The sequence below is a fragment of the Schistocerca americana genome, chromosome 2 (assembly GCF_021461395.2).
Source record: "Schistocerca americana isolate TAMUIC-IGC-003095 chromosome 2, iqSchAmer2.1, whole genome shotgun sequence".
Classification (NCBI taxonomy): domain Eukaryota; kingdom Metazoa; phylum Arthropoda; class Insecta; order Orthoptera; family Acrididae; genus Schistocerca; species Schistocerca americana.
This window is the reverse complement of record NC_060120.1, coordinates 447,484,338-447,610,853: the sequence shown is the minus strand read 5'-3', so window position 1 is coordinate 447,610,853 and position 126,516 is coordinate 447,484,338. Positions and strand designations below refer to the sequence as shown.

The window sequence follows — 126,516 nt, the reverse complement described above, 5'->3', positions numbered from 1 at the left end:
GTACTCACAGCCTTACTTCTACCAGTATCTCGTCTCCTACCTTCCAAACTTTACAGAAGCTCTCTTGCGAACACAGTTTTAATCTGCCAGGAAGTTTCATAATAGCGCACACTCCACTGCAGAGTGAAAATCTCATTCAAGTTTTTAAATGGTTGTGTATGTATGTATGCATGTTTGGAAAGGAACAATACCTTTTTTCTTAGGTATTTATCTGTTCCATAGTGGCCCCACAAATAATGAGTGTGCCATGTTAAAGAGTGTTTACAAGAATCAGGAATACATGCACACCAGATGTTTTGGTTGCGTTTTCTTGAACGCAGTAATATATCACCATGTGTTTTATATTATGCCTTTAACTTTTCAGAGATTTTCTGCATAAGCTGTGTTTTTACAGTGTGCTATCTGTCATATAGATCTTGTAGCACTACCATGTCTTTGCACATGTCTAAAAAATACCGACAGTAGTGTGTGTCTTTCATTAACAATATTTTATGGTCTGTAGTTTGTCCTGAAATGTTATTTAAATTTATGAGACCTTTGGGTTATCTAGAGAGTGCATCTGGTATGATAGTCTCCTTTCCTGGTACAAGTACAATTTCAGAGTACTCTTGAAGGGTAGCAGTCCACCTAGCAATTCTCACATGTAGTAATTTGCATGTCAATAGAAAACTGAGAGCTCGGTGGTCACAGTACACATGTATATGCTTACACTAGATGTAATAGCTGAAATTTTTGAAGGTCTGCAGGACAGCAAGGCTTCTAATTCAGTGGTTGAATATGAATGTTCACATTCTGAAAGTGCAAAACTAAATTATATTGACCTCTTGTTTTGAGTTTGTTGTATTTATTTTGAACAGACAAGTTCCAGGACCATGTAATGCAGCATCAGTTGCTATACAATAATCTAAATTCATATTTGGATGGCATAAAGTATTTGGATTTACTACGGTATGCTTTATAACCTCAAAATCTTTTTTACATGCATCCACTCAACACCAGATGGTATCCTTTACAAGTGTTTCCAAAGTGACATACTGTTTATTAATTGCTAAAAAATGAAATGATTAGAAAATTAAGTTCATCCCAAAAATGCTTTTTATTGCCATTTCTTTGTAGGATGGGAACGTTTCTTGTAGCCTCTAACTTATTACGATCACGTTTGATGCCTACTGGCATAATAATATAACTTAAAAAAATTATATCTTCTCTATCAAATTAATGTTTTTGTACGTTAGCTGTAACACCAGTTTTGAAAAATCTATGTAAAATACTGTCAAGTACAAGGTGTTCTGACCATGTTCCGGTAGCTCTGAGAATGTCATCAACATATACAGTCCTGAGTTAATAACGAGCATCAAAACCAGTTCAGGGATTTGTGAACACAGGGCTGTCGTAGCAAGATTGAATATTGTAATCGCCAAATCCTCGAAAAATAAGCGCAAAATATACCTATTCAAAAAAGCAGATAAAAAATTCTCTTGACGCCTTCCTGAGAGACAATCCCCACTCATTCCAAATTTATAATATAAGGGTAGACCAGATGTGGCTTAAATTCAAAGAAATAGTACCGGTAGCACTTGAGAGATTTATACCAAATAAATTAACAAACGACGGAGCTGATCCTCCTTGGTACAGAAAACGGCTTAGAACACTGCTCCAGAAACAACGAAACAAACAAACAAATTTAAACAGACGCAACATCCCCAAGATTGGCAATCTTTCGCAGAAGCTCAAATTTTAGCGCGAACTTCAATGCGAGATGCATGTAACAGTTTCCACAACGAAAATTTGTCTAGAAACCTGGCAGAAAATCCAAAGAGATTCTGGTCGTATGTGTAGTATGTTAGCAGCAAGAAACAATCAGTGCCTTCTCTGCACGATAGCAATGGAGATACTATCGAAGACAGTGCTGCCAAAGCACAGCCTTCCGAAATGCCTTCACAAAAGAAGACGAAGTAAATATTCCAGAATTTGAATCGAGAACAGCTGCCAACATGAGTAACGTAGAAGTAAGTATCCTCGGAGTAGTGAAGCAACTTAAATCAATAAAAGCAAGTCTTCTGCTCCAGACTGTATACCAATTAGGTTCTTTTTGAAGTATGCTGATGCATTAGCTCCATACTTAACAGTCATACACTCCTGGAAATTGAAATAAGAACACCGTGAATTCATTGTCCCAGGAAGGGGAAACTTTATTGACACATTCCTGGGGTCAGATACATCACATGATCACACTGACAGAACCACAGGCACATAGACACAGGCAACTGAGCATGCACAATGTCGGCACTAGTACAGTGTATATCCACCTTTCGCAGCAATGCAGGCTGCTATTCTCCCATGGAGACGATCGTAGAGATGCTGGATGTAGTCCTGTGGAACGGCTTGCCATGCCATTTCCACCTGGCGCCTCAGTTGGACCAGCGTTCGTGCTGGACGTGCAGACCGCGTGAGACGACGCTTCATCCAGTCCCAAACATGCTCAATGGGGGACAGATCCGGAGATCTTGCTGGACAGGGTAGTTGACTTACACCTTCTAGAGCACGTTGGGTGGCACGGGATACATGCGGACGTGCATTGTCCTGTTGGAACAGCAAGTTCCCTTGCCGGTCTAGGAATGGTAGAACGATGGGTTCGATGACGGTTTGGATGTACCGTGCACTATTCAGTGTCCATAGACGATCACCAGTGGTGTACGGCCAGTGTAGGAGATCGCTCCCCACACCATGATGCCGGGTGTTGGCCCTGTGTTCCTCGGTCGTATGCAGCTCTGATTGTGGCGCTCACCTGCACGGCGCCAAACACGCATACGACCATCATTGGCACCAAGGCAGAAGCGACTCTCATCGCTGAAGACGACACGTCTCCATTCGTCCCTCCATTCACGCCTGTCGCGACACCACTGGAGGCGGGCTGCACGATGTTGGGGCGTGAGCGGAACACGGCCTAACGGTGTGCGGGACCGTAGCCCAGCTTCATGGAGACGGTTGCGAATGGTCCTCGCCGATACCCCAGGAGCAACAGTGTCCCTAATTTGCTGGGAAGTGGCGGTGCGGTCCCCTACGGCACTGCGTAGGATCCTACGGTCTTGGCGTGCATCCGTGCGTCGCTGCGGTCCGGTCCCAGGTCGACGGGCACGTGCACCTTCCGCCGACCACTGGCGACAACATCGATGTACTGTGGAGACCTCACGCCCCACGTGTTGAGCAATTCGGCGGTACGTCCACCCGGCCTCCCGCATGCCCACTATACGCCCTCGCTCAAAGTCCGTCAACTGCACATACGGTTCACGTCCACGCTGTCGCGGCATGCTACCAGTGTTAAAGACTGCGATGGAGCTCCGTATGCCACGGCAAACTGGCTGACACTGACGGTGGCGGTGCACAAATGCTGCGCAGCTAGCGCCATTCGACGGCCAACACCGCGGTTCCTGGTGTGTCCGCTGTGCCGTGCGTGTGATCATTGCTTGTACAGCCCTCTCGCAGTGTCCGGAGCAAGTATGGTGGGTCTGACACACCGGTGTCAATGTGTTCTTTTTTCCATTTCCAGGAGTGTATACAACTGTTTGATCGACGAAAGAGCTGTACCCAAAGACTGGAAAGTTGCACAGGTCGCACCAATATTCAAGAAAGGTAGTAGGCGTAATCCACTAAATTACAGGCCCATATCGTTAACGTCGATATGCAGCAGGATTTTAGAACATATATTGTGTTCGAACATAATGAATTGCCTCGAAGAAAACGGTCTATTGATACACAATTAACATGGGTTGAGAAATGAAACACAACTAGCTCTTTATTCACACGAAGTGCTGAATGCTACTGACAAGGAATTGCAGATCGATTCCGTATTTCTCGATTTCCGGAATGCTTTTGACACTGTACCACACAAGCGGCTCGCAGTGAAATTACGTGCTTATGGAATATCGTCTTAGTTATGTGACTGAATTTGTGATTTCCTGTCAGAGAGCTCACAGTTGGTAGTAACTGACCGAAAGTCATCGAGTAAAACAGAAATGATTTCTTGCGTTCCCCAAGGTAGTGTTATAAGCCCTTTGCTGTACCTTATCTATATAAATGATTTGGGAGACAATCTGAGCAGCTGTCTTCGGTTGTTTGCTGATGACACTGTCGTTTATCGACTAATAAAGTCATCAGAAAACCAAACAAACCGCAAAACGATTTAGAAGAAATATCGGAATGGTGCGAAAAGTGGCAGTTGACTTTAAATAACGAAAAGTGTGAGGTCATCCACATGAGTGCTAAAAGGAACTCGTTAAACTACGGTTACACGATAAATCAGTCTAATCTAAAAGCTGTAAACTCAACTAAATACCTAGGTATTACAATTATGAACAACTTTAATTGGAAGGAACACATAGAAAATGTTGTGGGGAAGGCTAACCAAAGACTGCGTTTTATTGGCAGGACACTTAGAAAATGTAACAAGCCTACTAAGGAGACTGCCTACACTACGCTTGTCTGTCCTCTTTTAGAATACTGCTGCATGGTGTGGGATCCTTACCAGATAGGACTGACGAAGTACATCGAAAAAGTTCAAAGAAAGGCACCACATTTGTTATTATGGCGAAATATGGGAGAGAGTGTCACAGAAATGATACAGGATTGCGATGGACGTCATTAAAAGAAAGGTGTTTTTCGTTGCGACAGAATCGTCTCATGAAATTCCAATCACCAACTTTCTCCTCCGAATGCGAAAATATTTTGTTGACACCGACTTACATAGGTCGGAACGATCACCAAGATAAAATAAGGGAAATCAGAGCTTGTACGGAAAGATATAGTTGTTCATTCTTTCCACGCGCTATGCGAGATTGGAATAATAGAGAATTGTGAAGGTGGTTCAATGAACTCTCTGCCAGGCACTTAAATGTGATTTGCAGAGTATCCATGTAAATGTAGATGTACAGCTACTTTATCTAAAAAATCAGGACCAAGCACTGTGTCAGGTGCTGCAATGAAAATTCTTGCACTTACATCTAATCCCAAGGGTAGAACATGAAACTGGTAACTCCTTCCGACGTGAACAAATGCAGTGTATTTTCTTGACTCTTCATGACGTTTTACTTAGCAATAAGAACTCCTGAGGTCTCGGCTAGTGAGTTACTTTGCACAATAGAATTTTTGTAATTGTTTATTTAAGTTCATCAGTTGAGTATGAACTGGTACATTAATTTTATTAATGGCTCTAACATCTAAAACGAGTCTTACCTGTACATTTGCTTTATTTACTGAAAGCAGCGGGCTACATTATGGAGTTAAAAATGGTTCTACATCCCTTCATTTCCTTACTTTCGTAATCAATAGCCTCTTGTTTGGTTCTCAGAATCGAATATGAGTTCCTACAGTATGTTTCATGTAGCTTGACGTTCATTTCACCGACATATGTATGAATCATATCTGGTATTTCGTCAAACGTGTGTAAATGTTTATTCAGCACAGCCTTCAATGATTATTGTCGTGTTTCACTTAAATATCTTAAATATGTGGCTTCTGTGATCTCAGTATTAAATGTGCTCTCTATTGACATGTTGAGTAATTAGTATCTCTGCCAGATGTCGGAGTCGTTTTTCACGTTATTTCGATAGCATAACTCACTGTCTTCTTCAGGTGCCACCTGAGAATGCCCCTTGGGTGGATTAAATCCAGCATTTATGCCTGGATGGTCCTGGGCCCTTCGTAATCGGTGTACATCGTGTCAGGTGTTCCATCCACGGTCTGCACCCGCCATGTGAGACTCCAATGGTCCTCTCTGGTCACCAGTGTTCCGACTGCCGCCCCCATCTGGCTCAGCCATCCTCTGGGGTCGTGGTCATTATCAGAGGGGTTTCAAAACCAATGTGTAATGTCTGGTGGTGTGTCACATGGATGTTTCATCGGTCTCCCCTTCTGTTTCTTGCTGGATCTTCTGTAACTGGTCCTCGACACAGCAGGTGTTCTGTCCTTCAACCACATCCGCCAGGAGCTGCTCCAGTGGTTCTTTCTGGCGGCTGGTATTCTGACCACCATCCATGTCTGGGTCGTCTGTCCTCTGGGGTTATGGTCGTCATCCCACTGGCATGGGATGTTATGAATACTTGGCTCATATATCCCCAGGTCATACTTTTCACTCCCCAGCATTGTCCCAATTTTAGTGGATGGGCAAAATACGCTCCTGATGTCATATTTCATGAGAATTCTGGTGATCATTGTGCGAATAAGTCCAGGATATCGCATGTATGCCAACTTCTTCACCTCTTCTTGTTCTTCTCCTGGATCCTGTGGCTGACTGGCATTTCGAAGTGCCTTCTGGGTGTCTCTAGAGGAAAATTCATTTTTACTGAACATCGATTGTAAATTGTCTATTTCCGTCGCCAAACTGTCTGGATCTGACAGAATATGTACCCTGTGGACTAGAGTTTTCAGCACTCCATTCCTCTGTGCCAGATGGTGGCAGCTATCGGCTTGCAGGTTTGCAGGTGTAAGTTAGTGTCAGTAGGTTTGCGGTACGCACTGTGTCTAAATGTGCCATCTTCCTTCCTCTTGACTAGTACATCCAAGAATGGAAGTTGTCTATCCTTCTACAGTTCCATCGTGAATTTTATATTTGGATGGTGTCAATTCAGATGCTCCCGCAAATCACCTAGCTTCTGCATACCATGTGGCCAGACAAAGGTAACATCCACATACCTTAAAAAGCACGTGGATTGATATGTGGCCGATGTAAGTGCCTGCTCTTCAAACATTTTCATAAATGGGCTGGCCACCACTGGTGATAGGGGGTTGCCCCTCGCCATCCCTTCCGTTTGCTCGTAAAATTGAACACCATATAGGAAGTATGTCGAGCTTAGTACATGCCTGAATAAATCAAGGAGAGTCCCATCAAACTTCCCTCTGATAAAATCGAGTGAGTCATTCAGTGGCAATTGTGTGAAGATAGACACCACATCGAAACTGACCATGATGTCAGAGTCCACAAAGTGTAGTAGACTCGGCCATTGTAGTAAGTCCCCTGAGTTTTGAATGTGGTGTGCACATGTACCCATATGTGGTGTGAGCAACTTCTTCAGGTATTTTGCAATAGGGTAGGTGGCTGCGCCGATATTGCTAACAACAGGTCGAAGAGGAACCCTATTCATGTGGACTTTGGGGAGTCCATACAGTCTGGGTGGTACTGGAGCTGTGGGATGCAGGTTCTTGATGACTTGTTAAGGCGGGCCCATCTCCTTCAGCAGAGCCGTGGTCATTTTGGCCACTTTGTCTGTGAGGTCGCCTCTTATTGATTCGTATGTAGGAGCCTCCACCTTTCTGTCATACTTCATCCTCTGTTGCATGCCACACGACTAATAGATCGGAAACCACACCACTCTAACGTTATTGTGCGTTTAGAGTACAGAACCGTGTAGCCTTAGGAGCACATGTATTTATGTTCCCTCCCACTAATACCTTCTTGGTACTGACCTCAGACTCTAAAACAATACTTTATAATTGACAGTGCAGTTGATTAACGTAAAATGCTACAAACTCAATCCATCTGGAGCTCCATAGTCCATAAAACCACACGTTTTCTTCTTCTTAATCATATTTCATATCATTACAACACTTTCATATTTACAGCACACCGATAAGGGGTGCTAACTTCCTCGACGTTCTCACATCTAAAGAAATCTTGTGCATCTGGATGGGCTCCGTGAGTAAGATTGGTGTGGAACAGCAGTTACAGAATTGGCTTCCTCTGCTCCTTCATGATATGTGGAATGTAGGGGTCTACTTCTGGTCAGCTGAAGATTAAATCAGTGACAGTGGTGCAGGGATTTGTGTGTGCACGAAATTACTGTTCCAAATGTCTGTTTCTTCCTCTCATAGCATGATGATGGTTCACGTTCTGAAGGGAGAATTTCTTCAACACTATGTTCAACCAAATTATCTGACTCAGTTTTATCACCTACAAGCAAATTGGCATTGTCTTCCATAGCTATTGTATTAAATTTGCCTATCTGCGTCATATGAAAGAATCGAAATAAAATTCTATGGAGAAAATTTTGAAACTATGGATCTAGAAAAATTTCTACGAGTGATTTGAAATCTCTTTCACACTAAGCACCTTCATTAATAATTGCATTCACACCAAACAACAACTGAATCTGGCTTCTTCACCATTAATGTTACTACTGCCACGACACAGCAATTTTCTAGATCACAATATAACAGTTAAACTGGATATAATTGAAGTTTTGTTTTATAACACTGAATAGTTAACTTCTGGACATAAATTTGGAATAAATTATGAATGATGTACATCTGTGAAAGAAATTTTTTATATAAAAGTTTGCTGTGTCATCTTGGTTGTTGGCCGGCTGGTGTGGCCGAGCGGTTCTAGGTGCTACAGTCTGGAACCGCGCGACCGCTACAGTCGCAGGATCGTATCCTGTCTCGGGCATGGATGTGTGTGATGTCCTTAGGTTAGTTAGGTTTAAGTAGTTCTAAGCTCTAGGGGACTGATGACCTCAGAAGTTAAGTCCAATAGTGCTCAGAGTCATCTTGATTGTGGAGAACTACAAAAGTGAAGTTGGAAAATTTCATGGGACGGGGTGAAGTTAATACTTTACCAACTTCCTTTTGGACTCTGAATCATCAGAAGGGGGTAAAAAATTTTGATGATGTATTTTTAATGAAACAGAAAAAGGATTTATACAGCAAGCATTCAGAACAGGTCCTGTTATGGTCACCAACTGATACCTGTTTCTTCCTGCTCGTGTACTCCATCAGTTTAAATCTGTTTTATTACTAAGAAGGGATGACATGAAAAGAGGGCAATGGTTTTTCCCACATGATCCTGTAAATGGCTTAGTAATTGGATAATGGATTTTGGAATTAATGATTGTAATAAAATTTAGCTCAAATGGGTGGATCAGATACAAAGAAGCATCTTATTTACGCAGCTGCATAAGTGCATAGGGCTAGATGGAAGACCAGTAATATTATTGTGAAAGTATTAGCAATTGTGCCATTGCCTGTTTATCAAAGGGAGGCTGGGACTGTGTTATTTGAAAATAAAATAATGAGAGAATAATTTGTAGACATCAGACTTTGAAATCCCCGAACTAAACATTCGAGAAGATGAGGTTCTTAGATATTTTGATCATGCAATTTGCAGTAACAGATTTGACAACTTCTGCTGGCCAAATGTGCCATTTATCGCCACAGTCACACAGACAATCTAAAGTTGTAATAAGAAACTGGATAGTTATTTTATATAGTGATGATCAATGTTAATTAAGTTATTTGAACAACTGTTTGAATTAACTTAACACATTTCATAATATTTAAGAAAAATGTTACACATTACAAAAGGTAAAACAGCAATGTGTATCCTTTGTCACAGTGAGGGAGATGTAAAACAGTTTCATTTATTTAAACAAAATATACCACAAAGATTAGTTAAAGAGTCATAAACACAGCTCATCACTGTGTTACATAACCTAATTTCGACATGCTCACTCATTTTATAGTAGAAGTTTTCATTGTATTGTGTCTTCTTAAACAACATTTTTATTGATTTGATTTCATGGGAAACTGCAAATGTTCCATGACAACTTGCATATTTTTTTCGATTAAATGTTTTCCCATAAGCTAGGTTAGACACCTGAAAGCAAAACATTATTTGGCTCTTAGAGTAACAGAAAAGAGCTGAACCTGCATTGTGTGTATAGAATATAAGTCGTTGTAGGACACTTCACACTAGCCATCGCGTCACAGTACTGGCACAGCAAGGTGTATTCACATTGTCCATCACGTCACTTTAAGTAACTTCATTTAGCCCGTCATCAGATGGTAAAAGTGAGGTTGTGAGCGACCATGTGTGACACAAAAAGACAGAGTATAGTATCTGAACTGGCGAACTAACTGACACATGCCAATCAATTTTTCCCAATGATTGATTCAGACTGTCGGACTGTAGGGCAGCGGCGCTGTCTGTTTTCCAAGAGCCTGGAAACTATTGTTGTGGTCAGCCAGAAAGCACTGGAGGACATACTGACCATAGTTTCCAGTCTGCAAGTCCACATTCTTCTTTTGTTCACTGAAAGAAATATTTCTACTCTCTGTTTACTCAGCAGGATCAGGAACTGTGATTATAAATAAAATTTTTGGGTTCTAACTGATTCAATTATATTTAAGAAAATTTGACACATGCAACAAGTAATATTCCTGATGATAATAATAGTAATAGTAATAATAATGTTTCTGTCATAAACAGCACTATTAACAGTTCAGAGGCTACCTCTGTCGTAAGTTCACATTAAATGGTCTTTGGCCTTGACTTCTGATAATCAAAGTTGATTCCTCGCGAAGAAAGTGGAAAAATGATATCACCACCACACGGTTTTGTTAACATTACACACAAACAGTTACTTTCGTGACATCTAAGCAATCCAGTACATTGTGCAGTCCTCGTGAGTTCACTTCCTATTTGTGCCAAAAAAACAGTCATTTAGCAGCAGCACAGCTGTGATGTCATCTGAAGCAGTGCGTAAGCTGTCATTTGACTGACGCTGGCCGATTGATAGCTGGCTGAGAAGTGAAGTCAAGTTGTGTCACTGCCTCTCAGGCCATATTTATGTATGTGCACAGTGGACGGCTGAAGGGAACACCTGCCATCATCTGCTCTATGCCCTGATAGTAATTTTTTATATCGAACTGAAGCTTGATACGAATTTTCATAAATCTTAAGTCTAATATTTAGTGCCTTCAATTTTTCGTAAAAACTGCGATTTTGACCAAAATATTGTTCTGATCAAGTTGAAACTTGTAACAGTTGAGTCTCAAATACATTTGCACATTCTAATTAATTTTGGTTTTTTAGTTTTATTATTTAGTGCCACTTATTTTGTTCTTAAAACCATGTATTTAGGGAAAGATATTCATCTGATCACTCTGAGAGTTAACTATTTAAACATTAATATACTGAAGCATATGTTGACAGAGTTTGGAAAAGCAACTTTAATTTTTAACTTCACCCTTAGATTATAGTGCAATACTTGCATGCTACGCACAGGCGTGTTATGATGACATGGCGCAAGTAACAGTTAACTGGGGTATGTCCGGCACACCCACTCGCCTCTGTATCTCTCAAATGATACAGCGCTTGTTTCGTCACAGGACATGATGTGTGGCTTCAGTCTAGAGGGGGTATTCTGCGGCGGTTGATGTGATTTTTTACTTGAAATCACGCAGAGTTATGAAAGTGGCTTAGGAAGTTATGCTTTAAATTTTCGTGTGGATGAGAAGTTTTGTAACCATATAATTTCTGCTATTGTTTGTCATGTTCAGGGTAAAGGGTTCAAATTCTATATTGGGCACTTAGCAGAAACCGAGAGGTATATATTATTTGAAGTGCTGCAATCTTTCCCAGATGTTTGAACTGATAGCACAGGCACGACTAATAAAACTGAACAAGCTGATTGATCATAAACTGGTGAGGCAGGAGCCCTACTGACTGCCACCTCTGAAGATGCATGTGCTGTACGAGATCACGAATCAGTTATTAAAGGATGGTGTGATCAGGCGGTCAATCTCCCCATATATGTCACTGATCTTCATATTTCTGAAGCCCAGTGGGGCCAGTTACTGTCTGCTGGTGCATTACCTACTCTTAGCCATAAGGTGGTATTAGAACTAGTTCAGCTAACAGACTTACATAATTCCTTCACTTGGTTTGCTGGTGCAGGAATCGAGTTGGACGTGAACCAAGCCTATTACCAAGTATGTTGACCAAGGAGCCCAAGCCACTAACAGCTTTTTACACAGATTAGAACTTACAGGAATTCAACACAGTGCCATTTAGGTCAGCAAGAGGGGCAGCAGAACTATCACAGTTTTTAGGCACTGTGCTTGGGAATTTACCTGTCTGACGAAATAAGATAGACATTGTCTGTTTTATCAAGACGATGGATTTTTTTTCGCAAATTTATGCCTATCTTTGCAGGGCTAGTGCACCGCTAAATCAGTTGAGAATCAGAAGTACAAGAAGTTCGTATGGGTTGAGAGACAAAAAACCTATTTTGAATCCATGAAGAGCTTACATAGTGATGTGATGGCACTAGGGGTACCTGGCTTCATCCTCTCCTTTATCATGCAGACTGACATGCTGTGTTCTGGTATCGTGGCAGTGCTATTGCAGGAACAAAGGGGTGAACACAAGCCTTTAGGCCATGCATTGAGGGCACTCCTTAGTCTCGAGTTGCACTGCTCGATATATGAAATAGAGGCCCTGGCTGTTTTACCTGGAACTCAGGAGATTCTGAGTTGGGTGTTGGCCCACCAGCGTAAAACTGGCTGAGTAGCACGGTGGGCTAGGGAATTTCGTCATTTCAGTTAGATGTGATGCGGTCGAGACTGTTTGTGTTCATTTTAAAGCACTATAAAAACCGCCGTTCACCATGAGAAATGTTCTCAAAATTTACTATTTCCCTGTATGTTATAGTGTTTGAGTGATTTGGATGTCTCCAGAAATTAGCTTGTCCAGTGTGCTTAGGCACTGGCAGTTGCAATAGGTTAAACTAAAAGGCGCCACTGACTGTAGTTCGGGATGTCATGTATGAGTACCGTCGGGTAACTGTATGAAAAGCTGGTGGCAGCATAACATCACTGACTCAGTAAAAGCAAGATCACTGCCCTTTGAGTCAGTGGAAGTGAGCATGCTCTGTATGGTCACAATGATTACACGAGTTATGTACATTGTGCATACAAGTAAATAGTGTGGAAATAGTCTCTCTATACTGTGCCAATAATCTGTTATCACACTGCTGGTACCCAATTTCCCACAAGTTCATATACATTTAACTGAGATTGTTCTATATTATTAAGTCTGTTGTTTCTTGCTTAAAGAGAATTCAGAGCCTTATGTTTAAGTGTTGTTATTTATTTTTTCTTAGTTATTCACAGCTGTGTTCTCGGAGAAACGTGACTTTAAAGACCTTTGGACTCCATGGATTTATTATGGCTATTCTTGTTGAAGGGCGTGTAAAGCTTTATATTTAACTTTATGGTAACTGTTCTTCCATGGTTTATCATGGCCATTTGTTCAGAAAGTAAATTGTACCTACTTTGTCTGGCAGTTTGTTCCAGCCATTGTTACTTAAATGATAGTACAGTCTTAAGTCCATTATGTTGTTGTGTGTTCAATTTTGGCCAGTCAGAACCATTTTTCTTAAGACGTTTGATTTACTTAGCTGGTGGTTGATAACTAGAAGGTACTGAATGCTATGTTACATTCCCTTTAAATATTTAACCTGTTTTTACTGGTCAATCACATTAATCCATGTTTATTGAAAATTTGCATATTCGTATACTAATTTTGCCAGTCATGGCCATACTCTCAGTAAAATTGCATCTTACATTATGTAAGTTACTTAGCTGTTGGTTAATAGCAGCTGTGTGCTTAGGGCCGGTTTTACAATCTTTGGATAAATCCAGCGATAGCTAACCGAGGAGTAGGTTATTCCCGAAATTGTGGTTATCTCCAGTTAAATTGGCATCAACTGAAGAGCACTCTGGGTTCTCGTGCATGTCTTTTCATATTTACTTAGTTGTCATCTGCAGAAGTAGCGTGTCAAATATGACTGACAAGCGTTACAGATCGCAAAACTATTCGCTTGTGGGTACCTGAGTCTGCGACATACTGCAAATGAGTTCAAGTGTGTAACGGAAAACACGAAAACTGCTGCACTCTCATTCAATAAAAATATTAGTGCAAAACATTTAACTAAATTGAAAGGGTACTCACATGAACAACAATATAACAATCTATATTGAGACTAGTTAAAAGGGTCGGGTGTTTGTTGTTTGACCAGTAAGCAATCTTTCTAGGTTTTCGAATAAATTATGGAAAAGAATATGCAACAGTTTCCATTCACAAACAACTTCACATAGATCGACAGAGCACCTAGTTCAGATGTAAGGATTTTTGTGCATGTGTTAAAGAAACACGTAAATATTATACCCAGAAAAGGTAGCAGAGGCTACAGATTGGTGGCGTCGCATACATGGAATGTAAGTTCCAAATTGTGTACAGTGAAATACATGATTTCATAAAGTTGTCAACTGAAAGATGCTACAATCAATTTGATTCAGATGCAACATCTCTATGAACAATAGTACACAATCAAATGTAGCTGTATGGCAGATGGTAAATTTTAAGTAGGTGCATAATATAGAAGCAGCTGTGAAATATGGTCTGCTTTGTGGAATAGTTGGTCGAATCAGTCTCTATACGAAAGTGGGACAACACAGCCATAATGGTGATTGATTTTTACTGAAAATTCTGAGAGGTATTACTGTTTAGCTTGCTGTTGTATTTGCATCTTAGAATGATTAATCCATTATAGGAGCAATGGGCGTTCTACTGGAAATACACTTGCAGAATTATTGAACACTATTTGTGCATCCACTTTTGTGGTTCTTGAACATATATAAATCCTGTTTCTATGATGAGGTGATCATTAATTACATTGAGTGTTTATGTGAAGAATAAGATGCCAACATAAACAATAAGCAACCATCATCCTTTTAACAATCATGGGATAGAAATGTACGTATGCCTCATATCAAACTGGAGGCTGTTGTTTTTGTTTCTCCCCCTAAATGTTTGAGGAACAGCAACCACTTCATAGATAATTTTGGCTTGTGCAATTATCTCTAACAGGTGTATGTAATCTGGGAGAGAAGGAGCAGTAACTGGTGGCATGACACATTCACTGTGTTCTTCCTGCTTTCCTGCAGTCATCTCAGTTTATAACTGTCAGTTTTGTTTTCAAAATAAAAATACCTGTTCTCAAATGTGAAAGAATTAGCAGAGTTGCAGATGGTGCTGCTTCAAAAGTAGTTTGACAGGAACCAGGGGAGGAAGAACTGTACAGGTTAAGAAAGAATATACTCAAAATGGGGATCAGAAAATAAAAATTAAAACAAATGATTTCAGAGTAAAAGTGTATTAATCTATGTACATTTGTTTACTTTGTTTTCATTTAATTACAACAGAGCACTGAAAAATTTAAAAAAAACATCTCTTCTGCAAGTTGTCCAAGGCATACACATCCTTTTAATAATCCTGCTGGCTGTCCCCTTGCCAGAAGCAATTAAGTCTCCAGTGGACAAAAGGAAATCACCAGAGGTAACATATCTGAGTGTCTGTAGAAGCTGGTTCATTCGTGGTACAGAGTCATTTCTGAAAGAAAGAAAAGAATGACACAAGACATTTCAAGAGAAATTTAAAATTGTGGCTTGCCAGTCACTCCTTCAACTGTTATGTTTATGTAGATTCAATAACTAAAGATTCGTATTAGTTGAATGATGTGCACCTATTTCTTATGACACAAAGATAACAGTTATGTAGTGGATGGGTGCCGGGAGTTGCCGTATTAAAACCTGGCGAGAACTTTCTAAATAATTTATTCGTTTGCACTACAGAGCTTTGTTCACCTCGGTCTGCGTCACAGGCCCTGCATTGCTGAAGATGTACTACCAGTGGCCTGTGCAATGCCACACTGTGTCGTGCTGGCCTTGTTTGTGCCAGCTGTAGGGTTCCGATTATGTCAGGATGGCTGCGCCAGCAGCCGACTCAGCGGCCACTGTCCATGTTCACTCCGCACTGCTCCGCCAGGAGATGTAGTCCAACCCCGCTGCTTCGGCTGGCGTAGCTGGGAACACGGCAGCAACGACCGCCCACGATCCGCAGTCTGAATCTGCGGTCCTCGGCATGGAATTCTCTAGCGTGTGTCAGAAGCCGAACTGACTGCCCGCGGCAGTGACCCAAAGAGTGGCCCATCCTGGCTGGCTGCAGACCCTGTGTCGGCCTCAGAGGGTCGAACCAACGACCTGCCGTGGACTGAGATGCTGTTGCCCCATCTGTTGCTGTGTGTAGCCGGGCAGTGTGACACGCGCTGCCACCCAGGAGAGCTGCCACACTTGAATTAATCTCGTTAGAAAATGGCACCTATTTATACTTGTCTGCATGCCTCTGTTTCTCTAACACATCGCTCTGAGTCACATACGCCCCACACCCTGGTTGCGCCAGTGGGCCCCTTCTGCCTATAGTTTGCAACATGTGAACGGCTGCGTTTACTCTTTTCAGCAATTTGATGCCCCTGTGGCCTCCATTCCACTTCGCAACTGCTGGTCAGCGTAACTTACTGCAATCCAGCCTGCATCTGGCTGTGACTTGTGTGCTCCGAAATATTGCACCAAATATAACTTCCCTATCTTAAACTGTGGTGCCGCTACAGTTAATTTACAATAAATTTGGATGTAGTTTGACGATAACTGACCTCCATGTTATTTTTATTGTATTAAACTAAGCTTGAGAAAGCACAAATGATTTACATGTTTATGAGAATAATGCTATGTGGTGGACAATTTTGTTGCCCTGAAGCATTGACTAAATGATGGAAAGTTGTTGTCCAGTGAGGGATAGGAGTGTACAATATTTTCTGCTATAGATGTGGTTGAGTGAACCAGTAACATTAGTGTAGTATACACTTCATGTTACGTTAAACTATCATAGCCATCAGTATCAAAGAAATGGTACTTCACACAAGTACAATTTAACGTACTTCAATTTAAGTATCCTTCAACTAGCTATAATTTGATACAGAAGAGGCCTGTGAAAATAATTTGATATGCAAAGAGAGTTAAAAACATAGCATTTCGCACATTCCTTCCACACGCTACAACAATGCAGATTCAATAACTAGATTCCTGTTCTGCTCTTATGAGCTACATAGATATCTATTATTTTATGATAAATATGGGTGGGCTAATGTGGATAACACTAATAATTGAGAAACACAACAGCTATGTTCTATAACTGGGGTACATCGCCTTTTTTTAAAAAAAGAAAATTGCTAAATTCCATCTTAATCTTAATGTCTTAAGCTTAGCTTGAGTAAGCACAAGTAGTTCACAGGCTTCAGTGAATAATTGTAAATGAGTGACAATGTTGCTGGTCTAAAGCAGTAATGGGCGTGTGATCCTAATATTTACACTAAAAGGCGGGAATTGGTTCTCACACTACTGTGGTGTTTACAGAAAGGGGCCTACCATTGGCGACTAAGGCAGTCGCTCGACTGGCAGCCGCGATCAGCTGACGGGATGCAAGTGTCAACAAGTTCTGTAACTTTCCATTCGTTAGTATTGTGTAATCACTGCCTATGTTATGTGTTCTTTCCTGAATGATCTTTAATAAAAACATGATAAACATAGAAGACGTACTTCTTCTACAATAAGAACGCGATAATTAGTCGCGAGCATAACACTCAGTGGGAACGCGACATACACATTGGATAACAGTGGAACAATATTTTCTGCTATTGACATAGTGTGGCTGAGTGATATTAGGACACTACTGTCTTATCAAAGTGTTTTGCAAGACGAAAACTCGATAGTTTGTCTAAAACAGAAAAAGCTTTTGGATAAATTCTAGTGTCCGAGTCCACTCATCAGCTTTGACCAATGACGTCATACTTAAGGCAAAGATGCTGCTTATCTGCAATCGATGAAGGGAATGGATCATACTCGTAAACAAACGAATATAGCGTGCAATAAAATAATATTCACATTTAACGCGATTATTATTCAATCGAATTACGTGTAAACGAGTTCAAGATAACGGAAATACATAAGAACAGGAATGTAAAAAAATATTGTCTTATTAGAACTAGTACCATAATTTATGCGAGTGGAGGGACACAGGCAACCATAAACTGTATTACAGTGTAGTGCATGGTGAAATCGTCCTATTGCAAAATTATGTTAATTCTATTATTGATTATTCATTCAAACAGGAGAAGCGCAGGAAAGTTGGGTTTTTGGGAGTGAGAAATTAAATTAGAAGAGAAGAGCGGAAAAATAAAGCGAATTATAACAAATACGTGTTAGTAACACAAAATATGGAGAAACGAACGCTGTGAATTCTAAACAAGGCAGGAACTCAAGTAATGGAAATCCATTAAAAATCATCAAATATTGGAACTGAACTGTAGGTCAATTCTAGTTACCGATTCCAATATTACCAACGTTACTGTAGAAGTTCAGAGAGCAACTACTAGTGCAGAAATGGTATATTTGTTGAATCTTGGAAATTAACTAACCTGGACAAAAGGATAATACAGTCGACTGAAATTCATTTTTATGAAAAGTTAAAGATCAATCACCAAACAATGTTATACGAGAAGAAAAATATAATAAACTGTATAAATGAATAAACAGTGCAAAGGTGTATGTAATGGGAACAACATATCAATTCTAGTTATCAATCCCAATATTTACAGCCGTTTTGCCATGAATCAGAAAACAACGAGTGGAAAAATCTTATTAGATTGGAGACACCTGCTAGAAAAAAAAACGACCCAGTTAGTGAACTATCGAAGAGAAAAAAAGATCTAATGAATGACCTATCGAACAGTTGGTAACTGGAATTGACCTACATAGTTAGTCTAGTTACCGACTCCAATGCTTGTAGCTGTTTCGTGGTAAGTCAGAGCGCAATTATGAGTGGAAAAATGTTATTACAAGTAAGATAACTGCTGGAAAAATAAAGATCCAGTTAATGAACTTTCGAATGATTGGAATCGGTAACTAGAATTGACCTCATATATAGGTCATTTCTAGTTTCCCCTTTCAAGTATTACTTTTTTGCAAAACTTCAGAGAGCAATTATGAGTGCAGATATTGTATTATATTTTCCACATGTACTGCAAAAACGATGTAAGTATTGAACCATCGAATAGTTGTAACCGGTAACTAGAAGTAAAATCCACATGTATTCCTCGGAAGTTCGTGATGATGGAACCTTTGTGAAAACCATATAATTTCCACAAACACTGCATTTGCAAAATTCTGCAATAACGCCCAATGATTGCAAAAATCTTATAGTTGATTTACAGTCAGTCATTCTCTCAAGGAGAATTTTCGCTGTACAACAGACTCATCCATAATGAAAAGCAGTTGCGCGAGAAATCAAGATCTTATAAATCAATGCTACTTTCATTAACAAAAGATGTGGAAAATAAATTACGATATGAAAACAAGACAATGTATATCGAATTTTAAATATAAGTGCGTAACATGGAAATGCAGAGAAATCATTTAACGTTCATAACTACAATCTGCGGTACAAACAAGAAAACATCACACATAGCGTCATTGGTCAAAGCTGACGGGTGGAATCGGACATTAGAATTAACCCAAGCTTTTAATACCAATAGTATACAGAAGTGGTGCAGCTTTGCGATTTGGTTATGCCTATTATGGCACTGTCTGCTAAAGAAAACGAGACAGTCCTTTCCACTAAACAGCGATTCTAATACAGTCAGATAAACAAGGCTATTTTTGCACGAATCGTCATTTTAGTGTGCCTGATTTATGCACACAACATGATGGAATTCACAAAGTGCAGAAATCAAATGCATGTTAATACGAATAAGCAGTATTAATTAAGGAAGCAGAGAAATAGTCTCACTTGTTCGTGATAAGCTCCAGTTCTTATATACAAGATTTAAAAGACAAAGTACGGCTTCCTCTGATAATCGAAATCTATATAAAATTCGGAATCGGCGTTGTCTCACTTTCTTCCCATTCTCATGAAGAATTCAGCCAAAACCTCGTCATTGCTGTTTGCATCTGCTACTTTCTTGCCATCTTGAAAACTTACTGCCCATTTAAGTTCACTAACCACCCAGAAATTTACCATGAGCTTATTCTCCAGTTAGGCCTTATTCCATGTTTGTACAACACTTTTCTCGCGCTATTCGGAATAGAGCTTATAGTTTTAGGTGGTGATTTTAACTTAACCACTTACAGACTGGGAGACTCAAGAAATTAGGATGGGTGACAGGGACAGAGTATAACGAGAAACTGTTTTAAGTACTTTTGCTGGCTCTACTATTTTTTGCTTTGTTTTATTATTACACACATAGCAACTGATATATAAGATAAAATATGTTGCTACGAAAAGAGCCCTGAAATACCTTTTAGTGACGCTGTGCTGTGAGTTTCTTTGGATCATTAATTTTCAACAAAACAAAATATATTATGTTCTTAATATTCTGGATCTGGCTTTCTATTACAGGAACATTTTTTCGTTACTGTAACTCGCCATAAAGTTCAGCATACCTTCCTTACTTTACAGTTATTGAAAAGGTTAATGAAAATTATTTCGTTATCAATACTGATGATACAGTACGCAATGATTGTTCAACATTCAAATTTTGCAGTGGATTTTTGTTAACAGTAAGACACCAATAAGTACCACGACTAACACGAGAACATGAGACTATTATCACAGAAAAAGATGTTTTTACTTTAAGGTTTGTCAGACCAGAACTGCACACAGCAAGATTTCTCTTATGTTATGAAGGTAAATTATCTTAATATATCATCAGCAGCCCCCGTCAACCTGTAAAACACATCATAAAATCTGCTGCTCTGCTTTGCAATTCCGAAAGCTAAAAGAAATAATTTTAGTTCACCATTACCTGTCCGCATCTTTGCGTTTGATTGGTTTCATTTAATGCAGTTTGAATGCGGCACGGCAGCGGCTCGTTCGTTCGTAGCGCAGCTCTGCCCCACGAATAATATTTAAATAACTGGAAGTGTCTTAAAAGGATGGGATAAAATGCCAGGGAAGCTTATTACAAATCATAATGCAAGTTTTCACTAAGTAACTATTCAAAACATTTATACAGATTAAGTTATTACACACCTTTCCAAATCAATGTCTAATGGCGTCCCTCTCTCAATCTTGACAAAAGAATGCTATGCAAGCATACAATATAACGTCACAGGCTCTTCCTACTCACGTAGCTACAAGAAGACGACAGAGAAATTAATGTTCGGTTATTACTATTTATAGTAGTCACATATTCTCATCTTTGTTTGATCTTTAATAAGTATTGTCTGTGGCGGTTTCAGTACTCGCCGACACAGATATTATTTTAAAAAATCAATACATAATTCTATACAAGATCAAAACATGACACATAATTCTTTCTCTTTATTACATAAAGTTCACACAATCGTTGTCCACACAATTACAATCATCCAGTTCAATTATTCTTTTCTCCTTTTCTTTTTTACCACATATAATATGTCTTTTGCTAAGAGGTGTTACAGTACCATATCTGCAAATTACCTGAAGTAGTTAATCACAGAACCAACCAATGAAGGTAACATCTTGGAACTGCTGGTAACAAACTTATACGAACTCTTCGACCTAGTTAGTATAAATCAGGGAATCAGTGTTCACAAGGCCATTACAACATCACTGAATACATCTGTAAATAGAAATAGAAAGAAAGTTAGGAAGACCTTTCTGTTTAACGAGAGAACAAGAGATAGATTATAGATTGGCTTACAAGTAGGAAGTCATCACGAAACTTTCATCTCCAGCGCAGACAATGTTGGGCATCAATGGACAAAGTTCAAGAGCATCATATAACATGCTTTAGAAAAGTGTGTTCTGAATAAAATTGTGGGGGATGTAAAAGAGCTACCGTTGTTCAACAACTTTGTTAGGAAGGTGCTATGAAAGCAAAGATAGCTTTACTGTACATTTAAATGTAGCTAAAGCCTCAAACTGAACAAAGCCAAAATTAGTGTAAGGAGTACTATGCGTGAAGCGTTCAACAAATACAAAATTAAAACTCTGTCTATCAACTGGACAGAAAATCCAAAGAAGTTCTGGTCTTTTGTTAAATCAGCTGCCGATCGAAGTCATCTGTTCATACATCCTGTGACTATAATTGCATTTGAACAGAGAATGACACATAAAAGGCTGAAACACTAAACATCTTTTTCCAAAACTGTTTGCTAAGAGGAAGATCGCAGACTAGTTCCTCCTTTAACTGTCGCACAAACAACAAAATGATAGATATCGAAATAAGTGACCAAGGGATAGAAAAGCAACTGAAATCGCTCAGTAGAGAAACTGCCACTGGACTTGACAGAGTATGCTGTAGCGGGACTTTGAATTTCGCCGCACTTCACTCGTTCCCTCAGATATAAATTATACCGTCGCAGCGGTATGAGCGCTCGACGGCAGAGAAAATATATAAGTAAATGAAGGTACTAAAATTGTAACTCTATTTGTTTTCTATCCGTCTTTTGTCTCTGGAGAGCGGAAGCTTAACTTACTTATTAGCTAGTCTTGGTTGGTTAAGACGAAAAAACTTATTAATGTGCAGACATATTGTGGAAGTTTGTGTGGTTGGAGGATGGAAGCAGCAACATAAAATACATTGCATTTAATATCAAGACGATTTTGATTTGTATACATTAGTAATTCCTGGACAATGAAATTTATTGGAAAAATTCGGAGCAGCTACTACTTTTCATGCAGAAATGAAGTAGGAGATTTTTGAAGAACTGGACGCCGCACGAAAGAAGACATGTTAACATGGTAAAGGATGAACTCTTATCTACGCCATTTCCCCCTGTTAATCATATTTTGTTATTCTCTGTTCTCTTTCAAATAATTTTTGTAGTGGAAATTGGTTTGACTTTGGCTCAGAAACGCCACAAGGACCACCCCAACAATAGCTTTTCCGAATCACGAAGTCCGATAACTTTTCTGTAATACGAAGTCCGATTTGCATTTCATTCTTTCCCTTTTTCACGGTCATTAACGATTTTAAAACCCCCTTTTTATGCACCATTTCTTCCCACATTTTCAACCTTTTCTTTTCTTCTCTTTTTCTTTTTTATTAACCTCTACAATGCAAAAGAACTTGTTCTCATCTAGCAGCAGTGCACTGTAGGTCTATAGAGGAGAGAAGTGTTTCTAATGATTGGAAAAAAAGCACAGGTCATTCCTGTTTTCAAAAAGGGTCGAAAGAACAGATACCCTGAATCTCTGACGTCGGTCCATCGTAGAATTTTGGAATATCTTTGATGCTGGCTTTTTATCTTATTTCTGGAGACCGAAAATCTCATGTCTAGGAACCTACACCGGTTCTGAAAACAACGAACCTGTCAAACTCAGCTCGCTCTGTTCCTCTATGAGACCTACAAAGCAGTAGATACGGGTGCTCGGCTAAAAGTCATTTTCCTTGTCTTCTGGAGGCACTGGGATACAGTTCCACATTGCCGCCTAATGAACAAAATACGAGACCAACTGTGTGATTGGATGTAGCAGAGAGAAAACAGCATATCATTTAGTGCATTAGAATCTTCATACGTAAACATAACTTCAGATATGCTCTTGGGGGTTGTTTCAGGACCACTGCTTTTCATAATATTTGTAAATGCACTAGTAGATAATGTCGAAAGTTCCATGAGGCTCTTCACAGATGATGCTTTTGTATACAGAGAAATCTCGACGCAATAAAATTGTAGCGAAATGCAAGAATATCTACAGAGGAGTGGCAACTGACCCTCAGCATAAATAAATATAACCTATTGCGAATAAATAGAAATATATTGCTTCTTCCTATGAATTTCTTGTCAAAAGACCATCAAGACAAAATTAGAGAGCTTTGAGCCCACACGATGAATTACCAGCAATCGCTCTTCCTGCAAACTGTGAGTGGCTGGAACAGGAAAAGGGGAAGTGACATCGGTGCACCAAGTACCCTCTGCCACATGCCGCACGGTGGCTTGGAGAGCATAGATGTAGATTTAAATGGAGATGCAACTTATGATGTTAGCAGATGATGTGACTGTCAATTTTTCCTTCCTGGGGAACCTTGGTGTCGTGTGACGGTCTGTTGAAGGGCTATGTGAATACTGCTACTTGAAATGCATTGCGGGAAGGTGATGTGATAGCCAGTGAGAAACTGTGTTTTGACATTATTAGTTACGTAAGATAAAAATAAAATAGATAAGGTAAAAAAACTGTATTTATTCCCTTATAGTTAGTTAGTTACTTTCATGTTCCACAGATCATTTTGCACAATAAATCGTCATGATGTCGAATGAGTCATTTTAAATTCATATTCCAAATTAATTCGTAAATCTATTGGTGTTCTAAACATCACCATATAATAATTATTTATCCCCCAAAATGAAAAAAAGTTATAAAAATTGAGTTATCAATTCCTACCCACCTCTTTTTACACATTACATACATAGCAATTCTTCTACAGAATGGAAGGAGTTGTCAAGCAGAAACTTTTTCAATTTATTTTCAAATTTTATCTTGCTGTCTCTTAGACATTTTATATCACTGGCTAAGTGCCCAAAAATTTTTGTTGTAGCGTTGTGCATCCCCTTCTGTGCTAAAGAAAAGCTTAATTTTGAGTAATGAATGTCATTTTTTCTTCTAGTATGGTAATTATGTACCTCATTGTTCCTTTTGAACTGTAGTGGATTATTTACAACAATCTTCATGAGGGAATAAGTATACTGTGAAGCAGTAGTCAGAATGCCCAATTCCTCAAAAAGATGTCTACAAGATAATCGCGAGTAAGCACCACATATTATTCTTACAGCACGTTTCTGGGCATTGGAGACATTCTTTCTTAAAGATGAGTTATCCCGAACATTATTCCATATGACATTACTGAATGAAAATAAGCAAAATATGTCAACTTACAGATTTCTCTCTCCCCAAAATTTGCTATGATTCTAAGTGCAACGTGGCTGAACTAAGTTGTTTTAGGAGTTACAAAATTGTTTTATTTTTCAATTTAAATTCTCATCAATATGGAGACCTAAAGATTTTGAATTTTCCACCCTATGTATTATTTCATCTCCATGTTGTAGCGTTGCTCTTGGGGGACAAAAATAAAAAGAATTGTTACTTTTTTTTTTTTTTAATGTCGAAAAAGTGAATATTTTGGTGGGCCACTTGGCAACAGAATCAGGGATTTATTACACTATTATAATAACATACGTTGACCATTAAATACCTGAATAAGAGCAGCATATTGATATATATATTTGAGATCGCTCGGAAGAAACATTATCATTTCTGTGCATTTTTATAGTCGCGATGTAGTCATACCCGGATCAACACTAAGGGACCAGAAGATTTATAGACTTTAAAAGAAATGCAACACTACACAATTAAAAAAAAGTTGGTTCAGAAATAATAGGAAAACGATAATGTTCCTTCTGCCTCATGCTGCGTTCGGCCCATCAGCGTGATCGTAATTTCTGATGATGAAGTAACACAAAATAATGAAGTTAAGTAAATAAGGAGATGGACTCATCAAGGTTAATTTACGAAAATAAGCACACTTATCTTTAACACACGTTTTTTTAATGCTACGTACCTTTTCATATTAAATTACAATAGATGACCATTGTGGTTAAATACTTTATACATAACAGTCAAAATGTCCTCTTGATTCTGTCTGTTCGATATCAGTTACAAGAAACTACATCTTTTGTGATTGGAAAAAATAACAATTAGCATATTCACTCAATATTTTCACATCAAATATAAAATACAGTTGTGGAACACAGCAAGTCCGCGTCCGCCTCTCATGGAATACAATCAGTAAAAGGTGAGGCGCCAAAAGCCTCATTTGTCTTGAAACAACAGAATTCTTTTTTACACCATTAATCGATACATGTACATAGAGATTTACTGGCACCGCGCAAGAACGGTAAAGATAAAGAATAATAGTTTCTGTCGATGCTATGCGATGGTTCATTTCTTTTACTTTACAATTGTTCGATAACTTTAGGCCATCAGGCGTTTACTATTGAGCGTATATTAATGTTTGTGAGGCGAAAATTACTAATATTACACTGCCTCCCATGAGGAGGGAAGCAATACCGAAGGTATTACTTTCATCCTCATGCCCATTGGAATATTTGTAATTTTCGGATGTAACATACAGGTTATTAAAAGTCTCATTTCATATTCATTCCATAATAAAAGAATTAACGTTTCAATTTGTAATTACTGACGGTGGATCATTGTGAATTTGTTCTGTGTTTCTATCAGTGTTTGTATGGATTCATTCTATCTTGATGATTCTTAAAATTAAGGCTATAAGTACACATATTTACAAGATTTATAAGGAAATAGAGTCACACTTCATTTTTCATCGTTGCAAAAGTAATTTGACTATCACAACTGGTACACAACTTTCAGTTTTGACAGTATTCATTATATTGTCATCGTCTTGTCGATTGATTGCCTTGTCCGTCGTCGCACTTAATTATACATTTATTTTCGTCGCACATACACTATTTATGATAGACTTGGATTGTAGAGCGGCTACTGGTGATGGCTTCGAAAAGGAAGTCCATATCTTTCACTTTCAGGGCTCGAGTGTGGCTCTCCGAATTATTTCACATATGAAACAGATAAAATGTCTTATATTAGAATAGCTTACAAAACTAATTTTATATACATGTGGGATGGGATATAGGAAGGATCGGATCCTTTGACGTATTTTCGTGTGCTTATTTTCATTCGTATCGTGACCTCTCGTCAAAGTTTACATTTCAACAGTGTTCAGAGGTGACCTTGTGACTTGTCTCTGTGTACAATCAGTCATTATAATAATTACGTTAACTTCTCTATTTTAGAGTCTCTCGGAAGGTTTATGATACATACAAAATGTTTTCAGTACTGGGTGTGAATGTTTTTGCTACAGAATGTAGCGCACAGCAACTGTGTTGTCGGTTGAACGTTTACATTATTTCGTCACGTGGTGGCTGTCCGCCTCCACTGTTGCGAGCAATCTTGAAATTCAGTCTGTGCGCGCGCACGTGACCGGAGCTTTCTTGCAGAGCGTTGATTTCGCGCTTGAGGTGCCGTGCGTCGCTTTTGTTCGGCGGATCGTGGCTTTGTGCTTTTTTAGTTTGCTGGAGGGAGCTTCTGCCACCGAAACTGCCTCACATCACTTCCTGTCCACTATCCAGTTACGGATTCACAGGTAAGTGGTAGTTACCGCTGCAACTGCATGTGTGGAATGACACTGATTATTACACACTGCACACATCAACGAAATTTTCACACATATGGTGCAGTAGAATACTGCCACTGACAATCGTCGAACTTTAAAACTTCACTTGCACTGTGGTGAGCGTCTGCGTGAACGGTGTATTAACAGAAATTCTCGCGTCATAACATCACACGGTGTTTACAAGTTGATTTACATACTAATATTTACAAGAGTTCATTTAAATCGAGAAATAATCTAATTGACCACTTTGAATCAAAACAATTGTTTCTTAATTAGTCTTTTTTTTTATTTAAGCCTACGGTCACAGGTAGGCTATTATGAGTCCTTTTTCTTTGACCGAATCTATTCCAATCTCCTTTACAAATTAATTTCATTCATAGTAATCTTTATCACGCTTGCTTATTCATTTCGTAGGACCAATACATTTTTTTTTTTTAGTGCTCGTCTTATTTAGTGACTTGTGAGGGGAGCTTCATTTATGTCAAAAGTTTTTCTCGTATGTGCTTGTTTTTAAAGAAAGTTCGAGCACAGATTTGAAAATAGCAATTCCGCCTCTGAGTTTCGTGTAGAAATACAAACAGTCGAAAAAAGAAAGGTGGGAAAAGCGGGTCTACTCGCTGATCGTCGACAGAATTTAAATTACTCCTCAACCAGGTCGAAAATTTAATTTACCTTGCGCATTACAAAAGCAATATGCGCGTCGCGAACCTACTCATTTTTATATGTAGTGCCTCACTTCCTAAGCACACGTGCATCTTTACAAGTTGATCCTGAGGAGTGGATAGGATCAAGGATCTTAAAGGATTTGCACTTAGGAAAGGGATTCAATAATCACATAATCACAGAGAAAACAATAAATATTGCAGTGCACACTTAAAATAAAATCTATCACTTCAAGCATGTATATCTAATATGTATCTTGCTGCAGCTTGCTTACTACTCTTTGCTCATTTCTTAGACTAAGTCAAGTTTATGCATTACGCATTTGGGTATTAATTATCATTTGTATATCTAAGCCTCTCACTAGAGTGTTGTTTTTTTTCTGCTGTCGCTACCTGTGAAGCTTGGGCGAGATCCTTATTATATGTGCTGCTAGCTTGTGAATTTGCAGTATCGCTAATGCTCAATAGTACCGTGAAGTTGGCATAATAAACCATGTTACTCATATCTTCTTTGACTCAGCTTGTTTATAGTCTGGACTCATCTTACTTTGCGTTATACAATAAACTTCCTTTTTATTCCATCACGCTTTTACTTAAGGTTAACGTCAGGCCTTTTTAGAACAATTGCACTGCGTCATCAATCTGTTCATGCTTAATCCTAGGTATCTGTTCACTTCAAAGAGATGTTATTTTATCGCTGGCACAGCACTGTGCTGGAATTTACAAGTTAAATCTACCGACTGTTTTACGCTAACAGGTGGTGCCTTATTTACGTCACCTTTGAAAATAGGGAATAACCTCATGGAATCGAATCTTTTCTTACAACTTTCCTATTTTGTCTGGACGTTTAAGTATTTCCTTTTAAAACAGGTCATTAATTTGTCCTCGATTAAATTTCACTTACTAATACTAAGCACATATAATCATCATTTTCATATTACTATTTAGTGAGAGAAGTGCATTATTCGCTCCTTCCTGCTCATTCTCAAATTACTATTTAGCGAGAGAAGTGCATTATTCGCTCCTTCCTCTTTCCTCATTTTAGTACCTCGGGGCTAATTAATACCTCTCGAGTACATCATTTTCCTTACATACTAACTTATAACTAAAATTGAAAATCACCTCTAGGACATGTCCTCCTGTTTACATAAAGATTATTCATGTAAATACTTGTCTACAACTTATTCTGTATTTTATTTTCCAGACACGTTGTTTTGATACATAAGGTTTCCTTTTAGCACCGGCTAACGTCCGTAGTCAGTTCAGTTCCGTTCTTGTTACCCATTGGTTAATCCTGATCTCCAATACCTTAGAATTTTCTTACAGCTTAAATTAACTTAATTCCTGGCGTTATAAAATTTTCTTAAATCCTGATGGTGGAACAATCCTTTGATTTTATTCGTGGCAGGGTCAGATAACAAATAGCTACCAATGTGTGGTTTCCTCATTCTCACAAAGGGACCTTCATAAATGTGTTGCCACTTACGATTCTTCTTTAACAACAGGGATGGTTTAAAGTGAGTCCTGACTAATACCTTTTCTCCTTCTTTGAAATCTATAACTCTGTTTATCTTCTTATCAAATGCCTTTTTTCGGAGGTTAGCATACGTTGTCAATGATATGAGAGCTTGCCTGATTTTTGCGTCTGGGTCCAATTCGTTGTCTTGTAACTTTGGAAGGGGGTCTATCCATTCATTCCTCTCTTTTGATCTTGACATTAACTCATGTGGCGTGAATCCGGTCGACAGATGAGGAAGGTGGTTTACAATCTGTTCGAATGGTGTTACGAAGTCTACCCACTTAGACTGCTTATTCGGAATGTACGTCCTTATAAATCTGTTAAATTCTTTGAAGATTCTTTCTGTCGGATTCGATTGCGGTCGAAACAGGGATATCAAAATTTGTTTGATTCTATGGCGAGCAAGAAATGCACGCCACGGGCGTGATTTGAAATTTGAAGCATTATCAGACAAAATTGATTCTGGAACCCCGAATCGTGGGAAATAATCATTTTCAATGCGACGAATTATTGGATTTGCACAAGAAGATTTTACTGCGTACAGTCTTATGTGCTTAGAAAAATTGTCCAGGATTGCTACTAAGTATTTAGCGCCTCCCCTACCGGTGGGTAGTGGACCTGCTAAATCAATACTAAGAAGCTGGTTTGGCCTTTCAGCAACTATTGAATTTAGTGGAATTGAAGTGGAAATGTTTAAGGATTTTGCCTTTTGACAGATGACACAGTTTCTCAATAATTTATGAATTCTCTGGTGTAGATTCGGAACATAACAGTAAGTCGAGATTTTCTTTTTACATTTTTCTGGTCCGTAGTGACCCCATGAAATGTGAGTGTACCACAGAAGATGTTCAATGAAATTTCGAGGGATGCAAACACACCACCTCTCAGATGACTCAGACGTCTTATGAAATAGCACTTGGTTATGAACTTTATAAAACTTGGACAACTTGTGGGCTGGATTTTCGTGAAGAATTTGTATAACCTTTTTCCATTTTGGATCTGTATTTTGAAGAATCTGTATCTGCCTACATAACTGAAGAAAATACTTTCTGTGAATTGGATCTTTCATTAACAAAACTTTATAATTAGACATTTGTTCCACCAGTTCGCTGGTTTCTAGTAAGCCCTCAGGTGAGCGAGAAAGTGCGTCTGCTATAACATTATCTTTACCTTTTATATATACAATGTCAAAGTCATATTCCTGCAGGAATAAGCACCATCGAGTAAGACGAGGGTGTTGCAACTTGCATGTAAGGAGGAATGATAAGGCTTGATGGTCTGAATAGACTTTAATTTTTCTTCCATAGATATAATAGTTAAATCGCCTAAAAGCCCATATTATGGCAAGTGCCTCCAACTCCGTAACCGAATAAGACTTCTCACACTCTGATAACACTCGACTCGCAAAGCTAATCACTTGGATTTGCTCGTGTCCATTTACTAATTGAATCTGGAAAAGACAAGCGCCGATACCCACAAAGGAAGCGTCTGCAGTAATACAAAATTCCTTATCCATCTGAGGATGATGGAGAATGTTACTGTTAACCAGACTGTCTTTAATTTTCTTAAATCCGTCTTGGCATTCCGGCGTCCAATTCCAATGTGAATTCTTTTTTAAAAGGTTGTGAAGAGCGGGATTGTTCAATACCTGATTGGGAACAAAACGTCTGAAAAATGACGTAAGACCGATAAATCCTCTCAGTTGCCTTTTTGTAACAGGGGTTGGAAAGTTTTTTATAGCAGATAATTTTTCCGGGTCGGGTTTAATTCCTTCAGGGGTGATGATGTGCCCTAAAAATTTAATTTCACTTTTTCCAAACTTGGATTTCTTAAGATTTGCTGTAACACCATACTCTCTGAATCGTTGAAATATCTTTTGCAGAAGGGCCACATGATCTTCCCAATTTTTCGATGCTACAAGAACGTCATCCACATAGACTGTTACCTCATCTAAAAGTTCAGGACCTAGTACATAGTCAAGGGCAGAAATAAAAATTCCGGAACTCACATTTAGTCCAAACGGTACAACTTTGAAATGGTAAGATCTACCTGCAAATATAAACGCAGTGTACTTCCTAGACTCCTGCGCAAGTTTTACTTGCCAGTAACTGCTTTTCAAATCAAGGGTACTCAAATACTTAACTCCATGAAACTTCTGCAGATGCTCTTCAAGAGCCTCTGGTCTCGTTCTTATGGGTACTATAATTTTATTGATTAATCTTGCATCTAGGACTAGCCTTACGCTACCATCTGATTTTAGCACAGACAATAAAGGACTCGAATAAGGTGAATGAGATACTTCTATCACATTCCAGCGTAACATTTTCTTGATCTCGCACTTGACAGCTTCGCGTCTCGCATATGGAATGGAATAGCTTGTTCTACAGTAGGTTGAATGGGGCAGGACATCCATTCGATATTCAAAGCCTTTTATTAGTCCAGGTTTCTTAGAAAATACTTGAACGTAATCTGTTAACAAATTGTAAAGCTCATTCTTCTGTTGTTTGGATAATTCAATGGACTCACTAGCTTTACCGTATAATTCATTCTGACCGGGAATTAGGTCTTTATACTCATCGTCATTAACACTTTCAAGATCTGTCATGTCTTCTGTCTGACTGTACTGTTGTCTTTTAGTCCATGGCCGTACTGCTGTTTGAAGCACCCCAAAGTTTGTCTTCACCTTACTTCTTAACAAATTTACAGTTACTTGTTGCTGGCTCGCTACTAGAGTACAGATTCCACACTCGATGTCAATTTTAGCTTTCGTCTGCCTCAAGAATTCCATACTCAGGATACATGGCACTGATAGGTTTTTAACAATAAGAAAAATGCACGTTACTGAAATAGACTCTATCTGGATTTGAAGCTGAGTCTGAAGATTTACACGTTGTGTTAGTGGACCAATTGCTCCCGATATGGTGCAACCTTGAATTGGAAGTGATAAAACTTTGCATACAGAGGATATTTGCTTAAATAAACATAAAGATAAGACATTTATATTAGCTCCTGTATCTACAATAGCTGTTACAGGTATGTTGGCAATTGATACCCTTATGGAAGCTTGAACTTGTTCGTCCCATACGTCATCATTGTCTTTCGTCTCAGTGTCTGCTACTAGATCATCCCGTAAGTTTGTCTCTTTGTCATACCTAATTGCTTTAATTTCGTGTGGACTAAGGGACAGGGTGCTCCCATTCAAACCTGCAGCATCCTCTAGGAGGCTCAAAGGTACTGCTTTTAATTTTCCGCTCGACGCTTACTTTCCTGCTGATTTATATTTCTTAATGTTTCTTCCGTCTGGAACTGGTGTTGGTTTTGTGGTACGAACTCGGTTGGAAACGGATCTTGTTGTCCTGGCGTATTCGCTTGCGCATAATAAATTTGCGTATTATGCGGGCGTTTAGGCTTCAGAGTTCCCGAAGGTCCGTTCGCTTGTTGCGTGAAGTGTATATTTTGTGGCTGAAAGGTATTTTGCTGTGGCTTGTGTTGATTGTAACCGTTACTGAAAGGTGTACATTGGTCTCCACCTTGATTATGCCATTTATTTCTTTTCCACTGACGATTTGAATCGTAAGACTGATCGTTTTGATAATTACCGTTGATCGGTTGCGTGTTTCCATATTGCTGGGGCTGTGTGCTATAATGTGTATTTTCGTACTGAGGTGGTGACGAATTATATATTGGATTGTATCTCTGGCCGTTATTGTACTTATTTTTGTATTTGCTGTTGGAGTACGTAGTGTGTTTATTTTTGAAACCGTTGTGGGGTTGGTACTGGCTGTCGCTGTGACGCGCTTTCGCTCGGCCACCATTGTTGCCTGCGTATTCTGTATTGTGCTGGCCGCCTGCACTGAAGTGGGCGTTGCCAACATCAACTCTAGCGTCCTCGTAAATCAGATCTAACGAGTCTAACACAGATAGGAAAGTATCCGTATCGTCCTCAGACACGTTTACTAACTTTTCTCTGATCGCAATCGGTAGCTTAGTTTTTAGAATCATAATAACGTCTTTGGCGGTGATCGGCGAATCCCAGAACTTGTTTTTCGCTAAATACTTTTCAAAATATCTTCTCAAACTACCGCGCTTACTGTTAAACACTTCGGCGTTGTAAACCTCTTTTCTCAGGCGCTGCTGCACACCAGAACTCCAGAATTTAGCTAAAAACATCTGTTCAAACTCTTTGTAACTTTTACAAGAGTCGACCATTTCGGTTCCCCATAAGGCAGCATCGCCTACGATAAATCCACTAACAAATTGAATTCGCTGGCGGTCACTCCAGCTACTCGGGAAAATTCCTGAAAAATTTCGGAGGAACACTATAGGATGAATTTCTCTTTTCTGTGGGTGAAAGGTCGGAAAAATACGATGTTTGATCACGCTTTCCTCCTGCATCAAACTGACAAAAGTGGATGGGCTGGTAGTCTGGTTAACGTGTGCTTCTATAGAACTATGAGTTTGAGCGTTATCAAATGGTGAACGGTAATGTACCTGCTGTTGTTCATTACTTCGTAGTGAATTATTCCAGTTTCCTGACACGGGAGGTGGGGAATTTTCAACTTGACATTTTAGTGTACGAACTTCATCAACTATCTGTTGACGCCATTCAGGTAAATCTTGAGCTAACGCTCGTCTTATCTGGCCTAATTCTGACATCACCGTGTCTCCTGTTTTTCCAGGGGCTGCCAATATTTCAAAGGTCATGTTTTTGACAGTTTCCCTGAGTTCGTTCTTGACCTTGTTTTCTATGAATCCGTCTTTGTTTTTAATCCACTCTTGGTAGTGATCAGACAATGCTTCAGCATGTGCCTTAACAGTATTCTTTATTTGGTCCTCTACATTAAGAGTCTCAATCTGTTTCGAAAGATCATCAACAACATTCTCGATCGTGTCTACTGCGGTTTTAACTCCTTTGACCTCATCAGAGATTGCAGTATAATCTTCTTTTAAGGTCGCAGCTTGTTTTTGATATTCTATCACTTTTGAATTTATCTCCCCCTTGGCTGCTTCGATTTTTTCATCTAACCGTTTTGAAATATCCTCCATTTTTGACTCTACTTGTGTGTCAATTTCTAGCCTCATGATCGTGATCTGACTGCTGATTTGGCTTTGGACATTACCCAACAGGGTATTTAAATCAGCTGTTATGTCTGCCTTTAGTTCGGCCTTTACCGAATTTAACCGTGTATTTAGGTCATTTATCTCCGTTTGCAGATCTGTTTTTACTGAATTTATGTCTGTTTTTACCGAATTTATTTCTGTTTTTACTGAATTTATGTCTTCTTTTACTGAGTTGCACAGATTTGTAAGGACCTGATTTTTATTATGCCGTCTTTCGGCCTTCTCTTTTTCTTCGCGGGCCTTTTCATCTAATTTTTCCTGCTTTTCACGTTCCTGTCTTTGCGCCTCTCTCTGTCTTTGACTTTCGAACTTGCGTTCCATTATTGCTTCGATCATTGCAGCCAAGTCATTTTTTTCAAAAGCGGGAATAGTTTGCACACTAGGACCAGCTTCTAAAACTTCGGTCGAGGCTGCTTCTGCCTCCGCTCGTGTACCTATCGCGCGTGATCGTAATGGATAGTGAGGTCCATTCGCATCACCGCTGTCGTCTGGTTTTGTTTGTGTCCGCTGTTTACCGTCAGCCATGTTCATGAATTATTTGTCAAACGTCAAAATGCTACAGATATTGTTTGTCACTGCCGTCAGTCGTTTGTCTGTGGCGTAGTGCTATGGCTTACTGGGACCTAAGATAAAATTTTATCTCTGTGTAACAACTGACGTTCATTTACGCCAAGAAGACAAGATGGTTCCTACTAATTACAAACAAATGAAATATCACACGTTTTACCGGTTTTGAGCGTAGTTATCCGCCATATCGTAATTTTTTTTATGCACTGACAACAATGGTACACTTTCACTGAATTTAACTACATAGGAATGGACTATGGACAAATTGAAATAAAGCTGTTTCAAGGCAAGGAAAGACAGGTTTACGTTCTGATCAACTCGAAAGATGCTACGTCACTACGAAAGCTTGGCTACTGCGTATAAAAATTTGACTTACTATGGCTGTCTTGATAATGATACAGCTGGATACTCGCGTTTTTTTGGTAATTTCATCAATGGTTCTTCTGAATTAATTAAAAGGTTTTCCCACTTCTCTTTCTCGGTTGAATTGTATCCACATGAAAAAATGAAACAGTTATTAGAACAAGCAAAGAAAATTTTTTAAACACATACATGAAATGATTTTTTGATCAAGTCCCTGTTCGGGCGCCAAGTGTAGCGTTGCTCTTGGGGGACAAAAATAAAAAGAATTGTTACTTTTTTTTTTTTTTAATGTCGAAAAAGTGAATATTTTGGTGGGCCACTTGGCAACAGAATCAGGGATTTATTACACTATTATAATAACATACGTTGACCATTAAATACCTGAATAAGAGCAGCATATTGATATATATATTTGAGATCGCTCGGAAGAAACATTATCATTTCTGTGCATTTTTATAGTCGCGATGTAGTCATACCCGGATCAACACTAAGGGACCAGAAGATTTATAGACTTTAAAAGAAATGCAACACTACACAATTTAAAAAAAAGTTGGTTCAGAAATAATAGGAAAACGATAATGTTCCTTCTGCCTCATGCTGCGTTCGGCCCATCAGCGTGATCGTAATTTCTGATGATGAAGTAACACAAAATAATGAAGTTAAGTAAATAAGGAGATGGACTCATCAAGGTTAATTTACGAAAATAAGCACACTTATCTTTAACACACGTTTTTTTAATGCTACGTACCTTTTCATATTAAATTACAATAGATGACCATTGTGGTTAAATACTTTATACATAACAGTCAAAATGTCCTCTTGATTCTGTCTGTTCGATATCAGTTACAAGAAACTACATCTTTTGTGATTGGAAAAAATAACAATTAGCATATTCACTCAATATTTTCACATCAAATATAAAATACAGTTGTGGAACACAGCAAGTCCGCGTCCGCCTCTCATGGAATACAATCAGTAAAAGGTGAGGCGCCAAAAGCCTCATTTGTCTTGAAACAACAGAATTCTTTTTTACACCATTAATCGATACATGTACATAGAGATTTACTGGCACCGCGCAAGAACGGTAAAGATAAAGAATAATAGTTTCTGTCGATGCTATGCGATGGTTCATTTCTTTTACTTTACAATTGTTCGATAACTTTAGGCCATCAGGCGTTTACTATTGAGCGTATATTAATGTTTGTGAGGCGAAAATTACTAATATTACAATGTGTTACACTTATCACTGGTGCAGTCCCCCTAGAGGTCGAATATCATGTGTCTTTGTGAAATACAAGGTGAGAGCATATGCCAAAAACCAGTCAGTGATGCTTTTGAAAACTTTGTTTACCATTTCTGAATGTATACTGGGAATGATTACAATAGTGCTGTCATCTGCAAAACGAACTAATTCTGCCTGTTGTACATTAAACGATAGATCATTAACGTAGATGAGAAACAGTAGAGGATCTAAGATTGAGCCTTGGGGAACCCCATACATGATTTCTCCTCAGTCAGAATTATGTCCCTGAATTCTGTTGGTTGAATTACTACTAAGTACAGCTTTGTCCTGTATGAGGAGGAGACAAATTCAAAGAGGTGGGGTCTATTAATCAATGGCAGTTCAAACATATGGTGAATAACGATACCCCTTAGGGTAATGGCAGCAAGGGCCAGGAAGGATCATTAGGTGGACTCAGCGTGTGCGCCTGTGGCCTCATTAATCGTTCTGAAGAGGCTATTCTGGCAGCTGTTGAGGAAACAAGATACAACCATCTGCAGACTGCTGCACACATTGGAGAAAATGAGATCTGTCGTCTAGGCTCTGAGGTCTAATTTGGACCATTCCAGTGATTGGCAGAGAAGGTTGAGAAGACCAGGCTCATGCATGGAGTTTCAAAACAGATCAAAATTTGCCGTATTGACCCCAGAACTGATCATGTCACCCTGTTTCTGAGTCCAGTAGAAGGACTGAACCAAAGATTTTGAAGCTTCTGAGACAAATTATGTTGTGAGTTCCTGGACTTGAAGTGCAGGATGGAGAAATGTAGGGCCCCCTATTAAATGTAGGGCCTCCTAAATGTGTCATGTGTGCACTACACATCAGAGGCTGTTACCCAAGTAGCTGACTGTGTTGGTGGTGCACACAAGGGTTTGTTAGACCAGGTAAATCTCCTTCGTGTCCAGGAAGCAACAGCTGTAGAAGACCCAGAAGTGTTAGTGCCAGATCCAAAGGAATGCCCATTACAAAACAAAGTAGTAAAATCTTAACAGTTTGCTGCCAAAGCATTCACAACAAAGTTCCAGTTCCTAGTATCCTGGAAAGCAATGAAACTTACATAATAGTTGAACAGAAAGCTGGCTAAAACCTGCAGTTGATAGCAGTGAGATTTTTTAGGAGAATTTAACTTACATCGAAAGGAAGGGCTAACATAAAATGGAGGTAGGGCAGTGTCGCAGAAGGCAAGACACTCAAATCCACAGAGATACATAATGTGAGAGTGTTCGGGCGAAATTCAGTATCAGGGTTGGGCATAAAATTGTAATTGGTGCCTCCTATCAACAACTTAACTGTAAACATCAGGGAAACACTCAGTTCGCTTGTGCATAAGTTCCCTGTTGTTGTTGTTGTTGTTGTGGTCTTCAGTCCTGAGACTGGTTTGATGCAGCTCTCCATGCTACGCTATCCTGTGCAAGTTGCTTCATCTCCCAGTACTTACTGCAACCTCCATCCTTCTGAATCTGCTTAGTGTATTCATCTCTTGGTCTCCCTCTACGATTTTTACCCTCCACACTGCTCTCCAATGCTAAATTTGTGATCCCCTGATGCCTCAGAACATGTCCTACCACACATTCCCTTCTTCTTGTCAACTTGTGCCACAAACTCCTCTTCTCCTTAATTCATTTTATTCAATACCCGCTCATCAGTTATGTGATCTACCCATCTAATCTTCAGCATTCTTCTGTAGCACCACATTTCGGAAGCTTCTATTCTCTTCTTGTCCAAACTATTTATCGTCCTTGTTTCACTTCCATACATGGCTACACTCCATACAAATACTTTCAGAAACGACTTCCTGACAATTAAATCTATACTCCATGTTAACAAATTTCTCATCTTCAGAAACACTTTCCTTGCCATTGCCAGTCTACATTTTATATCCTCTCTACTTCGACCACCATCAGTTATTTTGCTCCCCAAATAGCATAACTCCTTTACTACTTGAGGTGTCTCATTTCCTAATCTAATTCCCTCAGCATCACCTGACTTAATTCGAGTACATTCCATTATCCTCGTTTTGCTTTTGTTGATGTTGATCTTACATCAACCTTTCAAGACACTGTCCATTCCGTTCAACTGCTCTTCCAAGTCCTTTGCTGTCTCTGACAGAATTACAATGTCATCGGCGAACCTCAAAGTTTTTATTTCTTCTCCATGGCTTTAATACCCACTCCGAATTTTTCTTTTGTTTCCTTTACTGCTTGCTCAATATACAGGTTGAACAACATCGGGGAGAGGCTAAACCCTGTCTCACTTCCTTCCCAACCACTGCTTTTCTTTCACGTCTCTCGACTCATAACTGCCATCTGGTTTCTGTACAAATTGTAAATAGCCTTTCGCTCCCTGTATTTTACCCCTGCCACCTTTAGTATTTGAAAGAGAGTATTCCAGTCAACATTGTCAAAAGCTTTCTCTATGTCTACAAATGCTAGAAACGTAGGTTTGCCTTTCCTTAATCTTTCTTCTAAGATAAGTCGTAATGTCAGTATTGCCTCACGTGCTCCAACATTTCTGAGGAATCCAAACTGATCTTCCCCGAGGTCGGCTTCTACCAGTTTTTCCATTCGTCTGTAAAGAATTCGCGTTAGTATTTTGCAGCTGTGACTTATTAAACTGATAGTTCGGTAATTTTCACATCTGCCAACACCTGCTTTCTTTGGGATTGGAATTATTATATTCTTCTTGAAGTCTGGGGGTATTTCGCCTGTCTCATACATCTTGCTCACCAGATGGTAGAGTTTTATCAGGACTGGCTCTCCCAATTCTGTCAGTAGTTCTAATGGAATGTTGTCTGTTCCCTGATCATACTGTATTTGTCAGGGGAGGCTTTAATCACCCAGCATCCAGTTTGGAAAATTACAATTCTGTTAGTGGTGAGTATGACAAGACATCCTTTGAAACATTACTAAGTGCCTTCTCTGAAAACTACCTAGGACAGATAGTTCAGAACCCCATTCATGACAGAAATATTTTAGATTCTATGTAAAATGGACCTGACCTCTTTGAGGATGTCTGCATGGAAACTGGTATCAGTGAACATAGTGTGGTTATGGCAACAATGGTTACCAAAATACAGGGGAAAACTAAAACGAGCAGAAAGTTACATATGTTCAGTAAACTAGATAAAAAAACAGCAGTCTCATATCTCAATGAGGAACTTGAAACTTTTAACGTAGGATGGGATCATGCAGAGGAAGCATGGCTCAAGTTTAAAAGTATAGTTGGTTATGCACTGTATAGATATGTATCCAGTAGAACAATCCATAATGGGAGGGACCCTCTATGGTGTACAGTCACTGTAAAGAAACTTCAAAAAGGAACAGAGACAACTGCATAATAAATGTCAAACAAAGTATAGGGCTGTAGATAGAGAGATGCTGAATGAAACTTGTTTGTCTGTCAAGGCAGCAATGCGTGACTAACATAGCAAATTACTGTCAAGTTATTTTTCGTAAAATCCAAAGAAATTCTGGTTTTATGTAATAGCTGAAAGTGGTATCAAAGTTAGTGTCCAGTACCCCGTAAATGACGTAGGAACTGAAGCTGATGGTAGCAAAGCGAAACCATGAAAGTGTGACTCGGTTTGCAAATGCTCATTCATAAAGGAAAACCAATGATAATCATGCCACTACAATTCTTGTACCACTGAAGAGATGAGTGAAGTAGATATTAATATCAGTGATGTTTAGAAATAGCTGAACTCCTTAAAAATGGACAATGTTACAGTCCCCAAAGGAATCTGTAGCAGATTATATACGGAATTTGCTGTTGAGTTAGTCCCTCTTCTAACTATAACCTATCATATGTACGACAAAAAAAAAAAACCTGCCCAGTAGTTGTAAGAAAACACTGGCCACACCTGTCTGCAAGAAGGGTGGTAGAAGTGATTCACAAAATTACAGTCCACTATCCTTCACACTGATTTGTTGTAGAATCTTAATATATTTTAAACTCAATCTGAAGGAGACATGTCGAACAGAGTTACCTCCTCCATACCAACCAGCATGTATTCAAAATACATCAATCGTGTGAAAACCCAAATCATACTTTTCTCATATGACATACTGAATGCCTTGCGTCCAGGCAGTCAGAGAGGTGCAGCGTTTCCTAATTTTCGAAACGTTTTTGCCTCAGTACCAGTTCTACACTTATAATCTAAAGTATGGTCGTATGGGGTATCCAGAGAAATTAGCGAATGGATTGAGGATATCTTGATAGTGAGGACACAGCGAGTTATCTTTGATGGAGAGTTACCAGCACAGGTAGTATGTAATAATTTCGGTGTGTCCCAAGAAGTGTGTAGGGACCTTTTCTATTCATCTTGTACAGTAATGACCCTACAGACAGTATTAATAATAATCTCAAACTTTTTGCACATTATGCAGTTATCTATAATGAAGTACTGCCTGAAAAAAGCAGCATGAGACTTCAAAGTGATGCAAAGATTGGTAACTTGGTTTAAATGTTCAGAAACATAAAACTGTGCACATCACAAAACGAAAAAACGTAACAGCTATAGTGTCAATGTCTCACAGGAGGAATTGGCCAACTCATTCAAATGTGTGTGTGTAACAGTTTGTAGGGATAATAAATGGAATGATAACATGGGGTCAGTCATGTTGAAGGAGGCAGTAGACTTCAGTTTATTGGTAGAGTACTGGGAAATACGATAAGTCTTCAAAGGAGTTTTCTTACAAATCACTCTTGCAAATCTTTCTACAATATTGCTCAAGTGTTTGGGTCCCATACCGAATAGGACTAATAGTGGAAACTGAATATGTATGTACAGAGAGGCCAGCACGAATGGTCACAGGTTTGTTTGACCCTTCGGGTAGTATTACAGAGATGCTGAAGAAACTGAACTGGCAGACTCTTGAAGATAGACGTAAACTATCCCGAGAAAGCCTAGTTATGATGTTTCACACACACACAGGCTTTAAATGATGATCCTCATAACGATCGTGAGGATGAGATTAATTTACTTATAGCACGTACGAATTCGCGCTCCACACATGAATGGGGCGGAAAAACCTAATAACTGGCAGGCCCTTCACAGTGGTTAGCGGAGTAGGGATGTAGATGTAAATATAGACTTGACGTGGTGGTCCATAGTGTGAAGCGTTCTTTAATGTTTAACAAATTAACTTAACGTTTCATCTATCAGTTCAACGTATTTTTTCGATCTTAAATGTGTGCCTAACCATGCTGAACCTTAGCGTAGGTTAATTTTTAGTAATAGAGCCTCCTAATTCTGTCATTATATGTTATTCTGATATTTCATTTACTTGCATACAGTTGTCATCTAGGTAACACATGTAGTAGGATGCACCTTTGACGCTGTCAAGTGCTGTGGTAACTCGCTTCTAATTCACGTGTTTGGCTACTTGGTGCACACAGTTTCCAACACAGTCTAACATAACAGTCGCGAAACTTCGCCTCGATTTTGTTGCCTACCGCGGCAGCATCGCCCCAAGCGGCCAGTAAGTTAAACTGTGAGTTCGGCGCAACCGTGAAAACGAACAGTGGTTGCTTATTTTGATTTCTACATTGGTTATTACAAGCGGGAGCTTTTGTAGCGCAATAAATTGCAGCAACAACAAGAAGAAGACACCACAGCTGTCTTTCTTTAGGTTTCCTAAGGATCCTGAGAGGTATATAACATCATGTTAATAATCTGTATCGTCAGGATTCACTCGCAAACTATATGTGTATTAATGATTAATGCTTTGTTTTAAGAGCAGAAAATGGCTAGTTGATAGCAGACAAGACGACCTTATGAAAAAGACCCGGTTTACTGTATAATAATATTAATTTTTGTTCGCTACATTCCGAACAAAACCAGTTCATGAACGCAGACAATAATAAACTCATGTGGAATGTAGTAGCCACACTGTTTGACATCCTAAATAATCCACCTCAACTGACGATGAAGAGGAAACTGCCACAAACATTCGACAATCCATCTAAAGCTGTAAAACATTCCTATGATACAGAAGCATGTAGAGTTCAACTCTACATGTATCAGTCCCAGATTCGTGCCAATCGTCAACACAGATCTGCTTTGACGATGAGGTGGTTAGATTAAGTAGGTATTCGTGTCTTACAAATGCATAATGTTTGGTTTGTATTTCATTCACTTCTGTTGTTAGTAACTTAATTTTCCTTGCTTCCTTCGTGTGATGACATTATTTTGTTGGCACCTTGTTCACTGACATTGTTTGAAAATTATTCAAATATTTGGTTTTGCGTGAAATGTAATGTAATCAGCTCATTATAATGTTTTCAACGTATTTCTCCCACTATTTGGCAGTTGCTTGTCCCACTTAGAATAATATAAAGGTTGTACTTGTGGCAACGCGACAATGACAAACACAGTAACGCTACAGAAAGATAAATGAGCTGTCGATCGCTTTTGCATGTTGAGGTACATGGTACATGTCTGTGCTTCTTATGTGTGAATCTCTGTGTTTGTAATCTTTTGATATCAACGTGGTAAGCTTCAATTCTACCCAACGTTACAAGTGTTTCTTGACGAATGTGTGGTAGCTTGCCAATCGTTTCATGGTTTTTGTCCATACTTGCGCTTATTTTAGAATCATTTTTAGAAACATATATGCCTCCTGATACTACACAAATCCTTGGAGGCAAGAAAATAACTCAAATACTTCGTAAATTACGTGGGAAATATGCTTCAAAACAAACACGCTTACAACGCGTCTGACTTTCACCTTACTCGCCGATTGGAGCGCTAGTGTCGTTCCATCTGTCAAACGGTAACAACTTTTGCAGCAGTGGCCAGCGAGTGTCGCGACTATTATGTTGGACTGTCGTTCCCAGTTGTGCGTGTTTATTCTTAAAAGAAACTGAACGCAAATAAAAAAGTTTCAGCGTGCAAAATTTTCAAATCTAAGCGTGTATCCTACAATCCTTGGAAGACTTGCAACAATCTGTGTTATCTTTGGTTTTGTATTATAATTTAAAAGTTAATTGTTTATAATGTTTTGTTATAGTTAAGTACAAGTTACGTCGGAATGCCTAAAGTGCGGAGGAGCAAGAAAGCCCCCCCTGAAGGATGGGAATTGATAGAGCCCACTTTGGAAGAACTAGAGCAGAAGATGAGAGAAGGTAAACCACTGTTCTAGAAGGAGTGCAAAACATAGCCTTTGTGTAATTGATGCCAATCGTTTTCCGTAATATCTTCTTTTTACTTGTCCGTCTATTACGATTGATATGTGTTCTAGTCATTGAGCGCGACTGATATACTGAAAGACTTGATTGTAATAGTAATGTGAGTTTCCTATTGTGTCAATCTGGTGCAGTCTGAAAAAAAATAACTTTTGTAAGTATGTGGATTTGTTTGCATGTGTACTTGCGCAACCTAGGCGAATTAACATACATGTGGTAGTTTCACGTGTTTGTGATTAGTGGATTTGATTCTGATCTAAAGGAATGAAGATCAAGCAGAGTAAATAAAAATCTTTAAACAATGCCGATGACGTAATTCCGCGATAGATGGCCGATATTCTGGAAAATCAGTTGAACGGAATGGATACTGTTATTGAGTAAAGGCTACAAATTGAACATCAACAAAACATGTGTATTAATGGGTAGTAGAAACTAAGTTAGTTGGTGCTGAAGGAACCAGGTTTACTGTCTAAAAGCAGTGATCAACCAAGTACGACTTCAGTTTAGATTTGAGGTGACCAATATTTTGTATGTGTTTAATGGTTTTCCGAACCGTATATTGAAGTCTGCATTTGCTGCATATTTAATTCGATTAAATAATTAAAACTGCATGGTAAATCCATTATTGAGACATATATTCAACATCATTTACATAAAGAAGTATGTCACATTCTGATTGTGATTTTAAAAAGTTTAACTGTTTAGGACTCATTATTGACATTAGTGCACATTTCAGAATTTTCCAGTAAAAAAAAATACTGCAACAGCAGCTGATAGTTTTCCCATCGTGGTTTTTCATCTAATAGTTTCACACAGATTGCTTTTTGTTTTACTGCATAGCATCAAGTCCATCCAAGGGGCTCAGTAAGGCTCAAGCAGAGATGAACAATATATTTTACTGTATATTGCTATTGCTGTAAGTCTGTAATTTTTTTTTTCTCCTTTGCTGTCACTAATGGATTTTCCACCCATTAGGTAGTAGTAACAGTGTTTGTAGTGTCATGTACATAAATAAATACTCAGAATTCATCCTAAGTATTGAAATGCTGTAATAACAGAATTCCACTTTGAAAGACAAACAGCTTACTTTACAATTAACAGTGAAAATGAGTCGTCATTACTAAAAAGACCCAAACGTTAGTGAAAGAAAAATCACAAACTAACAAGACCCTCATGGAATTGGAAGTGTGTTGGGTAGGGATACCTGTATTCTTATTAATATGTTCAAACTTAGTACAGTGGTTTTCAATGTGAAGACTGATTTGATGCAGCTCTCCAAATTAGTGCAATAAATCTCTTCATCTCTGAATAACTACTACAATCTACGTCCATTGGAACCTGTTTACTGTGTTGAAGATTTGGTCTTATTATACTATTTTTAACCCCACACTTCCCTCCATTACCATACTGACAATTCTATCTTGCCTCAGGATGTGTCTTATCAGTTGATCGCCTGATTTGCATGAAAATAGACCATAGTGAGAATACAGAGGGTTTTCATTGTGGTCAAAAAAGTAAGGCATGCAAAGTATGTCTTTTAAATGATTAATCACATGTATTAGTTTTGCCAGCTAATGAGTAAACAGTAACCTTCAAATCGAACATGGACATTGGGCTACTCTACAGTTCAGTTTGTCTGACCACATCATCAGTTAACCCTTTGAGAGGAGGAGAGAGGATGGTGATATCATGATTGAAGCAGATAGTGCCTATCTGCAACTCAGCATCTCCGCTGTACGATTTTGTAAAATATATATATATATATATATATATATATATATATATATATATATATAATTTTTTTTTTTTTTTTCCCCCCCCCCCCTGCAATATCTTTGTTAGGGGACCAGATAAAAATCTGAAAATTTTGCAGCGAATAGACCTTCTGATATCAAACTTCAGTATAAATTTCAACTTCGAGGTTCAATTGCAGTGTATGGACTGATGGATAAAGTGTATCAGTTATATAATTTAAACATATCTATAATTAGTTTAAAAAGAAATGAACCAACTAATAACATTATCTTGTTCTCATCCTATTTGTTTTTACTATGTTATTCATTGAACAACTGAGAAATTTCTTCACTCAGAGTGGGCATTAGGTTAAAAGTTACCCACTGTTGTAAATTCCAGGGGAGACAGCTTCTTCAGTACTTTTTCTAACAGGCATCCAAACTTAATCCTTTTCAGGTTTTGTAAAGAAGTTCTTTGGTCCTGGTTGGTAGTAAAATGTAAGATAGACATCTTAGTTTTGACAGTCAATATTATCAACTTCGGCAATCTAAGACTGTTTGCCATAAATGCAAGTCACACTGTCCTTATTTTGATGCATCAGTGGGTACAAGTTTTCCACATTGGTGAAGTCAATATTGGGATGTTGATGTGAACTTGAGCAAGTTGTGTGACTGAAGTACAAAACAATGAAAATATTGGGTGCCTTTAATCTTCTGACAGGTGTTGAATCGTTCCTCCAAGACGTTGGCATTGAGTTCTTGTATTCTGTCACATTTTACAAAAATGTAAGTAATGCCTTTTACCTGTTCTTTCAAGAGTTTAAACATTTCTTGAGGTGTCAAGATCTGGTTCTCATAGGTCTGTTGCAGACTAGTTCTTGTGACAGTTAACATTGTTGTATCTGTGATGCCATCACATGCATTCATCCCATCATGAAAGGGGGGGGGGGGGGGAGTGCCATTCTGCATCAAGTCCTTGGTCTTCTTCATGAAAGGAGATGTTAAAATATTTTTATATTGGCTTGTAGCGCTGTAGTATTGTGTTCACTGTATGCACTTATGACACAAAAACTGGGACTCTTTAGCTTATCTTGATCTCTGTAATAGAACAAAAATGGATGAACTGAGGCATGTTTGTTTACCCAGTAGTGCCCTTGTACTTCATCTTGAACAACAAAGGAATAGTTTTCGGAAAAGTCAATGAGAACTAAGCATTCATCAACTTCCAGAGTTTGATTTTTGTCTTTCATAAACTTACTCTGAGCTTTGGCAATAAAATGATGCATTTTCTGGTTTTCAAGGTTAGCTATCAACTCTTCAAAAAACTGTTCTTGTGGGTTTGTAACTGTTACTATTTCCATTCTATCTTGTGTCAACCATTATTTCTATTCTATTTTGTCCGACATCAAATCGTCACCGTCTGATTCTTCAGACATGTCAAGTAAAGCTTGTTTGCCCGGACAGTCTTTACATTTTCCCATGATCATACTATTGTAGCGGTCAGTGTTGCAAACCAGACCTTCCAAATGATCCTTCTAGTCAGCTCTAAGATTGGCACAATCTATCTACCAACTTCACATTCTGGTGATACAGACAAATGCAAACATTGTGGGTGCCAGATGCCTGTGCAGCAATACACCATTTTGGTCTTGGCTCGCAAAAATTTTACCTTCCAATTCTAATGTCAAATTTTCTTTCCTTTTTTTTAATTCAGTGAACAGTTCGCTTAAATTACACAATATTAACATCTTTTGTGTCTGAGGCTTAGTACCATTTTCTTCCATAGAAACAGTTTTTTTGCCAGGCATCAAACAGCTGTTATTGTCATTTACATAAAACCCAATAAACTTTATGATCAAGTTTTCATCCATGAAATTAGATGCATTTTTCTTTTGTAATGTAGCTAAATTCCCTGCTCTTTTACTAACTGCCTTGTTAATTTAACCAAATATTCTGACACATTAAATTGATCACCAATTTTTGCTCGACTCCAAGAATTTGGTAGTAAACTGATAGTCTTAATTTTATCCTCTTTCTTTGGAATATGACGTCTAATTTTTAGCTTTTCTATCAAATAATCATATTTGGTCAGATAATTTGTAGAACTTTGATCATGTATAGTGCAACTTTTCTTTTGAAATGAAACTTCCAAACTCTTGTTGACAGAAGTTGCCACTTTCTTCATTTTTGTATTCAATGCAAAGGTCTTGTTTCTTAACTTAGTTTTCTAATTTTAGTAGTGTGCGATACACCTGGGACTTCACAAGCTAAATCCACATTTTTTTTTTATAGTTTCCAACAAGTTGAAAATTCTTTATCTGAGCTATCACTTCCCTTACTTTAATGACGAATGTCTTAGAACAACATGTTGGACACATGACTTTCTGGTATTACAGAGATAAAAGGGATTTTATTTTTAGAATAATGGGTAAACATTATTTCTCTCAGACCGTAAGTTACAGGCTTTTTTGTTTCTTAAGAGTCCAAGCAAGACTACGCAAAAAGGTGATGAAATTTCTTTAAGTACTTAATTTCATGGTTCTTGGAAGGTGAGTTAACCTCTGAACCAACTTATAAGTAAAACAACACTTTTTCTTCTTCACTGTAATTTTCAATTAAAGTAATGTCTGTAGGAAACACTCCATGGGCACTTTTATTGCAAGCTTCATTAATAAGAACACCAATACTCTATTGTTAAACTGCACACTTCAAGAGCTTATTTTTAACAGTGTGAGGATTACAAAGGCTTGTCTGTGAGCCTGTAAAGACTAGCAGATGCTGTCTGATAGCCTGCTGAAACTTTCTGCAAGGGATTGTTTCAACAAATAATCATTCATTACTTCAATTTTTTGTGTTTTTTCGTATGTTTAAATTATTCTTTATTCTGTTAGTTCATATTATTTTTTACTTGTATTTGTAATTTTTTTCTGTGATTCCCCATTGAGTCTGAGTTGAAATTTATGCTGAAGTTTGATGTCATAAACATCTATGAAGTGTATATCTTTCAGATTTTTACCTGGTCCCCTAACAAAGATATTGCAGGCCAAAGAATAAAAAAAATATCCCCCCCCCTCCCCCACTGTATTTCTTATAAGTGTAAGCTTCTCGCCCTTGATAGTCTAGAGAAGGTAACATACTGTGTAGTGTAATAGCACAAAAATATCATGGTTGAGGAATTACTACTCCTGTGCAAAAGTACTGTTAAAAAAAATCAGGTCTCTTTTTGTGTCCAGTGTAACTTTGAGCCATTAAAAATGTATTACAGAATACATTCCACTAGGTGATCATGGTTTTAATTTATAGATGTGTATGCTGAACTAATGCTTCTTATTTGAAAGGTCTGGGGTAACCCATTAATGAGTAATTTAAGAAACAGCATATACTTGTCAATGCTGAAGAATGCTTGCAGCCTGAAACAGAAATAGACACTGTTTTGAAATGATAACCAATAAAAAAAGTTTTAAAAATGTTTTTGAGCCTACTGAATGCAACCAATAATTTTTGTTTTGAATGACTGAAGTGGAAAAATCTAAGATGGCCTTATATGCCACATAAAGTGACATACATGCAATTGGCTTGCATGGTTTGCTAGACCCAAAATTATCTTCATTGGTAAAAATTTAGCTTGTTAGAGTATTTTAAAATTTGGGACATGCACGACTTGATCTTGGTTTTAAATGACCAAATGTATTTTACTACCTTCACTCTCATAAGCATTGATTGATCTTTAATCAGTTCGCACTCCCTGTACAGTTTATGCCCACTTTTATGTATGATCAGTATTCTCCATGAATTTGACATCAATTTTGATCCACTGCACTTCCCTCCATCGAGATTCTTAATAGTTTGCATTTGCCATCTGGCACTAATGCTTACACATGCATGTGTGTGTGACCTCCCATCCAGTATCCTTCCTCCGTCCTTTCTCCTCCCTCTCCCGCTCCAATTGCAATGTGCATTCCATTCAGCATTATCAAAAGCTTATTCTGAATCTGTAAACATGAGTTTGTGTTTCTGGGAGATGTCTTCTCAGTTAAGTTTTAGGGTCAGTATTTCCCATGTGTGTTCCTACATTTCATAGATTGATCAGTTTGGCATCTATCAGTAATTCCTTTCTTCCAATACGAGAGAAGGTAAGTTGCTACTCACCAAAAAGCGAAGATGCTGAGTCACGATAGGCACAATAAAAAGGTTCACACAATCATAGCTTTCGGCCATTAAGGCCTTTGTCAGCAGTACACACACACACACACACACACACACACACACACACACACACACACACACACACGCGCGCGCACGCCCACGCACGCACGCAAGTGCAACCTGCACACATGTCTGCAGTCTCAGAGAGCTGAAACTACACTATGAGCAGCAGCACCAGTGCATGATGGGAGCGGCGACTGGGTGGTGGTAAGGAGGAGGCTGGGGCAGGGAGGGGGAGGGATAGTATGGTGGGAGTGGCAGGCAGTGAAGTGTTGCAGTTTAGACGAAAAGCGGGAGAGAAGGGGGAGAGGATAAGTAGTGGAAAGGAGAGAAATTAAAAGACTGGGTGTGGTGGTGAAATGACAGCTCTGTAGTGCTGGAATGGGAACATTGAGGGAGCTGGATGGGTGAGGAAAGTGACTTAACGAAGGTTGAGACCAGGAGGGCTATGGGAACGTAGGATGTATTGCAGGGAAAGTTCCCACCTGCACAATTCAGAAAAGCTGGTGTTGGTGGGAAGGATCCATATGGCATAGGCTATGAAGAAGTCATTGAGATGAGGGGTATCATGTTTGGCAGCATGTTCAGCTACAGGGTGGTCCACTTGTTTTTTTGCCACAGTTTGTTGGTGGCCATTCATGTGGACAGACAGTTTGTTGGTTGTCATGCCTACATAGAATGCAGCACAGTGGTTGCAGCTTAGCTTGTAAATCACATGACTGGTTTCACAGGTAGCCCTGCCTTTGATGGGATAGGTGATGTTAGTGACTGGACTGGAGTAGGTGGTGGTAAGAGGATGTATGGGACAGGTCTTGCATCTGGGTTTATTACAGGGGTATGAGCCATGAGATAAGGGGTTGGAAGCAGGGGTTGTGTAAGGATGGACAAGTATATTGTGTAGGTTGGGTGGACGGCAGAATACCACTGTAGAAGGGGTGGGAAGGATAGTGGGCAGGACATTTCTCATTTCAGGGCACGACGAGAGGTAATCGAAACCATGGTGGAGAATGTAATTCAGTTGCTGCAGTCCCAGATGGTACAGAGTTAAGAGCGGAATGCTCCTCTGTGGCCGGACTTTGGGAGGTGGTGGGAGACTGGAAAGATAAGGCACGGGAGACTTGTTTTTGTACAAGGAGGGGAGGATAATTACGGTCAGTGAAGGCTACAGTGAGACCCTCGGTACATTTTGAGAGGGACTGCTCGTTACTCCAGATGTGATGATCACGGGCGGCTAAGCTGTACGGAAGGGACTTCTTTGTATGAAATGGGTGGCAGCTGTCGAAGTGGAGGTATTGCTGGTGGTTATTAGGTTTGATATGGACGGAGGTACTGATGTAGCCATCTCTGAGGTGGAGGTCCACATCTAGGGAAGTGGCTTGTTGGGTTGAGTAGGGCCAGGTGAAGCAAATGGGGGAGACGTTGTTGAGGTTCTGGAGGAATGTGAATAAGGTGTCCTCACCTTCAATCCAGATAGCAAAGATGTCATCAATGAATCTGAACCATGTGAGGGGTTTAGGATTCTGGGTTCTTAGGAAGGATTCCTCTCTTACCCTATCACTCACTGCACTCCCACCTTCTACATGCTTCCCAAAGTCCATAAACCCAACCACCCAGGACGCCCCATTGTGGCCGGTTACTGTGCCCCCACTGAGAGAATCTCTGCTCTCGTAGACCAAAACCTTCAACCTATTACCCAGAACCTGTCTTCCTATGTAAAAGATACCAACCATTTCCTCAACCGACTCTCCACAGTTCCTTTTCCCTTTACCACATGTGCCCTGCTCGTCACTATTGATGCCACCTCCCTGTACGCTAACAGTCCTAATGCCCATGGCCTTACTGCTATTGAACACCACCTTTCCATACACCCTATGGATTCCAAACCAACATGGTATGGTTTGGGATACCTCCATGGCATGGTATGAAGGTATGGACCTCCTTCCTAGTCTCCACGACCAACTATATATATCCTCACTCGCAATTACTTCTCCTTTGAAGGCATTACCTACAAACAAATCTGCAGTACAGCTAAGGGCACCTGCATGGCACCGTCCTATGCCAACCTATTCATGGGCCATCTAGAGGAATCCTTCCTAAAGACGCAGAATCCTAAATCCCTCATCTGGTTCAGATTCATTGATGACATCTTTGCTATCTGGATTGAAGGCGAGGACACCTTATTCACATTCCTCCAGAACCCCAACAACGTCTCCCCCATTTGCTTCACCTGGCCCTACTCAATCCGACAAGCCACCTTCCTAGATGTGGACCTCCACCTCAGAGATGGCTACATCATTACCTCCGTCCATATCAAACCTAATAACCACCAGCAATACCTCCACTTCGACAGCTGCCACCCGTTCCATACAAAGAAGTCCCTTCGTACAGCTTAGCCACCCATGATCATAGCATCTGGAATGACGAGCAGTCCCTCTCAAAATGTACCGAGGGTCTCACTGTAGCCTTCACTGACCGTAATTATCCTCCCATCCTTATACAAAAACAAGTCTCCCGTGCCTTATCTTTCCAGTCTCCCACCACCTCCCAAAGTCCGGCCACAGAGGAGCATTCCGCTCTTAACTCAGTACCATCTGGGACTGCAGCAACTTAATTACATCCTCCACCATGGTTTCGATTACCTCTCGTCGTGCCCTGAAATGAGAAATGTCTTACCCACTATCCTTCCCACCCCTTCTACAGTGGTATTCTGCCGTCCATCCAACCCACACAATATACTCGCCCATCCTTACGCAACCCCTGCTTCCAATCCCTTACCTTATGGCTCATACCCCTGTAATAGACCTAGATGCAAGACCTGCGTCATACATCCTCCTACCACCACCTACTCCAGTCCGGTGACTAACATCACCTATCCCATCAAAGGCAGGGCTACCTGTGAAACCAGTCATGTGATTTACAAGCTAAGCTGCAACCACTGTGCTGCATTCTAAGTAGGCATGACTATCCACAAGCTGTCTGTCTGCATGAACGGCCACCAACAAACTGTGGCAAAAAAACAAGTGGACCACCCTGTAGCTGAACATGCTGCCAAACATGATACCCCTCATCTCAATGACTGCTTCACAGCCTGTGCCATATGGATCCTTCCCACCAACACCAGCTTTTCTGAATTGCGCAGGTGGGAACTTTCCCTGCAATACGTCCTACTTTCCCGTAACCCTCCTGGTCTTAACATTCGTTAGTCACTGTCCTCACCCATCCAGCTCCCTCAGTGTTCCCATTCCAACACCACACAGCCATCATTTCACCGCCACACCAAGTCATTAGATTTCTTTTTATTTTTATTTCTCTCCTTTTCGCTACTTACCCCCTGCCCCCTTCTCTCCTGCCCTCCGTCTAAACTGCAACACTTCACTGTCCGCCACTCCCACCATACTATCCCTCTCCCTTCCCACCCCAGCCTCCTCTTTACCCCCACCCAGTCATCACTCCCATCATGCACTGGTGCTGCTGCTCGCAGTGTAGTTTCAGCTCTCTCAGACTGCAGACGTGTGTGGAAGTTGCACGTGTGTGTGTGTGTGTGTGTGTGTGTGTGTGTGTGTGTGTGTGTCTACTGCTGACAAAGGCCTTAATGGCCGAAAGCTATGATTGCGCGAATCTTTTTTTGTTCCTATTGCGACTCAGCATCTTTGCTTTATGGTGAGTAGCACCTTTCCTTCTCTCGTATTGTTACATAGTATTCTAGTAACTTGTGTTAGTATTCTAACAGACTACTTAATCTGGTGATTTGGTACTTACCTATTTGTTTTTAAGGAATAATGTTGGCAGTGCTTACTTCGAGATGAGATGAAAAGGCAAGGAATGTTTCATTAATTGTTTGTAATTAGCTAGTGATAAATGAGCAGGTAGGTAAAATATTCATAACAATGACTACAAGCATTTGTCCAATTCTGACTTCAATGTAAAAAAAAAGTGGGTTCTGTATTAGATAAAACAGCAATTGTAATGACAAAAGATAAGAAAAGGATCATGCTGGTATTTACACAAACATCGAATATTCCAGAATATACAAACATAAGGTATTTCAGTAACCTTTCAGTAATGTTAAACACTGAATTGTTGCTAGTGGTTGGTTTGAACTGGTGACCAGCAGCACACCAGCTGTCGACTCACTAACCACCACGCTCTACGCTGTACATGTCATAGTTTGCATCCCTCACCACCCTCGATGGTGTCACCGCGTGATATCCACGTCTGGCCAACCTCCGTGTTGCCGGTGTGCACCAACTGTTTTTCTGCCCTGGACGCCACAGACAGACTGACAAAGGGAGAATGCTGACACCTCTGTAGATTTTATGGAGGAGGATTCTCCAGCCTCTTCGCCCTGTAGCAGTGAGTCTTCTACAATGGCATGTTCACAGCCTTTGATCCAACACAGAGGACTTATGACTGTTAGGGATCGCAGCATCCACTTGTCCTCTGGCTCCAGGAAACTAAATTGAGTCCTCACAACCTCTTTGAGCTTTTGCATTTCTTCCTAGTCTGCTTTGACCTTCCCTGCCTGAAGACAGCGTTCCATCTCATGGAGGAGTCCTGTTGCTCATCTCGGATGATGTTCATAGTTATTCTCATCTCCCTGATGACCCAACTTCAAATTGTTGCAGTCCTCATTTTTCCTTCCTCACTTCACCTTTTCCCTTTGTAACGTTTACATCCCTCCATCATTCGATGTCACCAGGGCAGACTTCCTTCAGCTTATTGAGTAACTTTCTGCTGCTCAATAACTTTAATGCTTACCATCCCCTTTGGGGCTTGCCCAGAACCTGTCAGAGAGGGGTCCTCTTGTCTGGTCTGCTCAGTCACCTTAATCTCATCTGCCTTAACACAGGAGTACCCACATTCCTTTCAGACTCCACAAACACCTATTCCCATTTGGATCCATCCTTCTGCACTACCCAGCTTGCCCATAATCTTCAGTGGTCTGTCTTCTCTGACACGTACTGAAGTGACCATTTCCCATGTGCTTTTCAGTTGCTGACTCCTACCCCACCTATGTGCATACCCAAATGGCAGCTTTCTACGCTGACTGGATGCTTAACTCCTCCCTGGCGAGCTTCAACGAACAAAATTTCCCCAGTTGTGATGACCAGGTAGACTATCTTACAAATGTTACCCTTACCGCAGCAAGATATTCTGTTCCTTGTACTTCTTCTTTGCTGCGCCATGTCCTGTCCCTTGGTGCACTGAGACGCACCGCAACATAATTCGTATGCGGAGACATGCTCTGTGTTTTTTTAATCGTCATCCTAAGATGGTCAACTGCATTCGTTAGAGACAGTTGCGTGCACAGTGTCGTAGCGTTCTTTGGGGTAGAAGAAGAGCTAGCTGGATTTCTTTTACTAGTTCCTTTAACTGTTCCATGCCGTCTTTCGTTGTGTGAGCCAACCTCCAACGGCTGTCTGGGATGAAGGCCCATTCCCCAATTTCTTTCCTGACAGTAGCAGATAATGTAACAGTGGACCTTATTGCTATCCCCAACGCATTAGGCTGCTATTTTATTGAGATTTTGAGCTCCACCCACTGTCACCCTGCCTTCCTCCATTGGAAACGAATGGAGGCGGCTCTACCCTTCCCTTCTCAGAATTGTGAGTGCTACAACGCCGCCTTTACTATGAGGGAGCTAGATCATGCTGTTACTTCATCCAGATCCTCTGCCCCGGAGCTGGATGATTTTCACATTCAGATGTTGCAGGACCTTTCTCCTGTGGGCAAGGACTTTCTCCTTCATATGTATAATCGCATCTGGGCAGATGGCATGTTTCCCAGACACTGGAATGAAGCCACTGTCATACCCATACCTAAGCCCGACAAGGAGAAACACCTTCCTTCTAGTTATGCTCCATTTCTCACACCAGCTGTGTGTGCAAGGTGATGGAACATATGATTCATGCCCAGCTGGCATGGAGGCTAGAGTCTCACAATTTACTAACCACAGCACAGTGTGGATTTTGAGCATGCTGTTGTGTGATTGACCATTTTGTCACGTTGTCCACCCATGTCGTGAATGATTTGCTACAAAAATTCCCCCTGTGGTCGTATTTTTCGATCTGGAGAAATCCTAAGACACCTGCTGGAGGACTGCTATCCTCCATACTCTCTACGTGTTAGGCTTCCATGGCCGCAGGCCTCATTTCCTTCAGGAATTCTTAGAAAGACAGATTTTCAAGCTACATATGGGTTCTGCCTTGTCAGACAGGATTAGCCAGGAAAAGGGTGTGCCTCAGGGTTCTGTCCCGAGTGTCCTCTTTGCTGTTGCCATTAACTATATTATGACCTGTCTTCCACTGGGCATCTCAGTCTCCCTTTTCATTGACAATTTTGTGATCTATTGCAGTTCCCCACAGACTGTGTCCTTAAGTGGCCTCTTCAGCGATGTCTTGGTCATCTTAATTTATGGAGCATAGACAGTGCCTTTCGCGTTTGCACTGACAAAACCGTTCGTATGAATTTCTGGCAGCGTAATTGGTTTCTTCCACTGTCTTTACATCTTGGGCCTGTTGCTCTCCTGTTCGTTGAAACTACGAAATTCCTGGGGCTCATGCTTGATAGGAAACTTTCTTGGTCCCCCCATGTGTGTTACTTGGCCACTCAATGTGGTCCCCCGATGTCCTACATTGCGGTAATTCCAGCGGAGTGGATCGGATCACCCTTCTGTGTTTGTTTCAGTTCCTTTCCCGTTTGAAATTAGACTAAGGGTGTTTCTTTTATGCACCTGCACATCTGTCACTTTTACGCCATCTCAATACTATCTTCCATCTGTTTTGCCATTGGCGTCTTTAACACTAGCCAGGTTGAGAGTTGGTATGCCATAGCACCCAAACTACCAGTGTCATACTGCCATGACTTTCTGCTTGGTAGATAACAAATGCCATTTGTCTGCCATGCCTAGCCACCCATCCTACACCACCTTCTTTGATGATTTCTTTGATTGCCAGCATGGGGTGCATCCCTCTTCTGTTACCTCATGGAGTTCACTTTCAGCTCTTGCTTCGGCAGCTTAACTTCACTCTACCTGCCACTTTCCCAATGGGTGTGAACCCTTCATCGTCTTGGCTTTGTGCAGCAACCTGTGTTCACCTTGGCCTTCACTTGCTTCCTAAGGACACTGCTCCAACCTCGCTCAATCACCGTAAGTTTCACTACCTTTGCACAGAACTTTGCAGTAGCAGCTTTGCGTACGCTTATGGCTCTTGGACTGACTGTGGTGTCAGGTGTGTGTTCACCATTGGCACATATTTGGTATCAGCTTCCGGCATACTGCTCAGTATTTTCAGCAGAGCTCTTCACCCTGTATCAGGCCACATATTACAACCAGTGACACGGGGTTTTCAATTGCGTCATTTGCTCCGACTGTCTGTGCCCTTCAGGAGCCTCAGTGTGCTCTACACCATCCATCCCTCGGTCTAGCCACTGATGCTGCTGCCATGGCTGCAGTCCTTGCACCTCGGCCCGCTAGTTCTTCCACTCCCTTCGATGACCTGTGTTGCTGTCTGTCAGAAGATGGTGTCATGGTCCTCCCTTCATGGGAACACGCTCTGGGGAATTAAGCCTCTCCCATTGGTTTGGACGACCACCTCTTGGCTCTTTCACCATGGGGAGATCATTTTAGCTAGGTTGTGTATTGGGCACTGTAATTTTAGCCACCACTATTTGTTAAGTGGTGCTCCCCTACCACTAAGTGCTTATTGCCCTCAACCTCTGACAGTCCGTTTTATGGTGGAATGCCCTTTTTTAACAACTTATGTTCTCATTTATGTTTGTCGTCTGAGTTATTGGCCGTTTTAGCACGGGCTGTCAACTGCATTTTACTTTTTCTCTGTCATAGGAATATGGCGAAGGACATTTAATCTTTAGTTCAGGGCCTCAGTTTCTCTATGACGTGTTTTATGAGCATTTCTCAAAGTCCCTGATTTTAGCTGTCTTTCCTTCTGTCACCTGGACTTAACGTGTAGTTGCTTTTAACTCCTTTCTTCCCTTAGTGTCACCCCCTGCAGGTTCGGGGATTAGAATAGGCCCGCGGTATTCCTGCCTGCCGTAAGAGGCGACTAAAAGGAGTCTCAACTGTTTCGGCCTTTAATGTGATGGTCCCCATTGGGGGTTTGACCTCCATTTTTCCAAATTCAACATAAGTACGAGCCTTTTGGGGAAGGACACCTTAGTGGTGCACCGCGAGTCCTCTGTGCCCTAAGACCTTGGCACTCTTCATTGTCTTGGCGTCGTCACTGCACCCTCCATCCCTCATTTTGGGCTTACACACCTGATGGATTGTGTAAGTTACGCCCTTAGTGCGTCACCATCTGCACCCATGATCACTATGGACTACCCATGGCACCCAAAATCCAGCACGGTAGCCAGCCCGTTGTGGTGGGGTCGTCGTGTACCCTCTAGGTTGTAGCCCCCTGACAACACAGGGATCGTACTGCCAATGCCTGAGCTGACACCTCCCCACGTAAGCCATGGAGTCGATGCTCGTCTCTCTGGGGCATCAGGACTCCCGGCAACGGCCATCCTGCCAGGTGGCCTTTGCTGTGGCTGGGTGGCGCCCGTGGGGAGAACCCCTGGTCGGAGTGGGTGGCATCGGGGCGGATGCCCCGCAATGAAGCGGGTGAAGTCTCAATCCGGTGCTCGCACGACCGCCAACGTCTCTAAGTGTGGTAAGACATAATTTAATGCTGTGACATATAACCCCAAATCGTTCCCTTCCCTAGCCACGCCATGGGAGGAACGTAGGGCTGCGGACAGACAGGAGCCTTATTCACCGCAATACCTTGTGTGCAGCAGAACCGATGGGGATTCGTTTTTGGGGACTAAGCCTCTCTTCTTTGTTCACCATCTTGAAGATAAGTTTGGGGAAGTGGCATCTGTTTCCAAAATGAGGAGCGGGGCTATTTTGATACAAGCAGTTTCATCTGCACAGTCACGAGCGTTACTCGCCTGTGAGAAGCTTGGTGACATCCCCGTTAACGTCACTCCCCATAAGTCCTTATATTTGGTCCTGGGGATTATATTTCATAAAGATCTTCTGCTACCGTCTGATGCCGAGCTACGTGAGAACCTGGCAGGACGAGGTGTGCACTTTGTCCGTTGTGTCTTTAGGGGGCCCAAGGATAATAGGGTCGCTACCGGTGCCTTCATCCTGGCCTTTGAGGGTGACTGCTTGCCTGAGAAGGTCAAGGTCATGATCTACCGGAGCAATGTCAAGCCCTATGTTCCGCCCCCTATGCGGTGTTTCCAGTGCTGGAAGTTCGGACATATGTCCTCCAGATGCACTGCCAGCCCCATGTGTCGTGATTGTGGACGACCTTCACATCCTAATGCTCCATGTGCTCCGCCTCCCACCTGCGTTAACTTTGGGGAGCATCATTCTCTCTGCTCGCCAGACTGTGCAGTCTACCAAAGAGAGCGTAAGATACAAGAAATTAAGACCCTGGACCGTTTAACTTACCAAGAGGCAAGGAAGAAGCTAGAACGGCTCAACCCCACATCTATGTTGAGGAGTTATGCTGCTGCAACTCTGCCGCCACCAGTTCCTGCAAAGACTCCCTTCTCAGTTGGCCCACAAAACAGTAAAGTTACGCCTGCCCCACCGCTGGTAGGGGCCACACTCTCTTCCACTGCTCCTAAAACACCCGGTTTGGGAGCAGTGGACCCCGAACAACTGGGGACATCCATCCCCACCTCTCAGCCGGAGATGCACCAGCCTCCTCCGGCTGCTCAGCCGGAGAGGCAAAAGTCTCTTCCGGCTCCTCAGCTGGAGAAGCAACAGCCTCCTCCGGCTGCTCAGCCGGAGAGACAACAGCCTCCTCAGGCCTCACTTGTTCGGAAGGGGTCCCTTTGGGGGAGTCCCTTCCAAGGATTTTACCAGTGTCTCGCAAGACGCTAGCCAGTGGCTGAGGAAGCCACCAGCTGCTGGTCGAAGGCCTTCACGCTCTTCCTCTGTTCCTAACAATGCATCAGGAAAGCCCTCCCAGCATGCGAATCCTCCTCCCAAAAACAAGAGAGAGAAGAGGAAGCTCTCTAAGAAGCCTAAGGACCCAGTGGTTCCCGCGCCAACGCTTCCTGTCAGTTCAGCCTCTGAGGATGAGGTCGAGCTCTTTGCGTCCCCTGATGACCTCGATCTCACTGTCTCAGAAACGATGGCAGTTGCGACGTCAGTCACTCAGTCGGTAGCAGCATGTGACTGTGAAGTAATTTGCTTTTTCAGTACCTTAATGCCCCTACAGGACACGCTTTGTACAATCCTCCAGTGGAATTGTGGTGGTTATTTTAGCCATCTTCCTGAGCTACGACAGCTTCTCAGCATGACACCTGCTTTCTGCATTGCCCTCCAGGAAACCTGGTTCCCGGCAATGCGGACACCTGTCCTTCGTGGATACAGGGGTTATTACTGCAACCGTAGCACTTACAATAGTGTGTCAGGTGGAGCCTGCGTGTATGTCCTTACCTCTGTATATAGTGCTCCTGTGCCCCTTCTAACATCATTGGAAGCTGTGGCTGTCCGCGTAAGGACTACCCAGGACATAACCGTCTGCAGTGTCTATCTCCCTCCAGGTGGTACAGTCTCCCTGACCGAATTGGCTGCACTTGTCGCCCAACTCCCCATGCCTTTTCTTCTCCTGGGGGATTTTAACGCCCACAATCCCCTGTGGGGTGGAATGAAGGTTACTGGCCGAGGCAGAGAGGTCGAGGATCTCATCTCCCAACTCGACCTCTGCCTCTTAAACACTGGCGCCTCCACACATTTCAGTGTGGCGCATGGCACCTTCTCGGCCATAGATCTGTTGTTGTGCAGCCCAGGGCTTGTACCATCGGTCCACTGGAGAGTCCACGAGGACTTGTGTGGTAGTGACCATTTTCCCATCTTCCTTTCACTACCACAGCGTCGCTCCCTTGAACGCTTGCCTAGATGGGCATTTAGCAAGGCAAACTGGGACACGTTCTCCTCTGCTGCCACTGTTGAATCTCTCCCCCACGGTACCATCGATGTGGCGGTTGAGACACTGACTGCAGCGATTGTTTCCGCTGCAGAACATACCATTCCTCGTTCGTTAGGGTGTCCCCGGCGAAAGTCAGTGCCTTGGTGGTCTCCAGAGGTCACTGAAGCCATTAAAGAACGTCGGCGGGTTCTTCAGCGACATAAGCGGCACCCGTCTCTGGAGAACCTCATTTTATTCAAACGTCTCCGTGCTCAGGTCCGGAGGCTTATCAAACGGCGGAAACAGGAGTGCTGGGAGAGGTACATTTCCAACATTGGTTCCCATACTTCACCCTCCCAGGTGTGGATGAAGATTGCGGTAATCTACAGGTGTCCCAGGGCTTACCATCAACGGGGCGGTATCCACTGATGCCGATGCGATCGCCGAGCATTTCGCACAGCACTATATTCGGGCCTCTGCGTCGGGGAATTACCCGCCTGCGTTTCGCGCACTCAAACGCCGGGAGGAAGGCAAACGGCTTTCTTTTGCTTCTCGCCACCCTGAGGCGTATAACGCCCCATTTAGTTTGTGGGAACTCCAAAGTGCCCTGGCACAGTGCCCCGATACTGCCGCTGGGCCAGATGGCGTCCACAATCAGATGCTCAAACCCCTGTCCCCGGACTGTCAGCGATGTGTTCTTGCCATCTTCAACTGCATATGGGGCGATGGTGTCTTTCCGTCGCAGTGGCGAGAAAGTACCATCATTCCGGTGCTGAAGCCTGGTAAGGACCCGCTTAATGTGGATAGCTATCGGCCCATCAGCTTGACAAATACTCTGTGCAAGCTACTGGAATGTATGGTGAGTCGACGGCTGTGTTGGCTGCTCGAGTCTCGGGGTCTTCTGGCTCAGTGCCAGAGCGGCTTCCGTCAGGGCTGTTCCACCGCCAGTACTTTGGTCATCCTTGAGTCTGCAGTCCGCACTGCTTTTTCCAGGCGCCAACACCTCGTCTCTGTCTTTTTCGACCTCTCCAGAGCATATGACACGACGTGGCAGCACCATATTCTCGCCACGTTGCACGGGTGGGGTCTCCGGGGCTCTCTCACCATTTTTATTCAGAATTTTTTATCTGTTCGGACATTCCGCGTTTTAATTGGCACATCCCATAGTTCACTTCATATCCAGGAGAACGGCGTTCCACAGGGCTCTGTATTGAGCTTGCCCCTTTTCCTTGTGGCCATTAATGGCCTTGCAGGAGCAGTAGGGTCGTCTGTCTCACCCACGTTATATGCTGACGATTTCTGCCTCTTTTTCAGCTCCTCCACCATTAGTGTTGCAGAACGTAGGTTGCAGGGAGCCGTACGCAAGGCGCAGGCGTGGGCCATAGCCCATGGGTTTCAATTTTCTCCTGCGAAGACTTGTGTTATGCAGTTTTGTCAGCGTCGAACTGTCCATCCCCACCCTGAGCTTTATCTTCAGGATGCCATGCTCAGGGTTGTTGACACTTACCGTTTTCTGGGATTGCTGTTCGATGCCTGGCTTACTTGGCTTCCACATATTCGTCGGCTCAAGCGTCATTGCTGGCAGCGTCTGAATGCCCTCCGCTACCTCAGCAACACAAGTTGGGGTGCCGATCATAATACGCTGCTGCAGCTCTACAAAGCCCTCGTGCTGTCCCAACTGGATTATGGGAGTGTGGCGTATGGCTCAGCGTCGCCCTCAGCGTTGCAACTGCTGGACCCCGTTCACCACTGTGGGGTTCGACAGGCGACAGGAGCATTCCTCACCAGTCCTGTTAATAGCCTACTTGCTGAGGCTGGGGTTCCTCCGCTCCACATTCGGCGTCTACAACTCTTAGCCAACTATGCTGCCCACGTTCGTTGTTCGCCTCGTCACCCTAACTACAGTCTCCTTTTCGCTAATGCGGCAGTCCATACCCCACACCAGTGGCCTCGATCAGGCCATACCATTGGGATCCGTGTTCGGTCACTCCTTAGTGACCTCGAGTCTTTGCCTCTTCCATCTGCTTTTCAGGTCCACCCACATACACCACCTTGGTGTATTCGTCGGCCGCAGCTTCGGCTGGACCTCTCACAATGGCAAAAGGATTCAGTTCCTCCTGCAGTCTTGCGCCGCCAATTTCTTGCTCTCCTCGACGCATCTCGCAACTCAGAGGCTATCTATACAGATGGCTCGATGGTTGATGGCCGTGTGGCGTGCGCTTATGCTCATGTGGACTGTGTAGACCAGCGCTCCTTGCTGGACGGCTGCAGTGTTTACACCGCAGAGCTAACAGCCATTTTTTTGTGCCCGTGAGCGTATTCGTACCAGCACTGGAGAGTCTTTTGTCATTTGCAGTGACTCTCTCAGTAGTCTATAGGCTCTTGACCAGTGCTACCCACGCCATCCCATTGTTGTTGCCATCCAGGAGTCTGTTCATGCTCTTGAACAGCGTGGACATTCAGTAGTGTTCATATGGACCCCGGGACACGTTGGGATAGCGGGAAACGAACACGCCGACAAGTTAGCTAAAGACACCACCCGCAAACTGCTGTTGGAGATCGCCGGTGTTACGCCGTCGGGTCTTTGGGATGTGGGCAGACGAATGGCGCACTCTGTCTGTACCCAACAAGCTGCGGCGTGTGAAGGAGACCACGACCGTGTGGGGTTCCTCCATGCGGGCCTCTCGCAGGGATTCTGTTATTCTCTGTAGGCTCCGCATTGGTCACTCTTGGCTGACGCATGGTCATCTGCTGTGTCGAGAGGACCCCCCTCATTGTCGCTGTGGTGAAACCATGACGGTGGCCCATATATTGTTGGAATGTCCTCTTTTAACCGCCCTCAGGCGAACTTTTAATCTCCTGGGTGATTTATCATCTCTTTTAGGTGACGATGTCTCTATGGTAGATCGTGTTTTAAGTTTTATTCGAGCAAGTGGCTTTTATAGGTCCCTCTAATTTTATTGCATCGCCCTCTTTTGTGCTGTATATTTTACTTAGTTTTGTGTTGTCATTCGACTCCACCCTAATCTTTTAGGCTGGAGGTTTTAACGTGTTGCAGAGTGGCTGGCTCATCCTATTATTTTCGTGATCAGCCAGCCACAGTCCTCTGCTGTGCAGTTTTAATTCCTTCTGCCTTTGTTCTCTCTGTTGGTTTTGTTGCTGTGCTCCGTTTTCCGTGTTGTTTTACCATTGACCATGGGGCTTTTCTTCCCCCGGAATTTTTATTTTAGTTCTTCGGCTGACTGGTGGAAAGTTTCACTGTGCTCTGTGTTTTTATGAAACAAGGGACCGATGACCTTTGCAGTTTGGTCCCTTTAATCTTTAAACCAACCAACCAACCTTCCCTTAGTGTCCTATGATTCTGACATGGACGTGTATGACCCTAGTTGTTTTTGTGCCGTAAAATAAAACAAAACAGCTCATGGCATTGCTCCCTCTCTTGGAGAAACAGTGTCTCGCAGTTTCAGAAGTTCTCAATGGAGCTAATTACACCACAGTGGATCTAGATCTTGTCTATGGTCCTCTGTATGGATCCTTGTGTTCTGTCATCCTCTTCATGGAGATTAGTTTCAAAGATAACCCTCCCATCAAACATCGGTGATCGTCAAACGGATCTTAAGTTTCCTTGAACAAGAAACTTCAAAGTTCGACCTGTGCCTCAGGACTTCGTATGGAGGTCAGTGGGCGACCCCTCTACAATTTTGTGTTCTTAATTAAGTTTTGTAAACCTTGGCTTCATATGCGACATCTGACAAACAAGTAAGGGTACAAAACTGCCCAAAGTAGCACTTTTGTAACTTTACTGCACATCCTACTTTCCACACTGACATAAAAATCCATACATAGTCTCCCTGGTCTGTATTCCACTAATCAGTTCTCGGTCTTTCTCGTGGGAGTCCAGGATCCATATACAAGCCAACTGCCTTGATTCTCAGTCCAGATGGTGAGCTGTTTCCGGGAGTCATCCTAAATATTGTCTGATTGAAACGGGAACTTGTACTCTATTATATTGGATTTGTGACCATGAAGCAGAAATAAGTGTGAAGCCTTTAGTGTCTTGCTTCACTGTGTTATGTGCAAATATCACAACAGGTATTGTTGGATCCCAGTCTCTCTGTTACAAATCACCATACGTTGAGAGCATATATGCCAACATCATAATAAAGGATTCTGTGAGGCCATTCATCTTGTATGGTAAGCAGTTGTCATCCTGTGGATGATATTGCAAAGTGAAACTATCCAAAATACCTGCATCGACTGGAAAAATTTTCGTACTGGAGATCACCCACGGTGCTCCAAACTTCAGAATGATATCTTCTCTGGAGAATTTGTCAATTTCTGGAGATTTGGCAGTCAGCACAGCTTTGGAGACGGCACAGTGGATGAGGTAATCAGTGTAGATTATTGTACGTAGATTCCTGTTTGTGGACTTTGGGCACCTCCCTAAGATGGGGATTCCAGTTTGTTCAGATGGTGCTGCTGCAGGTTGGATTAGTACCAAATGTCCCAGAAGTAATTGCAGCTTGTGCTTCCATTGTTGGCATTCCTTACAGTAGATCTCATAATGTCTAAAGAATCGATAGAGACCGGGGTGTGATACCTGTATCTTATTCTGTCTGTAGTATTCACAATGGAGCATCATGGAAGTACTTATGGATTGCTGGCTCCAAATGAGCTAGGATGGCAAGCAAACATTTCTGCCCCCATATGATCATCGTCCCTCTTAATACACTATTTTGTTCATTAATTGGAATTGTCCTATGATCGGTTCCTTATTTTTCAAGGTGTCCATGATTTTGTGCCATGCTGGATCACCCCTCCCTTCAACAGCAGTGTCATTTAATGCAGTATGACTAAGCTTTTGTCCACACTGCTGTGTTCTGCCAAAGGATTCCTTGAAAGGCAATCAGTATCATTGTGTTTGCATCAATTTTTGTATGCCATCATGCTGTCATACTCCTGAAGCGTCAAGTCTCCCATCTTGCCAGTCAACCTGACTCATCCTTCAGGCTAGTCAGCCAGTATGGAGAACGGTGCTCCATCATAACGCTGAATGAGTTGCCTAGCAAATATGACTGGAACTTGTTGATGGTCCAAACAACTGCAAGGCACTCTTTCTTGTTGTAATCTATCTTGGACATGGAGAGTACTCTCGGAGCATAAGCTGTCGCCTTTTCAGCACATTTCTGAATTTGTACTAAAGTGCTCATATAGCTAAACTGTTAGTGTTGATGTGCAGTTTTGTGTTGAACATTCTTGTTAGACATTGCTAGAACTGGAAAATGTCTGTGTGCTGAGGAATTGGAAAATTGGTGACTGCTCTTACTTTCTCTGGATCAGGACAGACTCCATTGCCATTTACTAGGTGCCACGGGATTTTTATTTCTTCGGTGACAAAGGAGGACTTCTGTGGATTGAGGCGGAGACCTACAGTCTGAACACAACTTCATCACAGTTGTCAAGTAACTTAGATGTTCTTCAGATATCTCTTGGAAAAACAAAAATGTCGTCCAGCCGGCAAAGATACATTGGCCACTTAGTGTCAAACCAAGTTGTCTGTCATATGTTCTAAGATTGCTGAAGTGTTACACAGTTCAAAAGTCACAGCTTTAAACTAAGAGGCCATCAGGAAATATGAAGGCAGTCTTTTGCTAGTCAGCCTTGTCAAGTGACAGTTGCCGTTCGTGGCAGGTGGTCAAACTTGTAAGCGCTCACCTAAACAGCAGTGATAAAAGAATACCACATGTTATTTTGGATACATTGCAGTGCTTATCATGATCTCTGGATGGTGTCTATGTAATACAGCTATTAAATATATCTTGCTCTTTCTAGTTTTCATTAATTTAATGTCTTCTGTGATTTCAAACTTGCATTCAGTGAAGGTCTGTGTACATTTGAGTGGTAACGTCAGCCTGATATCTAGTACTCAGGTGTTTAAGATTCATTTCAGTGCTTTGCCTGATTTCCTGTTAGTGTTACCTGCCAAAGCATTCACAACAAAGTGCCAGAGTTTGACGTGCTCCTGAAAAATATCGAAGTTCACATAATACTAGGTGCAAAAAACCAGTTGAAACTTGAAATTGATTGCAGTGAGATTTTTGGAGAAATTTTAAATGTATGTGGAAAGGATGTGCTAGTGGGAAATGGGGCTGGTGTATTTGTTGCAGTAGCCAAGACACTCAAATCCACAGAGGTAGAAATTGAAGCTGCATGTGAGATTGTTTGGGCAAGAATCAGTATCAGGGGTGGGCATAAAATTATAATTGGATTCCTTTATCAATAACAAGACTCACCTCCTTAAGTAACCGAAAACTCAGTTTGCTTGTAAGTAAATTCCCTAATCGCACAGTAATCATTGGTGGAGGCTTTGATCACCCTACAATCAACTGCGAAAATTACAGTTCTGTTAGTGACCAGCATTACAAGATATCCTGTGAAACCTTACTAAATGCCTTCTATGAAAACTACTTAGGACAGATAGTTCAGAATCCCATGCACGATGGAAATATTCTAGAGCCTATGGCAACTAATAGACATGACCTCTTTGAGGATGTAGGTTTTGAAACTGGTATCAGGACTGCAACACAGTTGTGGCAACAATGATTACCAAAATACAAAGGGCGGCTAAAAAACTAGAAAATTTTATCATGTTCAGTAACCTAGGGGGAAAAAAGCAAGTGTCATGTCTCCATGAGGAACTTGAAACTTTCAGCACAGGACAAGATTATGTAGAGGAACGAGGGCTCAAGTTTGTTTATATATAAAACAAAGATGATATAACTTACCAAACGAAAGCGTTGGTATGTTGATAGTGACTCGTTTGGTAAGTTACATCATCTTTGTTTTTAGATAATTTTTCCCACATGGAATGTTTCCCTCTGACATGTACTCAATAGAACACTTCATGATGGGAGGAAACCTCCGTAGTATACAGTCACTGTAAAAAAAGTAAAAGATCAGTCTGTTGCATAATAAGTGTAAAACAAAGCATAGGGCTATAGATTGAGAGTTTGCAAAATGAAACATGTTGGGCCGTCAAGAGAGCAATGCCTGAAGCCTTCAATGACTACTGTGGCAAAAATTGTCAAATGGTCCTTCAGAAAACCCAAAGAAATTGTGGTCATATGTAAAGGCTGTTAGTGGCACCAGAGTCTGTGTCCAGTCCATGGCGAATGAGACAAGAACTGAAATGTTGCGGTAACACAGCAAAAGCTGAAATACTTAACTCCATTTTCAAATTTTCCATTACATAGGAAAACCCAAGAGAATAGCCACAATTTAATCCACATACCACTGAACAGATGAATGAAATAAATATTAGTGTCAGTGGAGTTCAGAAACAGCTGAAAATGTTAAAATTGAGCAAAGCTCCATGGCTTGTTGGAATCCCTTCAGATACTGTACTGAATTTGCAGCTAATTTAACCCCCTCTTTTAACTATAATCTATCGTAGATCCCTTGAACAAAAAGCCATGCCCAGGAGAAAGCTCAAGTCGCACCCATTTATGAGATGGGTAGTAAAAGTGATTCATAAAACTGCCATCCAGTATCGTTGACAATGATATGTTGTAGAATCTTAGAACATATTCAGAGTTCAAACATAGTGAGGTACCTCGAGCAGAATGACCTCAATGCCAGCAAGCATGGATTCCGAAAACATTGACCATGTGAAACCCAACTCACACTTTTCTCATACAACATACTGAAAGCTTTAAATCAAGGCAGTCAGGTAGACATAGTAATTCTGATTTTCAAAAAGCAATTGACTCATCACTGCACCTACACTTCTTGTTAAAAGCATGATCATATGTGGTATCAAGTGAAATTTGTGACCTGATTGAGGATTTTTGGGTAGGGAGGCAGCAACATTTTGTTGTGGATGCAGACTCATAATCACATGTAGAAATAATTTTGGGTGTGCCCCACGGAAGTGTTTTGGGACCCTTGCCTTTCATGTTTTATTTTAATGGTAACCTCAGGTTTTTTTGCAGATGGTGCTGTATCTATAGTGAAGAACTGTCAGAAAGGAGCTGCATAAATATGGAGTCATCTCTTGATAAGGTTTCAAAGTGGTGCAGAGATTGGCAACTTGCTTTAAATGTTCAGAAATGTAAACTTGCACACTTCACAAAATTTTAAAAAAAGTGCAGTATCATTTGATCATAATATCAGTGAGTCACAGTTGGTATTGACCAACCCATGGAAAAAATTGGGTGTAACAGTTAATAGGGATATGAAATGGAATGGTCACATGGGCTCAGTTGTGGGTAATGTGGGTGTTAGACTTTGCACTACCCCAGTATTTTACCAATAATCCAATCAGTCTACAAAAGTGATTGCCTAGAAATCACTCGTATGACCTGTTCTAGAATATTTCTCAAGTGTGTAGGACCTGTACCAAATAGGAATAGCAGGGGATATTGAATCTATACAGAGAAGAGCAGCATGAATGGTCACAGATTCATGTGATCCATGGGAAAGTGTCTCAGAGATGCTGAAGAAAATGAACTGACACTCTTGAAGGTAGACGGGCACTGTCCCAGGAAAGGCTACTGACCAAGTTTCAAGAAGTGGCTTTAAATGACTATTCTAGAAATATACTGCAACTGCCTATGTATCACTCACAAAGGGATTTAAGGACAGAAGAATATTCACAGAAGCACGGAGGCAGTCAGATGATGTTACTTCCTGCACTAGAGGCCAGTAGCTGCTATCTGCACCAAAAAGACAGCTTGTGTTTTACATGGATCAGTTTGTCTTCCGTTCTCAACTGCTGTGGTGTAATCCTGACAAAGTATTCTGGGGAGAGGGGGAAACCATAATTGGCATGTTTGTAGATGGGTTCATTGGAAAATGAAAATTAACAGCAAGAAATTCTTTTTCACCAGGGCAACACTCAAGTCAGCACAGTGGTACTAATAAGTGTGAAAGGGCATCATCAGGGATGTAGATTTGACAATATTCCGATGTATTCTCCTAATTCAATCCAAAATGATTTGTTGTTGTCCTGTAACTTACAAATTTAACATAATGGAAAGAAACTTTCTTCAAGTGAAGAAGTGGTTGACTTTAAGAATGCTTTGGAGAATATGATAAAAATAATTTTTCTAATAAACAGAAAAATGGTTTGCAACATAATTTTTTGAGTAAAAATAGAATTTAAGCTATGTATTTCTATTATTATAATATTGTTTGATTAATGCTTTCCTTTTACCAGGTCTATCACACACTTTACTAATTGAATAATGAAAAATATCATATAAAGATGTGAAACAAATACTAACAAAGAGATAGAGGGGCCGGCCAGTAACTAACAAAGAGATAGAGGGGCTGGCCAGTACTTACCTCAGTCAGTACAGCCGATAGATACAGAAAACAGAAAAATTTTTACCCTAGCTTTCGGAACTTTGTTCCTTTATCCCCTTTTTTCCTCCCTCTCTCCTCCCTGACAAAGGAACAAAGTTCCGAAAGCTAGGATAAAAAAATTTCTGTTCTTTGTATCTATTGGCTGTACTGAGCTAAGTACTGGCCAGCCCCTCTCTCTCTGTTAGTAAACATACTTTACTATTGGTCAGATTGAACCACACTTGCTGTTAAGATTACTGCCTGCTAATAGTGCCATCATTAGTAGTATTGATACCATTTTCTATTTGTCAGGTCCTCTAAAATATATTCCACAAGAAAAAAAAAATTACAGCTGTAAGAGGGTAATATATGATATGTAGCTATTGGGAATAAGCTGTTGCAAACTAGCATTGAATTACTTGATAGTTGGGAGCCATTTTCTGTTGCCAGTTCATTAAATGGTTTTTTTTACGATGAACAGTAGTACTGTGTGTTGTGACAAAGCAAGCTGGGATATTTTTACTTCCCCTCTTGTTTTGCCATCTGCCTCCTTAAAATTCATTTTTTAATTTCTGACTAATTGCCATTAACATACGTGAAAGTAATCTGCATGCCCATAAAAGGGAAAGGTTGGTCCTCAGTTTAAAAAAAAATATAGCGTCAGATCTAATTTTTTGCTTTAGTTTCATGTATGTAATTGATTTCCTAATTTATTTCGATTATTCCTAGTTAATACTTTTGTTATTGGGTAATTGTTTCATAACTTAAATGCTATTGTTGACTTATATTTGTTTATAAGTTCTGTACTAATTATAAATATTCAGAAGAACAACTAATAGGATGCTTAAAATATTTATTTGGCTCTATTCGAAAACATGTTAGCAAAGCCAGTCCTTAATTAATTCCAAAGTAATTTGTCCAAAGTATTGTTTGCGTAACTATATCTTTTAATTTCATCTTTTATACAAATAATTCGGCCTAACTCTTGCAGTAGAAGAAACTGTGATAAAGATGGAATTTTTCGATGTATTCAGTTAATTTAATGAGTTAAGTTTTAATTGTAATTTCTGTAAATTAAATATCAAATAGTGTGTAGTTTTGGTGCTGATATATAAGGGCCTGATTTTTGGTCCCAAGTAAGTCAGTCCACGGCCAAATCTCAGACAAGAACCCGTAGTGGTTAGACCAGCAACTATGCATCAACTTAACTGTGAAATAAGTGTTACACAATTAGGCCATGTGTTAAAACAATGACAGTGTCTGTTCCATATGTACCTTTTTATTCTTCGTGAAGTGTGTGGTTAGGCTTTTACTGCTCATCTACAGTAAACTATTGTAGCAGTATGTGGATGTTTGCTTGCAACCTATTAATGAGGCTTATCGAAAGTTTAACAATAGTTAATTGGCCATATAACTGAGTAATATTGGGGGATTGTGAACAGTGAAAGTAAGGAACTGTGAAATGCAACTGTGCACCTGTTGGCTACATCATTTAAAGCAGTCGTCGTTTAACTACAATCCCTATTTTTCAGCCGGTATCACAATGCAGTATATCGACACAGAGGACAATCGACAAAGAAATAAAGCAGGCGAACGTCACAGTGTGTCTACAGATCTTTTATATATGCAATATATTTACCCGTATTTAACAATGGTTTCTGTTATTTTTAGAATAATAACAGAGAAGCTATACTGTAACTTTGTATGTTCTCAACATTACTTTATTATAATCAGAGGACACACGCAAATTCAGCGGATCTACATTAAGATTTTAATCTGCTATTTGAGATGATTTGAACTAGTCATACATTCCTCCAGTACAAGCAGTCTTAAACTTTTGAAATATGTGTTGTAATGTTTTTTATTGTTAAAGCTGAAACGGAACCTCATGAAGGAAAGCGAAAAGTGGAAGCTCTGTGGCCCATATTTAAAATTCATCATCAGAAATCGAGATATATATATGACCTGTTTTATCGCAGGAAAGCTATCAGCAGAGGTAGGTAGACAGTATTTCATTAATAAAACTAATTATCAGAGGTGTGTGAGATTGTTGAGTTATATTGGCTTGTTTTTCCAGAGCTGTATGAGTACTGCCTCAATGAAAACATTGCAGATAAAAATCTGATAGCAAAATGGAAGAAACAAGGATATGAAAATCTGTGCTGCTTGCGGTGTATACAGACAAGAGATACTAACTTTGCAACAAACTGTATATGCAGGGTACCAAAGGGCAAACTTGAAGAGGTAAGCAGTTTTTGATGCTCCAAAGAAAATACTTTATTTTGAATTTTATTTTTTATTGGTTTCAGACAAAGCTCATTTCACTGGATATAATAATGTCGTGTAACGATACAAATGAGATTCATTTGACTTCATTACAAAATATAAAAACACTATATTAAACAACAAAATTATACACAGGTGTGTAGGTAATGAAATATAAGTAAACTCCACAGTTGTCACCAACAGAGGTGTCAGTACTGAGGAGGCTAGTCCCCCATCCCAACTGGTCATGAAAAAATGAATTTCCTGCAGAGTGAATTTCTGAAGCTAGCAATTGCTGATTGAAACTACATATCTTCTGCAAAACTGATTATAAGGGTGCGCTGTCGGGTGTGCCTGGATTTAGCCATACTGTATGATCATCGTTCTTTAGATTTTGATTTATTTGACCACTGAAACATAATCCGCAACAGATTTTGTAATTTAACCATTTCCATTGTAATGGATAATTGATAGAGGATCTGATCCGCAACATGTTGTGGCGAGATAGAACTGTTGTCTCACGAGTGAGGAATTGCCAAATTTGCATGTATTAAGGTCCTAGGAAGTTATTATAATACAGTCTCCACAAATATGCATAGCTGCTGATTGGATACAGTCCGAACATTTTGCCATGACACAAGGGCACAGTCGTACGTGTACCATATTGTTTCTAATTAAGTGTGTACAGATGTGTGTCCTACGGTCAGCTTCCCACTCAGTGCAGTGTAAGACAAAGCTTTCAGGATGTTAAGTATCTTCCATGCTTAGGCTGGAGTTCAGTAACACATCTTTGGTAGTTCAGTCAAATGTTGTGCCACATACCCACAAATATAACAAGAGTATCATTAAAATAGTATGGTTATTAATAAGCAACTGAAAGGTGGCACTAATTCTAGCAGTTCATTCTCCTTTAAACTGTAGTAAATTATTTTTTATTATTATTTTAGATGAACAATATCTACACACACACACACACACACACACACACACACACACACACCATCTCACTTGAGCAGTGTAAAAGTCCATAACGAAACAGAAAAACAGAAAATAGCAAATTTTTGCACAAATTTCTGTTTTACATATTCCCTGTAGTCTCTCTCTCACGGTTTTTCATAGAATAGAGTATTCGGAAGACGTCCTTCACACTCTGTACATGCAACACTTGTTCTGTGTAGGGATGTCTGTTGATGAACTCCATCTGCCACTCACCACTCAAGGAGTACCTGAAGCAAATAATATAATAAAAAAATAAACATTTGAATGTAAACATAAGACAATGCAGGTATGGAAAATTTCAAATTTCTGGTACTGAAGGGGAAGACAATCATGAAACTGATCGAAAATGTAAATTTTAAATTTAATTTTTATTTATTAGTGGAACTCCTGGACAGTAATTTCCCATAGTTTGTGATGAAATTTCATCTGAAGTGCCTCAAAAGTAATTAAATGTGTGACGTGGTCTTCCTGCCACGCCCACTTTGCTAAGTCGGTGGACAGTGATTTTGTGGATTAATTCCGAGCAAACATGCACAGGATACATCTAGAAGGCTGTGATATACACTCTTTGGTTTTATAATCATCTGTGATTTCCACTGGAAGACAGAAAGGGCATTGAACACAACAGACTCAAGACGATGACGACGACGATGATGATGGTAGGCACTCTGAAAGTGTATTATGGCAAGGCTGTCAGACTGCCTATCCAATGTAAGTGACATCAAAAGTGTAGTATTTGCTACATGTTTCCACATAGTCAACAGATGAACATCCCATTCATCTTCTGTGCCGCATTCGGGGGGGGGGGGGGGGGGGGGGGGAATAGTACACCTGGAAAAAATGACGTCGATTTTGATCCAATTACAGACATCCCACCTGTGGAATAGTACCTGTTCTGATAGTGGTTTCAGCATCGTCCACCAACAGATAGCACAGTGGCATAGTTACCTGAGCAACATCAGTGTCTACCATTTAATACAGGGTGTTTGTGCGGACAAAGAAAAAAAATTCCCAGATTTTTCCCGGTTAAAAATACTTTCTCCTGGGTGAAAATACACTTTTATCATGTTAAGTAACAGTATATTTTCCATCGGAACTGTAAAACTTATCAATCCTTTGAGTGGTTATGGTCTGATACACAGGCGTAGAATTTCCCTGCACTTTAGAAAACGAAACTCAGGGATAAAGACACGTTTTGGAAATATCTGCGATGTGCAGCAACACATATGCTGCATTTTTTCGTATTACGAAAGTATATATTGGAATTCCAACAAACACCGCATGTTACTTTCAGAGTCACTGAAATTGAGATTGCGATGCACTTTTGTAAGCCAGTCATAGCTCATGTCACATGATCTCGCCAGCCGATGACAGCGGATATTCAGAGCATAGGACACGTGATGTAGTCAGCCAACAGCAACATCACTGTTTAGTAGCACGAACGCACAAACAGGAAAAGTTAATAGTTTAAAGTAACACACATAGTGTAACTACAAGAAAAGCAAAGCTTTCACGTATAATATTGGTCTCTAAGGTTAATAATATGCAAGAGAAGCTGATCTTTCATGTATAGTGTTGATCTTTTTTACGCGTGTTACACTGTAAGATACATCACACAAATGTGAAAGTAAAATTTTTGATATTGGCATAAATGTCTGATCTAAAGGGTTCAAAATTTTTCTAAATGCCTCATCATCAAAGAGTTGATTTTTAAATGAGAGTCAAATGCTCTTAGAGTTAAGAAATTCATAGTACATTCTCGCACATAGTTCAACTTACGTAAAAGGATATTTACTTTGAAAGTAATGCTTTTCAAACCACCATTTGCAGTATTTTCCCACGGCCTGTTAGAAATAGGTTCGTTCCAGCAGTTGCCAGAGAGCACAGATAACAGACGACACCGCGCTTGCGCAGCTACTATGACGTAAGAAGCTTGTACGTACGTATGTGTAAAACACTAAAAGATCATACATCAGAGGATACTCCAAAAGCATCGGAATTTTGTGAACCATACTAAAATGTGCACATTTCAAGTGCACATTCGTATGTCCAGATTCCCAGTGAAGCTTTTCAGTATGGTTTTTGGGATGTAAATTTTCTTGGAGCACCAGTATTGTATTATATCATGTTTGGTTCTTTATTATGGCATAATGCCATACGTGCTAGAAGATGAAAAACATGCACTTGAAGTGCAATGAACAGTTGAAACCAACCAGTACTGTGGAATTAAACATTTTGTTTCAAATACGTTGACTGCCTCTACAGAAAAGGTTAATTATAGTCAAATTTCTTTAGCAAACAGACAAAAATAACTTCATTGTTCTGCAAGGTGATTAATGCTTGACTGTCAGAAAGGTGGAAATAAAATAAAAGCTGAAACTGATAACATATTTTAGCCTTCCATAATTATGTGAATGTATTTTAATTCACTTGATAACTCCTGGCCACAGATATCCATTTGTTTTCATTTGACACGAGAGTAAACGAAGAGGAAACAGCAAAATAAGTAAATGTAAACATGGATCACTTGGAGACTACCCACTATAACTCGGACTGCTCTGCACCTCAGCCCCAGATCTACCATATTTGCGAAACGGGTCAATACAAAAAAAAATCGATTTTTCAAAAATATGTTAATCTTGTAGCGCACATCTTTCTGAAAAGTCTGAAACATAAAACGTGTGTTCGAGTAAATGTGAGCGTGTTATAAGGTCTTAAGTGTGCCAAAATGCAGTGCCATGCCTCTTCATACAGCATTTTTCTATTGCATGTCACTGTATTTCACTCTGTGGAATTGAAACATGTATATTTTGTAACGGACGCCATCAAACTATATTCAGAACAGTGGAAATTGACATATCCTGTGGTGCCTCTCCTGCTCCCTGTCGTCTGGTTTCAAAGCCTACCCCTCAAAAATCTTTCAATTAATAGCGGATGGGATTATTTTTAATCGAGAGAACAAGAACTCTTCAGAAAATTTGCACTCTTTATTGCCTACTAGCTAATAACTTGCTGTTTTGTCTGACATAAAATTAAATATAGGATACATAAAACAAATAAAGACAAGAGACAAGCAAGAAAGTACAGATTTCTTCAATCCTTGGCTCCTAGAATTTTCCTCTCTTATGTTGCTACAGCTTTACATGGCATGCTTTCCTTTCTGCGAAGGAATCTATTACCTCATCAAAGTTTGTCAAACCTTTTGCTACATGAAAATTCGAAATGTTGTTATGTAGTACTGAAAAAGCTGTTAATACAAATAATACCCAAGACTGGTGTGGTTTCTCGATCTGATTACGTCTATATAGTTACTGTCTGCTAGATAAAACAAAATAGGCCTTTCTAATATTGCAGCAATTTTGTAACACACACGAGGCTGTTTTGGCACAAATGGTCATTTTTATAACATGGCAGAATATAAATCACGAAGTACCAATATCAAATGCCTATTAGGCCTACTACATGCAAAAAGCACCTTATTCTTCCATAGTGTGTGATGTTTTCGTTTTTTCTCCTTCCTCGTTCTAACAAACGATCTTGTCATCACCAATTACTTCCACAATAGAACTTAAGCGGCTGCTAGCAGGGGACTGTACAATCGGTCCTTACTAGTGTAGCAATCTCACCAAAAATTTTCTGTCAAAATTTCATTTTCTTGGATACACTGAAAAGATAATACGTAATCTTTCTCACGTGTTATTCCTGTTAGTCGTTTATTTCCATTCTGGTATTCTGCATCTATGGATTTCGCTAGTTATTATAACAACTCTGATCATTCGCAAACCCAGTCGACATAATCAGACAGCGTTTGGCATTCATTTGTGCAGCTTCACTCCGCTCAGCTCATATAGTCCTGTCCCCTTTTGTCTGCGGGAAATTTATTTCTAGATGCAACAAGGATTCTTATGACAGAGACTTTACGTACACTATGCACGCATTCAAAAATAAACTTAAAATGTGTGTTCAAAAATGTTCAGAAACCAACAGGGATGCGTTTCAAACTCATACGAATAATCTATAAACCAACTTGCGCTGGATGCTAGGTGCTTTGTGAAAAAAAGTTGTTTTTCCCTCAAGAATATGAATTTGGCGCCCCCTTTTCCCGGTAGCATCTAGCTGCTTGCTGAGACTGCTTGCACAGCCAACAGCCACATTCCCGTAGCCAGAAGCAGCAGAATCTACTGCTCAAACGCGACTCGACTGCGCACGCGCATGAGCCCGCTCATAAGTGCTAAAACGAATCTAATGTAAACAGTTGTAACTTCACGCCCGTCAGAGGCAATTTGTTGTTATGAAGCATGCATAGTGTTCCTAAAGCCTTTGACACATTTTGCTGTTGGCAGACGCTTGCATGAGCACTGTGTGTTGTCGTGTATAGCACATTTCCTTTGCAGTTTAAGTTATTTTCGTTTTCTCTCGTTTATGTTTTGTTGTTGAAGTATTATTCTGCAGTAGCGGGATACAGTAATAATTGTTAGAGTATCGTTTCTTACCAGTCAGAATTACAAAAATTTCCTGAAAACTAAATCAATGAAAAAAACTCCCATAATTCTAAAAACATTCCCAGGTTTTTCCCGGATCTCCTGGTTGTCCCGGGTCATATACACCCTTAATAGGGAATGCTCACAGTGAGAAGCAAGCAGGCAACCATGCTGCAAATGCACTCTTGTGCTTCCTATAGCTGACTCAGTGAGTTTGAAAGGGGTTGAATTGGGTGTTTCAAATGCTGGGATGGGCTTTTTAGAAAATTGCCACACAAATTGTACATACTGCATTAGTTGTGCAACGATGTTGATATCTGTGGACCACACCTATAGACGAGGTTCTGTACAACCACACACCACAGGTGTCTCCCCCTGTGGGTCCGGGGGTTAGAATAGGCCTGTGGTATTCCTGCCTGTCGTAAGAGGCAACTAAAAGGAATCCCACACGTTTCAGCCTTTATGTGATGGCCTCAGTCGAGTTTGACCTCCCATCTTTCTAAATTTTTCCAAATAGCGAGCCTTACATGGTGCATTGTGTCCATCATGCATTGAGATCTTTAGCCCACTTTCTTGTCGTCGCATGGCTGTCCCGCTCATTCTCCATCTCTTAGGCGTGGACACCTTCCTGGATGCAGTGTCACTTTCTGCGCTGACGATGTACATGGACTTCTTGGCACCACATATCCAGCACGGTAGCCAATCCGTTAAGGTGGGGCTGCCATGTACCCTGTTGGTTGTAGCCATCTGACAACACAGCGATTGCTCTGCTGATGCCTGCACTGTTAACTCCCCATGTATGCCATGGAGTAGGTGCCCATCTCCCTGGGGCATAAAGACTCCCGGCAATGGCCATCCTGCCAGGTGGCCCTTGTTGGTGCTGGGTGGCACCAATGCGGAGGGTCCCTGGTCTGAGTGGGTGGCATCAGGGTGGATGATGTGCGATGAAGTGTACCACGTCATCTCTTGCAGGTGATCAAATCACCAGCAGTCCCTACGTGTTCCAAATCTCAGTAAAATGCAAGGAAGTATGACCCTAAATCATTCCCCTCTCTGGCCACACAATGGGAGGAATGCCCGGCTAAGGATGGCGGCAAACCTTATTCAGCCCAGTACCTCGTATGTACAGAACTGATGGGGGCACCTTTGTTTCGATGAAACAACAGCTTTTTGTAGACCATTTAGAGGGCAAGTTTTGGGCGGTGGAGGGTTTGTCCAAAATGCGGTCAGGGTCAGTCTTGATAAAAACAGCATCCTCTGCCAGGCACAGGCATTACTCGCTTGTGACAAGCTTTAGGGTGATGTTTCTGTTACCATCACGCCCCATAAGAGCTTAAATATGGTCAAGGGTATTATAGTCCACAGGGACCTTCTTCTGCAATCTGACGAGGAGCTGCACGCAAGCTTAGTGACTAGGCGTTCATTTTGTCTGACGTGTCCAACAGGTCCGAGGAATAATCAGGTTGCCACCACTGCCTTCATCTTGGCCTTAGAGGGTGACACATTGCCCGAGAAGGTAAAGTTGATGGTCCACCGCTGTGATGTAAAGCCATATATAGCCCTCCCCCTATGTAGTGCTTTAAGTGCTGGAAGTTCAGCCATAAGACTTCCCATTGTACTTCCAAGGTCACATGTTGAGATTGTGGATGTTTATCACATCGCAATACTCCATGTGCCCCGCTTCCCATCTGTGTCATTTGCGGAGAGCATTATTCCCCTTGCTCACCAGACTGCAGGATTTTACAGCACGAAAGGAAAATCATGGAATATCAGACCCCGGATCGACTGACCTACACTGAGGCTAAGAGGAAATTTGAGCGTCTACATCTTGTGGCTACAGCCACCTCTTACACTGCCGCTATGAGAACAGTTGTAGCCCCATCCGTTCCGCAAATTCCGGTCGGCTCTCAGAGCCGGAAAACTGCACCTGCCCGCTTGATGGTGGGGCGCACTTCCCTCCCTGTTGCTCCCACATGACCTACCTCAGGAGCATACTCCCCCCCCCCCCCACCCCCCACCCCCCCACCCCTTCTCCTTCCCAACCATCGGGGGTGCCAGTCCCCACTTCTCAGCTGGAGAAGCGTAAGTATTCTTCAGCACCTCTCACTAGGAAGGGACCCCTTGTGTCATTTCCTTCCCAGATTTTCTGCTAGTGGGAAAGATGACTCCCACCAGTTGCTGAATTGCTGAAAAGTAGCTGGTCATAGGGCTTCATGATCATCCTCAGTCCTGGAGACAGAATCAGTCAAGCCCTCCCAGCCAGAGAAACCCAAGGAGCAGCGAGAGAAATCCAAACAGATGGTCCCCAAAGGGACTTCTGGTGGCACCCACACCACCGCTACCTACAAGCTTTGCTTCTGGGGATGAGGTGGAGATTCTAGTGTCAGCCGAGGACCTAAATCCCGTCTGACCCTCGGACACCATGGATACAGACTGCTCAGGAAATAAAGCGCTGGCAGCAGGTGACCCTGAGGCATAAACTGCCTCATTGAATGTTCCATGCTTCCCAGTCTCATGATGATGTCATCCTCCATGCCCATGAACACCTGCTCAGATGGGCTTTAATCAAGGTGGACTGGGAAACTTTTACCCCTGCTGTCACCATTGAAGCTCCCACACATGGTAACATCAATGTGATGGTTGAGCAGGTGACTACAGGAATTGTTTCTGCGACAGAAAACGCGATCCCTTGCTCATTAGGGTGCCCGTGGTGAAACACAGTCCCTCGGTGGTTGCCGGAAGTCGCTGAAGCAATTAAGGAGCGTCGGTGAGCTCTACAGCGGCACCCTTCCCTGGAGCACCTCATAGCCTTTAAACGGCTCTGTTCCCGTGTGCGCCGTCTTATCAGATGACGGAAGCAGGAGTGTGGGAGAGAGATGTCTTACCATTGGGTGTCATATGTCACCTCCCCAAGTCTGGGCAAAGATCAAACGTGTTTTCGGGTACCAGTACCCCAACAGGTGTTCCCGGTGTTAACATAAACGGCGTGTTATCTACCGACAAAATTGCAGTTGCCGAGCACTGTGCTCAAGCCTCTCTATCGGAGAATTGCCCCCAACTGTCGCACTCTCAAACGGCGGCTGTAAGGAAAAGTGATTTCGTTCACTACATCCCACAGTGAATCCTTTAACGACGCGTTTACAGAGTGGCCTATCCTCAGTGACCTGGCATATTGCCTGGTCACAGCTCCTGGTCTAGATCGCATCCACAGTCACATGAGTAAACATCTCTCATCTGACTAAAAGTGAAATCTCCTCGTTGTCTTCAACTGCACCTGGTGCAATGCGTCTTTCCATCGCAATGGTGCGAGAGCACCATCATTGTGGTGCTCAAACCCGATAAAAACCCGCTTGTTATGGAAAGCTATTGGCCCATCAGCCTCACAAACATTCTTGGTAAGCTGCTGGAACGTTTGGTGTGTTGACAGTTGGGTTGGGTCCTGGAGTCGTGTGACCTACTGGCTCAATGTCAGGGCGGCTTCCGCCAGGGTCTCTCTACCGCTGATGATCTTGTGTCCCTTGAGTCTGCCATCCGCACATCCTTTTCCAGACACCAACACGTGGTTGCCATCTTTTTTTTGTTAGCGAAAAGTGTATGACACGACTTGGCGACATTATATCCTTGCCACATTATACGAGTGGGGTCTCCGAGGCCCACTCTCGATTTTTATCCAAAATTTCCTGTTGCTTCGTACTTTCTGTGTTTAAGTTAGTTCCTCCCATAGTTCCACCCATATCCAGGAGAATGGGGTCCCGCAGGGCTCCATTATTGGTTGTGTCTCTATTTTTAGCGCCCATTGACGGTCTAACGGCAGCTGTAGGGCCATGCGTCTTGCCTACTCTGTATGCGGTTGATTTCTGCATTTCTTACTGCTCCTCCAGTACTGGTGTTGCTGAGCGGCGCCTACAGGGATCCATTCACCAGGCGGTGTCATGGGCTCTAGCCCACAGCTTTCAGTTTTCAGTTGCAAAGTCTTGGGTCTTGCACTTCTGTCGGCATTGTTCATCCGGCACCAGAACTTTATCTTACTGACAATCTACTCACTGTAGTGGAGGCATATCGATTCTTAGGACTGGTTTTCGATGCCCGATTGACTTGGCTACCTCATCTTCGTCAACTTGAGCAGAAATGCTGGCAGCATCCCGGCGGCGGCCTCAGTGTCACGTTTACTCGACCCAGTGCAACACTGTGGCATTCGCCTAGCGACGGTAGCTTTTAGAATGAGTCTGGTGACCAGTGTCCTGGTGGAGGCCAGAGTTCGCCCATTCAAAGTTAGGCGTGAACAACTGCTTGCTAGTTACGTTACACACGTTCATAGTTCTCCTGCATATCCAAATTACGTCTCCTTTTCCCACCCCCTGGCAGCCTGTCTCCCGCATCAGCAGCCCGGTCAGGGCCAACGATTGTGGTTCGCGTGCTATCCCTTTTGTTTGAACTGAGTCCTTCCCTTTACCACCTATACTTGAGGTCCATTCACATACACCTCCATGGTGTACACCTAGGCTGCGGCTTTGCCTGGACCTTTCACATGGCCCTAAGGACTTAGTTAACCGTATGACTCTCCGCTGTTGCTTTCTTTAGATTCTCGACATGTACCGGGGCCGTGAAGTGGTTTACACTGATGGCCGATGGTAAAGTTGGTTTTGCGTATAGAACAACACTCCTTGCCCAATGCGTGCAGTGTTTTCACTACAGTGCTGGCGGCAATATTTCGTGCTCTTCAGCACATCCACTCATGCCCAGGTGAGTCATTCATCCTGTGTACTGATTCCTTGGGCAGCCTGCAAGCTAGTGACCAGTGCTCCAGCTCAGAAGTGGGACTGATATCACCGATGGTGGTGGTGGTGGTGGTGGTGGTGGTGGTGGGGGTGTTGCTCCCGAAGTAGGTGGTGCGAGAGCAACAGGGAGTGAAATGTCCCCCACCGTCAAGGGGGCAGGTTAAGTCTTCTAGTTCCGAGAGGCGACAGGAATGTGAGGAACTGATGGGACGAAAAATGTTCTCGTAGCAGCGGTGTAAGAGGTGGTCATAGCCACAGGATGTAGGTGCTCAAATTTCCTCTTAGCCTCAGTGTAGGTCAGTCGGTCCAGGGTCTTAAATTCCATGATTTCCCTCTCTTTCTGTAAAATCCTGCAGTCTGGCGAGCAAAGTGAATGATGCTCTCCACAGTTGACACAGATGGGAGGCAGGGCACATTGAGTATTGGGATGTAATAGACGTCCACAATGTCGACATGTGACACTGGAAGTACAGTGGGAAGACTTACGGCTGAACTTCGAGCACTTAAAGCATTGCTTAGGGGGAGGGATCTATAGCTTGACGTCAGAGGTAGACCATCACCATGACCTTCTCAGGCAATATGTCACCCTCAAAAGCCAAGATGAAGGCACCGGTGACAACCTGATTATCCCTCGGACCCTGATGAACGCGCCACACGAAATGAACACCTTGCCGCTCTAAATTTGCGTGCAGCTCGCTGTGAGACTGCAAAAGAAGGTCCATGCGGAATATAATACCCTGGACCATATTTAAGCTCTTATGGGGTGTGATGGTAATGGATAAATCCCCAACTTGTCACAAATGAGTAATGCCCGTGACTGGGCAGAGGATGCTGTTTTTATCAAGACTGAGCCAGAGTGCATTTTGGACAAGCCCTACACCTCCCTAAACTTGTCCCACATATGCTTCACAAAAGGTTGGATTAAAAGAGGGAGGAAGGGACCAAACTAAGAGGTCATCAGTCCCTTGTTCCGAATAAAACAATGCCCCAAGTGTGAGAATAGAACAAACGAGACTGACAAAACAAAAGAAAATGAAAGGAAAAATCACAAGAACAATGAAGGGCAACAGATGAGTAAATGGACAAAAGGGGGACAAGAAAACCACTTCCCCATCTTCCTGTCACTGCCCCGGCATCAGGCCCATGGACGCCTGCCCAGATGGCCTTTAGACAAGGCAGACTGGGATACTTTCACCTCTGCTGTCACCATTGAATCTCTCCCACATGGTAACATCGATGTGATGGTTGAGCAGGTGACTACAGGAATCGTTTCTGTGGCAGAAAACACAATCCCTCGCTCTTTAAGGTGCCCCCTGCAAAAGGCTGTCCCTTGGTGGTCGCCAGAAGTCTCTGAAGCAATTACGGAACGTCGGCGAGCTCTACAGCTACATAAGCGGCACCCTTCCCTGGAGCACCTCATAGCCTTTAAACAGATCTGTGACCGCATTCGCCAACTTATCAAACGAGGGAAGCAGGAGTGTTGGTTGAGACGTGTCTCAACCATTGGATGCCATACGTATCCTTCCCAAGTCTGGGCAAAGATCAAACGTGTTTTTGGGTACCAGACCCAACAGGTGTTCCCGGTGGTAACATAAATGGCGTGTTATCTATCTATGAAAACGCAATGGCCGAGCACTTTGCTAAGCACTATGCTCAAGCCTCTGCATCGGAGAATTACCCCCACCTGTCACACTCTCAAATGGTGGCTGGAAGGGAAATTCCTCTCGTTCACTTCAGGCCACAGTGAATTCTATAACACACCATTTACAGAGTGGGAGCTCCTCAGTGCCCTTGCACGTTGCCCTGACATAGCTCCTGGGCCAGATCGGATACACAATCAGATGATTAAACATATCTCATCTAACTAAAAGCGACATCTCCTCATCTTCAACGAGATCTGGTGTGGTGGAGTCTTTCCATCCCAGTGGTGGGAGAGCACCATTCTGGTGCTCAGTTCTGATGAAAACTTGCTTGATGTGGATAGCTATCGGCCCATCATCCTCACGTACGTTCTTTGTAAGCTGCTGGAATGTATGGTGTGTCAGCAGTTGGGTTGGGTCAGGTCCTAGAGGCACATGGCCTAGTGGCTCCACGTCTGGGGGAGGCTTCCGTCAGGGTCGCTCTACCACCGATAATCTTGTGTCCCTTGAGCCTGCCATCCGCACAGCCTTTTTCATACGCTAACACCTGGTTGCCATCTTTTTTTATTTACAAAAAAATGTATGACACGACCTGGCGACAACATATTCTTGCCACATTATATGAGTAGGGTCTCCGAGACCCACTCCAGATTTTTGTCCAAAATTTCCTGTCGCTTCGTACTTCCTGTGTCCAAGTTAGTGCCTTCTGTAGTTCCACCCATATCCAGGAGAATGGGGTCCTGAAGGGCTCTGTATTGATTGTCTCTCTATTTTTAGTTGCCATTAATGGTCTAGCAGCAGCTGTAGGGCCATCCGTCTCACCTTCTCTGTATGCAGACGACTTCTGCATTTCGTACTGCTCAACCAGTACGTTGTTGCTGAATGGCGCCTACAGGGAGCCATCCACAAGGCGCAGTCATGGGCTCTCCCAGTTTTTGCCCACAAAGTAGTGTGTTATGCACCTCCGTCGGCATTGTACCATTCATCCAGAATCAGAACTTTACCTTAATGACGATCCACTCACTGTAGTGGCAACATATCGATTTTTAGGACGGTTTTTGACACCTTATTGACTTGGTTTCCTCACCTTCGTCAGCTTAAGTGGAAGTGCAGGCAGCACCTCAGTGCCCTCTGCTGCCTGAGCAACACCAACTGGGATGCAGGTCTCTCTACGCTGCTGAAACTCTACAGAGCCCTTGTTCAATCCCGCCTGCGGCGCCCTCAGCATTACGTTTACTCGACCCAGTGCACCACTGTGGCGTTCGCCTAGCGACAGGAGCTTTTAGGACGAGTCCGGTGACCAGCGTGCTTGTGGAGGCTGGAGTCCCTCCATTGCAGGGTAGACATGAACAACTGCTGGCCAGTTACGTTGCACATGTTTGTAGTTCTCCTGCACATCCGAATCACCATCTCCTTTTCCCACCCACGGTGGTTTATCTCCCGCATTGGCAGCCAAGGTCAGGGCTTCCAATTGCAGTTTGTGTACGATCTCTTCTTTCCAAACTGGATTCCTTGCATTTACGACCTGTACTTGAGGTCCATTCACGTACACCTCCATGGTGTAAACCTAGGCCGCAGCTTTGTGTGGACCTTTCACATAGCCCCAAGTACTCAAGTTAATCCCATGGCTCTCTGCTGCCACTTCCTCATGATACTTGACATGTACCAAGGTCACGAAGTGGTTTACACCAACGGCTGAATGGCTGATGGTCACGTCGGCTTCATGTATGTCCATGGAGGACATATTGAACAGCATTCCTTGCATGAAGCCACTGCCAAGCTGTTGGCTATATCTTGTGCTCTTGAGCCCATCCGTTCATGCCTTGGGGGGAGTTGTTTCTTCTGTGTAGTGATTCCTTGAGCAGCCTACAAGCTACTGACCAGTGCTACCCTCGTCATCCTTTGGTAGCAATCATCCAGGAGTCCATCTATGCCCAGAAATGGTCCAGTCATTCAGTGGTGTTTGTCTTGACCCCAGGTCATGTCGGAATCCCAGGCAACGAACTTGAGAACAGGCTACACGGAAACAGCTTTTGGAGATCTATGCAACCGACTTGCATTCAGTACTATGCTGCTAGGTTTTGCGGCTTTGGGAGATGAAAGGGCATAACCTCAGCACGCACAACAAACTGTGTGCCATTCATTAAAGAGACTACAAATGTGTGGCAGTCCTTCATGAGAGCCTCTCGCGGGGACTCTGTTGTTCTCTGTCAGCTCTGCGTTGGCCACACTTGGGTGACACATGGCTACCTCCTGCACCATGATGATCCACCTCAGCGTCGGTATGGTGCTCGGCTGACAGTGGCCCATATCTTGGTGAGCTGTCCTTCGGCTGCCCTGTGATGGACTCTTCAGTTACCGGACTTGTTGCCATTAATTTTAGCTGGCAGTATCTCATCGGCTAATTTAGTTTTACATTTTATATGTGACGGAGGGTTCTATCATTCTATATAAGTTTTAGCACGTGTCCTTTGTGTTCTCCACTCTAATGCTTTTTGGGTGGATGTTTTAATGTCTTGCAGAGTGGCTGGCTTTTCCTTTTTATTCTCGTGGTCGGCCAGCCACTGTCATGCCCTCTCTTGTTTTTACCCCTTCTACCAGTTTCTTGTATCCTCTGTGGTTTTATTTTCCTGTTTTGTCCATAGTAGTGTTGGTTGTCCTTCTGTCATTCTTCTGGCTCTTCCTTTCTCCTGTTATTGTGATGTATGTCTTCTTTCTTTCCTTATTTCCTTTGTGTAATTATTTTACCAGGAACAAGGGACCAATGACCTTGGAGTTTGGTCCTCTTCCCCCCCCCCCCCCCCCCCCATAAAATAACTACCAAAGCACAGATGAGGGGGGGGGGGTGAGCAATAACTATTGCAAACTGGTTATTATTGTGAGGCTAAAGGGCTGCAGACCTCGTCTTCTACTCTCACCACAGCATCAACATTAATGGCTGGACCAGTGCCATCAGAGGATCACTTGTCAGATGGTACGACATGCCATGGTCTTCAGTGATGAAAGGTCCCCCCAGGGGGTCCACAACTCTTTTGTGGATACGTGCGTAGCAAGCACGGGACCCCGAGCTAATATGGCCTTCCTTCCTTTCCGGGCTGCATACCTTCACTTTCCGCATCCCCCTCCCCCCCCCCATCTTCGCCACCCCCCCCCCCCCCCTCCCCACCCCACCTCCGCCTCTTTCCTTCCATTTCTCCCTCTCTGGGAGTATGTTTTGTGCCTACATTCGGAGACGGACGCTCGAAACTGTAACAAATTCTTTGCTTTCTCTGCTTGCAAGTCTTCGTCCTTCCTTTGTCCTTCTCTTTTCCTTACCTCTTCTCTTTGCCCTTTTCTCCACTGCGGCGTTTGAGACCTCTCTTCTTTCCTTTCCCTTTCTCTTTTTTCCTCCCTGTGCCTGTCTGAAGGCCGACCCACACATTTCCATGCGTAGCCGGTGACGGGGTAATGCGTAATTCCCCGCCCCGGGTAGACAGGTAGGACACGGACGTACCTCCTGGTAACGGCCAGGCCCAGAGAGGGGTGATTACCCGAAAGTGCCGATTGGTCCCTCCGTCCGTTTGTCGGGAGGTGTGACCTGAGGTGTGAACAATCACCTAAGGCGGGAGTGCCCTCAGAGAGGGCCCCCACAAGGAAGGAGTGTGCCATCGGAAACGCCGGTAAACATGGGGGATACTTTCGCAATGGTTTTCTTATCTTCTACTATGTCAGCTCACAAGCGTAAGTTCAATGAGTCTCAGCCACAGACCGTCTTTCCATTGTTGCCACAGTTCCTTGTTGTTTCTCGGTCTGACGAAGGTCACGACTTCTCTACGGTCAACCCTTTCATTATTCAGAAAGGTGTCAACGCAATTGCAGGTCCTGTAAAGTCTTGTTCCAGATTACGAAATGGCACCTTGTTGTTAGAAACAGTCAGTGCCCTCCAGGCACAAAAATTGCTGTGTACTTCACTGCTACACACCTTCCCTGTCCGGGTGGACCCGCACCGTACTTTAAATTCATCACGTGGGGTCGTGTATACACGCTCCCTCGACAGATTGTCCGACGAGGAAATTCAACACTACCTGTCTGACCAGAGCGTAACAGCAGTTGATAGTCATGAAAAGGGTTGACACGAACATCATTCCAACCCGTACTGTCTTCTTGACATTTGACAAAGGTCAACTCCCATCGAAAATCAAAGCAGGCTATGAGATAATTTCCATTCGCCCTTACATCCCGAACCCTACGCGTTGCTGTCGGTGTCAGCGGTTCCGTCACACCAGCCAGTCCTGTTCCAATCCAACCAAATGTGTTACGTGTGGCAAGGATGCCCATGAGGGTGCTTGTCCACCTCCATCCCCTCGTTGCATCAACTGTATGTTTGACCACGCTGATTCCTCTCGAGATTGCCCCATTTTTAAAGATGAAAAGCTCATTCAGGACATCAGAGTGCTGCTCGAAAATTATTCGCCAGTCGACAGCCCACCGTGCCTCAGACAGGAAAATTCAGCACTGTCCTTGCTTCTCTTCGGCCAACAAAGGAGGCGGCCACGCAGACTTGCGACCTCACCTTTAGTGCCACGGTCGTCAGATCGGCCAGCGCAAAGATCGCCCGTTCAACCTCCCCACTTTCGCCTGCCCACTCTATGGCTCACCCTTCATCGGGTTCTGCTAAATCTCGAGCCCAAAAGTCAGACACCAAGACTTCGAAAAAGAGCATACTCGTGAAGATTTTTTACATACCCCAACTTCACAACCATCAGTTCCTCCTTCATCTAAACATCATGTTTCCAAGAAGGCTAGTAAGAAACCCAGTTCATCTCCTTCTCCGCCAAGGCAAGTCTCATCTACAGCACCACCTGGCAGTAATCGCCCTCGGCCGTCTTCTGTGTCGCCGAGGTGCACTGCTGGCGGCCGATCAACCGGCCGATCGCTGGTGGCAGGAGCTGCTCCTGAACAACGTATGGATCAGGATCTTCTGCCTTCGGCTGAATGCCATTCCATGCTGTCGGTCGCAAGCTCTGAGCAGTCGCTGAGTTGACGGCAACCTTGGTCACATTCCTCCATTTTCTGTTCACCCTATGTCCATTATCCACTGGAATATCCGCGGCCTTCGAGCTAATCGGGATGAATTGTCGATCCTCTTACGATCCTACTCGGCGGTCATCTTCTGTCTTCAGGAAACAAAGCTGCGTCCCCATGACCGCTTTGTTCTCCCCCATTTTCAGTCCGTCCGATTTGATCTCCCCTCTATTGAAGGCACTCCAGCACATGGAGGACTCGTGATTCTTCTCTATGATACTCTCCATTATCACCCAATCCCCTTAAACAATTCCTTCCAAGCTGTCCCTGTCCGTCTTTCCCTTTCTGGATATACCTTTTCTCTTTGTACTGTATACATTCCATCGTCCGCACCAATGGCGCGAGCTGATCTCCTTCATCCTCTTGGTCAGCTTCCACCCCCCTATTTGCTGGTTGGGGACTTCAATGCCCACCACCCACTTTGGGGATCTCCACATCCTTGTCCGCGTGGCTCACTATTGCTAGACGTCTTCCACCAAGCGGATCTAGTTTGCCTCAACACTGGGGACCCTACATTTTTGCCTGCCTCCACGACAAATTTCTCTCATTTGGACCTTTTGGTTGGTACTGTTCCGCTAGCTCGGCACTTCGAATGGTTCGCCCTTGATGATGCACACTCTGGTGACCACTTTCCATGTGTCCTTCGACTGCAGCCTCAACAGCCATCAGCCATATATGCGCCCGTGACGCTGGAAGTTTGGCCAAGCCGATTGGACACTTTTTTTCGTCTCTAGCGACATTCGATGACCGCCACTTTCCTAGCGTCGACGATGAGGTCACACATATTACAGACGTTATTCTTACAGCTGCGGAACGTTCAATACCTCGCACCTCCACATTGCCGCCCCCCCCCCCCCCCCCCCCCCCCACCCCGGTTCCATGGTGAAACGCAGCATGCCGTGACGCAATACGTGAGCGGCGACGTGCTCTTCGCGTTTTCCGCCACCATCCTACTTTGGACAACTGTATCCGCTATAAGCAGTTCCGAGCGCGATGTCGTCGCATCAGCCGCGATAGCAAGAAGGAAAGCTGGAAATTCTTTACTAGCTCATTTAACACCTTCACTCCCTCCTCGGAAGTTTGGAGTCGGATTCAACGGTTCTCAGGTGCGCCTAGTTTCTCCCCGGTCTCTGTGCTCACTGTTGCGCATGATACATTAGTGGACCCCGTCGCAATTTCTATCTCATTAGGTCAACACTTTGCTGAGATTTCGAGCTCTTCAAATTACCCGCCAGTGTTTCTCCCGAAGAAACGTGCAGCGGAAGTGCGACCTCTCAAAATCGCGATAGCTACAATACTGTTTTCTCCATGCGGGAACTCCAACGTGGACTCTCTTCTTCTCGCTCCTCCGCCCCAGGACCGGATTGTATCCACATCCAAATGTTGCTGCATTTATCATACCATAGTCTGCTTTACCTTGTTCGCCTTTATAATTGAATTTGAACAGACAGTACTTTCCCAGACGATGGCGGAAAGCTATCCTGTTCCGAAACCTGGAAAGGACAAACATCTCCCTTCTAGCTATCGCCCCATTTCTCTCACGAGTAGTGTATGTAAGGTTTTGGAGCGTATGGTGAATTGCCATTTCGCTTGGTGGCTGGAGTCTCGCAGTCTTTTAACATCTGCCCAATGCGGTTTCCGAAAGCATCGTTCTGCAGTTGACCATCTTGTTGCTCTCTCCACTTATATCATGAACAATTTTCTCCGGAAACGCCAAACAGTAGCAATATTTTTTGATCTGGAGAGAGCATATGATACCTGTTGGAGGACAGGCATCCTCCGCACACTGTTCTCTTGGGGCTTTCGAGGTCGGCTGCCCCTTTTTCTTCACGAATTTATGGCAGAGCGCACATTTAGAGTGCGGGTGAACACCACTCTCTCCCGTACTTTCTCCCAAGAAAACGGGGTACCCCAGGGCTCCGTGCTGAGTGTCGTACTGTTTGCCATTGCCATAAATCCGATTATGGATTGTCTCCTTCCTGATGTCCCGGGCTCCCACCTGGGACCTGTCAACCTTCCGTTTTCGGACGTCGCTAAATTCTTGGGTCTTATGTTTGACAGAAAACTGTGCTGGTCATCCCACGTCTCCTATCTTTCGGCTCGCTGTCTGCGATCCCTCAACACCCTCCGTGTCCTGAATGGTACCTCCTGGGGAGAGGACCGAGTGGTCCTTCTCCACCTCTATCGCGCCTTAGTGCGCTCGAAATTGGACTATGGAAGCATAGTCTACTCCTCTGCTCGGCCGTCTATTCTTCAGCGTCTCGACTCTATCCACCACCGTGGATTACATTTAGTGTCTGGAGCTTTTTACACCAGCCCTGTGGAAAGCCTTTATGCTGAGACTGCTGAACCTCCGCTGTCCAATCGGCGAGCTGTCCTTCTGAGTCATTATGCTAGCCATCGGTCTTCCATGCCTGCTAATCCGGCCCATGAAATTTTTTTCGACGCCTCCTTGGATGTAGGGTATGCAGGCCACCCTTCCTCCCTACTACCACTGTGAGTCCGCTTCCGTCAACTGCTCCATTCTCTTTCCTTCCGCTTTCCTAAAACCTTCTTGACAACTTGGGGTACAGCACCGCCTTGGCTCTGTCCCCGGATCTGCCTGCTCCGTGACCTTTGTCAATTTCCCAAGGATGGTACCCCTTCACTTGTTTATCGTCAGGCATTTGCTGCTCTATGTGCACAAATGAAGGAAGCCACATTTATTTACGCTGATGGCTCGAAAACATCGTTAGGTGTAGGGAGTGCCTATATTGTTGGCGACACCCCAAATCGATTTCGGCTTCTCGACCGGTGTTCGGTTTATACTGCGGAGCTTTACGCTGTTCTCCAGGCTGTCCAATACATCCGCCGCCATCAGCGGATACATTATGTTGTCTGTTCAGATTCTCTCAGCTCTCTCCTCAGTCTCCAAGCTCTCTACCCTGTCCACCCTCTGGTCCACCAGATTCAGGACTGCCTGTGCTTGCTCCATTTGGGGGGCGTCGCTGTGGCTTTCCTCTGGCTCCCAGGACACGTTGGTATCTGTGGCAATGAGGCAGCCGATATAGCGGCCAAGGCTGCAGTCTCTCTTCTTGGCCCAGCTATTCGATCGATTCCCTTCGCCGATCTACGGAGCGTTTTATGTCGTCGTGTTGTTCTTTTATGGCACGCACATTGGTCGACATTTCCCCATAATAAATTGCGGGACGTGAAAGCTCTTCCCTGTGCTTGGACCTCTTCCTCCCGAACGCATCGTCAGGAGGAGGTAATTTTAACTAGACTCCGGATAGGGCACTGTCTTTTTAGCCATCAACATCTTTTAAGCGGCGATCCTCCCCCACTCTGTCCCCACTGCTCTCAGCTGTGGACGGTAAGACACCTTTTGAGTGCCCCTATTTTACTCCGTTACGCACCCGTCTACAGCTGTCGCCTGATATATCGTCCATTTTAGCAGATGGCACGCGCTTGGCCGATCGCGTTCTTGAGTTTATTAGTGCCAGTGAGATGACGTCAGTCATTTGAAGTTCTTTTTGGGGACAACCAACCCCCTTTCTGTAGTGGATTTTTAAGCTTTCCTTCTGCTTTTAGTTTCTCCAATTTTTTGAGTTTCGTTCCCATTGCTGCTGCTTTCCATTTTTGTTTTTTACCGTTTCCTAAGTCACAGACCGGGCACTAATGACCATAGCAGTTTTGCACCCTAAAACCAAAACAAACAACAACAACAAAGTGATGAAAGGAGATTCTGCCTACTTTGCGCATACGATGTAGACTTGGCAAACACTGCCTTCTAGAGTGATCCCATCCCAGGGCTTATGGTGTGGGTTGTGATTAGCTACAAATCTCATTCATCTTTTGTGTTTCTAGAGGGGACAATGACCAGCACTTAGTGCAGATGTGTTGTTAGACCCATTCCGCCATCCTTTCAAGAGGAAGGTGAAGTGTTGGTCCAACAGGGTAATGCTCACCCGCACACTGCGTGCGAGACTAGACGTGCTTTGCGAGATACGCAGCAACTTCCCTGGTCAGCACGATCTCTGGACTTGTCTCCAGTTTGAGCATATGTGGGATACAATGGGACGAGAAGCGACTCGTGTGCCTCCTCAACAAACAGCCTGCAGAACTATGTGAGTAGGTCGAGCAGATGTGGCATAACATATCCCAGGACAGTATTTACCATCTATAGAATTGACTGGATGCCACATAAGTGGCTGCCCATGGAGGCTACACAACATACTAAATGGGAGTTTCAGCATGGGTTGATGCCTGGTATGCCAGAACCACTTGTGCTGTTAATCTGTAAATATAATCATTTCGTGTAATCCATATGCACTGTTGCAACAATAAACTTTTTTACACTTCCAACATTGAATTATTCAGCACAACTTTGTTACTCTGTTGAAGTATGATGCAAACCAGCTGTGCTGAAGCCATCAATTCCATAAAACTCAAGTTTTTCAAAGAGAGTAACATGATGTACACAATGAAATACCTTGGGAACATCACGAAAATACTAGCTAATGATATTTTATAATTTGTGAATTGTGCCGTTTGATTAGTGGTTGTATAAAAAGGATTCTTTTGAGCAACCCTTCTAGAATCCAAACTGTGACATGCTAAGTAAATTGTTTCCACTTAAGTATGAGACTTCTCTTGAGTACTTTGTTATTAAATATTTTGGAAAAGTTGACAGTAGGGAAAATTGCATATTTTAACCTGTCCGGAAAAATTCCCTGTGCCACTTACGCATTCATATATCACTAAGGACATTACTTACTAATCATCTCAGGTGCAGATTTGAGGGTGCAAATAAGACCTCTTCTCAGTCAGAGGTGGAACATCATGCATTGGACTACTACCCCCTCTGATAAACTGCACACTACCAGGGAGGCTACTGCTTCAAAATGTTCCTCCTTGAAGATGTCTCCGCATTTGTTGTGCCAGACCAATCCATAATTTAATCTTGTTTAATGAGTCACCCCCATGTTTTGGTTGTGAAGCCTTACAGACAGTAGTGTACATCATGGTGGTGCCCCCTTCTTATAGTTATCCCTGCTAAGCATGATCTTCTGGATTCCTCATCTCTAATATCTGCAGACAATGTACAGGCAGTTGAATGGGTTTCCTTGTTTCGCTGAGAATGTGGTTTTCGTTCTTAGCTATAACATTTTAAACTACTTTTGGAGCAGGGGCAGGATCATTGGGGTTGAGGTGTGGCACCACATATTACTCGTGTCGAGAGCCTGTGTATCAGGAGAATGACTCGTGTGCACAGTGACATATGGTTGAGTATGTAGTTCTAATTTTCATCCATCAGAGTCCAGTAGTGCTCAGAGACATTCAAGAAACAGGTCAAGAGAATGTTTTTGTGAATTGTTGTTTATTTATTGAAGGCTTTTTTGTTTATTTATATTTGCACAGTTTTGTATATGCTTTTAATAACGTGAATGATGCATGAATGTGCTGTAAAGTAAATATGTGTATCATTGTTCTACTAATAAACACTGTACGATCTAGGCTGAGAAAGTTTTAACACAGTGTGAATGCAGACGACGGGGAATTTTGTATCACAATACGTTAAGTAAGTTTATGGTAAAAGGAAAGCTGATTTGAGTGCAAATGAAAATAGTTATTAACGTAAATTATAAACAAAGTATCAGAATGGAAGTATTTATTTCGGTGGAAAAAGTACAGTTCAAAAGTATGTTATTTGGTGATTGGTTAGTCATGAAAAGTGCGGACTAAAGCAGGAGAATAATGTTTTTCTATTGGCTTAAAGAAAACTGACAAATCAGAACAGAGTATTCTTCGTGCGTCTTTTCTCTTGGATATATAGAATTCTTACAGCAGTCTAAAGTAGTAGGAGCCCAGCCCTTCAATGGTACGGTCGTGTGTAGTATAAGCTATGAAGGAATTTATAATTTGCCGGTTTTAGTTGTGCTACATGTTCCAAAAGTGTTTTAAACTGAAGGTATATTTATTCCGTGTGTTTTTCAGAAAGTATGGATTTTTTAAGTAATTTTGTGTATGAGAAAAGGCAGTAATTCCATGTGGTGTATTGAGCAGATGGGTGACTAAAAACTTGAGTGCATTAGACACTGATAAACGTAATAGTATGGCGAGCATTTTCATTTATGAGCAATCGATGCTTAGTAGCTGCTCAGATTTAGGGAAATACGTTACCATAAACTTACTTACCAGAATGAAAGGGTTTGTGTAGGACTGGGTTAAGATTAGCACGGGCTTGGCAGAGAACATGTACATTATCAAGATTCAGAATATACTTAAGTTTTGCCAGTATTTCTACCTTTCATTCGAAATTCAGACCTTTTCCTGATTTTTGGAATAGTTAAGTTTTACGCAGCCTGATGCGTGTTGCCGTACGGTAGGTTTCTGCTCAGCTTTCTTACTGGCAATCTGCTGCAATGAGTTCACAAGTAGGTGCAGGTAATGGACGAAAGGAACTGCACCGCCACAGCGTGTCCTGCTGCATGCTGTGTCTGGGTCACCATAGACTCTGCCAGCTGCCTTGGTCATCCCTCTTTTACTCTGTTTTAGTTGTGTTTAGATGCTGGTAGCCCATTTTTCTGCTGCAGCCTATTTTACATTTTAGGAGTAGGATTCTGATAAAGACAAGACCTTAAGGTCTTGGTAACCTGCCTGCTGGCTGAAGACAAAACAACAGTGGAGCAGATTTTTATACTTTCTCAAAGACAGTAGGTGCTGTTCCCATCTTTAACACCTTGACTGTAATAGGTCAGGGGAGTGTGGCTGCTGTTGAGGGATGGCCCCTGTCACATGTTGAATCTCGGGACATTCACTTGGTCCCACCCACCCACCTACTGACTTGATGTTCATTACGTTTTTAGCCTTTTTCCTATTACTGTTGCGAATCCTCCCCTCTAGAAGGTATTTTTTACTCCGTAACTGTTGTAGCCCTTCGTCTTCGAAGGGGTCAGTTACACACAAGGTTTCACGTGCCACAAATGAGTGCTATGGAGGTATTTGTTAGCTCTCTGATCTGCGTTCTGGACCATTTCATATACTTTTACCTCCCTGAATTATTTTTTAGCTGTGGCATCAACACCGCTTTCAATGTCTTGTTTTAACCCTGCTATACACTTTCATAACTCAAAATTCCTGGCTGACATCAATAACTCCAGATCTCTCTCTTTACCAAGGGCTGACAACATTACTGTTTAATCCCTTAACTCTGCAACCAACCATCCAGTAACTTAAATTGGTCGATGTGGACTTGCCTCTTCTTTTATTTTTGCAGGGGGTAATGCATTACTCAAATTAATTTGATTACTTTAGTAAGGAAAATAATTATTTTGTGTAGTCAAATTCATATGATTATTGCACCGTATTGTTTTGAGTCTTCTGTGTTGTCTGAGTATAGTGTCCACTATTTACCCCACTGAGTGATGCAGATTGATATTATTTTTTGATGCATTTTTCCTTGCAGGGTCGCATTGTGGAATGTATTCACTGTGGCTGCAGAGGGTGTTCGGGATAAATTCACACTTCGATGAACTGGAGTGTATGAAGTCAGTGACAGTACTCGGCAGACTGATTGCCAGCAATAGAACGAATTTTCACAGACTTGATTTTTATTGCAATTTTTTCATGTACATTATTACCATTTCTTAATAAAGTTATCTGTTTAAATAGAACAATGTTTTAATTTCAGAAAAGGAGAAATGCTTGTTATTAAATCCTTAAATGTGTACTGAGATTTAATGAAAAATGACATACACTTAATTGGTGGTACACGAAGGGTTAGTTAATGATGTTCCTTTTTCAAATGCCAACTGGTATAAAAGGAGAAGACACTACAAATATAATGTTTTGATTTTGTCTTAGAGCATCTTTATCTAGGTATCGTCTGCTGACATATGAAATAAATTCCTGTTCAGATGTATTAATAGGAGGAAATTTGATGATGCTCAGAGGATGTGGTAAAGTATATCCAGTCCAAAGTGATATTGAGTAATGCTTCTTTTCATCGGGGAGTGCAGGCAGTTGGAGAAATAGTAGCATCCTAAAGTCCTTCTTGGATCCAGCTTTATTGGGGCTGTCTGTTATGGGGACCCAGAGCCAAGAAAGTATCCTCTCCTGCGTTACCCAGTATCTTCTAAGATTGAAACAACTTCAGCACAGCCATCACTAGGGCTTACAATACATATCATTCTGCTCTGATATGAGGAAAATTCTAGTCGCAATACTTCCCATCTCTCCTAAACAGGTCCTCTGTTGTTCAAGTAATCTACACTATACAGTGATCTACCTTTATACCACATCTACTCCCAATCCCTCATGAAACCAATCATAGGACTGTGGAAGACCCAGGTGCTAGACATATTTATGGACATGCCAAACACATCCTTTTCCAGTTCAGTCACATTTAGAGTCAAATATGAAAGCAGTCATGTAATATACCAGCTCTACTGTAATGTATGCACCAGATTTTATTTTATCCTGACCATGGATCAAATGAATGGCCAGTTTTGTGGCTGACCACCCAGTAACAAAACCCAATGTGTTAGATCATTAACAGAGACTGTTTCAGTCTGTCTCTCCCATGGTCTGGTGAAGATTATTGTGGGAGCACATCTCCTTGAAGCATGATACCATTTGATGACTTGACTTGGGAAAATCATAGGAGAGTTTTTAGTTTGAGCCCATAAATAGCATTGTGTCGTAAGTTGAGTAATTTTTTTGTGGGGGGGTTGGGGGGGGGGGGGTGAGGGTTGTAAAGTGTTTTGTATTGTTATATATTTAGCTTATCAGGTTACCTTCCATTACCAACATGGGCGCACTCAGCGACTGTGATATGATTTACAAATGACAGAGCACAGCAATCAGTCATCCTTTTTTTGTGGGTATTATTTTGCAGATCTAGATTTCTTATAGTGCTTAGCGATTATCAGTGCACCATTACATAGGATCAATGCATGTCAGTTCCCTGTTTTCGGGTGTCTTTCACAGTTCTTTCAAGACTACCGTATTTAGCCCACCCTGTTCTAAACCCCTTATTTCCTGCAGTTGTCACATTAATTTCATTTTATCGTTGGAGTGAGATGTTTGTTTTTATTTTTGTTGGCATGTGTGTGTAGTGACTATACTGTTGCCATTTTGTATAAGCTGGAATTAGGCATTTCCACCATATTGATGATGTCATGGATCAAAGCAGACATGTGGAACTGCATGCTTCCCTAAATGGCAAAATAACAAACAGGGAGTTTCCAGCTGCCATTTATGCCCACAAGCATGAACACTATCACTTTTTTGCTAGCGGCAATCCATACCACATCCCATATCAACATGACCTAAGTACTGATGGCCATCAAACTCTACGTGCTTTCGTATTGATATACATTACAAGACTGCAGAGGAGAGGAATATGTGAATGACCTGAGGCAGCTTTCACTTTCCAAACTTAAATGATGCCAGTTGTGAATCCAGAAGCCCCATCCACACCTTGGTAGCACTTATTGTTCAAGGATGTGGCAAGCGAGTGTCAGAGATAATTGTCACATGATTCTATGCTTTTGGCATTAGTGTAAAAGACTTTTAAGTTGAACCGAATTTTCTGGGAATGGCCTTGGCACATTGGTGAGACAAGTCCTCTTCATTTATGCCTGACACTCTTTTAAGCACAGAAATACTGTCTTCTTCTAAGTAGTTCTTCTTCCACAATGCCTTGATAATGTCTGCCAAACCAAAAATACGCTTCTTGAGACAATGGATTGACTGCTGAATAAGTTTTATCTTCTAACACTGTGTATTTGGCCTCAGACACGGCATTCAATGTTCACTTGATACTAGCAACAGTCTCATGAGGTGAGGTGCTGGATCTGGGTTCAGAGGTACTTCATTTGACAACACTAGAAAACAAACAGATGCCTAAAATTATTCAAGCAGCATGTCACACAAGTGTGAGATGAGCAGAAGTTGTTACCAATTTCTGGGGCAGTGATTCCCAACCTATACTCCACAGATCTCTAAGGATTCTGCACCCATCTCCCAGAATTTTGTGCAACCACTACTGAAAAACAAATAAAAATAAGTCTCCTTTGCATCCCACCTTTGTAACATTACTCTCCAACAAGATTAGAAGGCGGGTTGTAAATCAGGTTGAAGGAGCTCTGCCATAGTAAATCAATCTAAAAAAAAAAAAGACTTCACAGGAGACGAAAAGATTGGGAACTACTGCGAAGTAGCTTAACACACAATGTATGCCTTACCTTCTCGGAACCTGATGGCTGGCCACCCTCTTCATTACATCTCACAGACATCATTTCTGTTGTGTGTTTCTCCAGAACACATCTTTGCTTAGGAACCTGCAGCATAATAATACTTGCTTAGAACGCAACATATGTTAAAGAAGCTGTGATGTTAAGGAAGCTGTGCTCAGGACCAAAAGGCTGTAGCTGGAAATATTTTGAATACACCAATAATGGAAGTGTGTAAGTCATAGGGACATTAGCAGAACATAAACATCAAAGGAGCTCAAAAAATTCTCTAGTACAGTTTAAATACAGGGTGCAATGAGGGAAAATATCAGAAAAGTGTGGGTTAATTGCCCGGTTGAAGGAAATGACAGATTTACTTTTGAGCAGAGTAAAACTTGACCTTAAAAGGCATTTCCATTAAAATTTTCAGACTGTGCACTCTTTTTTTCTTAAGGAATAGAACAGCTGCAAGGATGCATGGGACAATACTTGTTAACTGTGTTTTCTTGAACTGTAACCACAGTAAAAGGCAGGTGCTTATACATGTATGTGCTGCGGACAGGTGTAGAATTATTGCAAACAACCATTTTACATACTACTGCATCCATACAACACACACACACGCAACTGTTCTGTATTGTTAATTTAACCAAACAGGCAGACTGGAAATAGTCTGTATTGTTTTTCGGAACAATAATGAAATACTACTTGAATTTTGAAGTAGCAGGCAGATTCAGTCCTGTATCAGACGAAGTGAACTTTTAAGTAAAAAAGACAAACTAGATTAAAGTCTACATCAGCTCAGTTATGTTGTTTGCAAGAGAATGTTTCTATAGAACAGGCATCACATCATATTCTTAAGGTAAACAATCACACTTCAGAAGATAATATGTAATCCAGCCATTCACAACATTCTTTGTAAATTACTTTTCAAACTTACACCCTGTCAGTTTTGCAAATATATCTACATACACAGTGCAACCAAATTTATGTACAAGGACTTCAAGGAAAGTGAGAATCCACCCACATAACTGTAGCACAGTATGCAATAATCTAATATGAACAAAGAAAATTGCATGTTGAAAGAATGATTTCTTCCCTGGCAACAAAATTGCCTCCCACCCCCAATTAGCTCAAAACGTAAGTATTTTTGTTGAAAAATACAGTGTATCCACATCTGCTGCCACTGCCATACAAATCTACCAACACTAAATATTGTCAAATACATGAAACACTGAAATATTAAAATCAGTTGAGAAACATCTAATACCACTCACATTCTGCAAGTGTGAAGGAAATGATGAGAAAATGCACGGTACTGCACCATCTCTTGTCCGAATGCGTGACAATGGAGTTTGGTCAATATCCACTTTTGAGAAATGATCAGAACATATTTTGCCATGATCTGTTGGTTTTCAGTCCTTGTGCCGCACTGCCTTGGCCCATAATCTTCTCACTGTGGTGATCTTAGGGAACCTATACATAGTACAAATGAAAACTCAAAGTTGCTGAATGAATGTAAGCATAGAAACGTATAGGCCATATTTAAGCTGTGAGTGTTAATTGAACTACAGTATTTACTTGTGGAAAGAAACAGGTGATTTTCCATTTCTGTTTTTACATCCTTAGACAATGTAGTTAACCATTTTTCTTGAAAATCAGGGCACAGAGTACTGCTACAATTAAATATGAATACATACTAGACACCAATGTTTTGATGCTCCCAATATGGTAGAGTGTGAATTGAAGTGGCTTCACTCCTGTGGTGTAAGAGCATCTCCACGTACTGTAACCTCCTTGGTTGGAATTAGCCAAAAGTGTTTTCACCAATGAGTAGCACAAATGCGCGGTGTGCATGTGCAGCGTCTGGTAGCACAAGAAGGGTGGTATATGTGTATAAACACGTTTATTTGTTAATTTGAATGCTCACATGAGATCAGTTGCTACTTGACAATCACTTAGTTTTACTGATAAAAGCCATTGCAGTAAGATATTTAGAGACTAGAATGGGCCATATGGCAAGAATGCTAAATGACTTTGCCCACAGAAAGAAAATTTGGTACAAGTACACCAAATTAATTAGCTTTGAAAGACAGACTGGTAACAAAATTTCAAGTGTTGTGCCTTTGGAAGTTTTATTGATTTCATGAAGTTGATTGTTTTTATGTTGTCTTTTATTTTATCTAATATTGATTCACAGCAACACTGTGCAGTTGTAACACACTGTAGTCGCATTTGGGAGGACGGCGGTTTAAACCTGCCTCCGACCATCAAGAATTAGGTTTTTTCCCTAAAGTGCTCCAGGCAAATGTCAGGATGATTTCTCTGAAAGGGCATGGCCAATTTTCTTTCCTGTCCTTACTAAAACAATCTGAGCTTCTGCCCCATCTCTAATGAATGTGTTGTCAATGGTATGTTAAAGCCTAATCTTCCTTTCTTATTTTGATATTTCTTTTCTAACTCCCAAAAGCGTTTTGCATTTTGTTTCCATTTTGTTATTGTTCCACTCCTTGTATACTTTTTATGTTGAGATATTACTGTGTATGGGAAATATCATCCCACCAAGGATGTTTTCTCCATTTTTATAAAGGGGTTAAGTTTAATTTAGTAATTCATCTTTATGCATTTTCATGCAATTTCTGTTGGATTTTTACATAAATTGTATAGATGCAAAGAAAGGTCATGCAATTTGAACATGTAAAGGAATGCATGTGTTTTATACCAGACACATGTAATAATCATTAAATATAAATGTGTTGTGCAAAATGAAAAAATGAGGAACACTGTGAGTGCTGAGCAAATCATTGTAACAAACGTAAATGAGATATGCTTGCTTCGTGTTGATCATTAAGTGCATTAGGAAAATAACACACCACAGTATGACATTAAACATTTTATGAAAACCCCAAATAATATGGTGGTCAGATCATACAGCAATTGTAGAAGATTAGATCATTTTTATTACATATTTTAAATTCTTTGAGTGTATAGAAGCTTTTTTGTTAAGGGCAACCACTTTGTAATGTTTCAGAAGACATTAAGTGATACACTGCATGCTGAAATGGAGGGTTTCAAGTTGACTCGGGCTCCATGGTGGTTTGTTATACTTCACCTCATGCACTAAACGCTTAAATAAGTTGCCACCTGAACACTCTTTTTATATGCAATGAATGGTGTGTACTGAATATTCGGTCGCTATTAATGAATATTTGGTCGTTATTAATGATTATTAATCAGGGTCGTCCTAATCTGTGCCCTGTATCCCTGCACCTTCTTCCTCCAACTTGGTTCAGAAAAGCTGCTGAAAATTAACTTTTCTTTCTCATTCATGTCACCATATAAATAAGAAGTGAGATTCAATTCGCCATCTTATATTATCTTCAAAATTACAAATCAGTACATGATAAATGAGGACAGCTACCAATTCGTATACTGCCTCTCTGTACTACGTACAGTACATAACAAATCTGATATTCAAGTTGACAATTAACAATAACAATGCATTTATTATCTTTGACAATTTGCATTCTTAGATTTCGGGACCACCCGCTACATGGAACTCCTATCTCCACCTCGGCAGGTAGGGTCGTCTGATTGCTACTCATTCCCATAGAGTCACTGAATCGTTAGCTCTGGTATCAGCACCTACGATTTAAAACACCTCCCAACAGTGGGGCACTCATCACTTACTGACTACTCTGTCATGAACATCTTTTCTCTGACGTATGTATTGAAGGACTTGATATCTCCCATTCAACGTATGGGATGTATCACTACACATCTCTCCACTAAGAGAAAAGATGTCATTCAACTTTAATTATTATACAACTGTTACATAAATGGACATGATAGCTTCACTGTTGCCTTAATTTTTTTTTTTTTTTTTTTTTTTTTTTTTTTTTTTTTTTTTTTTTTTTTTTTTTTTTTTTTTTAAAGGTTTGGCATTGTAGTATTGGTGCAAGTGTGTGTGTGTGTGTGTGTGTGTGTGTGTGTGTGTGTGTGTGTGTGTGTGTGTGTGAGAGAGAGAGAGAGAGAGAGAGAGAGAGAGAGAGAGAGAGACTTGTAATGTCTGCAAATCCCACACCTCCCCTATTGCGTGTGTGTGTGTGTGTGTGTGTGTGTGTGTGTGTGTGTGTGTGTGTGTGTGACTTTCTCACACCTCCCCTGTAAAATGAACACAAACCCATTGAAAATACAATCATAAAATAAAAATATATATAATATTATTGTAGCAAGTATTACCGTACAATTAGGACAGTTTTCTGTATGTTGCAATTTTTTGATAGTAGAGAAATTAATAGTTGATTGTTTAATTGGTATGGATACATTTAGAATGTACCAAGTACAAATTGATATAGGAAAGGGCCAATGTCATTTCACTGTAAATAGCCAATAACCAATTATTTGTAATAGGCCTCATCAGGGGAAGTACTGATAGACGTAAAGCTGAAGTTACGATTTTGAGGTTCAATTGGTAAATCCCATAGTTATGTTTGTCAACACATACAACAACGAACAGATAGCAGCAGAAGAAGTAAATTTCAACACAAATATAAGTGAATCAATGTGCTTGTCTCAAGAACAGCAAGTGGAACTTACGGAACTGATACTTGCTTATATACATGTATCTGAATCACATTCTTTAATTAACTTTGTTGATATTTCATCATACCCACTAGATGTTTTTTATTTTAAAGATTTTATGATGGAAATTATTTCTGCTGGGGTAGTGAGGGTCAAATTCAAATTATGGAAGTTCCTTGAAATGTCTGGTCTAAGGTATTCCATAGCAGCATCTACAGAACCTGACAACCCCATCTTTTCAGTAACAATTATGAAATGTTTGTTAAAAAGTTCTGCAACACTATACACATCTGTCAACAATGTATCATTTACTCTTAATGCTATTTGTCCCTCTTCATGTCTGGTCCTACCAGTCTCCTCCTTCACTATATCCCATATTGTCTTTATTTTGTTATCTGATATGACTATCTTTTCCTTGTAATATATTTTCTTTGATGTCTGTATTACAATCTTTAATATTTTGCAGTATTTCTTGTAATGTGCTATAGCATCAGCATCAGAACTGTTTCGGATTGACAGATACAGTTTTCTTTTTGTTTTACAAGATACCCCCATTCCTTGAGTAATTCATGGCTCCTTTGTAGACTTTGCTCTAACCTTGGTTAGTTTTGGGGAAAACAATGTTCACTTTATTGGCAAAAGTGTTATATTTTTCATTCATGCCATGAGCACTGTAAACATTGTTCCAGTGAATGTCTCTGAGGAGTGTCCTAAAATAATCAATTTTTGGCTTACTGATTACCCTCTTGAGCTCAGATTTAACAGAGTTTATATCCTGTTCAGTATTAACATTTAACAGAAGGAACTGCATGTTATGGTCTGAGAGGCCATTGACTATTGGTTTTGTAATATAATTTTGTTCTTTCGACTTTTCTGTAAAGATGTTAGCAATGGCTGTTTGCAGGCAATTGGCTACCCTAGTGGGGAACTTTATAGTGGGAATTAATTTTAATGATAGTGTTACTAACTCAAATAAGTTCTTATTAGGAGAGTCTTCAAGGAAATCTACATTGAAATCACCAGCAACCACTATTTCTTAGTTTTTGGTTGTTACATAATTACTAAATTCCCCTACCACGGGGCATACAGATTGGCACACAAGGACACGGGTAAAGACAAGGGGTTTTCACCCACACAAAGACTTGAGAACATTTATATAGTGAAGGAGGACTGTATACCCTCTAACTTGTATATATGTATAATAATATTAGATTAAGGGTGCTGGAAAATCACGTTCCATAATTTACGTTGTTAGTTGATAAGGAAAATTGTTGTTTGTATTTTTCTTATATTTCAGGTGTGTAAACGATGAGTTGTTGTAACAAGGAAGAATTTTACTTTTGTGTGTCTAGAGACGACGATACTCTAAATACAATGCTTCGCCTTGCGCGTAGCCCAGTTGTAAACAAATAAAAAAAACTTGTGAAACGCACAGTAGCGTGCAATGCTAGAGACAACTCGCCGCATCGTTAAGTGGTATCAGAGCGACACAGCGCACGCGCAATGGGGAGCATGCAAGTCAACAAAACACAAGCGCGTGCGTCAGACAGGCACAGCTCGGAGAGTTGGAGCGCCAAACCAAAGGAAACCGATGAGCTACAGCCTGCACTAGCATTTGTAAAGCCTATTGCATAAACATGGACATAAAAAATGGTGGGAGAGTCTATACTACAACTATGACTATCTACACCAGGCTCATCCAAGAATTGCGCTCGGCGGGCGACCGTGTGTCGCTAGTGTCACCATAGGAGCGAGAGAGAGAGAGCTGCCGAACGAATGAGACCGCACACTACTGCTCTGCGCTGGACTGTCCCGCAGTCAGATCCAGCGCAAACAAAATAACAGAGGAAGTGCACCTCTGTAAAAGAGGCCGATGAGCGGTAAAACAAGCAAACCACTTACCGTTTAGGTAACAACTAGTGTTCGTGTGGCAGAATTACTACGCAAAGCTTTAGACAACAATATCCAAAACAAGAATCGAAGAAGATCTTAGTTGTCTTCCGACCTACAGGTTCATTCTATTAGTACAGCACATGCACACTCGTCATATGTACAATAGGCGTCTTCTGAAAAATATATCAGTTTCTTAAATGAACTAGTCATAAATATTCTGTTTTAGAAATAACTTTTTGTAAGGGATATAGAGTCTCATTCTTACTGTTAGCAGTTACAAGTAAATATTTTTTGTTGTACTTCGGGCTTCATCTCTTTGTATCCCTTGTCAGAGTTTAGAAATCGGATCCTTATTTTGCTGTTTTGTACGTAATAATTGTAACCGACCAAGTTTGAAAACTTATTAAAAAATAGAATTAAGGTTATAAAGCTCTTTAATTCTTACAGTCAACATTGGTAAAGAAGACAGTTAACATTTTACACTTTTTTTCTTTTTCGAGGAAACGGTTTTGTCAGTGTTTGGTACAATATTCCCTGAAACTGATAACCTCAAAGAATTAGTCAAATTTTTATCGCCAAGTAATGAACGGTTCTTAGTTTTAGCGCGCTTTGAAAGGGAGAAAAAGCGCTCACAGATATACGTGGAACCAAACATTGAGAGAACTTAAGGCCGCGTGCTTGTGCAAAGGAGGATATTTCTCTCGTGGAAGACAGCTGTAAAAGTCATCCAAAGTTCTATACATGAGAAAGCGGTCCTTCAGGCGGATATGGCACTGCAGGTCAATCAGCTCTAGTTGAAGCACTTGTGAGACGTCCTATGCCGAAGGGAAAACGGGCGAACAAATATATCTAAGGCCGATTGAAGCTCACTTATCTCCAAAAATCTGTTTTCAAACCGTTCTTGTAATTCACAAATGATTGCAACATAATCTGAAAAATCCACATCTTCTTTAACGCTGTCTAGTGCAGGAAAGTGTCTACAATTCTTCTCACGCAATTGTTTTTCCCACAAAATAAGTTTGTTTGTTTTTTTTTTTGTTTTTTTTTTTATGCTTGTATCGTCTGCACGAAATTAACGACATAGTGATTTTCGCGTTGGAGTGAAATATTCAAAGTATTTAAATGACCAGTAAGGTCACTCAAAAAAGCCAAATTCGCCATCCACTTAGGATCACAAAGTAATTCTACTGGACGTCCTTTCATTTCCAAAAAGGTATTTATTTCGCCCCTTTACTTCGGTGTGGTAGGGGATGTCTGGGTATTCCCCTTCGACATCAGCCAGAAATTCTTTAAACTGGCGATGTGTGAGTCCATGCAAGCGAAGATAATTAACCGTTCGAAGAACTGTGTCCATAACATTTTTTATGTTGACGATCTTCGCACAAAGTGCCTCCTGGTGTATCAGACAATGGACTGTCGCGAATAAGGAACAGCCGACTTCAGCCATTTTTGACCTGACGTAACTCAGAAATCCAGTGCGTATCCCTCGTAGCGCAGGGGTTCCATTCGTTGTTACACTGGTCAGGCGTTCCCGTTTTAAACCCATTGACTCTAACACGATTTCCATGGCTAGAAAAATATCCAAACCCATGGTTGTGTCTTTTACTGGTATAAGATCGAGAAATTCTTCGGTGACACGCAGATTGTCGTCGACACCTCGAATGAATATGACGAGCTGAGATACGTCCGCAACATCCGCGGACTCAAGAGCGACAGAAAGTGAAATGAAGTTTGCCGCTCTCTCCATTAGTTGCTGCTCCATATCTGACACCATATCTTCGACTCTGTGAGCAACAGTTTGAGGCGAAAGCCCTATTTTTTCAAATTTTTCCGTGAGATCTGGTGGACAAATACGAGCCACCGAGTCAACCAGGCAATCCTTGATGAGATTCCCAGCAGCAAAGGGTTTCCCTGCTTCCCCAATTCTCAGCGACCATTTGTAACTTGCGCGCAAACTTTGCCCACCTGTTTCCTGCTCGTACCACGCCAAAAAAGAACATACAATTAATTTTGTACAATCCTGTTTTTAAAACACTTTTATCACTTTAACAATTAATTGTTTCATTCATTGAAACTCAAATAAAAAACTAACAAAAAAGATTGGTTTTAGATGCGTTTTCCCCCAGTTCCGCTGGAAAGGAGAGCAATGTGTGGTCGCAAATAAATTTTTATCTATTGCAATATTTGCGTGCAGCGCCATGGCGAGGCTCGACGGGCGGTCTGCACAGCCAGCTAAGCGACACGGCTCGGCCACTGTGACAGCATACGAATTCGCCCGGGGCGCTGGCCCCGGGCTATCTCGGGCGCTAGCGCACCAGGGGCACAGTTAGGATGAGCGTGATCTACGCACACACACATTCAAAGATAAGTTAAGGAATTATATACACAGGGAAGGGTCGCTAAACTACGAGATGTTTACTTAAGCTATGTTACTATATACATTATATTTCTATATATGTAGTATATTTCCAAATTTAAGTATGAAAAGCGCAACCCACTAATTATTTTTGATGGACGAGAGTAAAAAGTGGCAAACTGAATAAGAGGCCGCACCACGCCTATAACACACTTTATTTTTCCGATTTATAAGGTAAGCAGAGACGCACACATGACATTAAATAAGTTTCGTGATACGATGACAGCACACTGAAGTGAATGAATACAAGGTTGAACATATGAAAAAGGTATTAGTAGCCATCGAGCGACTATTCACTTATCTACGAAGATTTAGTTTTAAGTTAGCATTAAGTTTTTTTTTTTCCAGAAAACGATGAAGAAAGATAAATTCTTGTAGAGTATTAGCTACCATATAAATATAAAGAAAGGACCTTACCGCAAGATAGTTATAAGTTAATGATATGTATGGATGTGATAGTGTGAAAGTATGGGAAGAAGAAAACAGTTGCAATATGTCACATATCACGATGCTGAGCTAAGGTTGAGCACTACCAAATAATCAAGTGGTCAAACCTTACTACTGTGAGCGTCGACTACCCATGAAAGCATGAAACACGTGATTTATATTGAAAATTTTTTATGCACATTTGTTACTTGTAAACACTGTTTTATGCTCATTGTACATAACATGTCTTACTGTTGATACAACTCTGTATTCCTCAGTGTACAAAATGGTTATCCTTTATACAATGAACATAACAAGTAAATATTGAGCTGCACCTTTAAACACTGAATAAGTATGTGATACGATTGGTATCGTCAGATTTGAGTTGCATTTGTAAACAACAAACTATTTTGCTCATAGGATCACAGTTAAGTCTATCAACGAGCTGTAACTGAACACGTAAATGCTTTTCTGCGAAATTTCAACTCTGTAATTTGTAGATCCTTCCTGAAGAATGCCAGAGGGGTGAGGCCATGCGCAGTTATCTGAGCGGCGCTTAGTATCTATTATAGCGAGTATTGGAATTGATAAACATGTTCCAACAAGAAGTCATTGTAAACTGATAAGAAATGTATTTCAATTTATGCCATAAAGGAAAACAAAATATATTATTGTATGAATGTTATATGAGGAATGTATAACCAAATGAGAGTAATATATGCACTCAAATAATTGGAATCGAATCAATGGATGTCAGATGTACGGCTGGAGACCCCAATGAATAAGTGAGAGTGATGAGATGAAATGAATTCTTTGGGCCGCTGATATGGAAACCAGTTGACACCGCATCGATGATTCCACAAATGGTCACGCCGCTGAACACGAGCTTCACAAATTTGTCCAGTGAAAGCTACTGTAAACATATGCCTCGAACACTCTGGCCTTGTACTAAACGTGAGCACGAGCTGAGACGATAACAAACGTTGCATTGCGCACACATGCTTCGCAAGGTAAACAATGTACAGATACTGACTGACAACGATGGGATTATGAGGTTACAGCAAGTACTTTGTTATGAGAGAAAACTTATGCAAGTATGTATGTGTTAAAAGAAGCTGACGTGCCTATATAAATTGATAACCATACAGGATAACTCCGATGGCCGAAAATAAAGGCTATGCCCATACCGTCAGGTTTATCAACCCTCAAAAAGGGAAATAAGCTCAGACCCTGTGCACCTCCGTATGACGTCAGTGCACAGTGGAGGGCAATTATAATGGATGATATTATTTTTTCTTTCTTCATCTTTTATACATGTAAGCTATATATACACAAAGCCAAAGGTAAATCAACGAGTTGCTCCGTGGCAGCGATAATGTTTTGGTACAAAAAAGAGAAATTGTGAAATCGTAAATTGTCTTGTGTTTAAGACACCAGATGTCTTTGGTCGCTTTCTTTGTAGAGTAACAATGTTTTGAATCCAATTCCTGGCTATACAGGCTTGATCGTAAAACTACATGGAAGGGCTGTTTTTGTATTAAAGTTCTTGACAATATTGTGATTTTTCTTATTGATGTCTTCTGTCGTGGTTTGTTTAATTTTTTTTTTTAGTGTCAGACTTTGGATACAGTGGGCTCTTTCTTTTGATAAATTTTGAAAGTTTTAATTTAAGCTTGATTTTGGTTAGGTAGAGCGCTGTGTGTATTTTGGGTCCTTTTCTAGACTGAACAATCATAATTTCCTTGTAACTGGGAAGTGAATGTATGTGTTTGTGGATCTCCAGTTCCTCTGCTTTCTAATTTTCTTCTTAAAATAATTTTAACATTTAAGGTTTCACAAAGTTCTGATAATCTCCTTTTCCAATCTGGTTGGTCTGTTTATGTGCAGCGAAATTGCCAGTTGCTTTTTTTGTACTTTCTTTGTTTGCCACTAATAAACCAGAATTATGTATTAATACGACTTTAAATGTCAAAAATTTTGTGAGAGTTGTTGTATTATTACTTTGTCATGAAAAATAAATAAATATTTGATGACAAAATACTGGATATTTTTATATTGTAAATAAAATCATCATTAGAGTGCATACCCCAACTTCTCTCATAAGTTCTTTTTACAGATTACATATCTGAATATATGTGCACTAGTGAGTGGAAAGAAGGTGTCTGACTCGATACTGTTGTTACAAACCTAAATAGTTGGAACTACTAAGTAATATATAAAAACAAAGATGAGGTGACTTACCGAACGAAAGCGCTGGCAGGTCGATAGACACACAAACAAACACAAACATACACACAAAATTCAAGCTTTCGCAACAAACTGTTGCCTCATCAGGAAAGAGGGAAGGAGAGGGGAAGACGAAAGGAAGTGGGTTTTAAGGGAGAGGGTAAGGAGTCATTCCAATTCCGAGAGCGGAAAGACTTACCTTAGGGGGAAAAAAGGACAGGTATACACTCGCGCACACGCACATATCCATCCACACATACAGACACAAGCAGACATTTGGTCTTTAAATATGTCTGCTTGTTTTAATTTTTTGGGAGAATTCAAGTCAGATGTGACGAATACTACTACTTCTAAAAAAGAATTGTTACAAAAATGTGTGCAACCTCTCCCTGAACATCCTGTCACCCACTCTTCAAGAACCTAAAAATATTACCTATCCCTGCATTCTACACATTTGAGATTATCGCTTTTGTACACACTAATTCTGAGGTAACAGAAGAAAACCATTTCAAGCATATGTACAACACTAGACACAAAAAATTGAATGCTTCCAACACATTACCTAAAACTGTACCAATAGAATGAAAGTCCACAATAAAGATTCGGGAGGACGACGGTTCAATCCCGTCTCCGGCCATCCTGATTTAGGTTTTCCGTGATTTCCCTAAATCGTTTCAGGCAAATGCCGGGATGGTTCCTTTGAAAGGGCACGGCCGATTTCCTTCCCAATATTTCCCTAACCCGAGCTTGCGCTCCGTCTCTAATGACCTCGTTGTCGACGGGACGTTAAACACTACCCACCTACCCACCACAATAAAGTCAAGGTTAGAGATGTACTGACCATGGAGATTCACATAAGTGAAAACTGTATGTTCTCCTGGTTGAAAAATGCTACTACTCAAATGAGGAATTTATGAAAGATGAGATGATCATTTGAACAGTGTGAGTATTTAATATCATAGTGTTGTATATAATAGTATATGTAAAAAAAAGGTCTGAAAATTTAGACACTAAGGATCGTACATCACGAGAAAAACAGTTGAATAATGTGTTCAACATAAACCTGTGCTGGTAAAACTAGCGACAAAAATTATGCAACGGTATATCACAAGCCAAAAATGAAGTTGATGTTACAGTACAATACAAAACAATACAATTCATGTATCGATACTCACAACATGGCGGACTGCCACGCCTCCTGGCTTCAACCCAAGCATATATATATATATATATATATATATATATATATATATATATATATATATATATATATATAAAAACAAAGATGAGGTGACTTACCGAACGAAAGCGCTGGCAGGTCGATAGACACTCAAACAAACACAAACATACACACGAAATTCAAGCTTTCGCAACAAACTGTTGCCTCATCAGGAAAGAGGGAAGGAGAGGGGAAGACGAAAGGAAGTGGGTTTTAAGGGAGAGGGTAAGGAGTCATTCCAATCCCGGGAGCGGAAAGACTTACCTTAGGAGGAAAAAAGGACAGGTATACACTCGCACTCACGCACATATCCATCCACACATACAGACACAAGCAGACATATTGTGTGTATGTTTGTGTTTGTTTGTGTGTCTACCGACCTGCCAGCGCTTTCGTTCGGTAAGTCACCTCATCTTTGTTTTTATATATAATTTTTCCCACGTGGAATGTTTCCCTCTATTATATATATATATATATATATATTTTCTAACCTCTTTGATGCAATACTTCGTAACACTACTGTCTAACATAAACGGTCGCGACGCTACTGTTCATTTTTGCTTGTCTCTGAACATCTTTTATTTCTGCCCTCCCTCCCCTAAAAAAACTGCTGTTCTGCCACTTGTAACCACTGGGATTAACCACTTGTGATAGCACCCCCCCCCTCCCCCTCCATAAGTTGTTTGCTATTAGCCAGCCAGATTATCCTTCCCTTTCCTGTTGAGGTGAAGGCCATGCCTAGTATAGTCCCACCTGCTGATAGGGTCAAAAGGAACCACACCAATAAGAGACTCCATACCTGATCCAAGCAGCTGTTCCACCTCTAAATTAACTCTCCTAACAGAACAGTTTAAATGGTCATGGCGTCTCAGAACAGATACAAGCCCAACTCCAGTACATCTCATTGCTGAAACTGTCTTTACCCGGTCACCCTCAATTGAATAATTAGGGTCTCTGTCTATGCTGTTGCCTGCCCCACTCGTTATTATCATGTTGTCTTCATTTGTGAGGTCTTTGCAAAGTGAACCTACATCCCCTACCACCTAACCCAGACTTACACGAGGTTTAAAAAAAAAAAAAACTTGTGATCTGGTAACCTGACCCTAGCTCATCCTGCAACAGTTGGCCAATACCTCTACCATATGAACTACCTAACAACAAATCTTTCTTCTTCTTCACAACTTTTTCTGACTTCCTACTTTTCAAATACTACTTCTATGTCTAGTTACGGCTCATCAGTTTCCAACTGTGACAACAGATCAAACCTGTTTTCCCCATTCACAACAACACTGTCTGAGAAAGTGCTATTCCTATTTCTTCAATAACCTGTTGTCACTTCCCAACTGTCTTTTCCCTTCTCCCCCCCCCCCCCCCCCTTAACCTTTCCAGATCTTGTTTTGCTTTATCTAGTTCCATCTGAAGGGCAGCAATCTTCTCCTCCTGCCTCCTGTTCCACTATCTTCCTATCTCTACAGCAGATCCTGCACAACCAATGAGCCTTGTTTACTTCCCAGTTCCCACGCCATTACAGTCACCCACATGAAAGAAACTGCAGCAACCCTAACGGCACACCCTGTAGCTAACAATCCTATGTCAAGCCATACACTTCTCATTCATGACAAACAAATTTTTGCTTAAGTTAAACAAGAATAACTTCCAAGACTATTCAATTAATATACTAAATTTCTTAGAAATTTTAGGCCTAAAATTCGGATACTAATTCAATGCTTACATGACGAAACAAAAAATAAATGAAGACCTCAACCTGCGCTATATAAACTTTTCACTTATTTGGGAACTTTTTCACTTTGGCTACTTGCTAGAGAATCAAATGGATAGCATTTAAGAATACACTAACAACACAAGTTGTAGATGAATATCTTAGCCCTTTGAGTGCTGCACCTGCGTGTGCGGCTGGCCATGTCAAACCTGCCCTTGGGGCCGCCTAATCTGTGTACCTGCGCTAGCAGCCACTTGCGCAGACTATTGTGTGTGCCTGGCCTGAGTATTTCTGGTGGTCGTGACAGTCTCGCAGTTAGTGTGATCGCTGACGTTACACATAAACGCAGGATATCTGGATACGTATTCCATAGCTTTGAATCTGGAGATGCATTGCTCTACAGACCTAATGTACACTGAAACTGCTTACACTGCTAACATGTAACTCCTCATCAAAGGATTTCTTTCATTTGCAATTAGTTCTTGAGAATCGTCATAAGGTCTCAGTATAAATCTGTGTTGTATTTGGCATACTGATACTTAATTATCAGATTTTTGTACGCAACTTACGATGTAAACGCTGTAGAATCCGTAACGATCAAACATTGACATTCTTCTGTACTAGCGCAATAATTCGCCCACAAACAACCTTCGAGGGAAGCGTCTGGATGCCGAGACACAGTTCTGAAGCTAAACACAATATTTTGAGAGCATTAACACAATAAATTATCCCCAAGGAAACTTCAAAATAAAAAAATTCAACATTTGTGAATTCTTTTTATATAGGGCGCAATTGTTATTGTACAGTAGAAATAAACAATGATTTATAACTTTTGTTTAAGAATTAGATAAGGAAATACTCAAGTTTCTACACTACCTAATTAAATGTCACCTTCAATTCCTAATGACCTTTTGTGCCTCAGAAACGAGAGAGTGTGTGCAACGGACCAACGCGTGCTGAGACGCCCTTTCCAAGTGTAGGCCTAGAATTTTTTCTTAAATCCAGTGTCCTGGAAAAATAGGACAGCAATCTACAGTTTTGTAGTAATAGCCAGTCAGAGTGGCCGAGCGGTTTTTCGGCAGGTATTCGTCGCCGGCACGGTAGCTCAGCGTGTTCGGGGAGAGGGTTAGTTACCCTCTGTAATAAAAAACTGAGTCAATCGGTCAATAACGAACTAAAACGGATGTCTTACGACGTCCGCCCCGAGCAGATGCAACGAACGAAAGTGAACAAAATGAGATCTTTTTAAAAAAAAAAAAAAAAAAAAAAAAAAAAAAAAGGCGCTGTAGTATGGAACCGCGTGGCCGCTACGGTCGCAGGTTCGAATCCTGCCTCGGGCATGGATGTTTGTGATGTCCTTAGGTTAGTTAGGAGCCATTTGAACCATTTTTGTAGTAATAATAATGCTAGAAATAAGTTGTGGAAGAATCCATAAATTTGTACTAAGATTTTATTTTTGCACCTTCTGTATGAACATGTGAAGCATCCAGTATGTGTTCGTCAGCACAGACTGATGTTTCACATGTTTGTACATAAGGTGTTTCTCAGCAAAGTAATTCATCTGGACAGGCTCTTCAAACTCAGATAATTCGTTTTTTTTTTTTTTTTTTTTGCACTGTTATATTTCCCATCCTTCTTTCTCATCAGGGCTTTGGACTGACAATGGCGAAGTTAAAAATATTTTTTTAATTTTTGTAATTATTTTTATTTTTTTAATTTTTAAGTATTTTTTTCAGGAGTAAGGGCTTCATTTCATCTTCCAACTGTAGCAACTTGGCTAATAGTTCGTCTTTGTGTGGTATGTTTCAAAACATGGGTCATTTATTTTCAACCCATTCAGCTTCTTCACAACCCCAGGGATGTCTATCACTATGTCCTCCATACGGGAATCTGCAAGAGACTCAAACGGCGGTATGTTTGTACGATGCTCCTGCGTGAAAGATTTCTCAAATGCTAAATTTAAAATTTCAGCTTTCGTTTTGCTGTCTTCCGTTGCCAGGCCAGACTGATCAGTGAGTGACTGGATGGAAGCCTTCGACCCGTTTACCGATTTTACGTAAGACCAGGATTTCCTTGGGTTTTCAGCAAGATCTTTTGCTAAGGTATGACGGCAGTAGTGGTTGAATGCTTCGCGCATCGCTCTTTTTACAGCAGCACGAATCTCTACTGACTTTTGCCTGTCCTCATTCTCCCGATCTTTCTTGTACCGCGAGTGCAACTGCCTTTGCTTCCTGAGAATTCTCCGAATTGCGCTGTTAAACCACGGTGGGTCTTTTCCGTCCGTAACCCACTTTTTCGGCGCATACTTGTCCAATGCGTGATTTACAATGTGTTTAAAATTTGCCCATAATTCTTCCACGTGCATCGTACCGGAAGTAAATGAAGTCGATTCATTTACTAAGTGGGATGCTAACAACTGCTTATCTGCTCTTTCTAGTAAGAATACTCTCCTAGTCTTGACCGACTTTTTAACTTTCGTGACCATAGTCGTAATGACAACATCATGATCACTAATCCCTGTCTCAACACTGACACTGTCGATGAGGTCTGGTCTGTTCGTGGCTACTAGATCTAAAATATTTCCATTACTCGTTGGCTGTCGATTTTGCTGCTCAAGACAGTTTTCGGATAATGTGTTCAAAAGTAATTCACACGACGGCTTGTCTGCACCACCCGTGATGAATCCATACACATCCCAGACTATACTAGGTAGGTTGAAGTCGCCTCCGACTAATATAGCATGATCCGGGTACTTCTTTGATACAGAATGTAGACTCCCTTTGAATGATTCTGTAACTGTCACGGTGGAACCTGGTGGCCGGTAATAACACCAAACAATTAACTTTATTTCCCCCAGCCCTGTTAAACGTGTCCAGATAACTTCACAATCACACTCTACTTCGACCTCAGTAGACACAATATTTTTGTCAACTGCAATGAGGACACCACCTCCTACGGTGTCTAATCTGTCTTTCCAATACATGTTCCAACCCTCACTAAATATTTCAGAACTTCCTGTCTCAGGGTTCAGCCATGTCTCAGTCCCGAGAATAATTTGCGCGCCACACGCTTCCTGGAGGGCAGTAAATTCAGGAACTTTATTCCGAACACTCTGAAAATTTACTGCTAATATCTTGATAGCTGAAGTGTCTTTACACTGAGCGCGTCCTGATTTCCCTGCCTGCACGTCGACTGGTGAGTGTTCATGAGGAGACCTCGCACTACTGCCTAACCTAAAAAAACCCCGTGTGCACACCACAAGTACTCTGCTACCCAAGTAGCTGCTTCCTTTGTGTAGTGCACGCCTGACCTATCTAGGGGCGTCCTACAATTCCCCACCCAATAGCGCAAGTCTAGAAATCTGCAGCCAAGACCGTCACAGAGTCGACGAAGCTTCTGGTTGAGACCCTCCACTCGGCTCCAAACCAAGGGACCCCGATCCACTCTGGGAACGATGCTGCAAATAGAGAGCTCTGCTTGCACCCCGCGTGCGAGGCCAGCGGTCTTCACCAAATCCGCCAGCCGCCTGTACGAACTGAGGATCGCCTCAGAACCCAAGCGACAGGCATCATTGGTGCCGACGTGAGCAACTACTTGCAGACAACTGCATCCCGTACGCTCGATAGCCGCAGGCAAGGCCGCCTCCACATCTTAGATGAGGCCCCCCGGCAGACAAACCGAGTGCACGTTGGATTTCTTTCCAGCCCTGTACGCTATTTCCCTAAGGGGCTCCATCACCCGCCTAGCGTTGGAGCTCCCAATAACCAGCAAGCCTTTGCCCCCGTGTGCCTGCTCGGGCTATGGTGAAGGAGCGGCCACCTACCCACTGACAGGATGAACGGGCGAGGCCAGCCGGCCAGCCTCCTCATTGGCCCTCCGCCTCGAGCGACGCGAACGCGTTGCAGTCCGCCACTCACCCTGAGGTGAGGGCGGCTCAAACGCGCCGGGAACACTATAAGGTGCCTCGGCGGCTGTCAGCGGACGCAGCAAGCGACACCTGCGGTGTCTCAAGCGACGCGCCAGACCCTCCGCCGTGGCTGCACCTCGAGGCAGCAGCCTGAAGGCGGCTGACCGTGGCCAACAGCACGCTCAGCTGCTCGCGAACCGCGGCCAGTTCCTCCTGCGCCAGCACACAGCACGTACACACCCTATCCACCCTACTGCTAATATCTAACGACTCCGCGAATTTATACTCTACGGCTATCAATAAGCAATATTACTCCTCTCAAATACGAGAATACGCAAGGATTTTATTTAATTAAATATGCAAGCGCACAAACACTCGGAAAGAAATTAAGAATCAAACTACAAAACAAATATGAAAGCTAAATATGCGACTCGCTACTGCACTGCTGCTGCACTGATACTTCACCAGCGGCTGCTCAAGGCTTAAACCACAAACACTTATAATTTGAGCAATGTATGGCTGACATTTGCTTTTATTTGTTGTAGGTGCATTAACAATCACAAATGAACCTTCATCTATATACTGACAGTTAATGTTTGTGTTTGTGAGTTCTACTCTGTCATCAACACTGTTTAATAAATTATGTTCAGAAGGGTGCTGATCTCTTGTATCATTGGTCTCCAGTGCTTCCACATCATGCCCATCTATGCTGAGTTCCTCTGCATAGTCACAATCTAAGCTATCCATATACGAAATATCTGAGCTGTTCACAGATTCAGCATCTGAGGACATGCTGCTTTCTTGTGCACATCTCCTTTTCTGTCCTTTGTTTATTTTCTTCTCAGTCGTTTTGGCATCAGAGCTTGAGGAAGTGTCAATATCCTGTGGTGTTATTCCCTGTCCTGGGGGTACATTTATTTCTCTCTGCCTGTTATTAGCATTACCACAATTGCCCTCACCTCCATGTCTCATATTTTGCAAGAGTTTCACAACACAATTTGAAACAGTAGGAGAAATAGTATCCAAACACTGAGAGGGATTTTCAGACAAGCGTTCAATCACATTATCCAAGTTAAAGGGCACAATCCCACGTTATACTGATTCATCATCTCCTTGCTTCGTGTCACAGACTCTCTCAGAAAGAATTTTCAAAAGCTTGGGAAAGCTCTCCTTAGTGATTGCTTGTGACTTCCTCCTTTGCCTTTGTTTCAAATGGTTCAAATGGCTCTGAGCACTATGGGACTTAACATCTGAGTTCATCAGTCCCCTAGAACTCAGAACTACTTAAACCTAACTAACCTAAGGACATCACACACATCCATGCCCGAGGCAGGATTCAAACCTGTGACTGTAGCGGTCGCGCGGATCCAGATTGAAGCGCCTAGAACCGCTCAGTCACTCCGGCCGACCTTTGTTTTCATGTGTCAATTATCTGCCTCCAATACTTCTTCATAGGCTCATAAAATGCTACATCTAGTGGTCGACACAAATGTCTTGCGTTCTTCGGAAGGCATATGAAGACAATGTTGTGATCCTTTGCTAATTGTAATACCTGTGGTGAGAAACGAATGGAAAAATTGTCACCTATAAGAGTAACTTGACTGTCAAACTTTCTTACGTGTGGGATGAATAAATTTTGAAACCAGTCACAAAATATGTTTGCATCAAACCAGCCGGATCAGTTTCTATTGCCCCGAGCAAATTTTGGTCCACCTTCTGTCCACGAATCCCACATGTGTGCAACTTTGTACACCACGTAAGGTGGAAGAATGTGCCCTGATGGCGATCCACAAAAAATAATTGACACACTTGATTTTGTAGAGTCCTTCACACGTTCTGCACACTTAACGCCACGCTTAAAAAGACATTTCTTCACTCCTGGATCGTCGCATACGTTTGTCTCATCATAACTGAAGATTCTACAAGGTGGTATCATATCAGTGGAATTTCTTACTGTTAATGAGACTTTCAGATGATCAAAATACTCCCGACGTGAACTTGCAGTAATTTCAGCATTTGAAGTCTTCAAGTTTTGGCATTTCCGATGGGATAAGAGATCCTTATGACGCTTCATAAAACTACAGGCCCATTCGACACAAGGTGTATTGGCTGGACCAAATTGAGATACTTTTTTCCTCTTGTATCTAAATATAGCTTTCCCAAATATCGCAAGTCTTGCACATCAAAAGGAAAACTGCATTCACTAACTGTCAGAGCATAATGAACAAATGTTTCTTCTTCTTCATTTGTAAATATACTTGGTCTTCCACATTTACGTTCATGTTTTGAATGCACGTTATTATATAGTGTCCTTTTGCAATACTGTGTTTCTTTGATGCTGCCTTCACTGAAATTGTACCACATTTTATTTCGTCTAATGGAATCTGCAAGTCTTCTTCACTGTGAGTGTTACCTTGTCTTGCACCAGGCACCTTTCTATGACTTCTCGGCATATTGTACCTGTGTAGGAGAACAATAGAAGCATAAGAACACAAGTATAAGAGTGTATCTGTAAGCCTGGGGTAACATTGACTAGCGGTCAAAGTAACCCCGAAACAGAGAAGTCATGCACATGACCTCAGAAAAAGTAATATACTGGTCGATGTATACATATGAAAAAAAAAACCAGTGGTCTGTTATGATAATTAATAGAGCAACATACCTGATATAGTTTAAAACACCGATGGTTTTGTTGTTATGAGATGTTGGTGGATTTTGCACAACTAACTTTAATCGCACTTTCTCGTAAAGAACTTCAGGTCTCAACAGGTTGACAAACTGCTGCGTGAAGGCGGGTCCACACTGAGCGCGCCGCGCCGTGCTGCTGCCAGCTGTTGGACGGGCCGCAAGATGAGACGCAGGGGCTCACGCCAAATTGCTCGCGGCAGCGTCAGTCACGGCGACAATCATCGCAAGTTGGATCGCAGTTTCAATACGCAGTTTGCTGAGGAACTTTGGCTCTGGCAGAGATGGCGACTACTTCTGCTATGTTAATAGGTATAAGTTCAGAATCGGATTCCGATTCTGAGTTTGAGTTCCAAACGGTGTGTTACATCGCTTTGATGAAACAAAAAGCAGAAAAAGTGCGTACATGAAAAGAAGACGATGTCAACTAAGGAATTTGCTACAGATTTTTAACAATGTCAACGTCACGCTGCGCTCTAACGTGCGCAGGACCATTCAGTTGTGTGGTTCGCAAAAACTCACCGTGAGTCACCCTGCGTCACCTCACGGACCTGCGTCTCATCTTGCAGCCAGCCTTACAGAGAGGAGTGCGCCGTCCGCGCCCCGCCACGCCGCTCCGAGTCGCGCACTGTGTTCCAGCTGGAGCGTGCGCACGGTCTGAAGATGGAGCGAGCCAAGATTGCATTCATTGTGCTGTAACATCAGTTAAAGGAGAAGAGGAAAAATCGTCGTCATTGGGTAACTCCAGTGTTAAAGAGTAGGGCATTGTACTGTGGAAATAATCTTTTTAGTGAACTGCTTGCAGACAATAGTGGACAGTTCTAAAACTTTTATCGAATGTCTTTCGAAGACTTTGAACATCTGTTGAATGTGATCGAACCCGACACAAATTGTAGACGTGCTATATCTAGCAAAGAGAGACTGGCAATTACTCTGCGCTTTCTGCCAACCGGAGATTCCTTTACAAGTTTGATGTATCTGTTCAAAATATCTAAACAAAGTATATCAACGATTGTCATAGAAGTTTGCACCGCTCTCAATAATGCACTGAAACCATTTGTAAAGGTAAGAAGTTATTATTCTTCATTGTCTTTAAATGGAATCATCCTTTTTTTTAAAGAATTTGTACTAAGTTATCTGCATAAAGTTGTTACCGGTCTGAAGTCAAATGTGTATAAGGTAAAGAGGTTGAACGCTGATAACATTGGATCAGAGGAAGTTCTTTACAAACAATTATTTATTGACTGTGGTTTTGTTGTTCTTTACAAGCTTATGTACATAAATATCCACATATAAATAAAAATGTTACTCAAATCGTAGAAACACGTTATTGTTAACAGAATGCACTTATGAATCAAATGTATTTGCAAAGGGTTGCAAAACAGTATATGTTGGAGGTTCTTGGAGCAGAGCTGAATCGTGTAGACGGAGCGAGATAGAATCATGTGGTTCACTGCTGCTGCCTGGTTGATTAGGAGCAGCTGTTTGATGTGAGACGAGCACAGGTGACTGGGAGTGACGCGAGGGAGAAGTTGGGGAATAGGACTGCATTGGGGAGACGAGCGGTTCGGAAGCAGGACTGCACTGGGGAGAATGGACAACAGAAGGAGAAGTATCTGATGTGAGGCGCTGTGAATACAAATCAGTCTCCGCATCGAAGATCAAATTGTTTATCCTGTGCATTAGAACTGATCTCCTTCGGTTGTCAAATTTGAGGAGCTTCATTGCAATATGCTCCCCGAAAGTAGAACACTCGTCAGGACGTACATTTCCCACACTTTCCAGCATTGGATCGTCTTTCTTCTTACGTTTACTGGCCGGTTTTTTTGGGGACTGAAAAACCTTTCCCTTGCACGTCATTTCTTCTTCTTTGTTTGAAGGCGCTGACTCGCCAAGACTCTCATGAGAACTGTCACTTACATGTAATGCTTCTTCTACGACATTTAGCGTAGAATCGTGTAGGCATTCTTCATCGCCAGAACTCTGAAATGGAACAGTAGGCTATATTGTATTAATTTTGACAGTAAATGCCAGAGCCAAAATCCTGCTTCATTATGGTACAGTACCAAGTAATTTATTTTTCTTTCATTGTCTTATACGGCTAAATCGCTTCTACAACTAGCATAACTCGAGGCCGAAAGCCAAGTGAAATAAACAACTGTATTTCTCAGTGAATTCGGAATTCGCACTAGGACTAGTGTCACAAGTACGGTTTCATTTGTGAACAATAGTAGATGGATTGTTATCTGATGTTTTCTGACGACAATCATGATGCCATTGACTGTTAACAGATTTCATTATAATTTCATGGCTGCAGTTTCGGCCTTAAGTCATTCTCAAGTTGAATTTCGAAATATGTTAATGTATATCATTGCAACAGGCATACACTTGTTCTGAGCATAAAATATTGCAGTATGAATTTCGTATATGGAATTAAAATTCAATGAAAAATGTGTGACAATGGCCTAAAGACCGAAACTGCAGTTGTGACATTATAATAAATATTTGTCAACAGTCAATGGCATCATTATTTCCTTCAGAAAATATTGTACCACTGTGGGCCCCTCACAAGAGAAATTCTTCTGTCATCGCAAGCTTTCATTCTTGCACTGCCCCATTGCACACATTCATTTCAACCACACTTGACACGATTGTGTAACAATGACATATTTCAATTCTTTAATTTTTAGACAAGATATCTTTTATCTTCTTTGAAACCCTTTCTTTTCAGTTGCTGAGTTCTACAGAAGAATGGCAACGATGTTCAGAGGAATTTGATAAAACATGGAACTTCCCTCATTGTCTGGCTGCTAAGGACGCTTAACACATGATGTTATAGGCACCAATAAACACCGGCAGCGAGTACTATAACCACAAGAACTTTTTTAGCATTGTGTTGTTTGCTCTAGTGGATGCAAACTACCATTTCTTGTATGCAGATGTGGGTTCACAGGGTCGTATATCTGATGGTGGAATATTCAAAAACAGTAAATTGTGGAAGATATTGCAAGACAACTCCCTTAACATACCTCGACCTGAGCCACTTCCTGGACGTGAACGGATGACACCATATGTTATATTGGCCGACGAAGCATTTGCTTTGCAGGAGAATGTCATGAAACCTTACGCAGGCGTCTTTGAGAAAGGTACAAAAGTGATAACATTCAACTATCGACATTCAAGAGCCCGTCGAATTGTCGAAAATTGTTTTGGAATCCTAACATCCGTTTTTAGGGTCTTGAGGAAACCAATGCTTCTGGACCCAGAAAAAGCGTGTTATTGTTCTGACAAGTATTTATTTGCATAATTCTGCCTCCTACGCGAATTCACGCACGCAGTAAACTACTGCGCCCGCCGCCGAAGCCCCGTCTAAACTGAGCGCGCGCAAACGCGCCACTTCCTTTGATGACCGACAACAGCCGGAAAACTGCGCGGCGCGCTCAATGTAGACCCGCCTTAAGAAAATCGGCACTGCATGTGCGACATCTAGCGTAGATTAATGGAGTATTCACAAAAGACGCTATTGAGAGCCAGCAGGGAGATATAAAACATTTCTTGCTTGATTGGTCGAAGTGACCATGGTGGTCAAAGTATACCCGGTTGCAATACCTACATTATTAAGACGTACCAAAGAAGTCATCACAGCTGTAGTAGAAGGAAAACCACACAGGCATGATGCTAAAACGTTAAAAATAATAAACTCTTTTCCAACACAGTAGAAAACAATTCCAGTATTGTTGCCACATCTGAAACACAAACGGCATAAATCTTCAACATGTTCACTTTTGATCCGAAAGCATTTACATTCACAAAAATATTCGTGCGCTGGAAAGTCGAGTGATATGTAAGAATGTGCGGATAGTTAGACTTCATACGGTACAAAATGGTTACGTGTCAAGGAAGGTGCCTGGCATAATAATAATAGACAACAGAAATATATGTTCCTCATGGATGAAATGTGTTTATATTCTCTTGATTTCAGCTGTATTAGCTGTAGTTGTACACATATTCGAAAGTATTTCTTCATGAACCAGTTGTAGCTTATGGCACTAAATTAGTGAGATTCCGCTATTTTTACATTTATTTCACTATAATACATGTCCATTGATAATTTACTAGTTTTAGAGAGCAAAACTGCAATAACTATTTCGTTAATTAAGTAGAAAAATAATTAGAAACAAACGTAATCTCATTGCTGCTTTCTCGCCACTAGCAGCGCAAGTGTCTGTTTTATCGGCATTTCTTCGTGTTCCATTCGCGTGTGGAGTGCGGGAAGAATGAGTGAATACCTCTGTGCGTGCAGTAATTATCCTAATCTTACCCTCACGATCCCAATGTGAGAGATACATAGGGGGATGTACTATATTCCTACAGTAATCATTTAAATCCGATTCTTGAAACTTTGCTAATAGACTTTTTTGGGATGGTTTACGTCTATTTTCAAGAGTCTTCCAGTTCATTTCCTTCAGTATCTCTGTAACACTCTTCCACAGATTAAACTAATGTGTGACCATTCCTGCTGCCATTCTCTGTATACGTTCGGTATCCACTGTTAGTCCTATTTGGTATGAGTCCCACACATTTGAGCAATATTCTAGAACCGACAGCACAAGTGATTTGTATGCAGTCTGCTTTGTAGACTGATTGCACTTCCCCAGTATTCTAGCACCTAAACCAAACTGGACTACCTGCTTTACTCACAGGTAAGCCTACAAAGTGTTACACCCAGGTATTTGTATGAGCCGGCCAATTCCAACAGTGATTCATTGACATTACAATAACAGGACACTACGTTTTTTTTCGTTTTGTGATGTTCACAGTTTTACATTTCTGAACATTCTAAGCTAGTTGAAACCTTATCAAGATCTGACTGAATATTTATGCGTCTCCTTGCAGACCGTACTTCATTATAGATAACTACGTCATTTGCAAAAGGTCTCAGGCTAGAACTAACATTGTCATTAACATACAACATCAACAGTATGGGCTCCAAGTTACTTCTACGTCTGACAATGACTCTCCTTCCAACGTACCATGCTGCGTCCTCCCTACCAAAATGTTCCCAAGCCGGTCACAAATTTCACTTGATACTCCATATATTCATACTTTTGACAATAACCGTAGGTGTGGTAATGAGTCAAATGCATTTTGGAAATCAATACATATTGCATCTACCTGGTTGCCTTGATCCAAAGCCTTCAGTATGTCATGTGCGAAAAGTGTGAGTTCGGTTTCACATGAACAATGTTTTCGAAGTCCATGCTGGTTGGTACTGAGGAGGTCATTAATATCTTGTAAGATTCTACAACAAATCGATGTCAAGGAAAGTGGATGGTAGTTTTGTGGATCACTTCTACTACCCTTCTTGTAGACGGGTGTGACCTGTGCCTTTTTCCAAGAAGTGAGCATGGTTTTTTGTTCGAGGGATCTATGAAAGATTATAGTTACAAAAGGGGCTAAATCAGCCGCAAGTTCAGTATAGAATCTGACAGGGATTACATCGGCACCTGAAGCTTTGTTCAGTTTTAAACGATTGTAGCTGTTTCTCAACGCCATTGACACTAAAATTTATTGCATTCGTCTCTTCAGTGGTTGAGGATTAAATTCGTGCGATTCTCCTGGATTTTTCTTCGTAAAGGAGCGTTTGAAAACGGCGTTAAGCATTTCAGGTTTTGCCTTGCTATCCTCGATTTCAGGTTCTATCTCATTCACTAGGAACTGGACACTAACTTTGGTGCCAATAACAGACTTTACATGAGACCAGACTGTCTTTGGGGTCTGTAAAAGATCACTTGGCGATATTCTGCTACAGTAGTCACTGAAGGCATCACGCATTGCTCTCTTGACATTCAAAAGTGTTGCACTCAGTATCTCTCTATCTATAGACCTACAGTTTGTTTTACAGCTATTATACAGTAATCTCTGTTTCTTTAGAAGTTTCTTTAAAGTGAATGTATACCGTGGAGGTTCCCTCCCACTATGAACTGTTCTACTGGGTACAAATCTATCCAGTGCATGGTCAACTATGCTGTTAAAATTAAGACATAATTCCTCTACATACTCCTGCCCTGTGCTGAATGCTTCAAGTTCCTCATTGAGATATGACACTGTTATTTTTTATCTAGTTTAATGAACATACATACCTTCTGCTTGTTTTA

The 126,516-nt window shown here is 41.6% G+C and overlaps 1 protein-coding gene across 1 annotated transcript; it reads left to right on the top strand.

Annotated features, from left to right (window-relative positions):
- The first annotated feature begins 43,252 nt into the window (after nt 1–43,252).
- LOC124596300 (protein BUD31 homolog) lies at nt 43,253–96,720 on the top strand. Its single transcript, XM_047135405.1, has 5 exons — nt 43,253–43,271; nt 43,443–43,557; nt 71,712–71,834; nt 71,916–72,082; nt 96,513–96,720. The coding sequence occupies exons 2-5, from the start codon at nt 43,464–43,466 to the stop codon at nt 96,561–96,563; spliced, it is 435 nt and encodes a 144-aa protein (XP_046991361.1). The 5' UTR covers nt 43,253–43,271; nt 43,443–43,463; the 3' UTR covers nt 96,564–96,720.
- Nucleotides 96,721–126,516: the final 29,796 nt, after the last annotated feature.

Excerpts from the sequence above, each read along its gene's own strand:
- LOC124596300 (XM_047135405.1), top strand. The coding sequence starts at position 43,464 with ATGCCTAAAGTGCGGAGGAGCAAGAAAGCCCCCCCTGAAGGATGGGAA. Across the intron at positions 43,558-71,711 it reads AGAGCAGAAGATGAGAGAAG|CTGAAACGGAACCTCATGAA; the intron begins GTAAACCACTGT and ends TTATTGTTAAAG. Across the intron at positions 72,083-96,512 it reads CAAAGGGCAAACTTGAAGAG|GGTCGCATTGTGGAATGTAT; the intron begins GTAAGCAGTTTT and ends TTTTCCTTGCAG.